Source organism: Eschscholzia californica, unplaced genomic scaffold, assembly GCF_041429995.1.
Source record: "Eschscholzia californica isolate CP2 unplaced genomic scaffold, dmEscCali1.0.p SCAF_6, whole genome shotgun sequence".
Lineage (NCBI taxonomy): Eukaryota > Viridiplantae > Streptophyta > Magnoliopsida > Ranunculales > Papaveraceae > Eschscholzia > Eschscholzia californica.
Genome location: NW_028238483.1, coordinates 17,462,665 through 17,606,843, shown reverse-complemented (window position 1 = coordinate 17,606,843; position 144,179 = coordinate 17,462,665). Strand labels below are relative to the sequence as shown.

Genomic DNA, 144,179 nt, shown 5'->3' with positions numbered 1-144,179 from the left:
CTTCGACTTCTCCGAAAAACCCTATTTTACCTCCTGTTTCCTTACAATGGCTAATACCTTCTTTTGCCCTCTTTTTTTAATCCTCATCGTCCATTTGTTGACCCTTCTCTCACGCGTTTTATCTCCGTGTCTCCATCCCAACAACCAGCTGGTCCCTTAAGGCCACCTGGCATCTCCAATGTAACGCGTGACTCTGGTTCTCCACGTACTGGGTCTGTTTCTTCACCTACTATTGCTCTCCCGTTATCAAACCCTTCTAGGGTTTCTACTGTTTCGCCCACCACTTCTCACCAGTTGTCTACACCTGTCCCACCTGTGGTCCATCCCTCTGCCACGCCACCTCCTTCTGAACCGTTACCTTCTTCATCCTCCATCCCTGTCGCTATTCCAGAGCAAGACAAAACTGTTCCTTCATCCTCTACTCATCCTATGATAACAAGGACTCGTGATGGCACCAGAAAACCGAAAATTTTGCTTTCCAAGTCTGTTGTAGTCTCAGATCCAGATCCCCTTTTTGTTGAACCTTCAACATTCATTCAGGCTTTCAAGCATGAGCATTGGCGAAAGGCCATGGAAGAAGAAATCAATGCATTACATAAGAATGGTACTTGGTCGTTGGTTGCTCCTCCTAATGATGTGAATATAGTGGACTGCAAATGGGTGTTTAAGGTAAAACAGAAATCAGATGGTTCGATACAACGTCATAAAGCGAGATTAGTGGCTCGGGGGTATTCTCAACAGCATGGGGTTGACTATGATGAAACTTATAGTCCGGTTGTTCGGCCGGCGACAATTCGAAGTGTTCTTTCTCTAGCAATGTCAGGTAATTGGATCATAAACCAACTTGATGTTAAAAACGCGTTTTTGAATGGTACTCTTACAGAGACAGTATATATGTCTCCACCCAAAGGGTTTCAACATCCCTCTTACCCTAATCATATATGTTGTCTTCATAAAGCCATTTATGGCCTTAAACAAGCACCAAGGGCTTGGCAACAACGATTTAGTAGCTCTATTTTAAATATGGGTTTTTGTCAATCCATCTTTGATCCATCAATGTTCTACAAAAGATCTGCCTCTCATATTATAATTTTTTTGGTATATGTGGATGATATTATAGTTACAAGTTCCTCTCCTTCTCTCTTACATGATTTAATTTCTAATCTTAAGAGAAATTTTGATATGACTGATTTAGGTCAATTAAGTTACTTTTTGGGAATGGAGGCCACTCGTACCTCTAAATCCCTATTCTTACACAGAAAAAGTATTGCCTTGATTTGCTTACTCGATTAGGTCTTTCTAACTCAAAGTCGGTTCCTACTCCGGCTATTACTGGTACAAAAATGTCGAAATCAGATGGTACTTCTCTTCCTGATCCTTAATTGTTTAGAAGTTTAGTTGGGGTTTACAATACTTAACCCTTATGCCGTGAATCAAGTGTCTAAATTTATGAGTAATCCAACCACTGTTCATCTCATCGCTGCTAAACGTATTTTGCGTTATCTGAAAGGTTCTCTTTCTCATGGGTTATGTTTCTGGCGAGCCACCTGTCTTCCTCTTATTGGGTTTTCGGATGCTGACTGGGCTGGCTCGCCCGATGATCGTCGTTCGACATCTGGCTACTGTGTGTTTATGGGTCCTAGTTTGATTGCATGGGCTTCGAAGACCCAACCTACTGTTTCTAGGTCTTCTACAGAGGCCGAGTATCGGGTTGTGGCCCATGTCTCGGCGGAATTAATATGGCTCAAAAATTTACTTCATGAATTGGGTTTCTCTCTTTCTATACCACCAGTGGTTTATTGTGATAATATTAGTACTACGTACTTAACAATGAATCCGATTCTTCACTCTAGAACTAAACATGCGGCAATTGATTTTCACTTTGTTCGTGAGCAAGTAAAGAATGGTGGTCTCAAAGTTCAATTTATTCCTGGAGATTCTCAATTGGCAGATATTTTTACCAAAGGTCTTTCCACAACTAAGTTTAATGATCTTGTATTCAAGCTCTCTCTTCTTAGTGGTCGTTCGGCTTGAGGGGGGGGGGGGGGGGGGGGGGCGTGTTAGGCTATTTAGTTGTGTATTGTATTTATTTGTATTTAATTGTCTTTATCCTTTCTATCAAGGGTATATCTGTACATTGTAAATACTTACTTTATTATAAATACAATCCTTGCCCTAACTTCTAGGGTATCTTGACCTCAAAACCTTTACATAATCTTCTTTCCCCAGTTATTGGGTCCTTCAGGTTTAGACTTACAATAACTTACCTTTGGGCTTTGGGTAAACTCTTGTTGTATTATAAACACAAAATACTAACCCAGGGTAGGGGTGGGAATCGGTCCGGACCGGTCGGTATCAGACTCTAACTTCATCGAACCGGTCGACTCGGACATAAACTGTTGGTGACCACCTATTTACTCGGGCGGACTCGGACAGTCACTCTTAAGACTTCTTTGTCCATTGACCGTCCAAGACCGTTTATTTTACCGGTCCAGTCGGACACCGGACGGTCTCGGTCCGGACTTTCCAATTAATTTACTTAATTCAGAACTTTATTTTTATTACCACAAACAAAATTACTTACAAATGAAGATGTTTAGCCAAGAAATCAAAAGTAAATATAAAAAAGAAAAAACACAGTTGATCATCATTTGACAAGATATAATTAAGTCATTCACTAATGTTTGGTCTTCTAGAGGACTATACGACTATAGCCAACGATCATCATATATTTATATGTCTATAAAATTCAACGGTCAACTTGTAAAAATGAGGACAGTTTAGTCGGTCAACCTATTCGGTCACTCGTACCGGTCGGTCAACGGTCGGTCCTTCGACATAAAATTTTGACCGTGACCGTCCACCAATTCTTTCGGGCCGGTCGGACACTGACCGTTATGACCATCGGGTGTCCATGGACACTTTTTATCTCGGTCGAACGGGTCGGATAGCGGTCTTCCGGATCTTTTTCCCACCCCTAACCCAGGGTGATACTTTATGTCCTACCTCTTAGAAGACCATGTACAAGTTCATCACAAGATATAAATCAAAAAACAAAATCTTATGCGTAAAGAATAAGCGACTTAGACAATCTAAAAAGAGTAAAAAGAGTACCCCCGTGTGTTTGTTTCCACGATATACTATGACTCATGAGCAATGCAAAAGATTGTATATACTACGAAAACGGCATCAGAACTAACCCACAACGTTACCGTCTTTAAGTGACCAACTGAAATAAATAAATCACAAACCTCAAATTTTGCACTCGTGTTGTACATAAGTCAGAGCTCCTAGTTTGTGCACCATTGACTTTGAGTCGATTGGTACTACAACTGTGAGAGGTGGTAGGTGAAGAGAGGCGGTTTTGGTGAAGAGAGGCGGTTTTGGTGAGAATCCTTTTCCAAATTGGCTTTCCAAATTGGACTCAAAATTGGAATTGCTCAAAATTAGAAATTGGAGTCGGCGACTCCCTATATATATATGAGTGCCTGTCATCAATTAACAACACACACAACAACTATTCATTAGAGAGAGAAAGTAGGTGAGAGAGATAAAATGTTATTATTCTATTTAGTACTGTCTTGGGACGGACTTGCGGGTTGTGTGAGTCGTCTTCATCTATCCTTTAATAAAGTTTTCTTATTCGCCCGAGGACGTAGGCTTTAAGCCGAATCTCGTTAATTCTGTTTGCATATTTAGTTTTTGGCTTAGCTTTTCGATTAATTTTCCGCGAACTTTTAGTACTAACAACAACAAATAGAAGAAAAACTCTGATCAGTGTTCAAAAATAGTAGTAGAAAACATCTATGCTTTTATTTGAAATTTCATTACCAAAATAAAGAAAAAAAGAAATTAGACCACTAATCTTCACTGTACACCCAAGGCTACAACAAATCGAGCATATAACACGATTCATAGGATAACTCATGACATAGGGCAAGTCAATCCTTTGGGTTGACGGGTAATGCTAAGTTTAATTAAATTAGGCATTCTAATTAACATCGGATGGATACAAGAGGATGGTATGAAGTACGCCCTAGCAAAATTATGAACGGTTGACTTGGTCAAGGGTTTTTTATCAGGGCAAAGTAAAATAACTGGCAATTCACATTTTTATTCCTACCAGCCGTATAACGATTAAAATTACTGAGTTCAATTTGGAAAATGGTAATTAATCATCTGATCAACCAGTGAAAAACTCAATAAACTGCTCAATTTCATTGAACTGAAAACGAAATATATATATATATATATATATAGTATTGGGCTGATAGTAGGGGAAAAGAAAGTTAGGGATTGCTACCAAGGATTTGCGCAGTAAGATGTTGCGACGTGTAAACACCAACTTCCGATATAAGGGCCGGCCCTGGGCCCAAAGCGAACAAAGCGTCGCTTTGGGTCCCAAAATATAGGGGACACATTCAAGAGGAATCCGGATTGAGGTGACTTTAAAATATTATGTAGACCCACAACTTTGTACAGGAAAGGACCACAAAAATGTGTGTTAACAAAATTGGATCCCTAACAAAGTAACTATTTATGGGCCCACAAACAAAGTCTTTTATATATTATTTTTTTGCATAAAAGTGTTTTATACTCTTGCTGATCTCTCCCATCCTTTCATCTGTCTCATACTGTATCTCTCTCCCACCCTCTTCTCCGACTCTCTAGTTATATGTATATAATTAGTTATATACTTTTGTGCTTGCATGTTCTTGGTATTATTATTGTTTTGATTTATTCTTATCACTATCATCATACTATTTTTTTTGTTGAAATTGATATTATATATTACTAGGAAATAAGAGTTCTATTAGAATACAACTTAAAAACTATATAAGGTACATTCTTCCATGACTTCGTTCTGTTTTCCTTCCTTGCCCATTTTGCCAACTTGTCTGCCGCTACATTGAATTTCCTGCTAGTATAAGAGAATTTAACTTTTTCCAGCCTTTGTTTTATTTCCTGTATTCTTTGGATATGAATTTTCGTTGCCATTGAATTTCATGTCTACTGTTCTGTAATTTTTTTATAATATTGTTATTATCGCTTTCTATGATGATTCTTCTGTAGTTATGAGATTCCGCCCATAACATTCCGTTAAGGATGGCTATGGCTTCGCTTTCCTCAGAGTTTTCTGCTTCTAGTGGTAGTGGCATGTGCTTCTATGAATTTAGATTCTTTGTCATGAATAATTAAACTAGTACGTGTAACTTTCTGAATGTCGATGAATGAAGCATCCACATTAATTTTCACAAAAGACGTTTCAGGGGGTTTCCATTTATCTTGTTTTATCTGAACCTTACTAATATTATCAGTAAGGTATTTGGGGAATGTTGTAATCATAGTTTTGATTTTGTGTATCGAATTTATTTAATGTTGAAAACAGTGATCGCAACGGGTTTTCCATATATTCCAAAGGATAGTAGCATAATGAATGTTATTCGCAGTGTTACTATTTTGTGATTTCTGTTCCCATGAGAATATCCATTCTGCCACCGAGGTGATTTTGTCAGATAGAATATTAGAGTAGAACCATATGTTTTTAGCCAAAGGACAATGGAGCAGAGCATGTTCAATGGATTCAATCTCATTGCAATTAGGGCAGTTCAAATTATTGTCAATGTATTTACCTATTCTTTCCCTAACCGGGAGTGCTTTGACGCATATTTTCCATATAAACACTTTTATTCTAGGGACTACCGGAATAGACCAGATAAAATTCCAGTTAGGTGATAGCGGCTTCGGCGAATTCATGCTCGTACAGAGATGCTGATAATGGATTTGACCGTAAATTTGTCTGACTCAGTTAGGGTCCATTTTCTTTGGTCATCATTTTCTCCTGTTATTGGAATCGACATGATCAAATTTTTTGTAGTGACATCAAAGATATTATTGAGAAAATCCTCGTTCCATTTATCCTGGTTAATCAGCTGGGAAACCTTAGATATGTGAAAATTATGGTTATTAATAGGGGTTGGGTAGCGTGGGGATCCAGTTATCCTTCCAAATATTAATCTGTTCTCTAGTATGTACCTCCCAAGTGATGTAATTATCAATGTTATTGAGATGTTTACTTATGTTTTTCCAATGCCAGGAGTGGTGAGGTTTTGCTGGACCAGGATTATCAGAAGTATTGAAATACTTAGCTTTTAAGAATTGAACCCAAATTGCTTTAGGTTCCGATTTGATTCTCCAAGCAAGCTTACTCAACATTGCTTGGTTATCCAGCTCCGGGGAGTGAATACTAAGGCCTCTTAGATTTTTAGGAAGGCAAATAGTGGACCAAGACTTGGTACATATGCCTTTGGACTTACCCCACCTGAACGACTTTTGCATTGTTGAAATGCTTTTGCATATGTCTTTGGGAAGGGCAAAGCATTGCATTTGGTATCAGGGTACGGCCGCAGCTATTGTCGAAATGACAATGGTGCGCCCAGCTTGAGATAGGAAATTATGATTCCATTTCTCTAATTTATTTTTAAACTTCTGAAGAATGTCGTTCAAAATCTTTTTCTTTTGAGCCCCAATAAATAATTAAGCCCCAAGGTATTTTTCCGAAGTGGTCGCATATTTGACTTTGAGCATACGCATAATCAGCCGTTTGAACTATCATCATACTAACTATCATTATCAATATTATTTTATATGATTTTTGTTTTTGTTGTTCACTTCGAAGGTTAATAACACTGTCATTGTAAAGGTCATAAAACTATTTTATTTATACTTTTATGACTCTAGTTCAATAACCATTAGATGGGAAATTGAACCTAGAACCTCTAGTGTCTTTGAGTACTAACCAACTGAGCTGTCATTTGTTAGTTATAAATTTTTATTTTACAAATTTAATGACACGCTCAAAATAATTATTGTGTAACAATACACAAATTATTTTTTTTATGCAATCTGAGCGACTCGAATTTATATAGTATTAATAATTTAATAAGACACAGCTATTGCTACAAACCTACACATATAGAAAGTTACATTTTAGTTTGACTCAAGTTTCTTGTCTTTGCCTCGTCTCTGCTGAACAACTATTAAACCTCCATTACCACAACACTTATACCTCAATTTTTTTCCCTATGATTCTCGTTGAACCACTGAATTGAAAGTTCGACTAACAACCTAGTAGTACTCTCTTCGAATCCGAACCGATTTTCAAGTAACTCAATTAGATCGTTTGAGGCATATTGCATTGTTATTAACACAAGTTTCATGTTTAAAGCTGACATTAGGTGTAAGGAAAATGTAAAAATTCCGATACACAATTTTTTTTTTTTGTGAAACACATGTGGGCCACATTTTTGATAGGATGTCTTTTCTTCCTTCGAAGTAACCTAGTCCTGAAACTGGTCTGGGTGGCCCTAGATGCCAAAATCAGGATAATGTTGCTCGTATTGAATAAGTTTCTAATGATGAAGTTGTATTAATGAGTGAGTATCAACAACAATTCAGAAGTCAGTTGAGCTAAATTGTGTTGAGTCTTGCGGAGTTGTTAAATCACACAAGTAACCTGTGATATATTAAATACTAATTTAAATACTTCTATGATATAATAAGCCAGACAGTAACAGTACAAGTACACACATAAGAACTTAGACATTAACATTTTGCTGTGATGTCTACTATGAATACCACACCCAATGGCATCTCCATCCTTGCGTGTAATGCCCGAGGATGTGGCAACTTCATCAATAGGAAGCATCTTTGGACCATGATCAAAGAACATAACCCTGATATCATCTTCTTGGCTGAAACTAAATGCATCAAAAACCAATATCAGAAAATTGCTAAATCTCCATCAAAACTACAACAATTTCACGGTTGAACCTATTAACAAGACTGAAGGATTGGCAATTTTCTGGAATCAAACTTGTACTCTAGAGATTTTGTATGTTGATAGACACTTGGTTCATGCTAGGGGCACCCAACCTCAGAACAACTTTCATTTCATGGTCACAAGCTTCTATGGGTGCCCATATAAATCCAACAAAATGAAACCTTGGGAAGATCTTAAAAACCATACCCCTGAGAACACCATGCCTGGGTACTTATAGGAGATCTCAATAGTATTCTTCACCCGTCAGACAAAGTGGGGGTAATGATGCCCAACTGGCCCACACCACCAAAGTTAAAATAGTTATTAATGAATTAGACCTCTTAGATATTGGGTATACTAGGCCGCCCTAAACATGGTCTAATAGACAATTTGGCGACGATCTCATTCAAGAGCGTCTTGACCGGGCCTTAACTAATCATCAGTGGCTTTTAGACTTCCTAGCCCCTCTTCTTACTCACCTTCCTGGGATTGGTTCTGACCACAATCCTATCATCCTAACCACTAACACTAAATCTCCTCTAGGGCGTAAGCCCTTTAAATTCATCAGAACTTGGATGTCACACCCTGAGTGCCCCCGGTACATCAGAACCAATTGGCTTACCACCCCGACTCCTATTCAGGCCAAGCTTAATGCCTTAGCCATCAGACTCTCCAAATGGAATAAATCAATCTTCGGGCACCTCGAAACCAAAATTAAATCCTAACCAACAAAATTCAAGGTGTTAATGATCATTCAACTTGTTTGAATCTCTTTTCACAAGAGGAGCTCTTCCACCAACAAGAGAGTCTTTGGAAAGAAAAATCTCGTAAAGCCTCCATTACTCTGGGTGATTGCAATACCAAATATTTCCACTCCAAAGCAATCAACAAAAATAGGAAAAACCAGATAAACTCCATCAAGAGAGAAGATAATACTTGGTCCACTGACTTAGCAATATTGCTAACATCTTTTCCTCCCATCTCATCAACATCTCTACCGCAGAAGAACACAACATCTCGGAAAACCTCCTTAATCTTTTCAACAATCAAATCAACCAAAACCAAAATAGCAACCTCACTGTTGTTCCCCTTGAAGAGGAAGTGAAAAATGCAGTCTTCTCCTTGAAACTAGAAGTTGCCCCCGGTACCTATGGATACCCTCTTTTTTTCTATCAATCCAACTGGGACACGATAAAAAAACGACATCCTCAACATGACGAACAATTTTTTCCAGACTACACAACTCCCACCACAATCCAACCACACTCACATTTGTCTGATACCCAAAACCAAAACCCCTCAGACCCCAACCGACTTTAGACCTATCAACCTACTCAAAACCACTTATAAGATTATCACCAAAATCCTGGCTAACCGTATGAAAAACCTGCTTCCTGATCTGATCTCCCCCTATCAAGCAGCTTACACCCTACGCAGGCAAATCACTGATAATATTATCATTAGCCAGGAACTGGTCCATTCTTGGCATGCAAATCACTGATAGAAAAACCTTCTTCCTGATCTCATCTCCCCTATCAAGCAACTTACATCCTTAGCAGGTGATGGGTCATGAAAATGTCCCATCGGAGTCGTTTAAATTAGCCGAGTTAGTCTGTTTCGAGTCTTTATTGTAATAAAATGGTTGGTTTTCTTGATTAGGTGTCTTTTGCAGAGTTAGGTGTGAAAAACGGTTAAAAATGAGAAAAAGATGCATAAAGGGTATTTTAGTCATTTGGAGTCAAGGACATTCTGGAAATTTGGCCAAGGTCAGTGCGTGGTTGAAAAGTAGAGGTCGAGACGAGTCCGTAGGAGAAAACGGAAGTCAAATCGGAGTCCGGACGAGTGAAAAATGTAAAGTCAAAGTCAGGTCAACAGTTGGTGCACTGATGAGTCATGAAAATGCCTCATCTGAATCTCTTAATTAGGGCTAGTTAGTCCAATTCGAGCAGTTACTCTGATGAATTGCTTGTTTCTCTTGTCCAGATGTCTTTTACGGAGTTATGTGTGAAAAACGGGTAAAACCGGGAGAAAGGCACAAGAAGGGCATTATGGTCATTTGCTGGTCCTGGAAAATCTTAACTAATGTTGGTGCTCGGATGAGAACTGGGGTCCATTACGAGTCCGTAGGCGAAAACGGAAGTCAAATCGGAGTCCGGATGAGTAAAATAGAGCTAGTCAAAGTTCGGGTCAAATTTGGTGGACCAAGAGTCAAGAAGGACACGTGGTGCGCATCGAGCAAAGTAATCGGAGGGACAAGAAACAAAGTGGGATACTTTCGGTTTCATCAGAGGTACACCGAGCTTTAAACCGAGTTTGATGACGTCAGCCATCATCATCATCTTCTTCTTCCTGTTATAACCGAGAGCTGTTTTTTTTTTTTTTTTTTTTAAAACCGAGACCGATTCCACCAAGACTCGATCTTTCCAACCGACTGAGAAGGGAAAGAAAGATACGAGCTGGAGAGAGGGAAATTCTTTCCATTAACAGTGGAGAGCTCGGCTGGAAAGAATATAAAAGAAAAGGGAAAGAAATAATCTTGAGAGAGAAATAAAGAATGAGAGAGAAATACTCAGAGAAGTTTGGTAAGGAAATATATTCTAAAGAAGGGGATTCGAATTTAGGGTTTCCTCTAGATATAGAACAGAGAAGAACAGAGGCAGGGGCATCTCGGATTGGGGGGTCGGTTTTGGATCTCTTCTCGAGCTCAACTACTGAATATCAGAGAGAGAGAGAGAGCATTCTTCATCATCTTCTTTTCTTGTTCCTGTTCCTATTGTATTGAGAGAAGAAAGAAAACAGAATTAGAGAGAGAAACGGGTTTGAAGAAGAAATTAGCTCACGGGTTAGTAAGAAGAGAGATAGAAATCTGGTTGGAGAAGAAGACCATGTTTGGTTAAGAAGTATTGCTGGAAAATTCTTTTCCCACTTGCTGGAAAATTATTTTCCTTAGGGGTACGTTTGGCTTCCAGAGGGAAAACAGTTCTGAGCGAGAAAAAGTTCAGTTCTTCTTTCATTTTCTCTTATTCTTCATATTAATTTTATTCTCCTTGTTTCATGAATAACTTATCTAGGGTTGATGATGAAACCGTATTGATCTTTTAGAAACATATTCTTTTATGACTAAATCTCTTGATTGTGCTTAAAAGCTTAAGTTGTTTTAATTAGCTAAACTTATTTTCTTTTCATTGTCTATATTTTTAGTTTGATACACCATACTTAGATTAAGTTCTTTGATGGTGTATGCTTACCGATTAATAGCCAATAGTTTAGAGATTTGCTTTTCAAAATAAAACAATTACTATTTATGATTATCAATCACGTTTTAACGAAAACATCTTCCGAAATTTTGGGTAGTTCATTATCTTGAATTTTGAGTTATAAAAAGAGAGATTCAATTTGTCTAATTATTTGCTCTTAAAAGTGATTTTATGTGTGAATTCTAAAATCCTAGGTACCTCCCCCCATTTGAGTTCATTTCCTTTAATCGTTTTAATATTTTATTATTTCTATCACCAAAAATAATTTTCAAAAACAAAAATCGTGTTACTTCTAAGTATTAGGATAGTTTCACTTAGTCCCTGAGGAACGAACCGGTCTTACCGGAACTATTACTTGACGCCCGTATACTTGCGGGTGGTGACCTATTTGGGTAACCTTCTAGGCCCATCAAGTTTTTTGGCGCCGCTGCCGGGGACTAGTTTTAAATTTGTTCTAATCTTGGAAAGTTTTTATTTTTGGTAAGTTTTGAATTTTGGATACTTTGACTTGCTTCTCTGTTTTTGGTGTGCAGAACACTAAGGAGCTGAAGAGGAGGCGCAACAAGGAGGAGGACCTCAAAAGAAGAAATTTACTGTTTTTATTTTTATTTTTTTGTATTTATTTTGGTGAGAGAGAGACTTAGACTTTTTAGTACTTTCTTTTGTTTTGACCCTAAATTGGAGGGCTTTTATAAATTGTAACCGAAAAACCAAAAAGAAGCCTCGGGTTCGAGCACTCGCGGGGAGAGTGGCCCGGGTCGTCTGCAAAGGTCGTCGCCCGTCTTGAACGGGAGGTAATTTTTCTAATCACCCACGAATCCCCTGTTAGTGGGTACTTTTTATAAGATCTTAGTAGTGCTTCCTCGGTTTTCGTGTTAAAAAAAAAAAAAGGACCAAAAGAAAGGAGTAAAGTTCAGTTACATAAGTGTCAATTCCCATCTTGTGATCGTGCCTGATCATCATGGCGCATTTTTCTAATGGTTGGACGTACCCTGTTGATGATGATGACCTTGATCTAAAGGGACCCGTCATCAACCGAACTGATATAACCTTAAGAGAATACCAACAGTTGCGTAAAGACTGGCTTAACCAACGTGGTACGACTCTAAGAGATTGTCAACGACTTAACGAGGGGAATAGGCTAGTTGAGCCTAACCGAACTGGTATGACCCTAGGAGAGTACCAACAGATGTGTAGAGACGAGCCTAACCGACCGGGTATGACATTTCAGGATTATAAACGAATGTCTAGAAACAGTCCGATTAGTGAGTGGAGTAGACCATATGAGCCTGATCGATCTCATATGACATTAGGAGATTATCAGCAAATGTGTAGAGATGGTCCAATTAGCGATGGATATGGTCCGACGCCAAATATATATGAGAGACCTTATAGTCCACACTATTCTGAGACCAATGACTTTAGAGACAGGTATGATCCTAATATGTACGGTGAGAGTTTTTATCAAGAGTCTTCATTTAATTACACTAGTGAGCCTTATTATGAGGAGACTCTTGAAGATAGATCTCGATCAGAGTCCGAGAGTCGTCTTATTGAGATTATGTCACAATTTGCGACTCAAATGCAGCAGGATACTGAGTCCTTGGCTCAACAGGTAAAAATGTTTAAGTCACAGTTGTTCGCCGACGAGGAAGGGGTTTCACCACCCCAAACTCAGGAAGGTACTAGGTACGATGACGAGGTTAATACGTCTAACCCTAGTACTAAGTTAAATGTCGATGAATTTACTGATAATATCCTAGAGCATGAAAGGTCTGATGACCTTGTTGTCTTGCTTCCTCCACCTATGTCATCTCACCATGATAGGACTGTATTAGACGTTGATATCCAGAATGACGGCGCTATGAGCAAGTTTGGGAATGACACTATTCTGAACTTTCCGACATTTGAGATTTGTAAGGAGTCAGCCTTAGATAAAATTCTAGGAAGGCATGATATTATGAATGACTGCGAGACTCCAGATGTCTTTGAGGACGTTGATGACGTTAGAGACATGTTAGATAGTTTGTCAGACTGTTTACTTAAGGAAACCATGGACCTTGACGTGGTCCCCGAGCATATTGCCTTACCCTTAGAGTCTAGTTTGACCTTTCACATGGTCTCAGACTCGGTTGTTGATCCCTTTTGGGACACTTCAGATGTCTCCTCGAGAACGTCTATGGAGATAGTGGATATTCTATCCACTAAACTTGCAGATGACTTTCTGCCTTCGACGGATATATTGGCCCTTCATTGTTATGTCGATCCTTTTGATGACTTTCTAGTCATTGGTCCGAGTATTTATAGTTACTTAGTGGACTGTGCATCTACTAAGTTTGGGGATTGCCCCTCTTCTTTGATAGTCTCACATGCACTCTCTGCAATTCACAAAAATGTGAGACTATCGTTCACTGAAAAATTTGTGTTTTGGGTGGACCCACAGATGTATCGAATATTGGTTTACAGTTAATCACATATCTGTAATCCAGTAGGTTAATCCTTTTTATTTTTTCGAATCATCTGTTTCGTCTGGCTGAAGACGTTAAACTTAGCGCTTTCTGGGAGGCAACCCACGGTTAGGACGTTGGAATCAGGTAATATCTTTCCCTTCACCCTGTTATTTTTTGCATAGTCTTCAGAACATTGAGGACAATGTTCGGTTTAAGTTTGGGGATAAGGGATTGAAATTTTTGCTAAGTCCTTATTTCAAAAATTCAAAAGGGTTTAAAATTTTTCAAAATTTTTAATTTTTGGATTGAAAATGTGAGTCTAGCTGTTTTTGGTTGTTAATGGTCATAGAATCTAGTTGGTTTTACTATGCTTTTGCTAAAAGTTTTTCCACGAATTTCGAGTCTTGAGGTTATCTGTGCACTAGCCATGTGAGTGTTAGATAGGTGAAGAGTTGACTTTTCTGAGAGAACTTAATCGATCATTAGTGGAGACTTAACCTATGTGAGATTCTGAGCCTTTCTTGTTGTTTTGAGTGATCTCTTCTGAGCTAATTCCGAGTAGAGTGAAGAGCTACTCAACCTCGCAATATTGAAACGAACTCATTTGATCTCCTGAGTTCAAATTTTACAACCACTAGGGATGTCATCAGGAAGTAAACCTTTTTCTTGTAGTCTGAGAAACTTGAAAGCAATGTCAACTAGAGGAAAATAGATCCAATCCATTTGTTAGAACCCAGAGAATAAAACATGAAGCAAAGTGGAGAAAATTATTCCCAAGGAAATTGTTGAGGAAGTAAGATGTGTATTTTGAGTTGTATTATAAAAAAAAAAAAAAAAAAAGAGAGAGAAAAAGAAAAAAATGTGTTTATGTGGTTTTGTTTAAGTGTTTATCCCTTGAAGTAATTCTTGAAGATTTGAAGACGTCGAGTTCTCAGGAGTTCTAGTCACATCATCATTATAGTCTATTTAACCTCTAGGAAGCATTGTTAGATAGTTGATCAGGTGAGAAGAGTTGGTTAACTTCCCCATTCCGTATTAGTGGTTGTTTCCTTCTTTGAGATCAGTCGTTTACCAAAATTTAGTCTGTCTTTTGTAATGTGTTGAGTTTTTCTTCATGCTCATACTCGCACATTGAGTGAAACATTCCTGAGTGACTTTAATTTTTGAGTGTATGACCGTGAGGCAGCAGTCGAGGCGAAATGTATTGAGAAGGTAATCGAGGTCTTGTCTGCTTGGAACCGAAATGATACTCATATTGGCTGGTCACGTGCACGTCGGGTCTTGATTACTAGTGAAAGGATTTTTAGCATTTGTATGGTTTGATTGACTTGGATTTCATTTCTATTAACTTTCGAAAACTTACCGGATAAACATTTTTAGTTCACATCATATTTAGACCCTTCTGCATTTTTGATATCTGAATTTTGTGGGTATATTCACTGCAAACCCTCACGAGACAAAACTCGTCCTCTTGGGTAACCTAGAGGTTTAACGGCTTGTTGCACGTGCTAAGTGCAATCGTGAGTCCCTACGAAAGTGGTGATATAGGTTTAGTTTTATTTTTCTGTTTTGCTCGAGGACTAGCAAAATCTAAGTTTGGGGATGTTTGATGAGTCATGAAAATGCCTCATCTGAATCTCTTAATTAGGGCTAGTTAGTCCAATTCGAGCAGTTACTCTGATGAATTGCTTGTTTCTCTTGTCCAGATGTCTTTTACGGAGTTATGTGTGAAAAACGGGTAAAACCGGGAGAAAGGCACAAGAAGGGCATTATGGTCATTTGCTGGTCCGGGAAAATCTTAACTAATGTTGGTGCTCGGATGAGAACTGGGGTCCATTACGAGTCCGTAGGCGAAAACGGAAGTCAAATCGGAGTCCGGATGAGTAAAATAGAGCTAGTCAAAGTTCGGGTCAAATTTGGTGGACCAAGAGTCAAGAAGGACACGTGGTGCGCATCGAGCAAAGTAATCGGAGGGACAAGAAACAAAGTGGGCTACTTTCGGTTTCATCAGAGGTACACCGAGCTTTAAACCGAGTTTGATGACGTCAGCTGACGTCATCATCATCATCTTCTTCTTCCTGTTATAACCGAGAGTTGTTTCTTCTTTTTTTTGTTTAAAACCGAGACCGATTCCACCAAGACTCGATCTTTCCAACCGACTGAGAAGGGAAAGAAAGATACGAGCTGGAGAGAGGGAAATTCTTTCCATTAACAGTGGAGAGCTCGGCTGGAAAGAATATAAAAGAAAAGGGAAAGAAATAATCTTGAGAGAGAAATAAAGAATGAGAGAGAAATACTCAGAGAAGTTTGGTAAGGAAATATATTCTAAAGAAGGGGATTCGAATTTGGGGTTTCCTCTAGATATAGAACAGAGAAGAACAGAGGCAGGGGCATCTCGGATTGGGGGGTCGGTTTTGGATCTCTTCTCGAGCTCAACTACTGAATATCAGAGAGAGAGAGAGAGAGAGCATTCTTCATCATCTTCTTTTCTTGTTCCTGTTCCTATTGTATTGAGAGAAGAAAGAAAACAGAATTAGAGAGAGAAACGGGTTTGAAGAAGAAATTAGCTCACGGGTTAGTAAGAAGAGAGATAGAAATCTGGTTGGAGAAGAAGACCATGTTTGGTTAAGAAGTATTGCTGGAAAATTCTTTTCCCACTTGCTGGAAAATTATTTTCCTTAGGGGTACGTTTGGCTTCCAGAGGGAAAACAGTTCTGAGCGAGAAAAAGTTCAGTTCTTCTTTCATTTTCTCTTATTCTTCATATTAATTTTATTCTCCTTGTTTCATGAATAACTTATCTAGGGTTGATGATGAAACCGTATTGATCTTTTAGAAACATATTCTTTTATGACTAAATCTCTTGATTGTGCTTAAAAGCTTAAGTTGTTTTAATTAGCTAAACTTATTTTCTTTTCATTGTCTATATTTTTAGTTTGATACACCATACTTAGATTAAGTTCTTTGATGGTGTATGCTTACCGATTAATAGCCAATAGTTTAGAGATTTGCTTTTCAAAATAAAGCAATTACTATTTATGATTATCAATCACATTTTAACGAAAACATCTTCCGAAATTTTGGGTAGTTCATTATCTTGAATTTTGAGTTATAAAAAGAGAGATTCAATTTGTCTAATTATTTGCTCTTAAAAGTGATTTTATGTGTGAATTCTAAAATCCTAGGTACCTCCCCCCATTTGAGTTCATTTCCTTTAATCGTTTTAATATTTTATTATTTCTATCACCAAAAACAATTTTCAAAAACAAAAATCGTGTTACTTCTAAGTATTAGGATAGTTTCACTTAGTCCCTGAGGAACGAACCGGTCTTACCGGAACTATTACTTGACGCCCGTATACTTGCGGGTGGTGACTTATTTCGGTAACCTTCTAGGCCCATCATGCACATTTGATCACGTTTCGGGACACTGTCGGGAAGAATTATGTCGCCCGGTTTACCGACAGACACGTGTCTTGGTACGAAGATAGGAGCATCCAGTTACCGTATTCGCGCTGAGCAGCGAAGTTGGGCCATCGAGATCATTCAGTGTAGCGCGTTTCAGCGAGCTTCGGTAGTCCCGTGCCCACGTTCTAATCCTGTCCACACGCTTCCGCGTTTTCAAGATCTGACGGCTTCAGATGATCTGTTCTTTTTGTTGTAATCCCGTGTTGCCCAAAGCTTCATATTAAGTTAGTCCCGGACGCGTGTCAACTTCTCGGTCGCCCAAGATCCGCGCGTCTTCTAATCCGACGGCTCCTGTGCGCGCTGCAGATTAATTCCGTGAACCCGACTACAACCCAGCATCCGAATTCCCAAATTAAACCCTAGCCGCCAGCCCAACTAGGGTTTTATCCCTTTTAACCCTTCTATTTACCCTTTTAGCCCTCAACTTTCCACTTTTTACCATTTTAACCATACCAAGCCCTAACCCTATATAAAAAAACTCTTGAACCTCCATTAAAGCTAGACTTGAAAACCCTCTCAAAGGCTTCCTTATCTAATTTCTAAGCCACTTCTCCTTCTATCTTCTAACCCTAAAAATCCATCTTCTTCTATTTTCTCTACCACCTTCATCTTTTCTCTAGTTTTACTTTCTCCTTCTAATTTCTTCTTCTAACCTTCTAATTTCTCCGTACCTTCTTCTCTAAAATCTCTTCTTCTTCTATCTCTCTTTTAAATTTCTCTTCTTTGATCTTCTAATAAGCTATTATTTGGAGTTTTGAGCAATATTCTTGAGATACTTGGAGCTTAAATTGGACATCAAAATGGAGATACATGGGAATATGGATAGGGAACATTCTTGGTGATTTATTTCCACTAATCTTTTGTAATTCCATTTATTTTATTAATTCAATGAATATTATTTTAGATTCCATGAGTAGCTAAATTTTGTATCTAGGGTGTAGAGGAAACCCATATTTGGGCTTATTTTGAGATATGTTATAAATCAATGAATCCTTATTTTGAGCTTCAATGCCTATTGATTGTCATTTCATGTTGATTCTATAACCTTGCTATCATTCATGTATTATAATTAGATATTTCATGCTTTTATTGATTTATTAGATGAGATATGCCTTTTAGATCTTGAATGATAGTGTAGGAAATTAGTTTTATATGGTAGTCAATCATACATTCTTGATTTTGAATTGTGTTATTAAAGAATATATTCCGAAATCTAAATAGTTTATTATGTTAGATTTTGAGTTATACATGAGAAAAGGGATTTGTTAATTAATGCATGTTTTAAGTAGTCTATTTATGTGGTGAAATCGAAAACCCTAGATTCTTCTTCTCATCTTGATTTCATTCTCATTAGTCTATTAGTATTGCTTTCTTTTTTTTATAGTAGTTTCCAAATCAAATCAAAAGTTTGGAAGGGGGTTTAATTCGAGATTTAGATAAAATAGCTTGTCCTTTGGAACGAAACTCGACTTATTAGAAGTACTATAACTTGACCCCGTATACTTGCGGGAATAGACCTATTTTTAGGCGTATCAAGTTTTTGGCGCCGCTGCCGGGGACAAGTTTAATTTTATTTTCAATCTTGAATTGGTTTTTATTTTTATTTTTGTCTATTTTTGATTACTTTGACTTGCTTTTCCTTTCCTTGTGTAGATTCACAAGGAGCTAAAAGGAGGAAGAAGCATCAAGAAGACCCTTTTTAGTTATTTTTACTTTATTTTTATTTTGGTGAGAGAGTGTTATAATCTTTTTTTTGTATTTCTTTATTTTTGTTGTTTTGTAATAAGGCCTTTATTGTTTTGACCCTAAATTAGAGGGCATTTAATTTGTAACCGAAACTAAGAAGCCTCGGGTTCGCACACTTGCGGGAAGAGTGGCCCGGATCGTCTACAAAGGTCGTCGCCCGTCTTGAACGGGAGGTAACTTCTAGATCACCCACGTATCTCCTGTAAGTGGGTACTTGTGATGTTTTTGCTTGCCTAATTGATTGTCGAACTGTTCGTTTAAATATCATATTAGTAAGGGCATTAACCCATTACAAGATAGGAGTCGGATTTCATCACCGGTCTCTTGCCCATCTAGGTAACAACATTGCCGATCCCAAGCCTCACTTAAAATTAAAAATTGATTTAGACATTGGCCAAAGGGTAACGAGCTTATAGGATATTCTTGACAAATCTCGAACTTGATTAGTATTTGGAGTTTTCCCAGGAAGAGGGAACGATCCAAGAACACAATTCTTGATCGTTGTACTGTGACGGAGTAACTCCTTATATGAATCATAGTTCAAGCTTTGGAAAGAAATATGAGCTGTCTAGATCAATTTTTAGGTGAAAAAGACTACCCAGTCGTCTAGATTGTGTCTAGGTTGCTTGGTTGAGTCAGCTTGCTTGTGTGTGTGTTTTCCTTAGGATCTTCGTAGTTTCGTTACTCTTTTAAACAAAAAAAAAAAAAAGGAAGGATTCTTCAATGAGGACGAATTGGAAGAGAGACGGAAGGAACAATCATTGTTAAGAACACAAGAGATACTTTTACGGAGCATGTCCAGACTTGAGGCGACTAACGCTACTCTAGATAATTTTGACCAGTCCCGTAATGATGGTCATAACGTCGATAACTATTGGAATCATCATCAACCTCAACAAGGTTGTGTCCCTCAGTTACAAAATACCAATAATTATCAACGTTTTAACTATCAAAATTATTTTGAAAATCCGAGGGATAATGTCTATGGTGATAATTATAGGGAGTATTGTCAACCTCAAGGAGGTTATGAGTCACACTATGCACATGTCAATACTTCATCCTACAGTCAATATAATGAAGAGTTTTATGATCCAAACATGTCCCAACCACCTCAATGGGATAACATTCAAACTAATGACTCTTCATCATCTTCATTAGACGAACTTTATAGTCGTCTTGTAAGGTTAAATATAGAGCTTGAGCAGAAAGGTCAAGAGCTACGAGCTGAAAGATTAGCTCTAAGTGAAAAAATTAGTGAAAATCTAAAATTGTCCCTCAATAAAAAAAACCAACATCATAGATGATGAGTCCTTTGATAATATGGAGTGCAATACACAATATCATGAGTCTTATGATGATGAGGATGGTAGTATAAATGAGGCGAATACTTTGTTTGATCCGACTCCATGTTTAGTTTCTGACCATAGTATTTTGCCAACCATAGAGTCGCCGCTATCATCATATGAGTCCATTGCTGAGGAAACTCTTGAACCACCTTCAGAGAAACCAAAAGCTGAGTCTGTTTTGTCTCCCGAGTCTAAACCTTTTACTCATCTTAATGATAATCTTTTGGATCAAATTAGATGTCTTACTAAAGATGAAGATGATGAACTTTGGCTAGTTGAAATGTCCAAAGAGAGTGATGACTCACTCGACTTAGGTGAAGTTCTAAACACTAATGAGCTCATAATGAAAGATAGTTTGTCTGAGTCTTTACCGAAGGAAATTAGACCCAACTTGGAGGTAATTTCAATACAACAAGCCAATGAGGCTATTTTAGAACCTCCGAGTTTGAGTGTTGATCTAGGTGAGTCAAACCTCTTAAATAGTCATGCACCATGTCCCTCGGAAGTCCAAGTAACCTCGTGTCAATCACTTGTGTATTCTTCCACAGTCTCTCAATCAATTTGTCATTTTTATGAGGATCCATTTTATCCAATGTCTTTCAACTTTAGTTTATCGCCAAACTTAATGATTGTTGCTTCATCTAAGTTTGGGGATAAATCATTGACATTGGAAGTCTCACTTAAACTGCCATATCATTTCATGGACGTGAGACTGAACCTTCGTGGATACTTCATCTTTTGGGTTGACCCTCAAATCTTCCGATTACTATTGTATGGGGAGTCATCAACCCTTAATCCAGTAGGTTTACAGTAACTTTTCTTTCCTTTTTTCTTTCATCATCGTCTGGCTGAAGACGATAAACTTAGCGCTTCTTGGGAGGCAACCCATGCTTCTGATATAGGACAGTGGAGTCTGGTAATATCTTTCCTCTCATCTTTTATTTTGGCATGGTCTTTAGAACATTGAGGACAATGTTCGGTTTAAGTTTGGGGATAGGGAAGAACTTTTTGCTAAGTCCTTCATTTCGAAAATTCGAGAGGGTTCAAAATTTTTCAATTTTGACCGAAAATGTGAGTCTAATGGTTGTTTTTGGCTTGTTAATAGTTATAGAGTCGAGTTGATCGTACTATCCGGTTGTTAAAGGTTTCTTCATGAATTTCGAGTCTTGAGGTCGTTTGTGTGCTAGCCCATGTGAGTATTATGGAAGTGAAGGGTAGATGGTTCTGAGAGAACTAGATTAATCATTAGTGGAGACTAAACCCTTGTGAGATTTCTGAGCCTTTCTATTACCTTTGAGTGTACTCTTCTGCGCTAATTCCGAGTAGAGTGAAGAGCTACTCAACCTCGCAACTTTGTAAAAAGAGCTCATTTGATCTCGTGCGCTCAACTTCCATAGCCACTAGGAGTGACATCAGGATAGCGAATAAACCTTACTCTTGTAGTCCATGAAACCCGATAATAGTGTCAACTTTAGGAAGACGGATACTCCACCATCCATTCATCATATGACTCCCGAGAATGAAGGCATGAAAAGTAAAGAAAGAAGAATGTGAAAGCAAAGTGTGAAAAATGGAAAAGTTGATTGTTGAGAATACTAGTGTTGGTATTGTGGTATTGCATTGTTTGTATTGTTTATAGTTGAGTTTAAAAAAAAAAAAAAAAAAAAAAAAAAAAAAACAGAAAGTGTGTGTAAAAGTTCATGTGAACTTTAGTTTGTTATGTAAAATAAGTGTTCGAAGCAAAAAGCTAAGTATGGAAGTTGCTTGAAGTTCTGTAACTGTTGAAGACGTCGACATTCTCGGGATCTCATCACCATCCATCTCATCACTTGTATCCGTTGACCTTTAGGAAGCATTATTATAAGGTAGAGTGGGTGAGAAGGGTAAGTGAGCTTCCCCATTCCATTTAGTGGTTATATTCCTTTTCGTAGATCATTCGTTTTAAAATGTTGTCCTCACCCTTTTTATGTGTTGAGTCTATATTAGTGATCACACTCGCACATACGAGCGAACCATTTCTGAGTGATTCATCTTTTAGAGCGTATGTCTGTGAGGCCAAAGTCGAGGCGAAATGTATTAAGATAGGGATCAAGGGTCTGTCTGCTTGAAACTGAAGTGATTCTCATTGTGGCTAGTCACGTACAATTTGAGTCTAGATTACTAGTGAAGAGATCTTTAACATCTGTATAGTGTTGTTAACTTTGACTGATTCCTATTAGCTTGCTAAAATTTTCTAGGAGATAAACATTTTTGGTCCGTCTTAGTTGACTTTGAGTGCTTTTGGACCCTTTTGTATTTTTGAAATGTTTTTGAATTTTGTGGGTACATTCTCTGGAAACCCTCACGAGACAAAACTCGTCCACTAGGGCAAACTAGGGGTTTAACGGCTTGTTGCATACGCTAAATGCAACCGGGATTCCTCAGAAAGTGAGTTAGGTTTTTTTTTTGTTTTGCTCGAGGACTAGCAAAATCTAAGTTTGGGGATGTTTGATGGGTCATGAAAATGTCCCATCGGAGTCGTTTAAATTAGCCGAGTTAGTCTGTTTCGAGTCTTTATTGTAATAAAATGGTTGGTTTTCTTGATTAGGTGTCTTTTGCAGAGTTAGGTGTGAAAAACGGTTAAAAATGAGAAAAAGATGCATAAAGGGTATTTTGGTCATTTGGAGTCAAGGAAATTCTGGAAATTTGGCCAAGGTCAGTGCGTGGTTGAAAAGTAGAGGTCGAGACGAGTCCGTAGGAGAAAACGGAAGTCAAATCGGAGTCCGGACGAGTGAAAAATGCAAAGTCAAAGTCAGGTCAACAGTTGGTGCACATTTGATCACGTTTCGGGACACTGTCGGGAAGAATTATGTCGCCCGGTTTACCGACAGACACGTGTCTTGGTACGAAGATAGGAGCATCCAGTTACCGTATTCGCGCTGAGCAGCGAAGTTGGGCCATCGAGATCATTCAGTGTAGCGCGTTTCAGCGAGCTTCGGTAGTCCCGTGCCCACGTTCTAATCCTGTCCACACGCTTCCGCGTTTTCAAGATCTGACGGCTTCAGATGATCTGTTCTTTTTGTTGTAATCCCGTGTTGCCCAAAGCTTCATATTAAGTTAGTCCCGGACGCGTGTCAACTTCTCGGTCGCCCAAGATCCGCGCGTCTTCTAATCCGACGGCTCCTGTGCGCGCTGCAGATTAATTCCGTGAACCCGACTACAACCCAGCATCCGAATTCCCAAATTAAACCCTAGCCGCCAGCCCAACTAGGGTTTTATCCCTTTTAACCCTTCTATTTACCCTTTTAGCCCTCAACTTTCCACTTTTTACCATTTTAACCATACCAAGCCCTAACCCTATATAAAAAAACTCTTGAACCTCCATTAAAGCTAGACTTGAAAACCCTCTCAAAGGCTTCCTTATCTAATTTCTAAGCCACTTCTCCTTCTATCTTCTAACCCTAAAAACCCATCTTCTTCTATTTTCTCTACCACCTTCATCTTTTCTCTAGATTTACTTTCTCCTTCTAATTTCTTCTTTTAACCTTCTAATTTCTCCGTACCTTCTTCTCTAAAATCTCTTCTAATTCTATCTCTCTTCTAAATTTCTCTTCTTTTATCTTCTAATAAGCTATTATTTGGAGTTTTGAGCAATATTCTTGAGATACTTGGAGCTTAAATTTGACATCAAAATGGAGATACATGGGAATATGGATAGGGAACATTCTTGGTGATTTCTTTCCACTAATCTTTTGTAATTCCATTTATTTTATGAATTCAATGAATATTAATTTAGATTCCATGAGTAGCTAAATTTTGTATCTAGGGTGTAGAGGAAACCCATATTTGGGCTTATTTTGAGATATGTTATAAATCAATGAATCCTTATTTTGAGCTTCAATGCCTATTGATTGTCATTTCATGTTGATTCTATAACCTTGCTATCATTCATGTATTATAATTAGATATTTCATGCTTTTATTGATTTATTAGATGAGATATGCCTTTTAGATCTTGAATGATAGTGTAGGAAATTAGTTTTATATGATAGTCAATCATACATTCTTGATTTTGAATTGTGTTATTAAAGAATATATTCCGAAATCTAAATAGTTTATTATGTTAGATTTTGAGTTATACATGAGAAAAGGGATTTGTTAATTAATGCATGCTTTAAGTAGTCCATTTATGTGGTGAAATCGAAAACCCTAGATTCTTCTTCTCATCTTGATTTCATTCTCATTAGTCTATTATTATTGCTTTCTTTTTTTCATAGTAGTTTCCAAATCAAATCAAAAGTTTGAAAGGGGGTTTAATTCGAGATTTAGATAAAATAGCTTGTCCTTTGGAACGAAATTCGACTTATTAGAAGTACTATAACTTGACCCCGCATACTTGCGGGAATAGACCTATTTTTAGGCCAATCAGCAGGTAAATCACTGATAATATTATCATTACCAAAACCCCTCAGACCCCAGCCGACTTCAGACCTATCAGCCCACTCAACACCACTTATAAGATTATCACCAAAATTCTGGCTAACCGTCTGAATAACCTGCTTCCTGGTCTCATTTCCCCTATCAAGCAGCTTACATCCTTGGCAGGCAAATCACTGATAATATTATCATTAGCCAGGAACTGGTCCATTCTTTTAAGAAACTCTGTGGTTCAAAAAGCTATTTTGGTCTTAAACTTGATATGTCCAAAGCCTTTGATTAGATTGAATGGGTCTTCTTAGAGAGTATTATGATCAGGCTAGGCTTCTCTAACCATTTGATCCACCTCATTAACACTTCCTCTATGGCGGTCCTTATCAATGGTAAACCCGGTCCCACTTTCAATGTCAGCAAAGGCATTCGTTAAGGAAACCTATTCTCTCCCTTCATATTCACCATAGCCATGGAAGGCCTGAGCAGACATCTAGAAAACAATAGCAATTCCAACTAGTTCATAGGTTTTCTTAATCCCAACTCTAACATTACCATTAAACACCTTCTTTTTGCAGATGACTGCATCATATTTGGCCATAACACACTTGAAAACATCTATAACCTCAAACAGATCCTCAAAAGTTTCTGTGATGCTTCAGGGCAAATGATCAACTACAATAAATCTACCATATTTTTCTCCAAAAACTCTCACCCTAAATTCAAGTGGATGATCATCCGTAACCTCAAAGTAATGGTGCTCAAAAGGCTGGGCCGAGCCGACCCGACCTGGAATAGAACGGTCCAGGCCGGGTTGCGGGCCGGGCCCAAGCAACCCGGGCTGGAATAGCCCCGGGCCGGGCCGGTCCCGGGTTGGCTAAACCTATGCCCAGCCCGGGACCGTGACTTGCCCCAGGCCAGGCCTATCCGGGCCGGGCCAAACCCGGGTTTGACCAGGCTAATCTGTTTTTTTTCCTGTTTTTAATATGAAACTCAATTAAAACTTAACTAATCCTAAAAGTAAATTAAAAAGTAATATTACAAATATAAAACTATTTGTAATAAAACTTACTTAAAAGAAAATAAAACTTATCACGTAGTATTAAAGTAATGACTATTTACCTAAAAAAATCGAACTTACCTAAAGTAAATTAAAACAAAATGGAACTTACTTAAAAAATTTATAGTATTTACTAAAAAAAATTTCTCTTACTCGAAAAGAAAAGATTTTCTAAAACTTACACAAAATGGTTTAATGAAACTTACCTATATTCTTTTTATATTCTCTAACTTAAAAAGGAAAAGATTTTCTAAACTTACATAAAGATATGAATACTTAACATAAATATAAAGATTTTCTAAACTTACATAAGGATATGAATCCTTCAACAAAAAAAAAACAACCTACCTAAATTTATTTTTAGATAAGATTTTTTAAAGCTTACCAAAAATTTCTTCTCCAACTTAAGTTTGTTATATTTTCTAAATAGGATACAAATGATTAGGAGGAATAGAAATATTTAAAGAAAGAAAGAAAAATAGAAAAAGGAAAAAAAAAACAAGTTGCCGGGCTCAATCCGGGCTTTTCCGGGCCGGGTCGGGCCTAGCCCGTCGGGCCCAAAATAGAGGCCCTGCCCGGGCCCGGGACAGAACCCGGGTTGACCTGGCCCGTTTTTCGTACGGGACAGGCCGGTCCGGGCCTGTACGGAACTGGCAGGCCCGGCCTTTTGAGCACCTCTACCTCAAAGTTAGACAATCCGCTTCACTCGACAAGTACCTAGGCACCAACCTCTTCATTGGAGCTAACATAAAACAAGCTTTCTCCTCTCTCCTCTCCACATTCAAAACAACCTTTCCAAGTGGTAAACCAATCTTTTGTCCCAAGCTTGTCGCTTTGTGGTTATCTCCACAATAGCAGCGGTCGTTCCCTGATACCAAATGTAGTGTTTCACCCTCCCCAAAGGAATAAGCAATTGCATTGAGACCCTCCAAAGGTCCTTTTGGTCGGGAAAATCCAAAACCATCCATACTATAAACTGGTCCTCCATTTACCTTCACCGCAAATTGGGGGGATCAGGTTTCCGCCTTCCTCATCTTGACAATTGGGCCTTCCTTTGCAAGATGGCCCGGCAAACGATTACCAACCCCCAGGCGCTTTGAGTTAGATTTCTTAAAGACAAATACTATCTAAGGGAGGCCCCCCTCCTAAAACTAACCACTCTTGGATTTGGAAATCTATTAACAAACACTTAACAAGGTCTCGGGCTTAACCTTTTGGGATGTTAATAAAGGTACTAACATCAATATTTGGCATGACTATTGGATCCCTGAGCACCCCCCACCGACACCTAGCATCAGTAACATTAGCCTAAATAAGGTGGCCCAACTTATCCATAATAACACATCAAACATAAATTTAATTAATTAGTGTTTTACGATTGATATTGCAAATGTTATTTTAAGTATTAACCTGCAGGAACATAAAGAAGATTCGGCAAAATGGCCACTTAGAAAATCAGGAATTTACACTATCAGCTCGATGTATCATAATCTTAGAATAATAGGTAATGCTAACCAATACAAAAGGGTCAATTGGATTCCATATGGAATATCAATACGACTTCGAGAATTAAACTTTTTTTATGGAAATGTTGCACAAATAGCCTACCAGTTCGAGGAAAGATCGGTAACTTTTACACTTGTCCCTACTGCAATCAAAACGAAACGATTAATCATGCTCTGACACATTGTTGTTATGCCAGACCAATTTGGTTTTCCTTTTAAATTATGACAGATAAAATAACCAATGTCACTGATTGGATACTCACCTGGAAAGACCTTAATGATGATCTAACTAATCTTTATGCCAAAATTTCATGGTTTATTTGGAAACTGACGGGTCATGAAAATGTCCCATCTGAGTCGTTTAATTTAGCCGAGTTAGTTCGTTTCGAGTCTTTATCTTAATAAAATGGTTGGCTTTCTTGATTAGGTGTCTTTTCCAGAGTTAGGTGTGAAAACGGTTGAATGAGGAAAAAGATACATGAAAGGGTAATTCGGTCATTTAAGTCAAGGGTAATTGGGAAATTGGACCAAAATCAGTGCATGGGTGAAAAGTAGATTCCAAGACGAGCCCGTAGGAAAAAACGGAGGTCAAATCGGAGTCCTGTGAAATATGCTAAGTCAAAGTTGGAGTCAAAGGAAGTGGACCAGTGGGATACCTTCGGTCACCATTTTGGCTGGTGGGACACAACAAGGTGACGTGGCACGTCCAGAAGCGTGGTGATGGGCCTAGAAAGGTTACCCTAAATAGGTCTACACCCGCAAGTGCACGGGTGTCAAGTTGTAATTTCCGGTAAGACCGGTTCGTTCCTCAGAGACTAAGTGAAACCTATTCTAAGACTTGGAAGTAACTTGGTTTTTGGTTTTGATGAGGTTTTGGTAATAAAATAAAATATATAAAATATTAAAGTAAAATTACGGAAAGAAAATAATTACAAATGATACAAGGAACTCAAATGGGGGAGAGCCTAGGGTTTTCTGAATCCGTCTTCCTAACAATTCTAACGACAAATTAATTTTGGTCTGATTAGATAGTTCTTTATATAACTCAGGTTTTTAGTCCATGAACGGTCTAAAAACCCGGAAGATTTTATCGTTAAAATGGTAAAAACTTTAATAAATTGTCGAGAAAATGATTATTACGACTTCATCTAAACCCTAGATAGAAAATTAGTTAATCATTTTGAGAGATTTAAAGGTTAACTATATAAAATATGGGAGAAAATAGAAAAAATTGAATTTCTTACTGATTTTCCAGCCAAACAGAGCCTTAGGGAAGTGATTTCCTTCTGATTTTCCACTGTTCTGCCAAACGCACCCTCTGGGAAAACGATTTTCTCGTCTTCCCGGAAATATTTTCCCTAAGAGAAAATTATTTTCTCTCCTATTTTCTCATCTTCTCCAACTATCTTTCTCTCTCTAACTTGATGTTTTCTCTCTTTCTCTTTGAGTATTCTATCTCTCTCTCACAAAGTAAACAGAAAACAAAAAGAAAAGAATCAAAACAAGATGAAGATAGTGATTTATTAAAACTGAATCTCTTGGTTCTGTTTTTCTCTCTCTCTACAGTAACTCTCTTTCTCTCTCAACTCTTTCTATCTAACTCTCTCTTTACAATCTCTCTTTCTATCTTGATAATCTTTTCTCTCACTAAAAAGGATTACAAACAGAAGAAGAAGAAGAAGAAAAATAGATGATGATGATGATGATGATCAATGGATGGTACTCTCGGTTGTCTCTCTCTCTAACTCCATTTCTTCATCCCCAGCCGAGAGCTCTTTACATCACTCTCTCTCTCTCTAATATAGTCGGTTTTGGTTGAGCTACCAGAGGAAAACTCTACAGTCGAGATGGTGATTTTTTTCGACCCCAAACCGAGATGATTTTTTTAGTCCCAGCCGAGATGATACCCCCTCTTCTTCATTACTGTTAAATAGATGTAAGAGAAGTAGCAGAGAATAGTTGCCTTCTGAAATTCAAAATAATCCAGAGAAGAAAGGCAATAAAATCATCTCTTCCATCATTATACTCCTCTATAATATCCTTTCTTTTAATAATCTCTCACTAACAATCAGTCCAGCCCAATCGAATCTCAATAAGTTCTGTTTCTAGAAAATATCCAACTTCTTCTCTCTCTTAAAGTATCCATTATCAGAGAAGTACCTCTGATTTCTCTCTCTCCGACAATCCTTCTCTAATTCAAAAGATAAAATTCCATCTTCACTTTCTCTGAAAATTTCGATTAAAATTTACCTTGCTGTTCTTTCCCGAATCAACCAAGATCTCTCTTTATTATAGAAATTAGAATCCAAGAGATCTCCTCTTCTGATCTTCAATATATCCCAACCAAAATCCTCTCTCTATATTTTTGTTCATGAAACAAAGAAAGAGAACTTGGTCTGTTAATGGCAAAGTATCTTTCTCTCAATAGAACAAGAAATCTTTCCCAAATAATACCAAAGATATGGTAACCTTTTGGAAAGATTAATGAAATCCCAATATCAATCTTCTCCACCTCTCGGTTTCTCTCTTCCCCTTATAATTTCCAAATTAACTTCATATCTCCAATGTTCCTGTTGAAAAGATTTAAAAAGGAATACCCAACATTTGGGTTTAATCCACGTGAGAATAGCTGGTTCACTTGAGATGGAAGATGTGGTGTAGCAGAAGCATCTTAATAACGTGGGACGCACATATACAAGTCGCTTGGATGGCACATGCTATAGGAAACCGTCAGATTAAGACGTGCGCGGAAATTAATGGGTAGATCAATCTAGACTACCGTAGTTAACATGCGTCCATGAATTACTGGATAGAGTTCTTATTTAGCCCGAAAATGTACTGCCTACACCCAATAGTGTACCGAGAGTTTCACATTACTGTTCCGGATACGCGCCACGTGTGCTCAATTTGATCTGGTCAATTGTTTTTTTGAATAAAACTTTGACTTAGGCTAACTCTCTCATCCGGGTTCCGATTTGAGTTCCGTTTTCACCGTTGGCTTCGTCTTAGACTGTACTTTCATTCGAGCACCAATTTTGACCAAAATTACCATAATCAAGAAATGCCCAAATTGCCCATTTGTGCGTCTTTATCTCGTTTTTCACACTAAGCCCTGTAAAGATACCTGAAACAGAAAAGCAAGCAATTTATCAGAGTAACGGCTCGAATTGGACCAACTGACCTAAATTAAGAGATTCAGATGAGGCATTTTCATGACTCATCAAACATCCCCAAACTTAGATTTTGCTAGTCCTCGAGCAAAACAGAAAAGTAAAACTAAACCACTTTCACCACTTTCGTAGGGAATCACGATTGCACTTAGCTCGTGCAACAAGCCGTTAAACCTCTAGGTTGCCCTAGAGGACGAGTGTTGTCTCGTGAGGGTTTGCAGTGAATATACCCACAAAATTCAGTATTTCAGAATCCAAAAGGGTCTAAATATGACATGGACTAAAAATGTTTATCCGGTAGATTTTTGAAAGTTAATAGAAATGAAATCCAAATCGACCAAACCATACAAATGCTAAAAATCCCTTCACTAGTAATCAAAACTCGAAGTGCACGTGACCAGCCAATATAAGTATCATTTCGGTTCTGAAAAGACAAGACCTTAATTACCGTCTCGATACATTTCGCCTCGACTACTGCCTCACAGTCATACACTCAAAAATTAAAGTCACTCAGAATGGTTCACTCTATGTGTTAGTATGAATATGAAGGAAAACTCAACACATGAAAAAGATGGACTAAAATTTTGTGGACGACTGATCTCAAAGAAAGGAAATAACCACTAATATGGAATGGGGAAGCTAACCAACTCTTCTCACCTGATCAACTATCTAACAGTGCTTCCTAGAAGTCAATAGGCTCTAATGAGGATGTAACTAGAACTCCTGAGAACTCGACGTCTTCAAATCTTTAAGAACTACTTCAGGGAATAAACACTTAAACACAACTAAACAAATAATATATATATTTTTTTTCTTTCTTTCTTTTTCTAACAAATATTTTTTTTTTCTTTTTTCCCTTTTTTTTTTCATAGTACTCTAGTACTATACTCAAAATAGAAATACTACTTTCTTGACATTATTCTTTCCTTGGGTATAATTCTCTCCACTTTGCTTCATGCCTTATTCTCAGGATTCTAACAAATGGATTTCTATCTTCCTCTAGTTGACACTGTTTTCAAGTTTCTCAGACTACAAGAGAAAGGTTTACTTCCTGATGACATCCCTAGTGGTTGTAAAATTTGAACTCAAGAGATCAAATGAGTTCTTCTTTCAATATTGCGAGGTTGAGTAGCTCTTCATTCTACTCAGAATTAGCTCAGAAGAGATCACTCAAAACAACAAGAAAGGCTCAGAATCTCACATAGGTTAAGTCTCCACTAATGATCGATTAAGTTCTCTTAGAAAAGTCAACTCTTCACCTATCTAACACTCACATGGCTAGTGCACAGACAACCTCAAGACTTGAAATTCGTGAAAAAACCTTTAGCAAAAGTGTAGTACAACCAACTAGACTCTATAACCATTAACAAACAAAAACAACTAGACTCACTTTTTCAGTCCAAAAATTTAGAAATTTTGAAAAATTTTAAACCCTTTCGAATTTTTGAAATAAGGACTTAGCAAAAATTTCAATCCCCTATCCCCAAACTTAAACCGAACATTGTCCTCAATGTTCTGAAGACTATGCAAAAAATAACAGGGTGAAGGGAGAGATATTACCCGATTCCAAGCTCCTATGCATGGGTTGCCTCCCAGAAAGCGCTAAGTTTAACGTCTTCAGCCAGACGAAACAGATGATTCGAAAAAATAAAAAGAATTAACCTACTGGATTACAGATATGTGATTAACTGTAAACCAATATTCGATACATCTGTGGGTCCACCCAAAACACAAAGTTTTCAGTGAACGATAGTCTCACATTTGAGTAATTTGGTGATAGTATAGGTGAGACTATCACGGAAGAAGAACAATCCCCAAACTCAAATCTTAGCCTATAACTAGTTGACAAGTGGCCATCTTTTCACCACAACTCGCACCAAAAATTCCAGATTTGCCCCCAATTGTACTAGTTGATTCCTTAGCCAATGCTTATCCATTTCTTGAGTAGAAAGCAACCCTAACTTCCTATTTTAACCCTCTTTCTCCCATTTTCTCCCAATTAACTCCTAAAACCCTAGCCATCAACCCATCTATAAATAAATCTCTACCTCTCTCATTTCTCTCGAGACTTAAAATCCCTCTCAAAAGGCTTCCTTCTCTAATTTCCAAGCCACTTCTTCTCCTGTCTTCTATCTTCTAACCCTAAAAACCCATCTTCTTCTACTTTCTCTACCACCTTCATCTCTTCTTTCTACTTCTAATTTTTCATCTAACTTCTAATTTCTCCATAACTTCTTCTCTAAATCTATCTCTCTTCTAAATTTCTCTTCTTTCATCTTCTAAAAAGCTATTATTTGGAGTTTTGGGTAATATTCTTGGAAGCATTTGGATCTAATATTGGACATCAACATGGAGGCACAAGGAGCTATGGATCTAAATCCCATTTGGTGCTTTCTTTTCATTATCTTTTGTAATTCCATTTACTTTAGGATTTCAATGAATATTACTTTAGATTCCATGAGTAGCTAATCTTATATTTAGGGTTTATGATGAAACCTATTATGGATCTTTTTAAGATATGTGATTTGATTAATTAAACCTTCAGATTATGCTTTAATGTTTTAAATACATGAATATGAAATGATTTTATCAAGAATACCTCCTGAAATTTATATAGTTCATTATATTAAATTTTGAGTTATAAAGAAAGAGGCTTAGTTGGTTAATTATATGTGTTAGAAAGTGAACTAATATGGTGGATTCAAAATCCTAGATTTTTCTTTCTCATCTTACTCCCTTCCTATTTAGTTTGTCATTATTTTATTATTTTCAAAACCAATCAAAATTATTAAAGGTGGTGTTGATTTAATATTTAGATAAATTTACTTGTCCCTTGAAACGAAAATCAGTGCATGGGTGAAAAGTAGATTCCGAGACGAGCCCGTAGGAAAAAAAACGGAGGTCAAATCGGAGTCCTGTGAAATATGCTAAGTCAAAGTTGGAGTCAAAGGAAGTGGACCAGTGGGATACCTTCGGTCACCATTCTGGCTGGTGGGACACAACAACGTGACGTGGCACGTCCAGAAGCGTGGAGCTTCAGTATTCGGTATACCCGCTAAACATTGAAGTTCCATCCCAAATGCACAAACGGACAGAATACCGTGGCCCCTCTTTTCTCCTTTTAAGCCCACCGAATTTACCATTTAGCCCCTCTTTTTTGTCCCACTCAAATCTCAGCCTAAAAACTAATTGACAAGTGGCCATCTTTTCACCAAAAATTCCAAATTTTCCCTCAATTGTACTAGTTGATTCCTTAGCCAATGCTTATCCATTTCTTGAGTAGAAAGCAACCCTAACTTCCTATTTTAACCCTCTTTCTCCCATTTTCTCCCAATTAACTCCTAAAACCCTAGCCATCAACCCATCTATAAATAAATCTCTACTTCTCTCTAGACTTAAAATCCCTCTCAAAAGGCTTCCTTCTCTAATTTCTAAGCCACTTCTTCTCCTATCTTCTATCTTCTAACCCTAAAAATCCATCTTCTTCTACTTTCTCTACCACCTTCATCCCTTCTTTCTAATTTCTTTCTACTTCTAATTTCTTCATCTAAACTTCTAATTTCTCCATAACTTCTTCTCTAAATCTATCTCTCTTCTAAATTTCTCTTTTTTTATCTTCTAAAAAGCTATTATTTGGAGTTTTAGGTAATATTCTTGGAAGCATTTGGATCTAATATTGGACATCAACATGGAGGCACAAGGAGCTATGACTCTAAATCTCATTTGGTGATTTCTTTTCATTATCTTTTGTAATTCCATTTACTTTAGATTCCATGAGTAGCTAATCTTATATTTAGGTTTTATGATGAAACCTATTATGCATCTTTTTAAGATATGTGATTTGATTAATTAAACCTTTTGATTGTGCTTTAATGTTTTAAATACAGGAATATGAAATGCTTTTATCGAGAATACCTCCCGAAATTTATATAGTTCATTATATTAAATTTTGAGTTATAAAGAAAGAGGCTTAGTTGATTAATTATATGTGTTAAAAAGTGAACTAATATAGTGGATTCTAAATCTTAGATTTTTCTTTCTCATCTTACTCCCTTCCTATTTAGTTTGTCATTGTTTTATTATTTTCAAAACCAATCAAAATTATTAAAGGTGGTGTTGATTTAAGATTCAGATAAAATTACTTGTCCCTTGGAACGATTTCCCGATTTACAAACTTTACTATAACTTGATCCCTACACTTGGGGAATAAACCATTTTGGGCCTATCAGAAAGCAAGATGTGAAAAATGTTTCTCTGTGCAGTCCCAAAACTCCTATGCAGATCATTACAAGAATCAAAACAACACCAACAAAGATTGTAAAAACAACCCCAAAGCAGACAAAAAGAAACTACAATCAAAATGGACTCTACCTGAAGCACCATTTCTCAAAATTAATGTTGATGCATCATTCACTAAAATAACGAAAATGGCAAGAATAGGTTGTATTATGCACGATGAAAAAGCAAATTTCATTGCAGCTTTTTCAGACGCAGTTCGATGACAAAATCTAGAAAAATGCGAATGCTTAGGCGCTTTGCTATACGCTATACAATGACTTGGGCAATCGAGTTAAGAATTGAACATCTCCATATTGAAATTGATAATATCAATGTGATCAAACATCTCCACAACCCCGAGAGTTCTATCCTATGGCAAGCGGGCAAGCACATAACAGAAATCATCCAACTTAAAGAGAAACTTCACCAATATCATCTTCACTTACACGGCAAGACAGGACGACAAGAAGGCGGACGCAATAGCTAAACGGAGTAGGAAAAACAGGCAGAAGCTAAGGTGGCACAATCTCCGAGATCTTAATTACTGTATGTGCTAAGAACTTGATGTATCTTCTTTCAACAAAAAAAACATTAATGTGCAAATTCAACAACTCATAATCCTCCGAAAGACTAATAGTTATATTCTATTACAAAACAAACTGAGAGCAAAAACCAAAATATCGTCTACAAGAGAGAGAGAGAGAGAGAGAGAGAGAGAGAGAGAGAGAGAGAGAGAACTAACTCGATTTCTTTCAAATGTCAAGTACCCACAACTACTTCCTCCATTTCTAGGCAGCAACCTGCAACAACATCATACAGATTTAGGTGAAAAATGTTTTAGCCCCAAGTGAAGTTTACGGTGTTACCAGTAGCATGGAATGAAATATCGGTTATGGTGGACATTTTGGTAGGCACGTAAATGATAATATTTTGGTTATTTCAACTGAACTATTTAGAAATTTAACTCCTCCACACGGAAATGGTAGTGTATCTACACCACAAATTACTACAAAAAAGAATTATGAGTTTGAAAGGATGATGGATGATTGCTGAAAAGAACATCAATGCAGTTTAAGATCGACGAAAAACTCTGTCAGGCATAGGACGAGGATATATCACCATTAAACACACCAGTCAATGTTCTTGACCTAGACCTCCATTATTCAAGCTTGCAAAGTCAGAAGAAGACAACAACACCTCTTTCTACCTTTGTCTCGAAAGGTAACAGTTATAAAATCAGAGACAAGCATTAATAAAAGGCAAACGATCAGTAAAATTTGCTGAAATGAGAAGTTATTTTAGCTTTACCAGATTCAAGTGTGCTGCTGAATTAAAAACATGTCATTGATTTTGTGTCTCAATGATCTAGAATGGTTTCTTTATAAAAGAGGAAATCAAACAGAATAAAACAACAATGGGATTGCTAAATAGATGAATCAGAGAATTGGTAAGTGGAAAGTAGAGTTGAATTTCAAATGTTGAAAATAATATGCTTGGGATAGAAAGATGTGTAATCGGAGTTAATTTACTTGTAAGGGTGTAAGTGTCAATAAAAATTCAGACATTACAATTGTAATACGATTCAACCAATTCAAATTCAGACAAAGAAAAAAAACACAACCTTAATTTCTAACGATTCTATAGTAATTTTCAGTCATGACCCTAATCCTACCACAATAAACTCTTATTGAATTTGCTTGCAAACGCTTATAAATGGAGTACTGCAGTTCAATATTTACACATGCTGCTTAATTATTGAATTTGGGTACACCTCCAAACGAGAAATACGGACAACTAGAAAATACACCGACTAATTTTCGTGTCACAAGAACATCAATTTTCTTCATACAAAACTTTCACTCACAATCGGCAACGTAAGTTCAAACCGACAAAACAATAACAAATGAGATGAAAGGAGATATAACGATGTTTTTTTGGTCAATGTCAAAATATTTTTAACACGGGACCGACAACATTACCACCGAGGGTTGAACCCTATACCCGCTCCAAAATGGAAAGCAACATATGATACCACAAAAGCAATTTCAGTTTCGCAATATGCGATTTTAGTATTTACTGACATGCAAATCATCGGCTTATGTCTTTCGGGAAGTCATTATCGGGTTTTCATGTAGTTCCTTATATGATACAGTTTTAAGATTCAATTCAAACCCCTAGTTCCAATGTGTACAAATACATACTCCCTGTGTTTCAAAGAGCACAAGTACGTATAAAACATACTCAAGTAAACAAACCCAATCTTCTAAACCGTTCATATTTCGGAAAAAAAAGGAAGAAACAATCATTATGCCCACATAGAATCTAAAGAAAAAAAAAAGTTGAAATTTTTTCACCTTTTTTAGGGTTTAAGAAGCAAGAGTTGGTATCATCCCAGATTTCCTAGCATAAGCAAAAATTCCACCAGCATCAATAACAGGACCAGCATCACCAATTGGTTTCAACTTATATTCATTCCCAGTTGAATGATTAATCAAAAGATTTTCACTTAATTCTTTTGAATTCACGATTATATAATAATCGGAGATAATGATAAAGTCACGATTATATAAGAATCAGATATATAAACATAAATGAAAGACACAATGTTTAACGTGGTTCGGTCGGATACTCAAGACATACATCCACGGAGAAATACTTTCATTATTAATAATCACCACATACAATTGTATGTGGGGTTGATCGGTTACATAACTCAATAACTCGATAATTTAAACTCTGTAACCCAACTCATATTTATAGAGTGATTCGGGTTATCTAGTTTCCTAAGTTTCTTAACTAAACTAAGGAAAGAATACAATATAAGAGAGATCTTGAATATATGAATATATCTTCTGATCTTCATATATCTTGGTCTCTTCCTTTATCGTCGGATCTCTTCATCTCGATCCGTCTCATATATTTTGTATCTTCCGATATCTTGTATATTAGTAGTCACCATATCCAGTATATCTTTCATATCTCAATAAATTCAATTGTAATAACATCACCAGTTGAACATTCATCACATAAACGACCTTTTGATTCCGAAAGGATAAACTTCACCAGTAGCAACTGAATTCCTAAAAAAGATTTTAGCATAAGTTTCAGCAACTATGGCGTTAACACCAGCAGCACCAAGAGCAACGGGAGCGTTCTCTTGATGGTCCACAGCCGAAATTGTCTCCGGCGATTATGATTGAGTATTTTGATTTGAATTCACCGGATTCTATGAATTTTGTGGTGTAGATTGAAGATGGGAAACCGATAAGGGCGTAAGAACCGAGTTTTTTCGTATTCGTCTAGGTTTGATGGGATTAGGGTTAGGTATTCTGCTGGGATGATTTGATCAGTATCAATGTTGTGGCCGAGGACGTAACAAACGCCGTGGAAAGTGTTGGTGGCTGGTGGCGTTGTATTTGTGGTTACGAAATTAAGCAGGCTTTGGAAGATCCACACTTCAGGAAAGAAGCAAGCTAGAGCTGGAATCTTCGATTCAAAAGAGGATATCAAAGGCGTTTAATTCCTAAAGAAAACGAAGAATATCTTGAACCTAAGGATTCTAAGAAGGTTAGTGGGAGACAAGCCTTTTAGGTCTGGTGTGCAGTGTACACACCAGAATTGAGAACAACATAAGGATGTTGGAATCTGTTAAGGATGGACCAGAAAGGATGGAAATGCTTCGGGCATCAACAATCTATTAGTATAGATCAAGTGATGATAGGACTAAAATAAGAAAACTTGGGATTCTTATAAGTCCGAACACGAAAGACTCTAGAAGAGATATTCGACCCAAACTCATGGCGGATGGCTCGACAAGACTCAGAGTCAGCTAATTCTATGAGCAAACACGCATGAGAAAGATAAATATGTTATAAGCATAAGATCGGTCATGTGAAACATGATTTAGCATTTACCCAAGACATCGTAAATACTTAGAGTATTAAGAGATGTTAACATCCGAACTCAGATAAGGCAATCTGAAACCATTAATAATATCCTAAAAGGCTAGGACGAGTTAGAATGGAGAAAGTTTAACATAGTCATCGCAAACTTCCAGACATGGAAGGAAAGTAGGCAGAAAAGGTTTCTGGCCGGGAACTGTTGCAGACTCTACAAAGAAAGAATAAAAGCCTTGATTCTAGTAAAGGGTCACTAGAAACTATCAATGGAAAATCAAAGGTATTGACCTTTGATTAGTTGATATGCAAAGTTTAAGAAAGACTACATCAATAGTCAACTGAACTGTCACCGAAGACGAAAGGATGAGAGTCATACTAAGTGTCCAAGGCATAAGGTATATTTGGAGAATAACATTGACTAGTAAAACTAAGTGAGTAAAAGTGTTTTACAGAAGAGGCTCAGATTAACAAACTCTCGTTATCAGAAATCAGTTAATTATTTCACCGTCGTCTAAATTTGGTTTAGTATTTAAACGACAGTCCACGGATAATAAAGCATTCCGAATAGGTTTTTCAGATATGTGATCTAATGAATGAAGCCCTATTAAGTGAACTTAAGATACTTAATTATCATCTCCCTAGTCCAGGTCATTACATGGACAACAATGACTCAGGAAGACTAGCACGTAAACCGATGAGATAACACTGTTTCATGGACTATAGGAATAGGGTATTCGAACTGACTACATGGGTATGATATTGGGAATACACAATGGGTAATCCTCAAAATGAGAAGTACGTCAATCGTGATGAACGTCAAAAACTTCTCATTGACAAGATTGGAGAGATTCTCAAAACATGAGTGTTTCGCTCCTCTTATGTAAGGAATGTCTGACTTTGGTTCCGCCAAACGCCGTGCCGTCAAAAGATGTTATAAAAGCGGATACTGGGAAAGACAGGATAGACATGAATTTGAGTGGGAGCACAAGAATGGATTGTGTCGTCCTAATTTCATTAGGAAAACGTGTCTCATGGCCACTTGATAAGTAACAACTGAAAATGCGTGGCCGCGTTCAAATGGATTAAAAGTTAATCATTTGTCTTTGACAGTTGTACTCGGGATCAAAAGAGTCTGAAAGACGTGACGTATCAGATGGGATACAAATAGACACGGGAATCAAGCATTGCACTTGTTCTAAGTACAACTGAGAGTCTGAAGGATATTCCTTTGTCAAGGAGATGTCCTTCGACCAAGATCGCAATGCGAGCAATGCCAGATAGGACAATTGATGAAGAAGTTATCAAGTCTGGTTGATTTTGGGATCGTTTAGCTAGAAACCAACTACGATCGCCGAATTACAAAGTAATTCGCGGCTAACTTCGACCGGATCCTACATCGGCTTACATATAAGAACGACTATTTAATCGGATGATATGACTAGTAGGAATGATATATTATCATGGGAGAGTTCCATAACAATGTCTCGTAGGCCTAAAAGAAATTTGGGCAAAGATAGCACAAAAGGCCCGAAAGAGAGGTTTTGGGCCGGGAGCAAAAGAGGACTTTTTGGGCTCGGATTGGGCTGAAATTTGGTGGGACGGTTACCCTAATAGGGAAGGACAAATCTGCGAATTTTTGCGTGATTTGGACGTACCATCGTCAAGGAAATCAAAGAATAGGAACTGGTTTCTATTTTTGACTATTTCCTTAATCTTATTCAAAAGGGGCTTTTTAGGAATCTAATTAGGGTTGGATTATAACTTAGACCTCTATATAATGACCCTTAGAGCAGTGAATAAGATGTAGAATTTCTTTAAGAGCTTTCTAACTCTACACCATCAAGTAGAGAAGAGAAAGAGAGCTTCCCAAAAGCTATCAACTAGTCAAGGAGTTCTTCTTGCAATCAAAATACCATTGTTGTTATGGCTAACATACAAGGGAGATTAAGTAAACCACTCGGTGTCTCAAGTAGAGGAGCTACAATTGAAGCTCTTGATCTTCTCAAAAGCAGATGGGAAAAGTTCGAGGTAAAACTAGCGATTAAGGTAAATCTCTAACTCTTAGTTGATTATTAGCTTCCATGGGAAATATTAGGTTCTGTTTGATTGCCCTTTTTCTCGGGGAAAAGAGAAAGATTTTCTTTAATCTAAATTTTTTCTGTAGTTTGGTAACCATTTTAGGAAAAGCGGAATCTCCAATCACGTGACCTAAATTTTCTCTACTTTCCCTTAAAATGGGGGAAACTCTTACCCATCTCTCCGTGAAGAAACTGTTTCCCGAAATGAGTCTTTTGGACATACCTCTTTATCCTCGAAGTCAGACTCATATACAAATATATAGAAGTTCAAACCAAACTCTTTTTTAAATTAATAGTTGCAGAATTATGATCTCAATTATCTTCTACATAATAACATGTTCCAGTTTAAAAAAAAAATGGAATTATGATCTCAATTATCTTCTACATAATAACATGTTCCAGTTTTAAAAAAAAATGTTCCATTCTTTTTATTTATTGATTTAGTAAAGAAGATTTTGTGAATTTCAAATAGAAAATATTAATCCTTCACCATTAGAGTATAATTATTTTCTTTCAACTGTTGTAAGGCTCGGTGGCATCTATGGGGCATTGATGGGGTATGAAGTATAAGTTATGATTCATCAACTTGATTTCTTGGTGGCACCTCCATTGAGACAACTATAGCTTCCCTAGAACTCCAGTCAAGGGTTTTGTTCTAGAGAGAGAAAAAAAATGAGAAAGAAAGAAGTTAGGTAGGGTGTGGAGTTTGGTTATGGAGTCTGAAAATAGGCAATAGAGATGGGTAGTGTAGATTTTGGATTTGATGAGCAAGATAATTTCTCTTTGGTTCTTAATTTTGCCATTACTGCTTTTATGGTATAAATTGAGATGTGCTTCTAAGTTGGTTAGGTTTCTTTCATCTTCAATAGATAAAACTGGTAGAGAGAAGTGCAATTGAATAGACAGATGCATGGTTTTCCTTAGCCAAAGTGAAAATGAAAACAGATGAAGAACCAAACAATAGAAAATAAGAAAAAAATTGTGGAGAAAATGATTCTTAGAGTAAATGTTTCTCGGGATAAATATTTCTCTATTGTTTTTCCTTTCTCCAATTTGCAATCAAACACAACCTTAGTGTTTGACATTGGATGTCAAAGTTATCCGCATACAACACTAGTAGTAGTGACCCACAAAACCCTTCAGACAACACACAAGAAACCCCACGAAAGCTACTGTAGAAAAGTTTGTGAAATCCCGTCGGATCTATGAGGGTTTTCTTGGATCCCTAGGGTTTTTCAATCAACCAGAGATATAGGTCATGGATGAAAAGCTTTAATGGATCCCCAGGGATTGTGGACTGATTTTGCTATATATACATATCTAAATCCTTGATAGAACATAGTCATACCAAGTTTTAATCGTATTTGAGAGATGGGTTTAGGGTTATGTGTTCATTATTTGGGTTTCTGATCTGCTGTGTAAAGAGAGAGAGGGGGAAGAGAGAGAGGGAGCAGGAAGAGAAGGAGAAAGGTTAAAAAGAAATTAGAGTTTTTTTAAGAGAGATAGATGAGGGTATAAATGTCTAACTTATAATTCAGACTTAGTTATTCAGATATGAAAAACAAACATCTTTCTAGTAAAATAATTCAGATTTTTCAGATTCAACCATTTCAGTTTAGCCAAATCGGATTCAATAATTCAGATTCAGACTCACAAAGAAAAAACAAACACAACCTAAGGAGATAAGGATAATCAATCTCAATCAAAGAAAAAAAAGACAAGTATTTATATGTGTACTCTTCTTTTATTTGTGGGCATTGTAATGAAGTTTACTACTCTCTAGGATCTCATATGCGTGCATGTGATGTGTGATGGGCCTAAAAGGATACCCTAAAAGGTCTATACCGCAAGTGCACGATGTTCAAGCAGTAAAATCCGGTAAGACCGGAATCGATCCGCAGAGACTAAGTCAAACTCACTCTTAAACATAAAACTAACTTGGCTTTTGTTTCCGATTTTGATTTTTGACGATTAAATAGTAAAGTACTAAAACAACGAAGACAAATTATAACGGTAAATGGATTAATGAGGGAGAAGCCTAGGGTTTTGAATCTATTCAAATCATGCATAAACATCGATTTAAATCTTATAACTCTCGTAACTAGACAAACAATTAACTCTTAAGGGATCTAACTATTATCTATGAACTATCAAGCATCCACCATTAAAGAATCTAATCTAAATATAATGGATCAAGACCTTCAAAGCATAAATAATGAAATATTCAAAAGAAATCAATGTATGTCTAAACACTTGAGATATCAAAATAAAAATTTAAAAATCATGCATAACCAAAATGTCATCGAAACCCTAAACTAGAGAAATTAGCTACTCGTAATAACAGAGATTAAAATTAATAATTATGAAAAATGGGAGAGAAGCACGAAAGGAGAACTGAAATCCTCACTGAAAATTGGTTTCCCTTGGCCGCTAAACAATTCCTTGGAGAAAATAAATTTCCAGCCACGTGGGAAAATTATTTTCCTGTAAAAACTCCTAAATCAAACAGGTCCTTCTCTTTTCAAAAAAAAATCTGGTTAATACTTTCTCTCTCTGTAACTTGAAATTCAAACAGAGGTGGGTGAAAAATGATGGTGAATATCTCTGTTTTTTATGAATGTCTCACTCTATCTCTACATATGCTCTCTAAAACATCAAAGAAGACAACAAAGTTAAAGACTTTACGCGGATGTCTCTTTCTCACTCTAAAAATTACTCTCTGTTCTCCCTTTCCTCTTACTCTCTCTTACTAAAAGTAATAGAGAAAAATATCCAGTAACTTTGTATCAACCAAGAATAACCAGCAACTTGATGAAGAAAGCCAAAACTGATGATTAGAAGAAAATGGTGCTCTCTGTTTTCTTTATTGAATATCTCTAATAATCTCTCTACAATCACTATTTATCTCTCTATTTTCTCTCTCTTTTTTCTCTCACAAAAAAGAAAGAATACAGAAGAAGCGGAATTTTAATATAGAAGATGATGGTGGTTGTCCTTTTAGTTATGTTCTAAGCTGTGTGGAGATGATGGAAATCAGAGATTCAGTTTTCTGTTTTTTCCAAAAAAAAATGAAAGCTCACAATGATGCTCTGCCTCCCTTTCTTTATACCCGAGAAGAGAACCAATATGCCCCCCCTGTTTTAATCAATCCAATCTTCTCTTCTTTCCTTCTCTGTGAAGGAAAAAGAAATCTCCATCTATCATAGTTTAAGTTTTTAGAGAGAGAAAATATCTTCTCTCTCTAAAAACAACAACTCCAGCTCTCAATCTCTTAGCTGAATAAATCTGGTCAATTACCCCTTCCATAATCTCCTCTTGCTATTTCTCTGATTTAACGGATCTCTATCTCTTTCTATTTACAAAACATGTCTTCCTTTCCTTATTGTTTCCCTTTGTAAGAGTAAAGAGATAGAGAGGTTGCCTTTAGACGAATTGTGTGAAGAAGAAGAAGAATAAAGGCTGGGCGTTATGGGCACTCTTGTGTTTGTGTTAGTCACACATGTGACGAATTAGGTAGTTAGTTAATAGAGTTTTCTGTTAATGAAAAGTTAGTTAATCCTAACTAACTATAACTCTCTCTTTCTCTCTATAGCTGATTCAGCTTTTCTCTCCCACTCTATATAAGAGAGTTTTGTAATCTTGTTTCATTAACTATGAATGTTAATCAAATACTTCTAGTTTTCATGGTAACAGAGGCCTAAATTTTTTTCTTTCGAAATCAGAAAATCACGATTCAAGAAAAACCTAAATTAGGACCGATTCTAATAAACTAAGTTGCATCTTCTGCTACCAACGAATCAGAGAAGCAATCTTTACAAAGAAGCTGTTGAATCTTCTGCAATCAACAAATCAGAGATCATTATCTTCTTCAGATGGAAAATCCAGGAGCCACTGTTCATGCTCCAAATATTGTAACAAAGCCTGAACTATAATTGTTTTGAGGGTTACTCCGTCAAAGTAATACGTTCAAACAATTCTTGGTGACGACCAACGATGAACGTTGTGATAGCCGTCCAACCTTCGGTAACGTTTCCTCTTCTCGAGGTGACCATTTAAAGAATTGAGTGACACTTTCCTTTTAGGAATGCCCAAATAAAAATTAAGTCCCTGAATTGTTTCAAAGATCCTATGAGCTCGATACCCTAAGGCCAATGTCTAAACCAGATTTTAATTTAAGTGAGGTTTGGGATTCGCAACGTTGTTTCCTAAATGGGGAAGAGATCGGTGATGAAATCCGACTCCTATCTTGTAATGGGGTTTGTGCCCTTACTAAAGACGATTAAACTAAGCAGTTCGTCAAATCAATGAGGCACGCAAAACACATACAAGGACCCACTTACAGGGGATTCGTGGGTGGTCAGAGAAATTACCTCCCGTTCAAGACGGGCGATGACCTTTGAGGACGACCCGGGCCACTCTTCCCTTAAGTGTCCGAACCCGAGGCTTCGTTTGATTTTCGGTTACAATTTACAAGTCCTCTAGTTCAGGGTCAAAACTTTAATCCAAAAAATAAAATTAAGAAAGTCTAAAGTCTCTCTCTCACCAAAAATAAAATAAAATAAATAAAACTGTAAATTTCTTCTTTTCGACTCCTCCTCCTTGTTTGCGCCTTCTCTTTCGCTCCTTAATGCCCTACATACCAGAAATAGAGAAGCAAGTCAAAGTGGCCAAAAATCAAAACTTACCAAAAATAAAAACTTTCCAAGATTAGAACAAATTTAAAACATAGTCCCCGGCAGCGGCGCCAAAAACTTGATGGGCCTAGAAAGTTTCCTAAATAGGTCTACACCCGCAAGTGCACGGGTGTCAAGTTGTAAATTTCGGTAAGACCGGTTCGTTCCTCAGAGACTAGTTAAACTTATTCTAAACTCAGAATTGGTACGGTTTTTGGTTTTGGTTTTAAAATAAAATAAATAAAATATTAAAACAAATAAAAAGATGAACTCAAATGGGGGGAGAAGTCTAGGGGTTTCGGAATCTACCACATAAAATCACCTTTATTACACATATTTAACTAACTAGTTCTTTTTTCTATAACTCAAAACTTTGGATAATAAACTATCCGAATTTTGGAAGATGTTTTCGATAAAATCGGTTCTTAGAAAATGGTAATTGTCTTCTTTGTAAAAATATATTTCTAAACTACTATCTATCAATTAATAAGCATGAACCGTCAAATGATTTAACATAAGCACTATACATCAAATCTAAAAGTATAGATAGTGAAAAGATAACTGATTTAACAAATTAAAATAAATTAAACTTTATCTTTCAATCAAAAGAATTCGTCAATTAAGAATATGCCAAAAAGATCAAGAGTTGGTTTCATCAAAAACCCTAGATAGATAGTTTTAGCTAATCATTTTCATCAAAGAGAGCATAAATAATTACAAAGATTAAAAATAAATAGGAAAAATAAGAGAGAAAATGAAAAAAGAATTAAACTTTTCTTAGCTGGAAATGATTTCCTTCTGATTTTCCCGTCTATTCGCCAAACGCGCCTTAAGGGAAAATGATTTTCTCATCTTCTCGGAAACATTTTCCCTGTGGGAAAACTATTTTCCACTCTCTTTTCTCGTCTTATCAACCTCTTTTTCTCTCTCTAACTTCCTGTTTCTTCCTCATTCTACTGTATTTTTCCTCTCTTCCCACTCTCTTTGTTTCTCTTTGTCACTAACAGGAACAGTAAAGCAAGAAATAGATAAATAACAAAGAAATTCAGATTTTTTTTTTCTTTTCTGTAATTTATTCTACAATCTCTCTCTGTCTCTGTAATCTCTCTCTCTCTCACAAACAGAAAGAATACAAGAAAATAGAAAAAGAAAAAAATCAAAAACAAGTGATGATGATGATTTTGGCCGAGCTCTCTCTCTCTCTCTCTCTAATCTTGCTGTCCTATTGAGCTCGAGAGGATCCTCCCATTCCGAGATACCCTTTACTCCTCCTTTGCTCTCTGTTTTATAAACAACTTTCCATTCTCCATCTCTTTCTAAAACAGTAATAAGATAATTCGATTTTTGATTTTTCTCTCTAAATAATCTCAATGAGAATCGACCAGCAATTTTCCTTCTCCATCTATCTTCTGAAATCTCTTCGGAAATCTTTTCCTCTACATAAAATATCTCGATCGAGATTGAATCAAGGCGTTAAAGAAAAAAATCCTAGAGAGTTAGAGAAGTGATCTTTTCTTCTATTTTAAATATCCAACCTTGTGATATAATCTCTTAATCCAGAGAATACTTTATCTCTTTCAAGATCTCTTTCCTTCTCTGTCTCCTTTCTCAATCTCGAAGAAATCTTTGAGTTTCCATCTCCATCTTCCTTCATTTTGAATTCAAATTCTGTCCCTTCTCTCTAGAAAATATCAATTTCATCATCCAAATTTCCAGCTCTTATCATCTCGACAAAAAATATCAACCAAACCTTCCTTTAATTTCTCTCTATAGATACTTCTCTGTTCGGTTAAGATATATTCCAATTGATTGCTCCCTAAAATTTCCATCTCTCGGTTCTCTCTCTCTCTACTGTTCACATTTCTATCTTCACTCTCTCTCTACTGTTCACGTTTCTAGAGAGAGAATATATAAGTATATCCCCCTAACTCATGTTCTCTTATTTCCCTTTTTAATTTCTCTTTTTGAAAATAGAGTGAGAACATAATGGAGAAGCAACCCAAAAATCTTGGGAATCAATGGGGACTATGTAAATATCTTAATCAATCGGGACTATTGCTGGCAAGTGGGAATGATTTGGTGCTTCCGGACTATGTAAATGAAGGCGCAACAGACCTAGCAATGACGTCATGTGTCCCGTATCAGCTCTGACCGTTAGATCAAGTACTACGTGTACCGGGAGTTTTGTAGTATCTTGCCCTGCATTACATGGAATTGCCGCCTGAAATAAATGCCAAAGATGACCCGCGTGTTACAACCAGTGTACTGAAAATTATTCCATCTCCGTTGGATCGCCCGTCACGTGTCTCCTGGCTGACGTGGTCAATTGATTCCTTTTTTTATCCCAACTTTGACTAGCTTTATTTTATTCATCCGGGCTCCGATTTGACTTCTGTTTTGCCGTTGGGTTCGTATTTGATTTTACTTCTCATCCGAGTATCAACATTGGCCAGAATTTCCAAATGACCAAAATGCCCTTTTGTGTGTCTTTTTCCCGTTTTTATTTACTTTTCGCACTCAATTCTCTGGAAGACACCTGAGCAAGAGAAAACACACAATTCATCAGAGTAACGGCTCGAAATAGACTAACGAACCCAAGGTAAGAGATTCAAATGAGACATTTTCATGGCTCATCACATAATATTACTAGTTTAATTTCAGCTAGGTTAGATGGATCTAATTTCCTAGTTTGGAAGGATCAAATTGGAAATTCCCTAATTGGCAATGATTTAATATGTTACATTGATGGTACTTATGAAGAACCTTCCCAATTAACAGTAATTGAGGGGAGAGATGTTGTTAATCCGACATATATTCAATGGAGGAAAAATGATAGCTTCGTTAAAACATGTATCAAAGCTACCATTTCTCATTCTATATCTTCAGACATATTGGGATTGAAAACAGCTAGGGATATTTGGCAATATCTTGAGTTAATATTTCTTCAAGAATTCGAAGTCAAGAAAGCTTAATTGAGAAATAAGCTTCAAAACATTAAGAAAGGTGCTGCTTCAATTTCAGAATATGTAAGTAAGATCAAGAATCTGACTGATTCTCTTTGTGGCAGTAAATGATAAGGTAAGTGACTCTGAATTATCAAGAATTGCTCTTTAGGGTCTTGGAAAAGAATACTCTCAGTTTGTTATTACTATCCAAAATAGAGAAGGAACCCTAAATTTTCCTGAACTGAGAAGTAGGTTAACTCATCATGAACATTGGCTTTAAGAACAAGATACTAATGTTGAAGATGAGTCTTATTTTGTTAAAAAGTTTCCAAATAAGAATGTTATAAAACCATTTTTCTCAAATTAGAGATCACAACCCTCACATTCAGATTTTAGCCAAAGATTTCAGCCAAGACATAACCCTTTTTATTCTTCTTCACAATCAAGAAACATTTTTTTCGACTATACTACTATACCTTATGCCATTTGCTATAAATGGGGTCATACAGCTAGGCAATGTCGAATGAGGTTTAGGGATTTCTCATACTCATCTTACACTAAAACCCCTCAAAGGAATTTTACAAACTTATATTTGCAAGAAACAGAAGATGAAGAGGAAGATGAGAAGGGTATATAAGTCCAAGAAACAGAAGAAGAACAAACACACTATGCTATTGTACTATCAAAATCAACACTAGCAAATATATCAAGGGATAATCTTTCTGCACCCATTCTTGAAGAAGCTCACTTGACTTGTCACAAAGAAGAGGATAAGAGATGGATTGCAGATACAGGGGCCACAAGTCAAATGACCTACTCTAAGAGCAGTCTGCACTCTAGTACTTCTTATACAGGTGAAAATGGAGTCATGATAGGAAATGGGAAGTGCTTAGACATTGACAGTACAGGAAAAGCTACTGTTACAGCAGGTACACACTTTTTTCAGCTCAAAAAGGTGTTACATGTACCACGTACTCAAAAAAACTTCTCTCTATTTCCAAATTCAACAAAGAGAATTTATGCAGTGTTGAATTTCTTCCATGGGGATTTCTTGTTCGAGACCTATGGTCCAAAGAGATATTGGCAGATGGACCTATGGTGAATAACTTGTATAGCATTGACTTCCAAATGAGTCCCTTTCTTAGCTCTAAAGATAGTTTTGAAGAAGTGATAGGCCTAAAATAGGTCTATTCCCGCAAGTATACGGGGTCAAGTTATAGTATGTTAGTAAATTCGTGAATCGTCCCAAGGAATAGGTAGGTAACTTCGGATATTGAATGCGGGTTTAACCCAATAATCAAGATGTCAATAGCTAACTTAGACTAAAACACACACCCATCCCACTCATAAATTTGATGATTGATTTGCAAGAATTAAGAAAATAAAAAAAACTAACTACACTATCTAAGTGAGAGGTGAGAAGATATCTAAGGTTATAAAATCCCCCGCAATTTTCACTTTATAAAACAAGCACTTAATTACTTAAACCTCTTTTGTATATACTCGGGATCCAATATAATGAACTATTTGGATTCCGGATGATGTTCTAGATAAAACAATTTTATAATCACTAATTCTAAATGTCTTCCTTATAGAGATTCAGATCGCTTAACTATTATCCATCATCTAAAAAGCATACTCCATCTAACAACTTAACGAAAGTATGAAATATCTAATTATGAGGCCTGAGTAATGGAAAGAAAATTCAATCCATATAGATAAACAATCAATAGACATTAAAGCACATCAAGGGATTTAATTAATCAAGAACAAGTGTTACAAAGATCCAAAATGGGTTTCATTCACAACCTTAGATTTCTAAGTTAACTATACATGGAATCTAGAATAACATTCATTGACATTGTAAAATAAATGAAAATACTAAGAAATTTATAGAAATAAATCACCAAAAATGTTCAAATTCCATATCCCCATGTATCTCCAATTTGTCCAAGATTTGCTCCATTTGTGCTCAAGAATTTTACTCCAAGAATTCCAAGTAATAGCTATTTTATTGCACCCAAATAAGAAAAAGAAAGAGAAGGAAGAAATTAGATGTAGAAAGAAGTTGGAAAGAAGAGATGAAAGGGGATAAAGATGATAGAAGAATATGGAAGGAAGAAGGAGAAGACTATTAATGGAAGGAAGAATAGTGGTAGTGAAGAAGTAGTAGTAGTATTAGAGAAAGATGGAAAAAGAATGGAAAAGATGGATTGAGAGAGTTTTCAAGTCTAGAGAGAAATGAGAGAGGTAGAGATTTATTTATAGATGGGTTAATGACTAGGGTTTTAGGAGTTAATTGGGAGAAAAAGGGAGAAAGAGGGTTAAAATAGGAAGTTAGGGTTGCTTTCTACTCGAGAAATGGGTTCTTATTGGTTGAAAATTGAAAAGGACAAAAAGGAGGGGTTATTAGGTAATTTCGGGGGGTAAAAAGTAGAAAAGAGGGACCACATGACTAATGCCCGTTGGTGCTCTACATCCCAGGTCGGGCCACGTCAGCGACTTTTATCCCACTAGCCAGAACCGTGCCCAACTGTGTCCCGAGTGTTGACCAAATGTTCACATGATTTTGACTTTGCATATTCCACTCATCCGGACTCCGAATTAACTTCCGTTTTCTCCTACGAGCTCGTATCGAACTCTACTTGTCACCCATAAACTGACCTTGGTCAAATTTACCAGAATACTCTTGTGTCCAAAAGACCAAAATGCCCTTCAAGTAACTTCCTCCTGTTTTTAATCACTTTTCACACAACTCTACAAAAGACACCTAATCAAGAAAACCAACAATTTTATTATAATAAAGACTCGAAACGAACTAACTCGACTAAATTAAACGACTCAGATGAGACATTTTCATGACCCATCAAGAAGCATATGCTGTCACAGCATCAGCCAAAGTTTGGCATAATAGACTTGGTCACCCTTCCAAGGATATCATCTTGGCCTTGGAGAAAAACGAAAAGATTCAACTGTCCTCAAAAGATCTGAATGCTATTTGCTCATCTTGTCAATTGGGAAATAGTCAGAGACTCCCCTTTTCTCCATCTGACAGTATCTCTCATGAGACATTTGGGGGCCAACACCTGTGTCTACCAAATCAGGAGTCAGATAATACATCCTTTTTATGGATGACTGATGTGAAATCTAGTGAACCTAAATACTAGGCTAACTAAACTAAATTAAAACTCGCAAGTGCACGAACCGTATGTGAATATGGTATGTATTACGAAGTCGATCCCACGAGGATTTGTTCGGAATTAAGTCTAAACCTAAAACTAACTAATGAACTAGGAAAGAAAATAGTTGATTTTGAGAATAATTTGAGAAACTAAAAATTGAAACTTAGAAAACAAATTTAAGTTGTGATGAAAATCTATAAGTTGGTAAATCTAGGATATTGGAATTCACCACTAACAATCATATTCGAATCTAATATCTAATTTAAATTATTATCCCTCTTTTGATAACTCAAAAATGGTTAGAAATCAATCTTCAATTTTCGGAAAATAAGACAATTAAACACTTTAACAATGATGAAAACCCATAACCCACTTCACTTAAAATATAATGCAATTAAGAACCAAGTTGTTAGTTTATTAGACTAACCGAAGTACGATTAATTCGAAACTTTAAGCACTTTAAACGAGATAATAAAATAAATACGATATTAAAATCCAAATACTCATGTTAGGGTTTCATCCTTTATCCTAGTGGAGGAGTTAGAAACCCATGAATATCAAAGACATGGTTCAATTAATGGTAAGAGAAAAAAAATTGGAGAGACAACACCTTTTTTTCACTTTTTTCCTTTTGCGCAGCCAAACAGACCCTTAGGGAAAATAGTTTTCTCGTCTTCTCGAAAAATACTTCTCTGTGGGAAAATTATTTTCCTTCTCTGGTTTTTCTCTCTCTACTGTTTTCTCTCTCTTCCTCACTCTATCTTCTCTCTCTCTCTCTAATAAACACGGGAGCTCTCTCTCTCTCTCTCTCTAACAGTAACAATGGAGAAAGAAGAAAAGAAAATTTCAATGGTTTATTTTATTCAATCTTTCTCTCTCTACAGTATGTCTCTCTCTTAACTCTTTCTATCTAACTTTCTCTCTCTCACAAAGAGAATAATTAGAAGAAGAAGAAGAAGAAGAAGAAAAGAAACAGAAACTCTCTTTCTCAGTTTCTCTCTCTAACCTCGGATTTTTCTTTAATGGTGAGGATTATTTCTCCTCTCGGTTTTCTTCTCTTTTATAGAATCAAAAGGGTCGGTTTCCTTTTCTCTCTTTCCTTTTTTCATTCTTCATCGAGTCGGTTGAAGAGTTTTCTAATCAGTCGGTCTCGGTTTTAACTTTAGAAATTTTCATTTTTTAGAAACAGAGAAGGAAGAAGAAGAAGATGACTGCTGTTGGGATTGCTTGGTGTACTCCTGACTGTGACAGAATGTGGCCCGCTTGACTCTTGGTCCACCAATTTTGACCCGAACTTTGACTCGTTCTATTTTACTCATCCGGACTCCGATTTGACTTCCGTTTTCGCCTACGGGTTTGTCTTGGACTCGGACTCTACTTTCCATCCGAGCACTAATCTTAACCATGAATTCAGAATCAACAAATGACCAAAATACCCCTAGTCTGCATTTTCTCCGACTTTTATCCGTTTTGCACACATAACTCTGAAAAAGGTACCTGAGTAGAAAAAGAAGTAATTCATGAGAGTAACTTGCCCTAGATAGACTAACTTGTCCAAATTAAGAGACTCAGATGGGACATTTTCATGTCTCATCAACATCCCCAAACTTAGATTTTGCTAGTCCTCGAGCAAGACAGAAAAATAAAACTAAACCTAATTCACCACTTTTGTAGGGAATCACGATTGCACTTAGCACGTGCAACAAGCCGTTAAACCCCTAAGTTACCCCTAGAGGACGAGTGTGGTCTCGTGAGGGTTTGCAGTGAATCTACCCACAAAATTCAACATTTCAAAAATCAAGAAGGGTGTAAAAATACATGATCCACACTTGTTTATCCAAGAGATTTTTGAAGGCTAATAGAAATGCAATCTAAGTCAATCAAACCATCCGAAAGCTAAAAATCCATTCACTAGTAATCAAGACTCTAAGTGCACGTGACCAGCCATTGTGAATATCATTTCGGTTCTGATTAGACAAGGCCTCGATTACCGTCTTAATACATTTCGCCTCGACTGCTGCCTCACGGTCATACACTTAAAAATTTAAATCACTCAGAATTGGTTCACTCAATGTGTGAGTGTGAGTATGAAAGAAAACTCAACACATAACAAAAGCTGGAGTAGAACTTTTGATGGATGACTGATCTCATAGAAAGGAAACAACCACTAATACGGGATGGGGAAGCTATCCTACTCTTCTCACCTGATCTACTTTTTAACCGTGTTTCCTAGAGGTCAACAGACGATAAAGATGAACTAGAACTCCTGAGAACTCGACTTCTTCAAATCTTCAAGAACTTCTTCAAGGGATAATTACTGAAATCAAATAAACACTTTTCTCTTCTTTTTATTTCTTCAAGGGATAGCCACTTTTTTTTTTGACTTTGCCTTCGACCTTGATTTTGATTTTGACTTGACTACTTCCTCCTTGAGTTCAATTTTCTTTATTTTCAATTTCATGCCTTATTCTCAGAATTCTAACTGATGGATGAGTTCCTATTTTCCTCTAGTTGACACGGTTATCAAGTTTCTCAGACTACAAGAGAAAGGTTCGCATTCCTGATGACACCCCTAGTGGTTGTAAAATTTAAACTCAGGAGATCATCTGAGTTCTTTTTAGTATTACGAGGTTGAGTAGCTCTTCATTCTACTCAGAATTAATGCAGAAGAGATCACTCAAAGCTAAAAGAAAGACTCAGATTCTCACATGGGTTAAGTCTCCACTAATGATTAATCAGGTTTTCTCAGAAGTGTCTACTCTTCACCTATCTAACACTCACATGGCTGGTGCACAGACAATTTCAAGACTCAACTTTCATGAACAAACCCTTAGCAAGCAGGCAGTCTAACCAACTAGACTTTATAACTATTAACAAGCAAAAATAACTAGATTCACAAATCTAGAAAATTAAAAATTTGACCCCTTTTTAATTTTTGAAATGAAGGACAAAAATTCAATCCCCATCCCCAAACTTAAACCGAACATTGTCCTCAATGTTCTGAAGACTATGCAAAAATAATGAATTGAGGGAAGGATATTACCAGATTCGAGTGTCCTATATTTGGGTTGCCTCCCAAAAAGCGCTAAGTTTAATGTCTTCAGCCAGACCATGGTGACTCAAAGAAAAAAAAAATTACTATAGACCTACTGGATTCTGGTTTAATGACTCCCCATAAAATAGTAATCGGAAAATCTGAGGGTCAACCCAGAATGTGAAATATCCAATGAGGTCTAGTCTCACGTCTATGTAATGATATAACAGTTTAAGTGAGACTCTCAGAGTGAATGAGCGATCCCCAAACTTAGATGATGCTAAGATCACTAAGTTCGGCAATACACTAAAGAGAACAGAAACTGGATAAAATGGATCCTCATAAGCCTGACAAATGGGTAGAGAGATCGTGTTGGAATTGACAGGTATTTCCATGGGAGGGACACGAATTTCCGAAAGACATGGTTCAAAATAATCTAAGAGATTTTCAGGTTCACCTAGACCCACACTCAAACTAGGAGGTTTTAAAGTAGGCTCGTCAGGATGTTGCATTGAAATTTCCTCCACGTTAGGTCTTAGCTCCTTAATTTCTGACTTGGGTATGGATATAGATAAACCTTCTAAAATTTCTTTCATTATGATGTCGTCAGTGTCTCTAAAGAAATCTAAAGTTTCACCTAAGTCTAGTGAGTCATCACTCTCATTTAAGATTTTAGCAAGCCACAATTCATCATCTTCATCTTCTACTAGACTTTCATTATGACTTAAAGGGATATATCACTATGACTAGGATGAGAAGAACTCTCAATGTCAGTATCCTCCGTCTGTGAGACTTCAGTTCCAACTTTGGTGTTATCAAGTGAAATGTCTTCCTCGTACATCGACTCTTCATCATCCAAAATAATTGGGTATGTCACATGATTTCTAATTATAGTCTCTCTAATCAACTCTTTTTCCTCCTTTAGAATGGGTGAACATTCTGTTATTTGGTGAAGAATGGGACTTGAAGCACTATAATTATTATCACATTGTGAGGTATACACTATATTATCATGACATTCTTCATCTATTGTGTTCCAGTCATGTGGATTTCTATCCGTCATTTCCCTAAATTCTATTTGATTATACTCTTGGGGTTCTTCCGTGTATTGATTATACTCTATTGTGCCTTGAGAAAGAACTCTACAACTCTGTTCTAGTAAAATATGGGATGACGATTTAGAAACCAGTAGGTCATTTTCATAATGTGGTGAGGGACTTGCTCATTTTGTGCTCTACTTGCTAAGTATGCATTTGCGAACTGAGTAAACTCTTCTGTGCTCTTAACCAAGTCCCTAAGACTTTGTTGCAATGATGATGAAATTTGGGATGAAAAACCGTTGGCTTGCTCAAAATTTCGATAAAGCGGCAGACACATATGTGGATCACTAAACTCTTGATTATATTGCATGTGTGAATAATTATAGGGATACTCAAACTGTGGTCTGCAACCTTCTTGAGGTTGATAATGATCCCAATCACTCTTAACACCATAGACATTAGCCATCGGATTCTCAAAATAATTTTGAGTGTTTAAACGTTGATAATTCCCATGATTATCAACGTTATGACTTTCATAACAGGATCGATCAAAATTATTTTGACTTGTGATATTTTCTCCATCCGACGATTCTAACCGTGAGAGTCTTTCCCGCAACTCTACTAATGTCAATCTTTCTTCCAATTCTCTCAAGCAGTCTGGATAGAATCCTTCCATTAATGATTTATTTATTTATTTTTATTTTTTTTTGAGTTTTTTTTTTCCGAAAACCAAGGATTCACTACGAAGATCCTAAGGAAACAAGCACAATCAAGCTGACACCACCAAGCAGCCTAAACAGAATCTAGCAACACGTTATTAGATGTAGATTTAGTGAATGGCTTGTCAGATTTGCCTAGTGATCTAGACAGCTCCTACTTCGCCACAACACTTGAACTTTGATTGTTATAAAGGTTACTCGGTCAGAGTAGTCGGTAAACAATTCTCCAGGAAGACAGCCAACGATGAACGTTGTGATAACCGTCTTCCTTCGGCAAACGTTTCCTCTTCTCGAGGCGGCCTTTTTAACAAGAATTTCTCACACACTTTCCTCTGAGAATGCCTAGATAACAATCAAGTTCCCGAGTTGTTAATGAAGGTCCAATGAGCTCGATACCCTAGGGTCACTGTCTAAATTAGATTTTAATTATTAGCGAGGCTTAAGATCGTGAATGTTGTTTCCTAAATGGGCAAGAGAACGGTGATGAAATCCGAACTCCTATCTTGTAACTGGGTTTGTGCCCTTACTAAAATGCTTACACTAAACAGTTCGGCAAAAAAAATGAGGCAAACTAATTCACACAATTACCCACTTACAGGAGATTCGTGGGTGATCAGAAAAATTACCTCCCGTTCTAGACGGGCGGTGACCTTTGCAGACGACCCGGACCACTCTTTCCTCAAGTGTTTGAATCCGAGGTTTTTTTTTTTTCCTTGCTAAATCTGAAACAATCACAAAAAACCACAATTTAGAAAGCTCCTAAAAAAAAATTAAGAAATAAAATATTTTTGTGTTTTTTTTAGAAGAAAAAAAAAATTCCTAAACTAACTAGTTTAAAAATCAATTCCAAATTTAGAAACAATCCCTAAAAACAAATCCCCGGCAGCGGCGCCAAAAACTTGATGTGAAATCTAGTGAACCTAAATACTAGGCTAACTAAACTAAATTAAAACTCGCAAGTGCACGAACCGTATGTGAATATGGTATGTATTACGAAGTCGATCCCACGAGGATTTGTTCGGAATTAAGTCTAAACCTAAAACTAACTAATGAACTAGGAAAGAAAATAGTTGATTTTGAGAATAATTTGAGAAACTAAAAATTGAAACTTAGAAAACAAATTTAAGTTGTGATGAAAATCTATAAGTTGGTAAATCTAGGATATTGGAATTCACCACTAACAATCATATTCGAATCTAATCTCTAATTTAAATTATTATCCCCCTTTTGATAACTCAAAAATTGTTAGAAATCAATCTTCAATTTTCGGAAAATAAGACAATTAAACACTTTAACAATGATGAAAACCCATAACCCACTTCACTTAAAATATAATGCAATTAAAAACCAAGTTGTTAGTTTATTAGACTAACCGAAGTACGATTAATTCGAAACTTTAAGCACTTTAAACGAGATAATAAAATAAATACGATATTAAAATCCAAATACTCATGTTAGGGTTTCATCCTTTATCCTAGTGGGAGAGTTAGAAACCCATGAATATCAAAGACATGGTTCAATTAATGATAAGAGAAAAAGAATTGGAGAGAAAACACATTTTTTTCACTTTTTTCCTTCTGCGCAGCCAAACAGACCCTTAGGGAAAATAGTTTTCTCGTCTTCTCGGAAAATACTTCTCTGTGGGAAAATTATTTTCCTTCTCTGGTTTTTCTCTCTCTACTGCTTTCTCTCTCTTCCTCACTCTATCTTCTCTCTCTCTTTATAATAAACACAGGAGCTCTCTCTTTCTCTTTCTCTAACAGTAACAATGGAGAAAGAAGAAAAGAAAATTTCAATGGTTTATTTTATTCAATCTTTCTCTCTCTACAGTATCTCTCTCTCTTAACTCTTTCTATCTAACTTTCTCTCTCTCACAAAGGGAATAATTAAAAGAAGAAGAAGAAGAAGAAGAAAAGAAACTCTCTTTCTCACTTTCTCTCTCTAACCTCGGATTTTTCTTTAATGGTGAGGATTATTTCTCCTCTCGGTTTTCTTCTCTTTTATAGAATCAAAAGGGTCGGTTTCCTTTTCTCTCTTTCCTTTTTTCATTCTTCATCGAGTCGGTTGAAGAGTTTTCTAATCAGTCGGTCTCGGTTTTAACTCTAGAAATTTTCATTTTTTAGAAACAGAGAAGGAAGAAGAAGAAGATGACTGCTGTTGGGAATTGCTTGGTGTACTCCTGACCGTGACAGAATGTGGCCCGCTTGACTCTTGGTCCACCAATTTTGACCCGAACTTTGACTCGCTTTATTTTACTCATCCGGACTCCGATTTGACTTCCGTTTTCGCCTACGGGTATGTCTTGGACTCTAATTTCCATCCGAGCACTAATCTTGACCATGAAATCAGAATCAACAAATGACCAAAATACCCCTAGACTGCATTTTCTCCGACTTTTATCCGTTTTGCACACATAACTCTGAAAAAAGTACCTGAGTAGAAAAAGAAGTAATTCATGAGAGTAACTTGCCCTAGATAGACTAACTTGTCCAAATTAAGAGACTCAGATGGGACATTTTCATGTCTCATCAATGACTATAGTCAATTCTTTTGGATCTATCCTATGAAGCTAAGGTCAGAAAGTTTGGGTTGTTTCCAACATTTTCAGAGACACTATGAAAGGTTGCTTTCTACTCCCATCAAATGTTTCCAGAGTGATGGTGCACCTGAACTGGCAAAAGGAGAATTTCAGGCTTATTTGAGCAAGTGTGGTATCCTCTTTAGAAGCTCCTGCCCATATACTTCACGACAAAATGGGAAAGCAGAAAGAAAGAATAGGCATATCACTTCCATGGGAAATACCTTGATGTTTCAAGCATCTTTGCAAAAGCATTTTTGGTTTCATGCCTATGCTACTGCCAATTATCTTATAAACAGAACACCTAATAAGGTACTTTCCTTCCTTACTCCTTATGAAGTTTTATTTCACAAGTGTCCTAATTATGCAATGCTTAAGGTCTTTGGGACAACTTGTTATCCTTATTTGGGTGATACTAAGAGTGATAAGCTCAGTCCAAAATCAGCCAAATGTGTTTTTCTTGGCTATAGTCCTATTCATAAGGGTTATAGATGCCTAGATTTGGTTTATCAAAAGGAATATGTTCCTAGACATGTGATATTTGATGAGTCTAGTTTCCCTTTTGCTGTTAATGGTAATATTCTAGAGTGTCCAAGCTCTGAGTCTGGTACATCCTATACTATTTTACCTCTACCACCACTTCCAGCTAGCACTGATGTCTCTGCTGCTCCCTATCATACAGACTATCCTTTGAATGATCAGGAAGCTTTATCTACTTCTAAGCTAGTATCTTTATCTTCCCCTCTCTCTACAAATTTTACTTTGGAGACTCCTAGTACCTCTTCTTCTTCCTAACCAGCAACTAATGCTCATGCTATGCAAACCAGACTTAAGAGTGGGATATCAAAACCAAAAGTCATTCTTGATCATGTTGCTCTCTTCACATCTCCATATGTCCTAGCCTCCTCCTTTCTGGCTGATACTTCTATCATAGTGTGCTCATTGGTGTCAAGCCATGAAGGCAGAATATGAAGCTCTTCTACAAAATCACACTTGGACTTTAACACCAAAGTTACCTTCTATGAATGTTCTTGGCAGCAAGTGGGTTTTTAAAGTAAAGTACAAATCAGATGGTTCTTTAGAAAGGTATAAGGCTAGACTTGTTGCTCAAGGATATACACAACAAGAAGGAATTGATTATCAAGAGACCTTTAGTCCCGTGGTTAAAATCCAAACTGTTAGAGTTGTCCTCACATTGGCTGTGACAAACAATTGGTCTATTCTTCAACTTGATGTGTCAAATGCCTTCCTCCATGGGGATTTACATGAAAATGTATATATTAAACAACCTGCTAGTTTCATTGACACACAGTATCCTGACTATGGTTGTCATCTTCATAAGTCCTTATATGGACTCAAGCAAACACCAAGAGCATGGTTCACAAGAATTGCTTCTTATCTTGTCAATTGGGGTTTTACTAAGAGTTCTTATGATACTTCCATGTTTGTCTGGCATATAGATGGCCAAATGATTGTGTTTCTCCTATATGTTGATGATATCATATTGACTGGCTCTAGTTTGAAGTTGATTAACTCTCTAGTAGCTGCTTTGGGAAAGGAATTTGCTATGAAACAGTTAGGAGATCTCCATTATTTCTTAGGCATAGAAGTTCTGAGGTCCCCCACTTCTTCTTCTCTTCAGCTTACCCAAACTAAGTACATTGTTGAGTTACTTAACAAAGCAGACATGATTGATTGCAAGCCAAGTTTGGTTCCTGTCTCTTTTGGAAAAATGGTATCTAAATTAGATGGAGACTTGGTTGATGATCCTCTGCTCTATAGAAGCATAGTTGGTGGGTTGCAATATGCTACTATGACCAAACCAGATGTGACATATGCAATTAACTATGTATCCCAGTTTATGCACCAACCTACATCAGTGCATCTTATCCTACTTAAGAAAGTTCTAAGGTATCTTAAAGGAACAATTGGAGCTGGTATAAGTATTTCTTCTGGTGATGTTTCTTTGCTCAGTGGCTATTCAGATCCAGATTGGGGTAGCTGTCCAGATTCTAGACGATCCACTAGTGGTTATTGCATATTTTTGGGTACTACACTGGTTTGTTGGTCATTTAAGAAACAAATCACAGTGTCTAGATCCTCCACAGAGGCTGAATATCGAGCTCTGTCCCTGGCTACTTCTGAGCTGCTTTGGATATGCTATCTGTTGAAGGAACTTCATGTTTCTGTAAAGTTTCCAATGACTTTATATTGTGACAACATGGGAGCTAAGTACATAGCTTATAATCCTGTTTTTCATGCAAGAACAAAGCATGTTGAAATTGATCTCTATTTTATCAGGGATTTGGTTCAAGAGAAGATTATTGAAGTGAAGTTTGTTACTTCCGATAAGAACCTTGCTGATGTATTTACAAAGGGAATGTTCTCACTATTTGATACAATTCGAAGCAAGCTTATGTTTCTCCCAGACCTGAAACATATCATTCATGTTCAAGGCGGTCTCACCAGCACAAGTTCGTCATTACGGATTTTTATGGTTGTCCTTACAACAATAATATGCTCAGACCTTGCAAACATCTTGAGACCCTAAGTCGTGACATAGCTGCACCCTGGGCAGTTATAGGTGACCTAAATTGTATATTCCACCACACGAAAAAGTCAGGGGGACTTGAAGGTCTCTCGTCTATCTCTTGTAAAATACACAATTTGGTTAATCATATGGGGCTCACTGACTTAGGCTACTCGGGCAACCCGTTTACCTGGTCTAATATACAATTTAATGGCAACCTTATGCAAAAGAGGCTGGATAGATCTCTGGCTTCATCATTTCCCAAGCACACAAGAATCTGGAAGGCATAGGGTCAGATCACACTCCTATTCTTCTTACTACCGCTAAGATGAACAATTCCAAATTCAAATTTATCCGTACTTGGACGTCTCATCTAAACTGCCATAAATTCATTGACGACATCTGAGCAACTAACGACTCTCATAACACGGACAACAATATTCAATATAATCTCAATAGTTTGGGCAAAAATCTGGCTATGTGGAATAAAAGGGTTTTCGTTAACATCGAAGATCAAATAAAAAAAATCTCTTCCCAACTACAAAAAATTACTAATAAATTTGCCCATTTAGCCATTAGTAGCCAATTACAAGATCTGTTTCGTAAGCAAGAAAGTATTTGGAAGGAAAAGTCTCGTAATTCCTTTATTACCGTAGGTGACAAGAATACAAAGTATTTTCACTCTTTTATTATCAGCCGAAATAGAAAAAATAAAATTCTCTCTGTCAAAAACACTGATGGTGAATGGGTTGATGCACCCGAAGAGGTTGCACACCCAAGCGGAGGTACGTCAAGTAATACCCGGCAAGACCGGGGTCGATCCACGGGGATAAATTGATAACTCGGATATCAAGGGGCCTAGTTCACCAGTTTAAGTGTCATAAACTAACTTAGACTAAAACGAAAAGAAACTAGATAAATGGGGGGGTTTTATAATCGAAAGGAATGAAATAAAATAAAGTGCAAGAAATTAAACGGAAAAGTTCGAGAGAAGAGTCGGAAGAACAAGAGTCGGGAGACAAATAAGTGAGAGAGGTGTTGAAACCTGAGAATCCGTAATGATAAACCAACGACTATGTGTGGTCTAATCTAATGTGTCGAAGTAAAATCGAAGTTTGACTCCGGAAATAAATGTCTCTAAGCACTACGTATATCCAGGGATCATACTTAGTCAAACGAACGTCATAGCCGATTAAACCCGAGTCATCGAGGTATTATCTAGTCGCCTAACTATGTGAAGTGCATGATAAGACACATGAAATTATAACTTAGACTATGATCGATATCGAATACTTCGCTTCATCTATTAACTATATGAGGTGCATGACAAAACACATGAAAATATGATTGAAATGATAATCGAGATAAATAAACATCAATTCATAATCAAACCATTGAATCATATCAAACATAATCACAATTTCATCCCATAAACGACACACGAAAGTTAGATAAACGACACACTAAAGTTAGCTAAACATGGCGAATGAATAATAAATGACAAAAAAGATGAGATAATCCCCCTTTTTCGACGTGGTGCGAGGCTAAGATCGTCGGAAAACATGAGTATCTAGGTGCAACTGATCCCCCTTAGCGAACTTTTGGGTTCCATTTAGAAATGCAAAATAGGTGTCCACAAGCAAAAATCAGAGTTCCCAACAACAATCAACATCAACTTCTCCGTTTTTACTCAAACTTCATGAGAGCTTAACCCTAGCTTTCTCTCTCTAGAATTTTTAACCCAAAATGAAATCAAACAACATGGGAAGCAAGGTCTTTATGTGGGGGAGCAAACACCCTAATGTTCCCGACCCTTTTGTCATTATGTTGAGACCACAATCTAACCATCTTTCTTTCATTTTTTTTTCTAAAGACCAAAACCCTTGACTTGGTCTTCTAAAGAGGAGAAGCTCATAAACTCTCTTTACCTTCTTCTTTAAACTCTTGGGCTTGGGTTTGGGCTTTGATTTAGAAACCGAGGGGGTGCCTTTATTTCTTTACATCCTCTAATTTCCATCAAAGACCGAAATGACTCTCGATTTCTTTCTTTCATAACTTCTCCGTCCGAACTCTAATCGGAATTCTTTTTCGCCGTCGGGTTCATCATTGACTTCTCGCGGCATATAACCTCTGATTTTGTCTAAAATGACCAAAGTGCCCCTGGTGCTCTTTTCTTTCGTCTCGTCCACATGAGATAAAAATGTGATGAATTGCTTCGTCTTATTCCGAATCAAACGTCAAACTCCAAATAAGCTATCTAACAAGAAAAACACATAAATAATTAGAAATAAAATCCGAGAGGAACTAACTCATCGAAGTTAAGTGATCAATGTTGCATTGTTCACGTCATATCAAACATCTCCAAACTTAGACTTTGCTAGTCCTCGAGCAAACATACAAAATAAAATAATAAAAAACCTCAATCACTTTCGGAGGAATCTCGGTTGCATTTAGCGTGTGCGACAAGCCGTTAAACCTCTAGGTTACCCCTAGACGACGAGTGTTTTCTCGTGCGGGTTTCTAGTGAATATATCCACAAAATTCTAGATTTCAAGGACACAAAAGAGTTCAACATCGATGTAAATAAGATAATGACAACAAATGACACACTCAAGCATGCTAAACAATTGAATCAAAATCGATAAACGCATACAAATGCTAAAAGTCACCTCACTTGTAGTCTCGACCTAAAATGTGAGTGTCCAACTATAATGAACGTCATCTAAATCTTCGACTTTAACCTCACGGTCATACACTCTCAAATATAAAATCACTCCAAAATAGATAATAACGGTTCACTCTCAACCTATAATTATAGTTCAATGCGGTGGAGTTGAGCCTAATTTGTAAGAATTCCTGCTAAGTCCACCGACTTGAGTTGTTTCTCAACAGTTCTCGAGCCTTTTGAGATTGGTAGACTTGAGCTGATTTTGTAACAAAATCTGACTTAAGTTCATTTTCTTGATTATGGAGGGGCGAATAACCGAGAGTCGGATAACATCTGATCGGTGATATGGTCTAGTTCGTAAACAGAGCTAGAAAATCTCCTAAGTGAAGTAAAAACCCCAAAAAGACCTTCTTCTTCTTCTTCTTCTTCTTCTTCTTCTTCTTCTCTCTACTATTCTGTTTCAATCTGAATGAATCTTCACTTCTCGTCATCTCTCCGTCGAGCTATCTTCTTCACCAAACACTCCCCGCCCACTCTCTCTCCGGACTTGTATTCTTTCTCTCGCTCTTCAATGGCGCGAATCGTTACCCGCGCTCTTCCACTCGCTCTAAAATCCAACCAAACCTCTATACGATTTCTTTCTTATACTACTTCAACTCCTCGTTTCCTCACTTCATTCTCTTCTACTTGTTCGATTTTAGGTCCAAAATTACAAATTTCATGCCCTCTCCATGACCAGGATAGAAACCCTACAAGGAAAGGGATTTTTGCAAATGAAAGAGGGTATAGAAAAGTTAGGCGTAGTAGACCAGAGAAAAGGAAGAAAGAGAAAGAACTGGAACTTAGTGTCAGGATTTGTCTAGAAGAAGAGTTGCCTGATGATCCTGAAATTCTGGTAATTTCAAATTGTTCTCTTTTTTTTTTCTTCATTTTGTTTATGAAAGTTGAACTCTTTTTGGTATTTCTGAGTGGGTTTTTGTTTTGGGGCTTGGTGGTCAAAATGAGATTGATGTATGATTAGTATAAGATTAAGGTTTTGGGTCAACTAGTTCTGCATGTAAATTAGAAAAATTTAGGATTTCCAATTCAAACTTGTAGAAAAATTTAGGATTTTCAGCTAAAAGTGTCTCAACCTTACGGATAAAAGTTTTCGCCGGTCATTGATGATTATTAAGAGGTTTGAAGTGTTATAAGACATTGACGTGCCCCCATCGAAAATTACGAAAAATATACTTCCGTATGGAGTTCACTTACACAATGTCCCATGGTTTGAGTAACTTCGTGTGGTCATATTTTGGATTCTAGAATATGTTATTCTTGTTGTGACTTGTGATTTGAAAACGTCTCATCGCTTTGTCATCCTTCTGAGCTCTGGCAGTCTGAACTTCTAAAAAGAATGGGCATGCTTATTTACTTGTTATATGCCTATATCTTCATCGAATAGATGAATACTCAAGGGTAGTCTATTTGTTATGCTATATCTTTCATTCTTTCTTTTTTATGACTATGGATGGCACTCATGGATGTACGCTGCACTAAATGGAACAGGAGGAGCTTTCTATTTGCTTGGACATGCACGTGATAATTTATGTTATTCGTTGTTATCAAGCATGAAAAATAAACTATTTTAACTATGCAAATTTGTAGGCTGTATTGTCAACTTATTCTGGTGATATTCTTCATGGGTTCTCATAACTTACAAATTCAGACCGTGTATTATTGCAGGATATAGCAGAGATGCTTCGTCTAAATGTCCCAATGGCAATGAAACTAGCATTTGATGGTCTAAATGGTTCAGATTATAAAACAAGAGATACCGCTATAGATGATGTTGGTGGGTTTGAAACTGTTGAGCTATCTGTGCTTCTTTGTAATGATGATTTTATTCGGAAACTTAATAAAGATTGGAGGGACGAAGACCATGCTACTGATGTTCTATCCATGTCACAACATATTCCTGAACTTAAGCTGCCAATTGTAAGTGAATAATCTTGTCATTCACACTTTATTGGTTTTGTTATATATTATTTGTGACCCTTTGGCATTCTTCCGTTTTGCAGCTTATGATGGGTGATGTAGTGATTTCTGTTGAGACCGCTGCAAGACAAGCAGAGGAGAGAGGACATACTCTTCTTGATGAGATTCGCATCCTTATGGTTAGTCAACAGTACATATACGGCCTACAATATCATTGTTTTCATATGATTGCTAGCTTCAGTAATCTAACGCTTAAGTATGTACCAACCATTCGCTGCTAGTTGCTGACACGATGCTTAATGCTAGTCTGTTCTAGCTATTTTGATCTTGTTGTCAATGTTCCCTTATTTGGCTGATGTTTTTTCTTGTTTACTCACATGCGAAAATACATAATATTGGACAAGGACAAGAGAGTGATGTTTGCTTGGTGTACCTTGCTCTCATTTGTAATGTATATAAATATAAATGTTAACAAACTAATAAATGAAAAACAGGAGAAGATACAATATATTCTAGTTATAAATTTCAGGATCAGTAATTGGTTCATCAAAAAGTAATCTAGAAAATAGTGGGGATAATGTTTTTTCTGTTAGTAGTTCAAGGCATTGAGGTTCACGTGCCTGGGAAATATATAACTCAATATTACCTGGTATGCAGATCGCTCCAGTACATTGTACTGGTACGTGATACACTACCATGTGGGTATCGAGTACTCTAGAGGTATACCTCTTTGGTACTCTAATTTAGGGTCCGGTGCGTTTGTGGAATTCTTTTAGTAGACAATAGATAATCCCGGTGATGAATATAGAATCTATCCACCTAGTCTCAGCCATTTCATCTCTATTGAACTTAAAATCTTAACTATTTAACCATAAAAGTTTTTAGTAAACAACTCAACTAGTTTGGCCTGTGGATATTGACAAAAGAATTTGGTTTAATTAGAGCTAGAGATTCTGGTAGGTCAAATTTGGATACCGCATCCCAAACCCGCCCAAAAAGGGTAAGGACGATACCATGGTGTCAAGGGGGTAAGAGAATGTGGTAACTATAATCCTTCCGGGTTCCTAATTTTTCGGGAGTATGAACTTCTTCAATGCCTTACATTATTGCTTAAGATGGTCGATTGAAGTATCTCTGGTTCAGATCTTTAATACGATTAGCCGTTCTGACTGTGGAATCTGTTATGTGTCATTGAAAATCTCTTCCTCTGAGAATTATGAAGTGGATAAACACTTCCCTTATAATCAGTCACTTAATTATTCCGCTTAACTAGTTTGCTGTAATTTACATTTGAAGGCCACGGTTATGACTCTTATGAGGCGTGCTACTGCTACCTGTAGCTGAACTTTGTTCCCATGCTTTATGAGAGAAGACTTTGCTCTTAAACTATTTTTAGAAAAAAATAAGAAGGTGATTGGATGATTTAGTATTAGCTGCTAGTTACAGCCTCACTGGACTTCTGCTCTGCGTGCAGGTTCATGGACTACTACATCTGATGGGTTTCGATCATGAACTTAGTGACGAGGCTGAAGCCGAGATGGAGAAGGAGGAGGAGCTTCTTTTGAGAAGTCTTGGCTGGAAGGGGAAAGGATTAATTCAGTCTGCGTATGATGCTTCAACTAATGGAAGCCCCCAAGCAGAAAGCTCAGATGGTAATACAGCACACTATCTAATTTGTAGTTTCAACTCGACTTCATCAGATATTTCCTTCGTTGTTTTTCTTTATTTTCTTTTGAGATGTAAGATTTTATAATGAAATTTGCAGTGTTTTAATTCTTAAGGTGAATTATCAAAAGACAGGAAGAAAAAAGGGAGCTTGCGATTCTATAAGCCAAAATTTAATTATATCTTCTGTGACATGGATGGTGAGTTGCATATAGAGTCAATTGTTTATCTGAGTTTCTATTTAATTTTGTAATGCAAATAATATATCTTCTTGTACTCTTTTAACATGAGAGTTGAGAATGTTTTCTTCTGAACTACAGGAACATTGCTGAACAGCAAAAGCCAAATTTCATCAACAACAGCAGGAGCTCTGAGAGAGGCTATGTCAAGGGGGGTGAAGGTGGTGATAGCCACTGGAAAGGTGAAAAAGATAGATATTAACCCTTTCTAGTTGGGACTTGCATTTTCTACTATTATTGGATTCCCATATCATTGGACCTTAGCTCAACTGAAAAATATACGTAGTTTTTCTTTTCTCACTATTTTCAGGGTTTCTTTTCTGTTTAGTATGTGATTGTTCTTCCTTTCTACTAACTATTTATTCCACCATAATTTTCTTCTTTTATTTTTCTAAAAACAGGCTCGCCCTGCTGTTATAACTGCTCTGAAGGAGGTAGACTTGGTCGGAAGGGATGGCATTGTTTCAGAATCTTCACCTGGAGTCTTTTTACAGGTGCAGACCTTTTCAAAATTTCTTCCCCGTAGTATGTTAGTGTTTATTTGAGATTTTTGAGCTCATATAAGCTGCCACTACTTCACATGTTGCCTTCTAACTCTGAATTTTGCAGGGATTACTTGTTTATGGCACACAAGGGCGGGAGATTTTTAGAGGGAACTTAGACTCAGATGTTTGTAGAGAGGTATTTCTTTTCAGGCTTTATACAAAATTATCGCTTCAAATTAATTAGTTTTTACATGTTATTAAACATCCATACATATAATAAGTACCCTTTTCAACATGTGGTATAAAGTAATCCCATTGCATTGTCGTTCTTTAGTTTTACAGATTAATCTTGGATAAAACTGTGTATCCAGAATGATTTAATCCTACCTTATTGATTTCAATTCTTTCTTTTTTTGTGGCCACCTCTTCACGAGATTTGCCATGTGAGCCACTGATACTGGTAGTTACGTATGCAGTATCCTGTTGCATTACCCAAAAAGATTCTATGTCGATCCAGGAGTTCAATTAGTAAAACAGGGAAAAACATTTTCGAATTTTAGTAGTTTAATGGCGTAGTTGACAAATATTAGCATTAGCAACACTCTGTAGATTTTAACATTTGTTTGATCAAAGTTGGTTACTGAAAGATTCATATACTCTAAACAACAGGCATTTTTGTATTCTTTGGAGCACAAAATTCCTCTCGTTGCATTTGGACAAGACCGCTGCTTGACATTATTCGAACACCCTTTGATCGATTCACTCCATCTTGTATACCATGAGCCAAAGGTACCCGAATAATATACTTTTTAGTTTTTATATTCTCACTGTTATCCATTTTCTAAATGTATGAGTTTTGTAAACCTCGGAGTTTGGTGCAGGCCGAAGTCATGGCTTCTGTTGATCAACTCTTAGCAGCCGGTGACATACAGGTACATTATATCGAAATTTGGAACTCTAAAATTACTAATATGTAGAACTAATTCTAGTATCGGACGAAAAAGTTATTAGGAGTTTATCGCTACAATTGCCTGTATATTTCCTAAAATAGGAACAGCTACAGGAATAATGAGATAAAACATTAAAATTATAAAAGCAAATGGCTTACAATGCTGTGTAGCCTGAATAGATGTTTCCGTGTCTAAATTTGTAGCCTAGGCTGGTAGGCCCCACAGTCAAAAAACAGATACATTCGTAGCTCCAACAGGTTCCAAATAGAAAGAATATGTATCCAGTCAAGTTGTTTAGTTCTTCTGTAGTTGGGCTTTGAGACTCGCCTGACTCAGCTAGGGCCGGCAACTCTTGACTAATTGGGTAAACTAGTTAACTAGGTGTATAATGTATATGTCTTTATTACAATTTATATATATGTATGTAATAATTATATATGCATTTGTGATCCGTGAGTTGCGGTACCTAGCATTAGTTTTCTTTCTGATGGATCTCAATTCCGTGTCTCCTATATTCTTTTACCCGAACTTTCTGAAGATTCAGTGTTTTATCCTGTGATTTGCTTGAAATTAATCTCTCTCAAATCTGGTTTCTGTTTATAACATTATGCCGTCTCTATAACACATCTATAGAAATTGTCTGGTTATCTATTCTCAAGTCAAGTTTTCTGCAGAAAGTGCTATTCTTTGATAGTCCCGAGTCAATATCTACTACATTGCGGCCGTATTGGTCTGAAGCCACAAATGGACGAGCTGGCGTTGTTCAAGCTATGCCAGATATGCTTGAAATTGTTCCATCTGGGACTTCAAAAGGAAATGGAGTAAAAATGCTACTGGATCATTTTGGTGTCACAGCAAAAGAGGTACACAAATAAAGCTTCTATTTCATTTCAAGGTAGTTGGGCTCAGGATTTGGGCATGGCTTGGCGAGGTTCGAGCCTTGAGCCAAATGTGCGACTCAAAGAGTTATTCATCAAAGAATATATACAAATGACTTTTGGACAACCCTTCTTACCATCCCTAAGAACATATTAAGGTGACACATTTAAACTTGTTGGTCCATTTCTTTCTCGGTTGTAGGTTATGGCTATTGGAGATGGGGAAAATGATATCGAGATGCTTGAGCTAGCTTCTCTAGGTGTGGCTCTTAGTAATGGGGCAGAGAAGACGAAGGCGGTTGCTGATGTGATTGGTGCCAGCAACGACGAAGATGGCGTTGCTGATGCCATCTATCGCTATGCATTCTGAACGTCAAATTTTTGCGGATGAGTTGTTCTTGTTATCATTATTTATTTGTTATCGATCCCATCCTGTTACCATTATTTTCTCTTTCTTTTGAGGTGATTTATTTAGGTGAACCATTGAACACTGAGCAGAAAATTGCTCTAATTCTTTACTGGAGATTTAGAAAACATGTATCTTTTATCTTAAATGAGAAATGGAGTACACATTATTGTTTCAATAACTTGTAAGCCTGAATTCTATGTGGCAATCTCACTTGGATTCGATTTAGTCCCTTTGAAGATTAAGAAACACGACCGCCCTATTGCTAAAACTTTGTGCAGGTAACCAGAGAGAACTGCGTTTGCGGCGGAAAATGAAAGTCGTATTCAGAGAGATCCCTCAATAGCTAGACAGGAGATGACCATGCTTGTGTTACTGGATCCCTCAGTAGGGTAGATAAGAGATTTGCCAAGTTTTTGTTTTCTATTTTGACATTAGTCAAGAGGAGATAGATGATGGTCCGTGAGGTTGATGGTGAAGAAAGTAGCAAGTTTTAATAGAAAAAAGAGAAATTATTGTTCCCATAAAAATTTCAACCGCCACAGCCTTCAAAATACTTTGAATCATTGTATGATTAGTCACTTCAGTTTGTTCGGTTTTCAAATACTCAAATCATCACCCAACCAAGGGGCTTCCGTTGATTTGGTCAAATCCATATCGGTTTAGCATGGTTTGGTTAGTAGGCTTATTTTTGCCCACCCCGATTCGCCCCACGGATCCATGCAAACCGGCCCATAAACGAGTAAGGATGCCAATATGGGTCTCACCAACAAATGAAGAAACTGAGTATGGATGTTAGTTCTATGGGGTCCAGTATTCAGTACAACTACAAGGTGTTAAAGTGACAAATACTAAATCAGAAAACAGGCATCTTCTGCAATGCTAAGATTTCTTATAACTTAAGAGTATCAATGTCATAAATAATTAGGTAGTTCAAGCTTCAAAAGGTCGAACAGAAAGACAAGTTGGGTAAATCCAAAATGTACCTGCATTAATGAAAAGAAGCAAACAACACAAAACTCGTTGAAACTTAACATAACCATCTTACACATAGACTTGATTATTTCGGACTGAAGTCATCACCATTCCTAAACCAAACTTACAGATACCCAGCTGACTCCTCGAAAGGAAACTTCGAGCCTAAAGCATGTCTAAGTTGTTCTTTCATACTGGGTGTTTCTCCTTGCGCATTCCAAGATAGTTTTATCGGCAGTTATGAAGTACGCAGCAATCGAAGCTGTTAATCAGAAACACAGAAAAGATATAAGTTCTCCATATTGGGATTCACTTATCGCAGTTTTGCAGCAAACCTTGAAGAGAGAGAATCACAGATAGAGAGACGAATGACTGATAATGATGCTGCGGATTTAAGTGTGTCATTTTGTATTCAAAAAAGATCCCAAGGAAAAAGATACATATAATCAGCATAGTCGACAACAATTTAGGGTTGACAATTCAGAGTATTTGAATCCCCATATCGAACATTTTGAGTCAAATACCAAGAAAAGATGGCCATCTGATTTAAAGAGCTACTAAACTAAAAACTGTATATCAACTGCACATCAAAGGCGCAATTCTGAATTTTGACAAGAAAACACATAATAGACTGAGGAGTTTAGTATCAGTGAGAAGAACAACTCTACCAACTAACCAAGAGATCTTAAACATTGATTTTTGCCATGTAGAAATCAGTTCCATTATGGCGGATAAATTTCCGCGAAGGGAGGATATCTTATAAAGCTGCTCTAGATTTTGAGTTGCTCGACAAGAATTAGATGAAACTAACTACATGCATGTAAACTATGTTACATAAGGATGTAAACCAGTTGAAGTTGGATTTGCCTTCCTCATCCGTTACTTAATCTTCTTACAGGACAAGAAATCCCCTGTAAGGCATGTCTTCTTATCGCCAGCTCACCTACCAAAGCTTTGAGAAATTCCATACAATGTGATATACATATATATAAACTAAATTAATACACATGTACTAAATGGGGAGGCTTCAAGATGGTAAGTGTGTTTCTATTCCATTCCTATCTCCATCCCTGTATGCAGTTTATGGGAGTCCTTGCCAAGTTAGGGTTGGATTCCCATGGGTAATAGTAACTACTCTAAATAGTGTAAACGAAAGCACGCAAGGAAGAGTTGGTTTGGTTACTGGACGAAATCAATATTGATACTTTAACTTACCTAGTACTATATTTCTTTAAATTTTGCACAAGGAAGATTTCTTTCAAATAATCATCTAACTTCGAAGATGTGGTTACTACATGGCTAATTTGAAATTCTAATAGTACCTGCAGATATGATAAGTGCTTGAGCGGTGTAATTAAGGTTGGCCTTAGCCCAAGGTACCATACGAACCGCGAGCAACTGAAATATAAATAGGATTAATTAGAAGAAACACAATCAATTGATCAATCAGTACCTTAGAGGAACTGAGAACAGAACAAACAAAACTTCAATTCCACTCTATTGACAAATGATCTAACATCTTTAGGTAACCCGTGGAGGCATGGACAACTAATTGATTGAAGTCCAACAAAAAACGTTTGAACCACGCCATAATAGAGAACTACACAAGTATTGTTCCCAAGCATCGAAAAAAGATCGAAAACTCTATTGTGGTTGTTGATATTCACATCGAACAACAGAGAGAGATAAACAATATTCTGATTAGCTCTGATGCTTTCGGCTAATGGTCTTCTCTACCATTCAACAATACTCAATATGCCGTTTGGCCTCATTGGCTTTAACTATGAGGAGTAAAGTATCATTTTACAATTGAATAAACATGAACCTCAAAATCAAGAACTTAAAACCCTAAGTAAATTTGACAAAGATCGTATACCGTTGGTACAGCGGTAGCAACACATGTAACAGCAGCTGCCTTAGCTCCTGCAATTGCTCCTTCTGTAAATCAAACGAAAAACAAAAAAAATCACAACACATTCTTTCTGATCAAACAAATCTATTAGTTTCCCTCAGAACCTAAATTAGCTGATAAACAAATTAAAGCACTGGGTATCTATCAGTCCTTTTGGAGTTCAAAATGAGATCGAATTGATCAAAATTAGGGTAAACAGTGAAGTGGGTTTTCATCAATTGCATCATCTCTACGCCCTATAATCAGATCATAATACCAAAGTTACCAAAATCGAAGTGGGTAATCATCGTTTAACTAATATAACATACAAAAAAGCGAAATCAAAGGGAAAAAAGTGAACTTGAAAAGTGGGAAAAGAGAGAGAGAGAGAGAAGGGATCAACCTTGTGTACATTGTTTGGCGTTTCGAACCCTCTGTTCTTCAGAAGGAGAAGGGATCAAGAATGATTTCCTTTTGTCTACCCAAGCATCTCTCATTTCAGATGGAATTCCCATTTCTTTCTTTTCCTAAAAAATATCTTCTTTCTTCTTCTTCTTTGATCAAAAGCTCTTCTCCAAAACAACAATAAGAAGATTATCTCGTTTCTAAAGGACACGTTTTTCCCCTTCCTGTGTGCCCGGTCGGTCACATGGATTTGGAGGGTGAAACTTTATATGCCCACATAAAATATGGGATTTGGGTATATCATCTTCTAGGCATCAATCATAGCTTGGGCCGAGCTTAACAAAAAAAAAAAAAAAATCATAGCTTGCGCCTTGGGGGGATGTTTGGGAACAAAAGAATTTTTCGGGGGCTTCAAAGTTATTGGGTGGAAAACTTTTTTGTTTCTTCCACTCTCCACGTCCGCAATGGTTGTCGACAAACGACGACTTTTGCGAAATTCTTCTTTTTCTTCTCTTCTCACCACTTACCCTTACCACCACCACCATCATTTCTCTTTCTTCCTTCATCTCCATCTCCTCTGCCTCTTTCCCCGGTTCTCTTAACTCGCTCTAACGTCTCTCTCTTGGACTTCAAACTTCCTTGCTTTAACTTCTCTGTTCTTGAGGGTTTCTAGAATTGATCCAACTTGAGAACTTTCAAATCGTCCTCAACAAAAGTTCATGAGGGTTGTCGGATAAACCCGACCATTTCTTTTCAGATTAGGGTTGTCGACCAATCCTAGAGAACTTTTGGATGAGACGGTATCAGTGTTTAGGGGTTTTTAACCAACCTTTTCTTCTTCAAATAATGTTGGTTCTCATGTCATTTTGGTCGTATTTCTTCAAATAAAAAGGTTTTGATTCTATTTTTTTATGCCTTGATTCTTAAGTTTTATTATCAGTTTATAAGGTTTTGTTGGTGTTGCTTTTAATAGTATCGATTCTTGGGTTTTAAATTCCAAAAGTTTGGTCAACACTTGGTTGCCTAAGCGGTTGATAGTGTTGACATAAACACCAAAACCCGGGAGGTCCCAGGTTCGATTCCCAGAGGAGGTGGAATCTATGGTTATTGAATTTGGGTTATTAAAATAATGTAATAAGTTTGTTGGGCTTTAGGCCTCTTTTATTATTGGTTTAACTTCGGTGGTTATCGTTTTTATCACATTTTCATGATGTCAATGCCTTGTAACGACTAACGTAGATCGTTTTGCGATTTCTCAAGAGAAATATTCAAAAGTTTGTGTTTTGAAGAAAAGAAATGGAAGAGTCCGAGATAGTCGTTCTTGTTCTAGATTTTCTTTATGTCTTGATTCTTGAGTTTTTATTATCAGATTATAGGGTTTTAATGTTGTTGTTTTTAATCGTATCAATTTTCGGATTTGAAATCTAAAAACTTTGGATTTTGAAGAAGAGAAATGAAGAAGTTTGAGACCATTGTAAGTCAAGGTGAAGGGTGAGTACTTGATCTATATGTCCAAAACTAACTCGGGGACATATATCTCAACAATTCAGACTAGATAGTCTGTTTCATGTCACAAGCCGTTGAACTAATCCATTCCGAATGGTTTAGATTTTAAGGTTCTTTAACCAATCTTTCTTCTTCAAATAATGTTGGTTCCCAAGTTATTTTGGTCATCATTATTCTTCAAATAACTGCTGAAACCAGATCTTTTTTTGTCAGTTTGGGCAACAAAACGTACCATGATTCAAATAAAAAGCAAGATGGACTATTGGATTCGTCTCGTCGAGCACTGGAATTTAGACATAAGGTTTGTCTGAATCCGATTTCGTATGAATGAGTTCTCATTGGTTTACTTGGACATAATGAAAGGATAACTACAGACTGTAGTTTTATTGTTAGTACCACATCTGAAAAATAAGGCAAGTTCTACTTACTTATATGGACATTTCCATATAGTAATAGTATATTCCTTGAAATGGTAATGTGTTTTGCATGGGTGCACAGGCGTTTTAGAGGCGCTTGCACACACTTTCCACGTAAGCATCCTCGCGATGAGCGATAGGAGCCATTCGTGGAGATTTAAACTTAATAATTTTCAACACATGCACTAACTCTGACGTCCCAAGCCTTAGCAGTTTTCGATAAGAGGCTTCGACACTTACCAAGCTTGAACGTACACCTATAGTCCAAGCTCCGGACACTCTCGTGAGCGATGCGGGACTATCACAAACCCCAAACCCTTAGCGAAGAACCGACGTCGACTTTGATACCACTTGTGATGCCCCAAGCCTAAGCAGTTGTCGATATTGTCGTCACTTTTACCACCACCCATCGTGGTATGAAGTTTGTTATCCACATGAGGCCTGGACACTTACCAAGCTTGAGACACACCGTACACCTTTACCTAGGTTTCGGACACTCTCGTGAGCGATATAAGATTATCACACTAAGCTACACGAAATCTCTATCACAAATGAATGAAAGTATTTTTCGACTCTTCAACTATTTCTTTACGACTTATGTTTTTCTTTAAATTGTTATTTTCTGGAGAAAGTAGATGACAAAGAGACTTCCATTAGATATAGCTATACTACCTTTCTTTAGGACCTCACTTTCACAACCTCACTTGATAATATAGAAGAAAAACAAAGAGGTGAAGATCTCTATTAGTAATTAAACAAGTTCTTTTACAAATCACATTTATTAATTATAAGATAGACCATTTGATTATTAGGTATAGAATTTAAGAGGTGAAATTGTAGATAGAGAGATAGATGATTGAGAGGTAAGGTTGTAGAGAGAGAGGTGATCGAAGAGGTCAAGAGATGATGTAAGAGGTGAAGTTATAGAGAGATCAATTTCTGGAGATGATAGAGAAAAAGGCAAAAGGATTATGAGCTGAAAATATAAAAAAACAAAAAATCAAATTATTTTTAGGATGATGCGAGCCAGCCTTCTGGGTTGCTACTGATACTATCCGCTTTGGCACACTTGAGCTTCACGGTTTTAGAAGACCTCAGTAGGGAAGGGTGCTTAACCTCTTAAGAGGAGCACCATACTCCGTCTCGCCACCGATGTGGGATTGCATTACAATGCACCCACCCAAGACCACATCACAGTAGAGCAAATCGTGCTGATAACGTGTTATAGGATGATGCGGACCAGCCTTCTGGGTTGCTAATGATACTGTCCGCTTTGGCACACCTGGGCCTCACGGTTTTAAAAGGTCTCACTAGCAAAGGGTGTTTAGCCTCTTAAGAGGAGCACCACACCCCGTCTCACCGTCGATGTGAGATTGCTTTACAACACACTCTCCCAAGACCGCATCACAGTAGAGCAAATCGTGTTGATAACATAATATAGAATGTTTGTCTATGATAGAGTAATATATGTAAGATGTATATCAAAGTATGTAGAAATATGTATGTAATTGTTGTATTTAAGCTCGCCCTAGGTTATGTCAACATTCTCTCTCACTAACTACTAACTAATAAATGAGGAAAATTTTGTTTATATAGTTAATGTAAACCCCGTGCACAAGACACATAAACCTATACTATAAATTAACTTAGCCATCAAGTAAATGGAGAAAGTCTCTAAATTTCCTCCACATAACCCGTCCTTATTGACTCCTCCAAGTAAGAATGTGTATGAAGTTTTACTAAAGAAAGGATATAGGCACACACAATATGGGCAGCCATATAACTATAACAAAAAAAGGATTGAACAAATGATATTATCAACGACTTTTACATTAAGCAGAAAACTAGACGAGAAATTTTCTTAAGTGTTTGTAATATGTTAGAAATTCCGACCACTGTGTTCGTAATATGTCAAACATTTCGGCTGTTATAGTCGTCATATGTCCAATATTTTGGTGACAGTGGTCGAAATATTTTATCTTCACCAATTGAAAGTGACCAAAATTCTGAAGAAAACTATCAAAGTTATCTAAATCTTTTTCGTTGAAATATAAACATCAAAGAAGCACTCTTACTTTTCGAACATATGTTTACCCACGTTATCACTAGTAGAGTTGAATTATTTTCACTAGTTTGCAAGATAGTTAGGATTCCAAACTAGGTTCACCTTCAACTGAAATCGTTCAAATGATTTTGGAAGCTCTAATTGTGAAATCTAAAGCTTTAATCGAACTATTGCCTGAAGCAATTGTATCTCGTGCTGATTTTAGAAGAAGAAGAAGAAGAAGTATTTTATGTTTAGGGTAAGATTAGTTTTAATCCCTTTAAATACTTCTTTCATTTGTTTTCAATCACTACAAAGGATGTGCCTTTTTGTTTTGGCATTTTAGTCCTTCATTACTCCTCTTATCTAAAACATTTTTTAAAAGAGAAATGGAAAACCTTAGTAGAACACAATTTCGGGTACATAAATTGTGAAGTAAATTAGCAAAAATTAGCAGATTGCAAAACCAGATACCAAACACAATCGAAAATGCGAAAATGTGAGAAATCGAAGCAAGCCCTACAAAAAAAGAAGACATAAAAATTGTTTGTTGTCCTTACAAGAAAAAGGTTATTGGCTTCAACAACTCCACTGCCAAACTTCACAAGGCAGCATATACATTAAAGACTGATTGCAATCTTAGGGCAAAAAGAGAATTATAAGAATGAAATAATGTAAATCCTAACCAATTAAATTACCAACCACATCAACACTTATGATGGGTTCGAAGATGGGTTTGAGCCGAATTGAACTTTTTGTCCGAAAAATAATGAATGAGAATGGATCTACATGTTCTGTTCGAGGAGGTAATCGCCCAACCTTTCAACAACCATGTTGCACTGTCCTGGAGTCATCGGTTCATCGTAAACACCTATAATTATAGCTTGATTCGTCTTCTTTATTGTGATCCCGCCTGTCCCCTACCCAAATAAACAACAATAATACAATCATGGACAAGTTATGAGGCCTCATTAACAAACAAATAGAGTCATATTATCAAATTAAATGATATACAACTAGTTTTATCTATTTTATTTGTAATTTCGGTTCCTCCAAACAAGGGAAGGATAAGACTTTTCATAAGTTCGCTTGTAATCTAACCCAAAGGTCGATTTTGTATCGTTATAAAATTAAAGTCACAAATTATACTAACATTACCTTCTTGCCACGAATGACGGCTCCAGGCTCTCCTTGGATAACCATGTATTTTGTTCCTCCAAGAAATAAGCCAGTAGGAGCAAGAGAACCTGGTTCGTCGAAATCCTTCATGATACCTGTTACCTCGTTGGGCTTAAACTGCAAAACGTTAAACAATCAAATAATTATTGTGGGAATCACGTAGTGAGGTAGGATTTTTTTTTTTCCAAACCACATAACTTTTTTAATTCATAATGTGGTTTACAAGTTTTTAGGTCTCGGTCATATAAGCTTTTCGTAAACAACAAAACGCGGTCAGATGAAATGTGACCAAGAAAATAAAGATGACATAGAACCTGAGGAAAAGAAGAACTCTGAGCCCAAACATTTCCATCGTGACCAATGATGGCAGCTGATGTAAGATAATGACCTTCTATCTCACACATCAAATGTTCATCTACGTATGTTTGCCAAGACATTCTGTCTCTCTCTCTCTCTCTCTTTATTTGTTTTGGAAACAGTAAGATTTGAATTCCTCTCCAAATGTTGCTTCTTGGCAAAATAATCTTGTTTTAAAGAAGGTTTCATAAGAGAGAGAGAGAGAGAGAGAGAAAAAAAAAATTGGATGGATTAGAGAGAGTTGTGGCTTTAATTAGCCATCCATTCAGGCAGATTGAATTAGTTCCATTCCCTGTCCGCCTTTATTGAGGGATATGGAAAACTCCGGCGAGTTTAATGACAAGTGGCAATCATAGGCGGAAGGTTGATGTGGCTGATTCTCATTGATCAGGCCATATGGAGAGAGAAGTGCTCTAACAGGGGAAAGTCGGACCCGTTTTTCAGTGGCAATCATAGGCGAAAGGTTGATGTGGCTGATTCTCATTGATCAGGCCATATGGAGAGAGAAGTGCTCTAACAGGGAAAGCCGGCCACATTAGCCTTCAGCTTGTGGTCGGACCCCAGTATCAGGCCAAAGAGCGTGTCTTTTAACTAAGACTTGGTGAACAACATAAACTAGCAGTACCTTGCATACACCAAGGACTTCAGATTTGGAACTTTGTAAAAAAGAAAAAACCCTAATTTTCAATGTAATTAAAAAAAAGCCTCCAAGTGAACCATTTTGATAAATGTAACCTTTCTTTGATGTTAGTCTAAAAATTGTAAACCCCAAAATGTATATTCTATTTCTGATCTCCAAAATCTTGAAAAGTAGAATCAACAGAGTCATTCTTTTAAAACAATCAACAAGTAATACAAATAATACACTAGTAGGAAGAGGAAAAGAAAACTAGACTACTTCAAAAGCTGCTTCAACCGAATACTCGCTTCTTCAACTTCTGGACCTCCTTGGATCGATCTTTAATCTTGGGCACTAAGAAAAAACCAACTGAGTATATATGAGAGACAGTCTCTAGTCGCTGAGCCGATAACTTCTTCCTCTGAAAGCTACACCAGCTGCCCTGTTGGCCTGCTGAGCTGGCTGCCCATACGCCGGTTCTCCAATCCTCCACCTTGCCACAATTTTGTGCCTAACACAGTCACGTTAAAGATAACGGAGAAAGAAAAGAAAAAAAAATATACAGACAATTTTGTGCCTACTGATTAGCCGGGATAAACCTATTTAAGCCAGATAGAAGACACCCCTAATTTCGTCCCTGCTTCGTGGTTTACTACAATATCACCTAAGTATTATAGTGAGCCATATCAAATGAGTTTTTTATACAACCAGAATAGGCAACTAAAGCTTTATGTTATAACAGTAGATCGGCTAATTGCCTATAAGCTATTTTAATTGAGGAAATTCTACACTTTTGACCAAAACGACCTAGTCAATCAGGAAGTAATATAAGTTAGAGAAAAGTTGTTTAAGGATACACCCAGTTTGGAGTCTTCAATATGTTCTTTCCGCCGGCAAGTGGATGCAAGACCGTCAGGAAGTAATATAAGTGTCCTGCTACTATACCCAACAAGTCTGGCATGAGTTTTGAACCGAAAATAACATCCATAGCGAGCATTGCCCATGGGAGATAAAATGCCTGAAGATATGTGAAAATAAGCATACAGAATTAGCAGAAGACTGAATGATATATAAAAATAATAATAAAATGAAAGCCTTGACTTTAGTATTTATTTTAACGAAGAAAGCAGCTTACCTTGAGTTGCACAAGGCCATATATGTTGATTTGGGCATTTGGAAATTCTCTACTCCAAACATAGAGAAGCATGAACACCAGAGATATTCCTAAGAAGGGAGACCATAATGGGGGAATGACAGATAATACCTAATATATCAAAGCCCAAAATACTTGTAAGGAATCAAGGGAATTATACCATTATAGTGGAATGTAATATTTGAGGAAACTGATGATAACAATACTATTTTCTGTCTTTAATGGGAACTATTGTTTCTCCTTTTTCCATTTCTCTAATACGAAGAGTCAGATCATGTATTTCGTATGATAGCGAAAATTTGTGTAATACTAGAGCACATATACTTAACTAATATATTAACAAACAAGAAATATCAAAAGGGAAACACGCACCAATAAGGTTAAGGACCCGAATATCATCATCCATAGGAAATCAGCCGTGCGCCTTTCAAATGGACCTTTCTCTAGTTGAACTCCATATCTTGCTCTGTAACATCAAAATGTCATAGCCTGAAGTCGAAGACATATCTCTCCAAGGGGGAGTACGTAGTTATATCGTAGTGGAGTAGAGAAAGAATTAAATTCTAAATGTCATAAAACACTTGCTGTAACTAAAAGCGCTTCACTTACATCATCAAAAGGCGGATTCCGAAATTGATAGAAAATGGTCCCAGGAAAAAAAAGTTTGTCACCAGCCTCCAGATCTACAAATGAATGGGGATAAGTTCCAACAAATGACTAACATGTACATGAGAAAGGAAATTAAACACTGCGCATATAGCAAAATTATGAACTTCGATAATTAGAATAGATTTCCAAGGTGGGCATACAATTTTATTTCCCATCTTCAAATATGAAAGAAATAGTTGTTTAATTTTCTGGCTATGTCTTCGTAGAAACATAACTTATAACATAAACAAGAAACTATTGAAGGTAGACTGTTGCGAAAATATGCTTTCACCACTAACTTTATGGCAAACTTTGACGATTCGAGCATGTAAACAGAATCCGAAAAATACTTGGCGTGTAGCGAGATATATGCATAACATTGACATATGCATTGAGTGAATTAAAAATGGGCAACATGACAACAACATACATGCAAAATTTTGTGTTCTTCTAAGTGGCTTTCTCTGTTTCCCACATTGTTTTGCCTTTATCTTACACTTTCTCCTTTTTTGCACTAAGGAAATAAGAAAGATCGAAAACCAATCTAATGACGTTATTCCGTGAAATAACATCATGGATCAGAAAATTTGTAAGAATATATTCTTGGTGACTCTGCCACAGATGGAAGAGATGGGGACTGACATGGTTTTAATTTGCCAGCAATATCAATTAGCAAGGGCCACAACAATAATCCAGACATCAGTCTCATGGCAAGGGTAGAGATTACAGTTCACTAAATTTGAGGGTGAAAAAATGCACCTGAAAACGCCATAATGCTGGATATATCAAGGCAATAGTTGCAGGCTCGAACAATCCCAATTGGTATCCTACAGTAGTCGCCAAAACTATAGTCCCATAAGCCTTGCTTATTGGTGGGAGTGAATTATAGAATCTGAATAAAGTAGAAAAAGAAGTAGTTTCAGGTATCAGCTGTTGAGAAATGTAAACATTAGAAAATATTTCCTCGACACACAGACACTACAAAGTAACAATTGTTTTACTACATGCTTTTCTCATCTTCACAACTTGATCTGGACATCTCATACTCTGACAATCATACTACATGCTTAAGCTATAAACAGGAAGAATCACTACAACAGAAGAAAGAAATCACGGATTAGATCATACAAGTGCTGTTGCACGTTTTAATTTGTTTGCATACTAGAATTTTGAGCTTAGTAGAAGAAAGACTTCTAAAGAATAGGAATTTTTTAAGGGTTTAGGAGATCTATGGATTCAGTACTAACTTGGTTAGGCTTTAGGGAAGTATCACATTGATAGTTATTACCTTCTATGACTCTACCAAACCATTGTTTTGAAAAGAGTGAGTTGGAAGTTACGACTTACGACTAAGTTTGAGTTCAGATCGTGGCCCAATTCAAACAACTAGAGATGGTTGGTTTGAAGAAATTCTTGATAACTTATTACTTCTTGAGAAATTGTATGCGAGAGAATGCAAAAGTTGATCTCCATATTGTGCTAAAGTATATGATAATACAATTATTATTCAAAATAACGACTCCAAACATAACAAGAAAAGCAGCATGGTTGGTGGCTTTGCTGGAAAATAGAGTTAGCAATGAATAAATATAGTTTCCCGATTATCATTACCATTTGCAGATAGAGCTTAATATCCACCATTAAAAAGTTAAAAGAGGATCATCTCTCTCCCTCTGCTGTTAATTAGTGCCTTATGAGTCAATGAAACTGATAGGAATACACGTACTGGTCAGTTAGTGTCTCAACACAAAAATCGGGGTGCCAGATACTTGATTTGAAAAATCCATACTTCCAAGTAAGTTCCCTGTGTGCTTTGAATTAAGTAACATATTTTACTACTTTTCCTTTAAGATCAAATTTTGTTACGTTAAAGGATAAGACTTTAACGGTTTAACCTAGAAGGCTTGAATGATATCTTATGCTTCAACAATGTTACATGCAAGTAAGCACAAAATGTAAAATAAATCAAACGTATGTGAAAGAACCGACTAAAGTATCTGTCGGAATGCACAATTGTGACTCCTCACGCCTGACACTAAAAAGACACAATAAATGCTAAGGTTTCCTTTAATCATCTATTATATCTAATTGATCCTTAAAACCATAAGCATTTTCATGATAGAAACAAACAATATAGTAGAAGAACAATTTACAAAAGAACAGGTCTCAATTAGACGGGTACCCATAGCTAATAATGTAGAAGATTATGGAAAATGAATTGCCTAATTCTCTCATACTTGTTCAACTAATGAAAAAAAAAAATTTGAACAGATTTCTGGATTAATTCATCGTTACGAAGACCTAGTCTTGTTTGTTTACTAATCTCACATTTTCTAACTATACTTTTGTACATATTATTTGCAGTTTCATAGTTGAGTTAGTATGTCTTCAATTTCCTCAACAATTTCAAGTTTCAACCAGAATTCTAGCTCAATTATCTCCTAGTTAGAGAAAAAAGCCCAAATTATTTTAAAATGTGCAACTCAATAATTGCTAGTCTAAACTAAACCCTAATTATCAGTTTATCAAATTTAAAAGTTTCCCACCCAACAAATTAAACTCTTGAGAGAACATATCATAATTACAAGAAAAACAAGATATCTATATGTATATATATATGGATTAATCCAATCAAATCAAATGAATCCATCAAACAAGGAAAAATACAGTAAAAAAATGGTTGAACAAAAGAATTTAAATAAGATCCAATAGAGAAAAGAAGATTACTCGGCCGGAGAAGACATTTCTAGAGACGGAATTTGATGAATCAGATGAAAATTGAACAGTTTGGCAAAACAAGATGGTTGATTTGTTTCTCTCTCTAACTTTCTTTTTCTTTCTTTCTCTACAAGTTCTTCAAGCTTCTTCTCTTCTCTCTCTCTCTCTCTCTTACTAGTCCTCTTCTACCCGAAAATTATATTTTTGCTTGCTTTATAATTTTATTTGTCTAATTTTTATTTGTTTATTTTAATTTAAATAGACCGTAGATTTCATTTTCCAAACTTGACATGTCAATCTTGACCATTAATATCTGAAATATGATGCATAAATTTGTCAGATTTATTTTGATAAATATTTGGAGTTGTGAGCCGGATGAAAATGATGGTACGACATCAACTGTGGTGGAGGCGTTTCAGTGCGTCGCGCGTATACTTTGACAGATGAAACAAACTTCAAGTGATTGAGGCTAAACATGCAAAAGTTCCAATAATGATCAACCCTAAACTAAATCTTAAATGTAAGGTCACTTTTGGCGCGTGAGAATGGAATGTGATTCCTGAAAATCGCATTCCCATAACGCGATTCCTGATAATCAGATCATTCAGTTTGATGTTTGGGTTGACTAGGAATGAAAATTCGATTCCTGCCAGATTTCTAATTTAGTGTTTGGTTTGTATTTGATAGGAATCGGAATGTAAATTTTTGTAAAAGTCTTATTATACCCTTAAACTACATAAATAAAACGTCAATTTTGTTATATATTTTAATCAGTATTATCTATTCAAATTTGTAGATAAGAAATAGTAACGTAATACACCAATTTAAGTAGTATTTAAAAAGTTATTTAAAATAAATAAAGGTCTCGGTTAAAAATGTCTCGTTTCAAACATTATGAAATCTATTAGAATGAAAAAAAAACTAGAGACAAGGAAAAAAACTAGAGTAAGAGCAGGGGCGGGCCCACATAGGGGCCCGTGGGGGCGCATGCCCCCACAACCTTAATGTGAGCCATTTATACTAATTGCATTAGTCTGTCTATTACATAATTATTTTCTTTGCTTTCCAGACAAAGTCCTTGGCTAGCTTAGATGATGAAAAGCTTAATAAAATTAGTCACCCCAAGGTCATGGGATCGAATCCCATATCCAACCATTGTTTTAGATTTTTACTATTTATCGTTAAATGAAAGATTTTATGTGTTTAAAATGATTGACTTATAAAAAAAATACCTTCAACCATGTTGAGCTTAATTTGGTTCTTGTTAATTCAATTTTGACCTCCTCAAAATGATCGACTTATTAAAATAATTTAGTAGAGATGATAAATTTTCCAACTAACCTCCATCATTTTAATCTTGTCGGATTTTTCTTTGACTTGTATTTTGGAAATCAAAGTTTTATTTTCTATGTGTTTGTCAGATTTGTCATAATAAAAATGTTATTAGAAAGAAAACTCTGTTTTCATTTTGTCTTCCATTACGATCACTTCATCTTCATCGTCTCCTCCATCGTTTTATCTTAATCTTCACCACCATCTCTTCATTTCCCTGTCTCTTTCTTTGTTTTATGTTTTAATATTTGTTAGGAATCTAGTTGGGGAAAGATCCCTCAACCATATTGGTGGGAAAATTAAAGATATAGCTTGTTATACGCCAATTTACCATGAAATATCTTAACTAAAACTAAAATTTTGTAGAGAATTTGCTTTTTGATTCTTACCTGATCGTATATTATAAGTTATTTCATTAACTTTAACTAAAAAGTGCCCCCACACATAAAGATTTCTGGCTTCGCCACTGAGTAAGAGCGAGAGTTACGTTCGAACTAGAGAGAGTTACGCTCAAGCGAGAGAATTGCTATGGTGGTGGTTAATTGTACGTTGTTAATTTCTTTTAGTTGTAATATTATGTGGAGGACGATTTTAATAATAGTCATTCCAATGTTTTATTAAGGATAATTTGGTCCATAAATATTAAAACAAAGCATTCCCGAGAATGTGAATCACAAACCCATCCCCCCTCCCGAGGTTTACTATTACCCCATTCCAGGAGGAATCTAATTCCTTTGGGAATAGTATTCCCTCTTGTATGCCCGGGAGCCAAACAGTAATCAAGATTGTGATTCCTATAAATCACATTCTATTCCAACATGATTCCCTTGCGCCAAACATGGCCCAAAAGGGTAAAGGGCTATCAACTGACAACTCTATCTGAACGAACCTTGATCGATCAAACCCTTAAGTTTTTTAACCAAACTAAATATAACTTGTCTTTTTTAATTTAAAAAACTTAAAATTTGGTCTTCAGCCAAATTTCCTGTTCGACAAACTTCCAAACTTTTCCTCACAAAATCTTAAATGCCCTTGTTATTTTAGAAGCCCCAAAAGCGCGACTTTGTTGATTAATAATGTGAGTTTAGTGAAGCTAGTACATTCCAAAAGCCAAAATAAAAAATAAATAACAAATAAACGATACAAACCACGAGTATTATAAATAGACTCGGTAATTGGAAATCCAACTAGTGGAGTTGGTCATAGCTTAGAGCATCTCCAATGCAACATTCAATCTTAAAAACTCAAAGTATCACGTGTGATTTTTAGAGTTTTTCTTAAAAACTCTCTCCAATGCAACATTTTATTTGGATCTCCAAGATGACGTGTCGAGGGTGGAATAGAGATATCTCAAGAAGAAACACAAGAAAATTGAGGATATCTATTTTCGCCACCTAGGAGTGAGAATCTCAATCGGAACTTGACACATAGGATGAATAGAGAATTTTTTTAAGTTTTGCATTGGAGATGCTCTTAAAGCATCTCTAGAGCGACACTCAAACTTTAAAACTAAGAGTGCCACATAGGATTTTCTTAGAGTTTGTATTTAAACCCCAATTCCGTTAGAGCATCTCCAGTGGGACACTCAAACTCTAAAACTTAGAGTGCCGCTTAAGATCTTTAAAGATTTTATTAAAAAACATTCTTCAGTGGGACACTCTATTTGACTCTCCATGATGATGCGGATCATTTAGTATAGAGACTCTTAAGAGAGATACTATAAAATTAGGGTGTCTTCTTGAGACTAAATTTAATAAAACCCTTTCTTTTAGCTTTTTTTCTCTATTGAATTTAAGTGTGGCATGTGTATTAAATAGATGTATTGTAGAGATCTCCGCTTGAGACAAAAAAAAGTGTAGAGTGTCTTTGTATTGACACTTACGAAAGATAATATTCATTGACACTTGGCAACTATGACTTTTAGAGTTTTTCTTAGAGTGTCACATTGGAGATGCTCTAATGCAAAACTCAACTTGAATCTCTAAAATGATGTGGCAAAATTTATTTTAGAGATCCTCAAGATGACACTCCAAATGTAGTGTGTCCTCTTAAGGATTTCTAAATGTGATGTAAGTAAATCAATTAATTTTTCATGTCAAGATAAGTTTTAGAGTTCCTCTTCATGGTTGCACTGGAGAAGACTTTCCTAATACAGTATCTCTAAATCGCCAAATAGGAAAGAAAATATTTAAAGATCCAATTTTTACATTTGAAGCTTAGGATTTTTAAAGTTCTTTTTTGGTATTGCATTAGAGATGCTCTTAGTTCCCAACTCCTCAATTGTTTGACATATGATTTTTAGAGTTTTTTTGAGTGTTATATTAGAGATGTTGTTATGCCAATCGGGGGTTAATGTGATCAATACGAGTAATCCACGACAAGCAAAAGGAATAACAAAGAACAATCAAGAACAAAACACAGAGATTTACGTGGTTCGGTTGGTGAGACCTACTCCATGGCGACAACGGCGCGATGATTTCCACTATGATAAGCAAACAAGTTTACACAAGAGACTCGTGAGATTGTGCTACTAATATCTCCTTAGGATTTAGTTTATATAGCTACTAAACCCTTAATCCCACCGCCTCACCGACTCTCTACAACCGACTCTCTCAACAACCGACATTATACACGGATAACACTCACCGACATAAGCCTAACTTCTGCATTCCAGTTCTGTCTCGGAGTCCAGCTCTGCCTCACAGCCCTGCTTCGCATACCAGCTCTATCTCAGCAATCAGCTCCGCTAACGGGTCCAACATTCTTGTAAACGAGTTGGCGGGTCGTAAACCGAGTTCGATATCAATCCATATTCGAGTCACTTCTAACAGATGCTCTTATTTTCCAACTCCTCAATTAGGCACCCATATTTTAACCAAGACGAAATTCCTCTTCTATTAGTTACCTTCAATTTGGAGTATATTATAGATGGGAAATAGAACATTTACTTAATCTCTGACATGTGATTAACTTCACTCAAAGACAGTTTTTTCAAAATTTGATTACGATCTGAATTGTTTTTTAACCGGATGAGTCAGCATATCAAAGATTAAATAAAAAATTTATGGACTTACAGTATTTCTGTATTTTAATTACAAAAATTTGTCTTTCCTAGTTCTCCCTTCGCAATTGATTACATTATTCTTAAGAAAAAAAGTAACAGATAAACGTCGTGCCACCTGGACATCTCTTGTCCGTCTCTATAGGACGACTACCGAAAGAGAATCCTGCGAGTGCAAGCATGTAAGTTCTAGATCCAAGTAGTAGTATCAGGGCCCTTAGCTATTGTTCTTGAGAAATGGCCCAGCCAAAGAAGTTTTTATGTGATCCCTATCCACCAAAATTTTCACTTCCGTGCGAATTCCATTACCAAACAGTAGAGCATGAACCCATTTCTAAACATTCTACTCAAATAACTTCTCATATAGCAAGTACACAGGTATAGCCTAGTTGGAGTACATCAAGCATCTTTAAAGAGATTTTAACCTAGTCTGACCCAGAAGCGGCAGCGCTGGTTTATCAGCCATGTCGGTGACCTGGCAGGGCTAATCTTCAACAACGCCACCCTGTTATTAGCCAACTGGTGGTTAGGGCACAAGCCGACCACGCCACACTAAGGTCCAATTTTCCTAGTTTGGCAAAAAAGCTGATCCCACTTGTAAGTTGTATCCCTTCAGTTCAACCGAGTTAAAACTCAAAAATACTTCACCCAACATTCAAAAATTTCATAAAACAAAAGCAGAGACCTAAAATTAAGATTTGCAGGCTACAATTTGCTCTTTTAACAAAACTATGAACTCTTCATTATCAGCTAAATTTTACTTACAAACAACACAATGTTTTAATCCCAAAATTAACAGAGTTTTGTGGTGGCAGAAGATGAGCCAACAAGTTCTTTTTGGCCCCTCTTTAAGAACAAAACTAGAGGGCACTTCAAAAAGAAGATATACAGCTAAACAAATTCAATCCCTTCGGAATACAGTGTGAATTACCTGCTTCAAATTCTTGCACCCCAAAATCACCATACCTTCCAATTCCAGAGCTGCAAGAGATTTCGCTGCTGATGCTGGAACTATACATTTTCTGTATCCCAATTTGGCAACAGCGTTTACCCTCTTCTCCATTCGAGAGACCTTTCAAAAGAAAACAAGTTGAATTAAAGACGAAGAGAAAGTCTAGATGGATAAGCAGGATGACAATAATAGAGAATTGACAAACCTTTCAAAAGAAAGGAAGTTGAATTCACTTAGCCTGACAGGAAATCCTAAATGATGTGAAGAATAATAATTGGTTTTCAAAGGTAGGATGACCCCACATGACAGCTCAAGAAAGCCTAGTTTAAGTCGCAAGGCTAGAGTTTACCAACGGGCCTTATGGCTTTTTCCCACATAGGTAGTGAAAAGAGTGGGAGTTTTTGGGGCTTTTATAGAGCCCCAACTCCCAACTCGAGTTCCTCAAGCATTGGCCAACCCCGTCGGCCCTGTTATGGCAGGGCCTTTTAGTGGGCCTGGCGCTTGGGCATGGTTGTCAGCTACGACCACGACACGACTCATGGGAAACACTAGAAAGCTCATGCGCATTATACTTAGTCCGACATTGCTCAGGAAGACATTTATTAGGACTCACAAATTGGGTCTAAAATCAACTTCATTAAGTAGTAAACAAAGACGTACCCCACGAAGCTCACCACCAAGGCCAACCTCTCCAATAAATGCAATGTCATTGGGAACAGGGAACTCCAAGTAACTGAAAGATGATGACAAAATAAAATAAAGTAACGCCTCGTGTAAGAAAAGTCGAACCTACTGCAATTTGCAAGTTTGATATACCATTACAAAATCTTAGAATACGTACCTGCTGCAAATTGCAGCTGCTATTGCAAGATCACCAGCCGTTTCTATCAACTTCACACCACTAACAACATTCACAAAAATTGCCTATACGAAAGAGAGATCATGAAATGATGGTAATGTCAGACAAGGTTTTTCAAGCACACAACAACCCATAAGTTCATATCAGCGATATGTAGTTTGTCATCAAAATACAAATTTAAAAGAGATCATAAAGCATTTGATTCCTAATTAACATTTCGAAAGTAAGCAGAAATTAAGAAACAACACCTTGGTGCAAGGAACATACAGTAATAAAATAAGACACTATGGACAATACAGATGAAAAAGGAGGATAATTGCGTAGCTGATGGTTGGCAAAGCCTTGTATCGAAGAAACGAAGAGTCGTAAAAAGAATCGAAAGAGTAGATGTAACTCTGTTGCTTAAAACAGATGCAGAATAAAGTAAGAACAGACGAGGGGGAATCCAACCTTCAACTACTAGACCAGTTAAAAACTTAAAATACTCTATCAAAATGGGTGGTAATAATAAAAATTAATCAGTGTTATCTACAGTCGAGTTCTGAAAAGTTGTTGTCACTTGGTATGATTGCATCAATGACTTTTGCTAAATTAAGCACCTTAACAACAGCCGAGATTTTGAAAAGTGGACCAAAATTAAAACGACATCAAATACCATACTGCTATAGCTAGTTCAGAAAATGAAGGCGGAGAATCTTACATTATCTTGAAGCTTTAGACCTGCTTGCTTCATAAGAACCTACACAGCCACACATGATAATAAAATTGAGAAATAGATAAAGACACCTGATATGTATGACGAGGAACAGAATTATTAAGTAGTGTAAATCCAACTCAAAACCAACTGGCTACGAGTAGAAAGGCCCTAAATATTGTTTTACTTCGCCATGAGACTTTCCCTAGTGGCCTAGTCCACATGAGACGATTCTCACACTCTTCCTCACAAGTGGCAATCGTATAGCTTAACATTTATCTTTTTGTTAGATGGAGTGCAGTGCGCCTTCAGCCTCTCACGTATGAACCTAGCTATGATGCCATATGAAGTTTGTATATGTCGGCCAAAACCAAATTGCTAGCGAACGGAATTTCCTATTGCCTTAGATATCATTTACTTGGTCATGAAACTTCCCTTTGTCCATATGGGACTATTCTTGCCGGGAAGAACTTGATACACTTAAAGAGGCCATTTTGAAACTAGAAACATGCAGGAAACATGATCACATTTAGAATGTAAACATACAAAAGACTAGAGTTATAGACTACTTCTCGAACAGTACATGAATCAAATGAAAATACTCACAGAAATTATCATGTCACATCTGCTCTGCTGAACCCCGTTGACATGCCTTGAAACTGGGGAGTCAGATAAACATAATGCCTGCACTTATAAGTTAAGAAGTCTTTCTAAATCATCAAGTTGCAATGATTAAAGAAAAAAAAACAGAATAATAGAAGACTAGAACTGAGCTTGGATATTGCCATTCTCGTTTCTCACTAAGGGTTCTGTAATGTCGAATCCGAAGAAGGGTGCTCTTTACCACGACGTTAGCCAGAATTACTACGGAACACTGATCATGGTTCACAATGCAGGCAAAGCGGAAGAAAGGCCAAGAGTGAATTAACAGAAAAACCTGAATTTCAATAAGGAATGTTCGAGAGCCATCGATTATCACAGCCACAGCAAGTCCAGCTAAAACCTCTGAATCAAAGTGCTGCTCACTTAAGAATATTTCACTTGGGTTTGAGACAGCTTGCAGACCAGATTGTGACATTTCAAATACTCCAAGCTGGCAAAAGGAAAAGATTCATCAACCACTGATGGCCAAGAGAAATCATTCATAGTCAAAAAAAATCACAAAATCAGCACATCAGATCCAATACACATTGGCATGGCTAAACTTGTAAATATTTCCTTTTATGATTCAATAGAACCTTGGAATAAAAGACCTATCTTAAATGAAAAAAAAAAGGTGCAACCTAATCACTACTTCAGCAACTTATCAAACTACTGCACACAGAGAAGCTCTAAAATAGGGTACTTGGATAACTAGGACCACAAAAAAATGTAACTCCCGAGCAGGGACATAGCCATATATGAGCCTAGGGTGGCCATGGTCACCCCTGACCTTGGCTTCCCTGTTTATAAATTGTTCCAAATTTGACCATGAACAATAATCATTAACCAAATGCATCCACTCTTTATTACTTATTTGATCTATTCACTATTATTATTATTCAGGAAACAACTATGGAGGTATTAAAAATAAAGATAATGATAGTCGACAACGATCTCCTAAAATAAAGATCATCCACACAATAATGCATTATGTTATTACAGAATCCAAAATATTTCACAGTTGCTTGAAATCTTATGGTGACAAATAGGCTAAACAATTTAGAATACGAGCCAACTTTTGATGTCCATACTACAAAATTCACCAGAACTGGTCATAGATGAATATCCTTTAATGACACTACATTATTACATGCACGTATGACCAGACATAAAAGCCAATGACTTAAATCTGTTCAGTCTAAAATGGTTGATTACGCCAGGCCACACCGGAGATTTCATTAATTTTAGCAATATTACGGCAAGGTTTGATGGTATGACTCAAGTTCTAGTGATTCCCAAAAATTGACTTTAAAAGCGTAAAACTCGAAAATAGTTCATAGTAGAACAAGTCATCCCAATCTAAGCAAGACTTTATAGTTGAACACTCGAAAGGTCTAAGCCATAGTGAACACTCGAAAAAAACCGCTTTATGATTTGGCCACTCCAAGAAATTATCTGGTTCCATCCCTGATCCCGAGTGGTATCCACCAATACCACGACGATGGAAGAACCAGAAGAAGCACACTCATGTAGTAGAAATCATTTCAAAATCAAGCTATTTCTAGTTGAAGATTTGAACTTCAATTACTGCTTGCCTGCGGGGTGCAACAGTTAGACCAGAGGCTAAGTGAACCTAACCAATTTGATCTCATGAATGGTGTGCTTTTTCCATTAAAGTAAAGTGGTACGATAAAAAGGTAAGTCACAAGATAATAAACATATCAAGGAAAATCACAAGATGAGAGAGATAACTATGGTGAAATTTCGCTGCCTGGGAACCAGCTTAGATATATGATATCTGAGGAAGTCGTACATTTGTTCCCAAGATTGTCAATGTGGAAAGCCTAGTAAGTGGCTATTTCGCTTGCATTACACCCTATAAATTTTCTAGTGATACTAAAGGAACTCAAGGTCATCCAAATAGCATAAGGCCTACAAGATGCATACACGTCCAAATCTGATTGGTTGGATCACTTGGGTCCTCTGTGCATGAGTTAATTGGGAACTCTCATAGAAAAGAAGAACACAATGACTATCAATTAAACGGTTGAATGAAAAACAGAGAACATCAAAGTAAGTGTGCGTATGCAACTTACAGCTTTACAATATAGTGACTGTATTTGGTATTCAAAAACAGTGTAAACCAGTAAAACTTAAGGCAATGCAATAGCTGAGGGTAGATCGTAACCCTTTGACTCCCTCGAGGGAGAAAATAACACGTATGCATATAAAAAAAATGAAAACAAGAAAGCTCTTACCTCATCCGTGGACCCAAAACGGTTCTTCACTGATCGAAGGAAACGATGAGAGGAGTACTTCTCCCCCTAATTGAGACACAAACATAAGGTTGGGATTAGCATACATTGCACTTACATACTTGTAATTCTAGTAAATGAAACCATGATATAGCACAACATAAATTGGGAGGAAGACGATGAATTGTAAGAGAAGTAAAAATTATACTCATATACTTTCAGTGACAGTTCAACTTTGTAGTGTGTTACACAAACTGAATGATGAATTCTTTTAGATGATTTACTCGTAGCTTCTTTAATATCTTTCCAAACACTAGTGCAGACATAACAATCAGATACTCTTACAACCTATAGACTATAGAGAACCACCTATGTTGGTGGTAGCAATAGCATTTTCAATTCTGTTACTTAGGGTATAAGAGAAAGATCAACCTTTTTTTTGAATAATTTGAATTAATAGTAGACGAAAAAGGAGGATATAACAAGAAACCGAAAAGCAAAAAAGCAACAGTCTAGACAATTTACATCAAAACGTCCTCCCACTTAGAGATGAAATCGAAACAGGACTTATTCCTAGCCCACGCTATTTGCCTACTCCAATGGAAGAGGATGACAAGGATATCCTCCACTTCTAAGCTAGAACGGCCAAGAGACTCTTTGAAAGTCTGATCATTCCTGTTCAACCAAATAGCCCACACTATAGCGAAGGGGATCAGAGACCAAAGGTCCCTCTTGATTCTATTCGCAAACAACCCATTCCATTGCTCCAAGGCCTGAGAATAGACCTTGGACTACACCAGTAACTACCACAAGAAGAAACGAAGAAAGACCAAAGGGGAGACGCGCTTGGGCAGTGCAGGAGCAAATGATTCACCGATCAACCTTTTTCTTTTTCGCTTTTTTCTCCTTTCACGCTTCCAGCCTACTACTTATCTTCGTTACTTATGTAATCATAATTTTAGATGCTTACATATCACAATTCTCAGTCAAGAGGCTAACGCCTAACAGTGAAAGGGATATTATCGCACTGTGTGACATTCAGATGACATCGTTTTTATTTATGTTGATGGTTAGGCTTCTACTGATACTTCTCACCTCTTGCTGCAAACCCAAGATTTTGCTGACTGTTATGATGAATCAATATCAAAATACCAGAGCATGAACTGATATTAAGTTATTGAAGGTAATACTCAAATGCAGAAAAAAGAACGATAGGAAATCATCCACTAGCTTGAGTTATTTTGTAAAATACTCTAGTTTATCCTCAACGCAATATATCAGAAGCATTATAGATCTAATAGACATAAGTAGATAACAACAAACATAAGATGTAACAAGGTGCCAATAGTGTATTCTCATATGAGCGAAGTGCATTCAACAATTGCTGATCAAGAAAAGGAAACATAAAGACAGATATAAGAAGTAACAAGGTACCAACTTCCATATATAGAACAACGTCAACAATGTGCTCCAAGACACGAGGTCCTGCTATATCTCCAGTTTTTGTCACGTGTCCTATCTGAACACAGAAACAAGAGCATGAGCTACACAAAGAGGATTCGATTCGAAAACAATTACATATTGATATATTAATGGTCTTTTTTACAAAGTTTTCTCCCAACATATCCAGTTAATCTATGGGAAATATTTGACAGCAAACTTCAGACTATAACAATATCACAATGATACTAAGATTATATGTCCAAGATGACACATTCAAACATAGATCCATAAACATATCCATTTGAGTCCGCATATTTCGATAAATAGATACTTCATCCAACATAAACGTGTGAGTTTTTCACTACTCAATGAGGTCAAAGAGTAGATTAACGTAAACCAGAAAACTAGACGCTCTGCATGAATATTTTTTCGAAAAATAGAACAAAGTCGAAGTCAAACTTTTCCCTTCGCCGGAGGACTAGGAAGGTTTCACCCTTTCAAGGAAGATAAACAGGTCAGAATAGCAAAATATGCATGAATATTTGTCCATTATTTTAATTGTCAGTTGCTTTGGAGGTCCCGTGAAGATCATACTTGGATCCAAACTTTTCCCTTCACACTGGGGAGCATTTTAGAAAGGAAAATTCTTCTGAGCAAAAATGATGCACAAGCATAAAGTGTCGTCTCACCAGAAGAACGGGGACATTTGTGCTTTTAGCATACCTCAGCAGAGCTGACGTGCACTCCTTAACCTGTTAATACGAATTCCAACAAGTGAATCGTTTAGAAGTAGCGGTAGCAAATTTATTGCAAAAGATTTCATTGCGTAGCTTGATGAAATACCTTATCCTTACAAGTGTTTAACTTTCACATATGCACGTGAATTAGGGTAGTAGACAGCCTTAAGGCCAAAAAATGGTCTGGCATATATCTAGAATTAAAGCCAATAGTGATGGATTTAGCTAAGGTAGTAAGCATCACCAGCTTGGCTTTTGAAAATATATGCAGGGAGGGAGTTTGAAATATAAACCTGCATGAGACCTCCAGCACTGCCTGTAACTCCTTTCAAATATACTGTCTGAATGGAATCAATAATAAGAGCCCGAGGAGAAAGGTGTTGAACTTTTTCCAGTATGTCCTGAGACAAAAATTTCAATCATTTTCAGGGTGTAATTTAATATCGCGTCTAATAGTTTAAGTAAAATATAGATGTAACCAAAAGTTCCAAAAGAATCCACCTCAATATCAGTGCTAGAGTATAAGAACAGTTCTTCAGTTCCAATTCTCATTCGGTCAGCTCTGTTGCCAATTTGCTCAACACTCTATCAGAAAAGTACTATATTATTGAAAGTGATTACATAATCAATTAAGAGTAGTTTTTTCTGAGTGAAACGTACAACTTCAAGTTATACTTTGAAAGAGATTCTTCTGAAATGATAACTGACATACATTTATTATTTCCATGGATAACATGTTATATTCAACTGAAACTAACAAATTCTTCAACATTTAAGGATATCTATGAACGTCGTTCTTAGCAAAGCAACCCAGCCATTTTTTTTTTTGAAAAGTTTGAATTAATATTAAGGGGAAAAGAATGTACAAAAGAATTGGTTGTATCACAAATGAAGATGTTACTTCATGATAGCCTCCCAATTAGAAATAACGTCTAAGTATGACAGACACTTCGCCCAACTCATGTTTCTACTCCAATGGAAGAGAAGACCAAGGACGTCCTCCACTTCGACCACTAGTTTCCTAGGAGAATCATTGAAAATGCCTAAGTTCCTAGCCAGCCAAATGGACCAACATATTGCTACAGGGATCATCGCCCACATTTCCCTCCTAAGCTTCCTGTGTGGTAATTTCCTCCATTGGATTAGCAAATTGGGAAGCGAAGAAGGAGAGCACCACTGTACTCCCGCTGCCTGGATAAAGAAAGCCCAAATCCTTCTAGCCTCCTCACAGTGAATAAATAGGTGACTAATAGACTCCCCACTCGATTTGCATCTCGCGCACCAATTGGTAACAAATGCTTTATAGCACTTTAGACAACGTTCTGTTTTGAAGATGAAATTTTAGCACTAAGCCAAAGTGATAGCCTCCAAGGGGCCTGCTGTAAAGTCAGGCTGAGGGAGCTACCTTTGAACACTTTAACCATTCTGAAAAACATTATCTGTTCATTTTGAATCTCTGGTGACCATAGGACCTACCTACGAGGACCTTGATAGGTTCAATATCATTTATGAACGTCCCGGCAATGTTTTAAGAAAAGGTTCAAGGCATGCACCTCGAGGTGAGGCGGTCATCTCATGCCTCGAGGTATACGTAATTGAACCCGAGAACAAAACGTGTGTATCTAAAGTCACCTGTTATTTTTGACTTGTTTGACAACATAAAAACATTAGTATTTTTGTTTATTAAACACTTGAGACTTTATATAAACGATGATATGCGAAACATTGTCACTTCAACTGCAATCTATGAAGCATACACACTTTGTATAAGGAAAGCAAAGGTGAACTAGCTGAGGGAAATTAACCTCTTCGCCTGAAACGTATACAACTGGAGCTGGTCTACCAAAATCACCCTCTTCCGCTATCATCGCAGCCATCTTGATGTTCAGAAGCAAAAGTGTTAAGCATAAAATTATTAAAAGAATCGAGATACTCATCATTCAAGACTGCACATGAAGCTTTTGATTTCATAAGCGAAACACAAAAGGATGATAAACGGGAACCGACAAATCTACACATCCCTACTTAAATTATAAATTATCTACCTGCAACACTAGTGTACTCTTCCCAACACCAGGATCACCACCAACTAATACCAGGCAACCTACAAAACCATCCATAGGTGAACAAAGCTAAAATTAATTGAAAAAAAAAAGGTAAAGCTCATGTAGAATTAATTAATTAAAGCTCATGTAGAGTTGACAAGAAAATTATCCGACACACCATGACTACGTAACAGGGCCAATTGGTGTCTTAACTGAAAGAGCTAGAAAGACATTTCCCCATCAACTCCATATTTTTAGGGCAACAAATTAGGTGATTAACTCCATCTCTATTAAGGGCATCAACCACCTCAGTCGTATCCAACCCTACGGCCACAGAAACTAGATGCAGAACAATGCCATAGCTGACCTCCTTGGCTGCCCGACCATCATCACCATTTTATTCCAAAAAATTTCCTCCTTACCTATCTTGAGCCATATTTTCTATCAAAGCATATCTCCAGGTCAATCAATTTTACATCCATCAACATCTTTCTTTAATAACCATCAGGTTGCCATAAGGTAGGACTCAGCACACGTAGTTAGTACTCATGCATGTCAAAATCATCTGAATCAACTCCTATAATATTTCCACTTAGGTCACGGTCACATGCTGTAACTCATTTTTAGTTTTATATGTTATAACCTACTGAAATTGACGACTCCCATATAAATGCACGCCATGCAAATAGCATTCATGGAGACATCACCGAGAACTTTGTTTATGACCCTTAATCTCAAAATAAAAGTTTGACGTTATAAATCCAGAATAGGTTTTATAATTGTGAGTCTACGGGTCAGAGTTTTTCATAACTCAACTATACTAGGAAAAATGAAGGAGAATATAAGATAATGCAGGATATCTTGTTTAGTTGTTTATGTAGTTACAACGAGCTTATGAATGTATGAAAATGCAAAAACCTGGTACAAGACCACCACCAAGTACACGAGCAACTTCGGCTCCAAAGAGTCCAGATCTGCAACAAAATCATTACAAAACACACCAATATAAGAAAAAATTATCTGATGTATTATTTTCATATCAGGCCCGAAAAAAACAAATACTCCGAGAGAGAAACAACATGTGCATAAGTGTTATTCCTAAAAATTGCACCTCAGAAGGCGAGCTTAAAGCAGCACGCTCATACGTTTAGTGTGATGGAGTATGGACAACCATTAAGCAATTGCTCATGGGCACCAGCTTGCAGATAAGTTACAGAGAAATTATATTCGAGAACTTAGGCAGAGATGTGAAACTACACTCTGAACCTATTAAGTTTTGTATAGAAGTTAATAGAACTAAACTTGGACAAATGAATTTAGTTGTAAGTTTCCCGCGACAAAAAAATGAAGAGCTTACAGTGGAATTCTCCATGTTAACTGATTTATCCCCTTATTCACATCTGTCAATCTCTGTGGCACTACCTCCCCAGTTTTCTGTGGCAACCATGATCTCCTCGTCTTGTCCTCTGCAACCTCAGTTTCTGAAAACTGTGTAAATGTACCCACAGCATCACAAGATTTACAACTCCCCCACCACTGAGAACTAGAGTTTCCACAACTTGAACATACCCAAGAAATTCTACTCTTCCCCTTCTTCTTCTTCAACACAACCTCCTGCGGTTTTGAACCAAACCCAGACCTAATCTCTCGATTCTCAACTTTCCGTGGCGAGTACGAATCTTTTCCCTTAGAATAACAGGTTGACCTGTACCTAGAACTTCCAAACCCACTAGGTTCTTCTTCTACTTCTTCCCTTGACTTATTAACTGAACTAACAGAACTCTCTGGAGATAAATCATCAAAAACTGAACCAAAACTAGATGAACTTACACGTCTATCATCACCATTACTCAAATCCACTTCATTATTCTCCGAATCGCCAACTGCTCTTGTCTCCCTTGACTTATTAACTGAACTAACAGAACTCTCTGGAGATAAATCATCAAAAACTAAACCAAAACTAGATGAACTTACACGTCTATCATCACCATTACTCAAATCCACTTCATTATTCTCCGAATCGCCAACTGCTCTTGATACAAGCTTATCTGAGGTAGGATCATAACTTGTCCAAACTCTAGGGTTTCCAGTTTTTAAAGTAGATTCATAATCATCAGAAAGTGAGTTTGATTCTGAGAAATAGCGAGGGGGGAATGAATGAATGGTTCTTCGATCGGAATAAAGGTAAAAGTTTGACAAACTGTAAGTTTTCTGGGATTGATTAAAAGGAATGAAAGTTAGGTTTGAGATTAAAGCAGTTTTGGTTAGATTGAGAAGCTCTCTTTGGTGATAAAGTGTTCGAAGAGTTCGCATTTCTGAGAGTTGCATCAGAAGATGAAAGGAAACTGAAATGGCTTTGGTTTTGGAGCTAGGGTTTTAGTTTGTTTTCGAGGTTATTTTTTGTTTTTTTTTTTTTTCTTTTACTTTTCGGTTGAAGAAGAACAAAGGCCCGCCAAGTTTGAAACCGACGACACTTTGCTCATATTGGGGGTTTTGTAACCTTTTCCAATCTTATTTTAATTTATTTTAGAGTTTTATTCGAAGGGTTTTTAGTTTTTTTTTTGGATTCATAAATCAGGGTTGTGTTCAATTACAACTTGGAAAAGGAAAAAAAATAGAGAAATATTTATTCTGAGTAATATTTACCTCTAGAAACATTTATCCACAAACATTTTCATTTTTTCTTTCGTTTGTTTTGATAAAGAAAAATAATTGTTTTTCTAATTTTTTAGGTATAAGTATTTTTTTTCTTTTTCTTTTTAAGAACAAAACATTTTTCATTCTCAATTTGTATATACACTAATTGTTTGTTTTCATATTTTTATCTATTTTGTTGGAGGCATTCCAGTCGCGATTCAGCGAAGCCTTCAAGATTAGTGATACTGTCGAAACCATAGACAATATAATCCAATAAAAACTTATAGCCGATGATATGATAGAACTTTTTGAACACGGTAGAAATGAGTTATACCATCTTATACTATAATTTGCAATCACATATTGTCGTTGTGAGAAGGACAAATGTCTAATCTCAAGCACCAATTTGATGGATAGAGCACATGAACCAGGTGCAGTTGTCAACAAGCCATTGGATCACATCTCTCTTTTCTCTCTCTATCTATATCTTTTTCTCTCCAACTTAGGTTCCAAATCTCAATCAAGTTGGACAAGGAAAGATATTTGTTTTTTGTCATGGTCCTAATCCAATTTTTTTAGAGAGAGAAAGAAAGATAAAATCATGAAGATGAACCTTCAACTCTACACTTCGAAGATAAAAATCATTTTTTTCTCTCTCTCTCTACTCTTGCTAATATACCTATGTGTTGATTCAATAACAAAAAAACCTACCTATGTGTTAGAGAGAGAAAAAAAGGAGTATGGAGAAAGCAACGGTAAAGGTAGAGAGAGAATTATTAGTTTTCACCGGAGAAGAAAGGTTTACTATGGTATTAGATGGGTAACTGTGGACGGGTAGAAAGTCACACGGTTAGAGAGATCGATAGATGGGCACCAGCAACTAGGCTTCGGGCCTTCAAGTAGACGGGTAGACGGGTTGACGGGCAGAAGGTCGGTTCTGGTAGTCGGTTAGATAGGTAGGCCAACGTCAGAGAAAGAAACAGCTACTGTCGGACTAACGTCAGGGCAGAAAACGGGTACCAGTAGCCTGTAAACCTGCACAAGAGAAACACAACCGTGAAGTCCAAGGGGGCACCGGAGATGGTGTCGGCCAAGGACCCTCCGACGGTCAAGTCAGTAACTTAGTTCGATGTAATAAAGTGAACAAACCGAAGATAGAGTTACTAATGATGGTAGAGTCGTTGTAGTGTCGGGGTGGCACGACTCGTAGAGTGGTCGGAGCTCGATTCTACGGAATGATGAGTTGTGGTAGCTTCTGGACTACTTAATCAGCAGAGTAGACTTCTGGTTATAGAAGAGTAGGATTCTGCTTCCGGAAGGGTAGATATCTGCTTACAGAAGGGTAGACTCCTGCTTACAGAAGGATAGACTAACGAGGTATGGGGAAATAGAAAGTCTCTCTCAAGCTTTGATATGATTTCGTAGATACTTCTAGCCGAAACCTCTGCTCTAGACTAGCTTAGATCAGGAGTTCGTCGGAGTAGGTGATTTGTAGCCGGAGTTTAGTAGAGGATGAATAAAGTGATCAGAATAGGGTTTCTAGAGCGCTAGGTGATTTCGAGTCAGAATCCGAACCTCTTTCAAGAGTGAGGCTTCCTCTATTTATAGAGTGTAGAGGATAGTAACCGCTATTGGGGCGCAGGGTTGTTAGATCCGCAATAGTAGGATCGCACTAGACTGCCTCTGTAGCCGTTGATCTCTTGAGAGGGAAGGGTAGCCTTACGATACCCGTTGCCCTAGCATGTTCGTTGCCAGTAGAAACCGTCCACTACTCCTTTAAAGTAGCGCAAGACTCGGTCTTCTACCATGACTCCAACGTGTAGCAGAATGCTAGGATTGGACTGACTCAATCTCTAACAACTTGGCCACATGTACGCACAACTAGCTGGAGTGTGGGTGGATCGTCATGGCAAACCTTATCTTGGCATGCCAGGAGCGTGGGCTTGTGTAAGCCTGCTTAGACTTTCTGGGCTTGCGAGGCATGTTGGGCTTTCGGTGGGCTTCCTTGCTAGACCATAGAGGCTACTGAAGTCACCCCTCTCATGTCACACAAGGGTGGGCGCATAAGGAAGGCCCAATGCTATTTTTCGCCAATACAGTAACAAATTCCCCCTAATTTAGGGAAATCTGAGGAAATTAAGTCACGTGACAATTTTTTCTTTTCCCCTTATTGACTATTAAACACATGGAAAATGTAAATTTTTGAGAAAAAATTTATACTTTCTCGAGAAAAAACGCATATCAAACACCACCCAGAATTAAAGTCTTTACAAAGAAGAAAACAATACAAGGACTCAAATAAAATAACAAGATAAGGACTCAAAGATAAAAGTTATATCATTAGAGGGTTAAAGCTTCAGTCGCTAGCTGATGAGGGATTGTATTCGAAGATCTGGGGCAGTGCATTAATGTGATGTGTTTCGATCTGGTTCGGCCACGTATCTCTTCGATCTTACCTCTTATTCTCCACGGGGGTTGCTGAGAGTCGTCGAATATTAGGGTAAATAAGACTTTTGAGTCCCCTTCCAACTCAAATTCACTTAAATGGCGATTGTCGGTCAGTTCAGACCCTAACCTAATTCCTATCATCTCATTGTAAATGGATGAGATTGGAGAAAAAGCCTCCAGTAGAGAGTCGAGTATACTTCCATTTGAGTTTCGTAGAACTGTTGCTGCAGAGCCTCTATTTTTTCTATATGCTCCATTGACGTTAATCTTCAGCGCACACACTTCGCAACGCGGAGGTCTCAAGTTTGATTTAATGGAAGTGCAAATCCAGAAATATTGAAATTGGGTATAAATAAAATAGTTTATGTGGCCTTTGGCCCATTTAATTCGTCGGGCTTTAGGTCATTTAATTTCGTCGGACTTTACGCCAGTAGTAATTCGACAGTTATCATGCTTATCACATTGTATCGATGTATCAATACCTTTGTAATGACCATTGTAGTCAATATTCAAAAAAGAAAATATTGCAAACTCCCCAAAGTTACAAAAATATTTACTATTGTCTCCTAAATCAAAATGTCTTGAAATATCTGTAATTTCTTATCTAAAATCTAAAAAACTGACAAAGACATTAAAAGACATTTGAAAGGTCTGAAATCAATAACAGAGACATTGTTGATATTTCAAATGTCTGAAACGAATAACACAAATATTTTGAAACATTTAAAATATCTCAAACGAATAACATAGACATTTGAAAATATTTCAAATGTCTCCAACCAATAACATACGTAGATGGACATGATTATATCCCCCAATATCCACAACCACTACTCTTTATATTTTGTTTCACCATTAAAGAAGTCATAAAAACAAAGAAATATCGTGTCATGGATGGTGACATCACACTGAGATTCTCATAGGTTTGATGGCTAATGTTTTATTTTCAATTTCCAGTCTTTAAAAGTTTGGAATAGCCCCTGTAAAATGTCTTTATTATAGAATGCTCCCTAGATAAACTTTAATAGCATGAAACTAATTTTATTGGGTATAAAATTATTCATTAATTCCCATAACTATTGGCTTCTTCACATCTTTGGGTCATTCCTGAAAAACATGTTAACTAAATTAATTTTAGCACACATTGATGACTAACTAATATAAATTGACGACACATAATTGAATTCTAACAAACTCACAAGTGGTTGTTGGTGGTAGTTGTGGGTAGTGGTAGCCAACGTGTCCAGTGGCGAAGCCAGGATTTTTTCGATGTGGAGGCACATTCAAGTCAAAAGAAATAACAATTTTATATGCTATAAAAAATGACTTTTATTGATTCATAATAATTTTACTTATTTACATATTTATAGTTGTCCTCGACGAGTTCTCATCTTCTTACATTGTTGCGTAGTAACTTCATTACTAAGAGTATCAAATACATCCTTTTCAATGTATGCAAGTAAATTATCATTCATATATTCGTCTCCCATTCGATTCTGTAATCTGTTTTTCACAATACTCATACCAGAGAACACTCTTTCTACTGTAGCAGTTGCAACTGGAAGTGTTAATGTCAATGTCAATAGTAAGTAAACAAGCGGGTACACCTTATCTTTTGTTTTCTCTACCATTTTTTTTGCAAGGTCAACGATCTCTTTCAATCCTATGAACTCATCGTTAGATTTCATATCAATTATATAATTTTCAAGTTGGTCTTCAAACACCATTAGATCAGTATTAGAAAAATCTTGTAGGTAAAATTTAGCAAGACGGATCAAAACAGAATTGTGATGAAGATTCTAGAATTATTTTCTTGTTCCATCTGTGGTGATGACAACAGAATGTTATCATGATTTTCTTCTGAACTATTACGAAGCTTCTTGAATTGTGATGAAGATTCATCCATAACTTTCGTTTAAAATGTCTCTCCGTGACTTTCTGGAAATATAAGTACCGAATATATAAAGTAGAATTTGTTTACGGACTTTAATAAACTTATTAAAAATAATTTTTTTTTATTTAAATCGCATAAGAACAGAAAAGAAAAATCATATACCTATCTTCTTTTGATATCACGACAAAATATGAGATTAGGATTTTGTAAGAAAACCTGAGAACCGTAATTTATAACTTTTGTACTTGTTTGTTTCTTATTTGATTAGAATTATGATTGGTATATAATAGTAGATTGGAAGCTTAACTTTGATTAGAATAGAAAACAATCAAGAATTTAAGTAAAATAGAAATAGCTAACTATAATTATAAAGATTTTAAAAAAAAATGAGGACTTAAGAAATTCTAATTAGTATTTAGTGGTTACCTCCAAGTGGGACGGTGGGGTTATTGCTTTATCGGATTGGTGGAACAGTCAAAGTGGGACAGTGGGGTTATTGCACGGTCAAAGTAAATCTGCGGGTATTTAAATTTTCAATAGAAGTTGATGATGTGTAAGGTTGGAAGTGATAATCAAAGCAAATAATAGTGGTGGGTCATTGAATCATTTACTCAATAACTAATATATTGGGCTGATCTTGGGTTAGGTTGTCATAAAATAATACTACAGGCACCGTTGCGGCCTTGTTCGATTACTACTATTAGAGGAGCTCACATTTGGGTCGTGGGGCATGCGCCCCCACGGGCCCCTATGTGGGCCCGCCCCTGAACGTGTCGTGTCGTGGCGGCACTACCCGTTTGACAGCTGTAGCGTGTTTGACACGCCACGGCCACGACAGGCACGACTTTGAGTCGTGACGTGCCCAGACCACAAAGGTCTGGGCACAGAAACGACCCAGTCGTTTACGGGTCGTTCCCGTGGCGTTTCCAACTGTTGCCGTGGGCGTTCCCGTGGTGTTTCCCATCGTTTTCGTGGTCATTCCCGTGGAATTCCTGCTTTTACCGGACCGTGGCTCTGACCCATTAAAGAGTCTATGTTATATCTTTGTTTGTTTTATTGGAAAAGAGTTGTATCTTTTATAACACTTCACCTTTACTTTTATCTCTTTGTGTTTTACGTGTGGGACTATCTCTATTACTTTCTTTGTTTATTTTTTGAAAAGAAGTTTTACTTTGTTTTAACTAAGTCTAAGTATCAACTTTTTGTCTCTTTCAAAAAAAAAAAGTCTAAGTAAAATTATTTTTTTAAAAATAGAGTATTATTACTTTTTTGGGAGGATGGGTTTTAAGTCCAAAATCGAATGATCAATGGGTCTAGAGACCAAAGATAGTCTGAAATAGAAAATAAATCCACTTAGAATAAATTACATGTCTAACCTTTGATTTTTTATTACTACCTAACCTGCCCTAAGTTATAAAAATAACCCAAATTAAAGATTCACTAGATTATTTCCTCAAAAAAAAAAAAAAATTTCTTCCACAACAAAAGTTTCATTTTCTGTTTATCGTAATGACCAAGCTTTTACTTATACCTTTTTTACTCAGATTTGGTTAACATAATATAATTTCAGGATAAATGTGTCAGAATAAATAAGATGCTAGAGAAATATAAGTATTGCAGGAGAATCAATGAAATGCTAGAGAAACATAATTTAAGACATGTGCAGGAGAATTAGTGAAATGCTAGAGAAATATTAAAAATTTGGTTAACATAATATAATTTCAAAAAAAATTTGTTAGAATCAATAAGATGCTAGAGAAATATAATTATTGCAGGAGAATCCAAGAAATTATGGAGAAAAAAATGGTCCTTATTAAATAAATAGTTTAGAATGTTGTTAGAATCAATAAGACGCTAGAGAAATGCAATCCTAATTTCAGAAGAATTTATTTTTGTTAGTATATTATTCAATTTTTAAAATAAATAAAATGCTAGAAAAAAATTGAGAATTCTGTTATATATAAGAATGTTGTTGGAATCAATAAGATGCTAGCGAAATAATACAATGATTATTGACCTACTTCTAACATATTCATAACAGATGCCAATAGAATTAAGAAAACGCTAGTAAAATACTGAAAATATAGCAAAAACAAATTCAGTTTATATTTTTTTATGAGAACAAGATTATAGTGATTGAGATTTCAAAATTCACTGTGTACGAAAAAGTATTACATTTTAAGTTTGTTGTTATAATAAAATAATTTTTTAACAAAATTTTAAATTTAATCGACATATGTACAATTTTCTTAATGATTTCCAAGGAAAAATATATTTCAGACATGAAAATATCGAGGTAGAAATAAAAAGCCATCACAAATTCACAATTTCTTCAAATTCGGAGAACATAAAGTTAGAGAGAGAGAGGAACCCGTGTTAGGTAAACCACAATTGTTTTGGTATGTTACTTTAGACAAATATAAGTTTTGGAAATAAATATTAACAATAAATATCCACCATAAATATTTCTCTTAAAATTTATGGAAATAATAAATGTATTAACTCAACCATTAGAAACCTTTGGTTTACCAATGGTTCAATATATATTTATGAAAGGGTGAAAATCGGAGGAACTAAATGCCTTGATGCATGGGGCCCATTAAATAGTAAATTTTTTGACTTATTTTCCTTTTTCTGTTTATTTTGGTTTTATATTATTTATTAATTTAGGAGTGGATATATGACTAATTACCCCCTATTTTTGGACCTTAAACTCAAAAATCCTACTTTTTTTGTTAAGTCTTTTTTATGTTTGTTCTTTTTGTAATATAAAGGTCTCATTAACAATTCGTAAACATATTAGAATATTTAATATTAGATGAATGAAGTAAAATTATAGACAAAATAAATATTGAAATACCTCTTTATTAATGTGAAAAAAAAAATTGCATCACTATAGTTTAGGTACATCCCAACTAGGTTGGCACCCACCTAACTATCAATCATTTGCAAAAAAAAAAAATTACAATATTTTTTGTTTTTGGAAACCGATTACATTGTTGTACAATTGACATTGAATACACCAAAGATGTGATAAGCTTGCTACCCGCCCACTCAAACTCTAACATGATCTGGCCTATAGCCCACTCAAACATAACCTGGCCTATAACCCAACTAGATAATGGCTTAAAGCCCAACTACACTACCTTATTTATACCCTAATAATCCCAAATCAAATAACCAAAGATTCCACCTTCTCTGGGATTCGAACCTGAGACCTCCAGGGATTTCTGGAGTTTATGTCAACACCTTGGAACCACTTGGGCTACTAACTGTTGACTACAAAATTGACTTAATAATAGAAATCACCACCACCACCACCAATGTCATCACAATTTGTATCTGAATTATCGACCTCTGGAGGCTTCAATTGATATGCAATTTCATCAAAATGTTATTATACTCTTAAATTTGCTTTCCAATGTTGCAACACAACTAATGCTTGTAAAGACTTCTCATTCAATCTTGACATTCTATCTGACAAAATTCTTCCACTTGTACTAAATGTTGATTTAGATGCTACTGTAGAAGCCGGAGTGAAAGAAGATCACGAGCCATCAAAGATAAAATTGGAACTGTTTTTTTCTTTCCATTAACCTAAAACCGCGTAGTTTTTTCTATCTTCTTCTGTAAGAAAACTTAGTAGATCTGTACTCAAGTATGAGAATAATTCATTGTGGACATTTCTCGATGGTCGAGATTCATCCAATTTCAACAAAAATTTATCTGCCGCATTTGTAACTTTACTAATAGGCACAGGCAATGGAGGACCACTACTAGAAGAACCAGAATTTCTTACATCGTTCCCATATTTGTTCACATATATATTTCATACATTTCATTTAAATCTCTACTAATTATATCTCTTGAATTTCTATATTTTTTTTTGTGGAACTACTATTGAATTTTTATATGTATCTATGTCTAAGTTTTTACTAGTTTCTTCAAGAATAAACATTGTGTTATCTAATTTTTTTCTTAGGATCCATAATTGATGCTAGTATGAAAGTTTTTGGAATTTTTGCCAATACTTCTTAAATTTTTCTCCCATTAGGGCAATGACTTCAATAAAAAAATCCATATTTTCTACCCGTAACAAATGCATCGGAAATATTATATATCCAATCAATAGCTATACATGATATAGGATAGTAAACTCCGTAAAGAGCGTTAGTAGCATCATAAAATGCTTCTAAAAATTGAGTAAAAAGATATGCACAACCAAATTGAGTAACATCTAAATCTATTTTTACTTCCATGCTTTCACGATAACGAGTGATGTATTCTAAACTCGCATGTTCATAGCCTTGACATGATTTTAATTAAAGAAATGTAGAATTCCACCTTGTGTTATTATCTAATACTAATTTTTTAGGAATTAATCCATGATGCACACATATTTCTTTATATTTTTGGTAACTACTACCTACACACATAATATACTTAGCAATGTTCCTAATTTTTTCAACAAAATTTATATCATACTATTTCCCAATAGAGTTAATTCCATCTTGCACAATTAAATTTATGATATGACAACAACATCTAACATGTAACAAATCACGATAACTAGTACGAAAAATTTCTGTGCCACTAGTATTAGATGAAGCATTATCAAATTTGATAGCAAACATTTTTCTTTTATTTCAGACTCATTCATAATTTCTAAACTCTTGTTATTGTGGATGGTATAACCGGTATGAGGCCACTATATTATCCTAAAAGCAGTTACTCTTTTATGTAACATCCAATTACCATCAATATAATGACATGTAAGGGCAACATACTATAGTCTATTATTTTCGGACCATAAACCAGAAGTAGGAGGAATACGACAATTATGTTTACTAATTTCATTTTTTTATAAACTCTATTTTTTATATAACTAAACAAAATATCTCGTCTAAGCGTATTTCGAGGAACTTTTTAAAAACTTGGTTGAAGACAATTTTTTATCTAATATTCTAACGTCGAATTCTTTCCAAAAACAAATGGTTGTTCACTAGAAGTCACATACTCAGCTAATCCTTCTTTTTGTTTGTTATGATCATAGATAAAAGTTACTACTTTAGAGCCTTGAACAGATAATTGTGTTTGAACATGCCCTCCTTGTCCTTCATCAGTTTTATTCAAATCGGGATATTTTTTAATATGTTTATTCATACTACCTGTGTTGGATTTAGCAGTATGGAGAACATAATTAGCAGGACATTATTTGCAACATGATCCCTCTTGAAGAACCTCATTAAGTTAATTTTTTTTTAATTTTAAAATGTTCCTACGCAAGAGATATTTTTTGTCTCTTTGGTTTATGCATATCTACAGTACTAGAAGCATCAATGTTACTTAAATTTTGAGTAGAAGGATCCATCTTCACAAATTAAAACATAAAGAGAGATTAAAATATAAATACCTTTCGGGATTGAAGATTGAAATAAAATCTTGAAGTGCTATAATTTGATTCCCAAACTCGATCTTCAAACGTTGTAGCTTGATATCAAAATCATATTGTAAAATTTACTTGTGAATACTTGTAATAAAAAAGTTGTAGACGATTATGTAAAGAAAATGAGAAATATTAGAAGAGTAGATGTTGTTGATACATTACTAACATGTTAGGTATTTATAAGATTTCAATTAATTCTTTTCTAATTTTTTTTTTACAATTGATCTTAACTTTTATTTAGAAAAAAAAAAGATTTACAATCCCCCTAAAGTAGTCGTTTTATGACTATTGAGAGGGGTATTTCGATCAATATAAAGTTTTGACCGAAATACCCCTCCCAACAGTCATAAAACGACTACTTTGGGGGTCGGGGGGTTAGGAATTAAGGCATTAAATGAGGTACAACCCATTTAATGGTGTTGTACCCCATCTAAAGGTGTAGTACAATAGTTATACTACACATGTACGTGAGTGAGTGTTTACAACACCCTCAAAGAGGGTGTACATCACTCTTATGTAATTTTATTTTGTAAATTTAAATAACTAAAGCAACATGTGTAATGGGTTCGTGGCTTGTGTTTCCGTGGCGGGCCGTGCACGGTTCGTTCTCGTGGCGTTCTTTTTTTCTTGCGGGTCGCGTCTAACGGGTCTGGGACTGTAGAATCCCACCCCTGCCGCGGATTGACCCGTGACGGGTCGGCATGGAACAGACAGTTTCGTGCCGTTCCGTGTTCTTAAATAAGCGGGTTGTACATGTCAGTCCGTTTCTTGGTCGGCACGATCCGTTGGCCACCACTAGTTGTGGGTATTCATGGTGCAATGTGAAGATGTAAATAGTTTTGGTTATAACTAAAATATCTCTTTAAATATCACAAAAGGTGATCGTTGAATGTTCAGTTTCATAAACTGGTCGATTTTACTCGGCAATTACCAACGATCCAATGAGAAAAGAAGGACGAAATCAAATCGAGAAATGACCCTCATTTAGAGCAAGAAATCCAGAAAGAGGGAAAGTTGCCAAAAAAACGAGAGTTGTTGATTAGATTTTTATTTCGTTTCTCATTTGACTCTTTAGCAACTATAATAAGGTTCTCTAAGTTTTTGTTTACCTTTGACATTTGATAATATAGACAATTTCACACTTCATCTTCGTAAGTATAGAGTAATTCAATTTAAGAAAAGTAATAAACTGAAGTTCATAATGGATAAGGTAATAACAACTTGAACGATCCTATCGTGTTAAGTAGACGCAGATTCATATTATGGCAAATGGTGCGAAGACTGCAAAAAGAAGAAGAATTTTTCCGGAATGAGAACGGTCGACAAAATAGATTGACGGTGTTAGATTTAGAAATTTATTGTAGGTTTGAACTACATGGTAAGTGCATTCGTTTATGACTTAGAGTACTAGTTTTCCATGAAGCTATCCGTCTTCGAAACAATGTTGCGACTATACTCGTGCCTTACTGTGTGTAAGTGAAGATAATGAGGGAATGAGATTAAGGCTACTTCGTCATGCTCGTTTGCATGATGGTTTAGATGTCAACCAATTGCCCGTCCGCGATGCGGGGCAATGCGGGGCGATGCGAAACGAATCAGATCGTTATTCGGATTATGTCTGGACTATGTTAAGAATTGATATGGATATCTATACCGTTTGTTCGGACAATGAAGACAATCCTAATCTCATAGAAGATTCGTCTGATAATGATGCGTGGGAAAACCCTCTTTACGCGGTAAATAATTGTTTCCCTATGTAGAAATGTTTTTGACTTCATTAGTACAATTCGTAGTATTAGCGAAAATATATATATATCTTAATTAACAATTTTTATATGAAAAAAACTTTTCATTTTCAATTTACCCCAGAATTAAAGTTGTGAATAAATTTTACATATCGAAAACGGTACATCCAAAGTGATAAATTCCTACAAGAACACTAAGCATTATCTTTGCCCTTGCATATCTCGTCGTACGTGCATTGCCATGAAACGAACCCCGACGAACAGCTGTGTACATTGTGACCGAACTCGTAACATAGAGAACATATATTATCCTACATATCATAAACATGTGAAAAAATAATATTACTTGTAATAAATAATATTTGATTGTGAAATTAAACCTACTTATCGTTGCTTCTGTCTCCTCGCATTAGATAACCATTCAAAAGTCTTACTATCATTATTTCCGCATAATATGAAGTAACCCTACCCTCTAATGTCAGGAGTAAACATTAATAACATGAATCTGTTGCAACCGTATCAACATACAAAATGGTTCCACCGACAATCGGACAATAAATGTCCTTCCAATTTACAAGCAGGACATATATCTACACTTGAATTAGTCACAGAAAGATTGTTAAGCAGTAGTATTATTAGTTCATCCAATTAAAAATGAAAGTTGCATTCACAACACATACACATACTTTAAGTTTTAGGAATTAAAGTTGGGGTGAAACCACTTAAAACACATATAAAATTATTTTTTATGCACTATCACAATTAATATTTTTTTTTTTTTGTCTCCCAACAATGGGTGTTTGGGTACAATAGGAGTACTAGGCCACTTTAACTTTACAAAGTATCTTTTTCACTTTCTATCAAGTTTTATTTTGTCTCATATTTTAAAAACTATGAGTAGTTCGAGTTCGACCGAGATATGACAATTACGTGAGAAAACCACACACACTGCAACAAAATGCCCGTGGATGTATTTAAGGTGTCTATTAGTACATACATCGACATTCAAAAGTTATACGTATGCGAAGGATATCCAGCGACTGAAGGAAGATATTCAACATGTCAATTTAGTTGCTATAAAACATTCAAATGACTTGATAATTCTATACACAAGTAACAACATAAAATACTGACCATGAGATGGTTATCCATGCACAAGCCTTAACTACGGAGGTCAGATGAGTGTTCGCAAATCAGGTGACCGTGGTAGTCGCGGTCGCAAATTCGTTAGGTGCTTCAAATGCAACCAGTTCGAATGGACCGAAGATGCATTGGCAAAACATGATTTTGTTAGGAAGAAACTCGAAATCCTCGAAGATACACGAAAACAAGTATGACTACAACTTTTAGGCTTGATTAAAGTTTTATTTCGTTTTATGCAAAAATAATAATTGTCGAATTTATTTTCATTATAAAATATTAAAATTATAAGAGAATATATTATATTTTACATTTTCAACAATAATGACTTTACCCCTTATAGACTAACAAATATTTCATATACCATTCTTTTTCGCCCAACAATGGGTCTTCTCGAGACCGTGAATTCTTGTGACAAGCATGAAAGAGTTGTTTTAACAAAAACACAAAGAAAGATAATATAAGTCACGAGAGTTATTAAACATCAAACTAAATTACATGAATTAGAAATTTACTGAAAATAAACAGTCAGTCGTTGTCTAGTCTGTCCCGAATCTTGATGGGTCACAATTTCTTCAGCATAGTAGTAGTGCAACCCTACATCGATTCGTTGCGAGATACAAATGATAATCAAGTTGTTCACTCTTTCATTAAATGTTGACTACAAAATGTATAAATAGAATGATTATCTAATAACTCCAATAGCCTAATACCTCGCATGTCAACCATTGGTTCTACATCCATAACTCTTTAAACCATTTTCCTCTTACGATTGCAATGTCAACATTTATACATTGGTTTGTTCTATTGAATGTACTCATTGTTCAAATATATAACTATTATAATTATCAAGAGAAAATTCAAATCATATCAAATTTTAGAATAGATATTTACTGGTGGTTCTTCCATGCATTAACCTACGACATAAACCTAAGAGTGGCATTCGCTTCAAATGTATCACGAGTGTTACCTCTTTTTCTTTTCATCCCTACTTAAAGTGATTGTTTTGTTGCGATGCTATCTCTAGGTGGTTGTAGGATTACGGACGGATATTTTTTTAATATATCGCCAACCTCTTTCAATCGAGTGGCGTTGACAGCATTTAAATCACTTTCATCCACCTCACTTAACGCGCCATAGATTGTGTGTGTCTAATGACCATTCAGTTGCATCCTAAAATGTCAATAAATTAAGCAAATGAATAAATAAACAAGCAAAAGGAACTAATTATAATACTCTCAGAATATAAGATTTTAAGTCTGACATAATTACCTCCTTCAATACATCTTCTTGCAAATGGGGAGGGGGGGCGGTTCACCTATTCCCATCTCAAACGAAACTGTATTTACTTCATTGTCTCACACCCCACCCGCCACGTCCTGCAAAAATAACTTATTTCACGTCATATGTCAATATATAACTATATAACTAATAATTCAAAAATTATATTTTTGAATTCATAAATATTGTTACCTCCTTCAATATATCTTCTTGCAGCTGGTGGGGAATTCACCTTCTCTCATCTTAGACGAAATTATATTTACTTCACTATCTCCCACCCCACCCGACACGTCCTGCAACAATAACACATACGACGTCATATATGTCAATATGTAACAAATACTTCAAAAACTATATTCTTTACTTCATGAATATTATTACCTCCTTCAATACATCTTCTTGCAACTGAAGGTGAAATCCACCTCCTCTCATCTCAGACAAAATTGTAATTACTTCATTGTCTCCCACCTCACCCGCCACATCCTGCAACAATAACTCATTCAACACCATATATGTCAATATATAATAAATACTTCAAAAACTATATACTTTACTTCATAAATATTACTAGCTCTTTCAATAAATCTTCTTGCAACTGGTAGGGGGATTCATCTTCTCCCATCTCAGACGAAGGAAAATTTTTTACTTCTCCACCATCGTCTCCCACCACATTTATCGCGTCTTGCAAAATTATTTTCACTTAGCACCATAGACGTCAATATACACCAAATACTAATATAAATATAGATTACCTTTGTAAAAGACTCGTTGTGGATTTCATTAGGAATCTCATCTACATTTTTATCGTCTCGAGCCTCCGGCAATTGATTGATATTCAAATTCCTCAATATAACGCAATAGTTACGCGACTACACTGCCAACTATCGTTACCTTAGGAGATGACCGTCCTGAATTTACGAGAGGTTTTCTTCTACATTGGTGTCTTCTAACTCATCTCACAGTAAATAATTTTATTGTATTAATACCTTCTATGATGTAATCTTAATATATATAAACTACATAAAGGAAGCTATTACTAATTAATTATCTTATTCTCCATCGTGGACATAAGCTTCTTTAAACTTTCTTCTGTATTTTTTTTCAGAACTCTGTAATCCACCACACACACTTAATGTACTTGATTTCAACCTTTTGATTATCTCGTCACGTCAACGAAGATCTTCTGTAAGGCCAAAAATCACTCTGTTAAACCTTTCAGTTTCATTTGGTGGCATCTCTCACTCTGAACTTTCTTCTTTATCTTCTCTATCTTTTATATTATAGGATTACAAAAAAGATACGAATGATAAGGTATATTTGAGACAAGCATCTTACGTTTGGATTTATAAATGTTTCCCTTGATGATTCGAAAATGACCGCTTTGCATTTCGACTACCACTTTGATATGAGCGGATCACCACTCACTCTTGGTCTTTTATTGCACATTCCGTCGCAACTATCAGAAGACATTCTTATGTCCAAACCTGCAATCGATTACAACAAAGGCAGTTCCGCAAAGCTTTTCAAAACTTAAATATTAAAAAGATAATACTTGAACAGTTTGTTCAAAACTAGTAAAAATTATAAAATAAAATCAAATAACAATACCTGAGATCCATATGGGTAGCCACATACAATAAGTAATTCCATTTTCCTTCTTCTGTTTCTTTTGTTCCATTGCACGAGGCAGTGCCTTTTTTAGGCTAGATAAAGTATGCTGGATACTTCTGGCCCAATGGAAACTTGTTGAATTTTTCTATGTTCTGGGTTAACTCTACATGTTCTATGTGTACACTCGTCCTATGAGCATATTTATCAAACGAAAAATAATCTAAGCACAACAATAGGTTAATATTAACCTTATCTAGATTATTTTCATCTATACATCTCTTTTAGACTTCCTTATTAATGTTTGACTCATCTAAAAGTATCTGTCCCTTAATGATAACTCACCAAGGTCCTCCTCCATGTTTGTTTCAAACTTATCTTCTTCATCTATTTCTCCATATATCAAGCCTTTAATTTTAGAGAATTCAACAACTGAAAACTTCAATTCCTTTTTACAAACGAAAAACTTCATCGTCCCGTCATCCATATTCGATGATTTTGTTTCACAGAGCAACATGTTATGCACAAGTACATAACAAAACTTGAGGCCATTCACCTCTAAAAGATGACCAAAACAACTGTCTTTGAACATTTGTTTTTGTTTATCATTTTTCAAATTATCCTTAACAAATACCATATCTTCAATCTTAGAAAGGCATGTAACTTTCGCACACGATACTTCTTTTATCTGAAGTGGTAAGTTAGGTGTCATCCTGCATATCAAATAAGAAAATTATGCCGTCAGTATCACAGTTGGATAAACTACAAACTAACTACTGATGAATTTAGATGATAAATTTATTGAAACAAATCGACCAAACAAAGATATGCATCCGTAGAATTTGATCTTGATCAATCCCATCATCTTAAACACTAGCTAGATTATTAAAGAACATGCTATTATTATGGAACAAGCTATACATATATCAAAACACTATAGAAAAAACTCTAAAAGTCTTAGTTGTCAAGTGTGAGTTAAGATTATCTTTCCTATGTGTCAAATTAGAGACACTCTAAACATTTTTTGTTTGGGTTATTTCCCAGATAGCCTCTCCCCCAACTTTGTGACCAGTTTCCTGCCTAGCCCTCTTTGTCAAAAAGACCCAGATGGCCCCCTTTTTGAGTTACCGTTATAACACCGTTAACCAGTCATCACCTCTATCTCCTCCATCTCATCACCTCTCTTTGCCACCTCATCATCTTCACCGGCGAAGGTCGCCGATCGGCGACCTTCAAACATAAAAAATTATTTTCTCTCTCTAAATATTTTTTTTCTCTCTCTTTTTAAATACTCCGGCAAAGGGGTTTCCCTTCGCCGGAGCTAGGTCTGTTCGAGAACATACCTTGCAAGGTTCCCGAACAGTCCTAACTCAGACGAAAGAAAACCCCTTTGCCGGAGTATTTAGAGAGAGAGAGGGAGAGAGAAAATAACTTTTTTAATGTTTGAAGGTCGCCGGTCGGCGACCTTCGCCGGTGAAGACGATGGGGTGGCGAGAAGATGAGGTGGCAGAGATAGGTGACGAGATGGAGGAGAGAGAGGTGATGAGATGGAGGAGAGAGAGGTGATGAGATGGAGGAGAGATAGGTGATGACTGGTTAACGGCGTTATAACGGTAATTCAAAAAGGGGGTCATCTAGAATTTTTGACAAAGTAGGGGGCTAGACAGGAAACTGGTCACAAAGTTGGGGGCTATTTGGGAAATAACCCTTTTTGTTTCCAATGGAGATCTCTAAAATATCTCTACTTAATACACATGTCACGTTGAATTCAATAGGAAAAAATTAGTTAAAAAACAAAGTTTTTTCTATTAGTTAACATTTTAGAGTGACACTTAGAGAGTCTCAAGAAGACACTCTAATTTTAGAGTCTCTCTCTTGAAAGTCTCTATATTAAATGATCCACATCATCATAGAGTGTCAAATAGAGTGTCGCATTGGAAAAGGTTTTCTGAAAATATGTCTAAAAATTCTAAGTGGCATTACAAGTTTTAGAGCTTGAGTGTCCCACTGGACACTCTAATAGCATCTCTGACGCAAAACTCAAAAATCTCTATTTGTCTATGTGTCAAGTTCCAATTGAGATTATCACTTCTAGGTGGCGAAAATAGAGATCCTCAATTCCTTTATGTCTCCAATACAAAACTTTAAATTGTTTTATTTACTTATGTAGCACCGTTAATTTTGTAAAGAAATAATTAGGGTTTTTAAAAATTTAGAAGACTTGATTTCTATTGGTTGAAATTTAAATATTGATCAGTTGGACAATTTGAGATATCTATATTCCACCCTCGACATGTCATCTTTGAGATCCTAGTTGAGGTTTGTGTTGGAGAGACTATTTAAGAAAACTCTAAAAGTTCTAGGTGACACTCAGATTTTCTAAGACTGAGTGTTGCATTGGAAATGCTCTAAATTTAGAGTGTCCTCTCGAGGATCTAAGTGCCACGAAATTAATTAATTTTATGGTCAAAATATAAGCTTTAGATTTTCTCTTGAGTGTTGTAGTGGACGTTTTCTAATAAAGTATCTCTAAATGGATATGTAGGAAAGAGATCATTTGGAGATCCACTTCTCACACTTGACGCCTAAATTTTTATAGTTTTTGATAAATCTTGGATTGGAGATGCTATAATAGTTTGATTTTCTTTGAGATTTAATAAGGCCTAACACTTTTGGCAAATAAGAATATTTTCCATGGTGTAAATTTGGTAAAAATTAGTCAATTTTAGTCGACTAATTTAATTTTGAGTGAAATCTTTTGGTTGTTTTCCCCCTACGATCACCAACATTTTTTCTCCACTCCAGTTATGGTCGCCTGACAAACTACCATTGTCAGCGACCTTTGGTTTTTCGAATATTTGTTCTTCATCCACCATTACAACCATTGTTATTCTATCTCTTCTTTTCTCCCTTTTCTTTCCTTTCCCTCTCTATTCTCCTCCCCCTTTTTCTACTCTCTCTAGTTTTTCCGGCGAAGGGGAAGAATTCCCTTCAACGAAAATCAGGTTGGACTGGTTTGGGAAATCCCCAAACCGGTTTTTCGGCGAAGGGATCCTCCCCTTCGCGGATTAGATAGAGAGAAGAGGTCATGAGAAGTAGAGAGATAAGGAGAGGGAAGAGCAGAAAGAAGAAGGATAAATGGAAGTTGTAGTTTTATTGGAAGGAGAGAAGAAGGAAAACAAATGGTGGTGGCAAGAGTTAGCGGTGGTGGTGGCCGGAGTTGGTGGTAAGAGATGAGGAAGAAGAAAAAGATGACTTGTTTTTCTTTAAAATTTTGTACCGTCGGCAAATTCGTCAAAATTCACATTTCCTTTTAAATTTTTCTACTTCGAAAAAATATTATTATTTCCCCAGAGCATCAGCCTTTAATAAAAATAATAGTTTGATGCTAGTAGGGGTAGTTTGTGAATTTCAATGTTAAAATATTTAAGTTCATTTCTAAAATAGCCCCTAGTTTATGATCAGCTTCCCGAGTGCAAAAACACCCATATGCCCCCCTTTGTGCCGTTGTCGTCTATTGACCGTTAAAGTCAGTTTTTTCTCTCAAAGTTATCATTCTTTTAATTCATTATCTCTAAAAACTTTATGTGGTTTACCTTTCCCAAATTGTTTCACTCTCTAAAAACTCTCTCTCATCAAATGTTCATTGACAAAACACTTTTTCTCTCTCTCTCTCATCAAAACACCTCAATAGCTTAATCCATAAAATCTTTAGTCCTAAAAATTAGGAGATTGAAAAGAAGAAGAAACATATCTTCTCTTTCTCTCTAAAATTTTCCCGTCTTTTCCCAATCACCAAAATGTCATCTCGAATTAGAAACCTGAAATTGAGAAATTCTTCAAAATGTAATCTCCAATATGAGATGAATGCCTTTTGATGATTGGAAACATAATCAGCAAACACATTAGAATGGATCGTAATTCGATTTTGACCACAACCTTCATCTAAATCAGCTCCACCACAATCCCCATCAGAAATGGAAATCGCACTGTGCGAAGCACTTGCCATTAACGAACCACGAACCTTCATCTCTAACCCCTTAGCTGCAGCAGTCAATTCAATTCATATCGCAAGAAACCAGATGAAGATGAAGAAGACACAATTGCAAGAAACTAGAAAAATAAGAAGAAAACGAGCAAAATCTGAACTGAAATCCCTACAACTCTACCCATCGAGCAAACCAACACTTTCTCTCTCCTCTCAAAAAATCGCAATTTAGCACTTTCTCTCTCCTCATCGAGCAAAATCCTATAAATCTAAAAGCCATCATCAAACTGAAAACCCTATAAATCGCAATCAAGCACTTTCTCTATCCTCATCGAGCAAAATCATATAAATGTGAAAACCTTCATTGAACTGAAAACCCTATAAATCGCAATCCAACACTTTCTATCTATCGCTTCTTCAAAAATCGCAATCCAACACTTTCTCTCTCTTCATCGAACTGAAAACCCTATAAATTTGAACTGAAAACCCTATAAATCTACCCATCGGGCAAAATCTGAACTGGAAACCCTAAAAATCGCCTAAACTAACACTTTCTCTCTCATCTCCAAAAATCCTAGTTTGGTCATTTTAGATCACAACACATATCTGGGTTTTTAATATTTTCTCATCGTTTAACACAGATCTGAAGCTATCTCATCGGATCATTGTCTTTATCTACTAGTTATTTCATCGGATCATTCCGGTTGATGCCATTGATTTACTCTGGTGGTGTTTTTCTTTCCCCATCGATCATTGTTCCTAACCGCCAATTTTTAGTAAGAGATAAAAAGAGAGAAAGAGACTTTAGAGAGAGAGTTGACTACGGAAGCAAAAGAGGGTATTTTTGGAAAGTGAAAAAAGTTAACCGTTAATGGACCGTAACGGCAAAAAGAGGTATTTTCGATAAACTAGGGGCTACACGGGAAGCTGGTCATAAATTAGGGGCTATTTGGGAAACAACCACCTTTCTTTTTTTGGGCAAGGGTTTAGGTGTTTGAAGGGTTTAGGTGTTGGAAGGTTGGGAGAGAAGGCAGGCAACAAGAGAACGAAAGAACCCTAGGTAGTTTGAAAACTTTGAGACAAATTGATTAAAAAAAAGGAGCAGGTTCCTTCTTGGACGGATTACGAATCTTCGACTTCCTTCTCCCTAAACTAGACTGCCTGCATTTATCATCCTTCAGCCCACAATCAGTCCGGCGAATCAATCAGGTTAGCATAATCTAATACAGTCAAAGTTAACACAGTTTTATCCTTTAACTAGTCTGTTTTTTTTTTCCAGTTGATGTAACTTACTGCTTACGAATTAGGTTAACTAGGAGTGGGTAATTTCGTTTACTATCTGTTCTATAAGAAATTGCTCATTGAATTGCATTATTAAGTTCCTCCATTGATGAAGAATTTGAGTTGTAACAGTAACTAGACTTGGGGAAGATCTTGGATGTCTTAAGTATTCTGAAAATGATTGAGATAACCCACGAATTCGATTCTTTCTTTGAGTTCAAAACTCTAATTGATGATTGCTGTTGTTTATCCTGTCATAGTTTCTTATAAAAAGTCTTCACTTTGTTTAGCTCGTCATCATTTCCTTGGCTGATTTACTTATCCTTTTCACTGAAAATTTCTCAAAAATTCCCCATTTTTCAACTTTGTTTTTCGATTCGTTCCGAAACACATTTGCGAACTAAAGAGAAATATGAAAACCTCCTTGGTTTTCTTGATTTCTTGGGTATTGTTGTTCTGCTAATGGTGATGATAATCTAGAAGATGCCAAAATACAATTACCCCCAAAACTAGAAATACAAGGCTAAAAACAAAAAATCATTCATAATCAAATAGAATGACTGAACGAATTAAGTGCGCTTTTAAATTTTAGTTTTGGAAGTAGTAGATGCATTGAAGTAGAAGATAGGTTTTGTAGTAACTTCTTCACAATTTTTTCTTACTTACTTTAAGTGAGGGCTCTGCCTTCCCGGACCGGAAATCCTGGTTAAGCCGGAGGGTTAAGGTACACCTACTGGACTAGTCCAGGCCTATCTAGGTCACAAGAAGTTTCATAGGCGGCCCATTATTGCTTGAGGCGTCCTTTCTACTTGAATCCCCACAAAAATTTATAATAGAGAGCGCCTTTAACTATAAATGGAGCGGCTATAGAACTTCGTTTAGGTCAATCGATCAATCCATAGTTATTAGTCAGTTCTCATCACTCTTTCTCTTCTTTTATTTGGGCTCTTCTTTTCTGTTGTTCTTTTTGTTGATTTTCCTTTTTTCCTCTGTTAATTTTAGTTTCAGTTGAAGGATTTCAATCATGGTGTTCAAAGAACAGGAAGAGATGAACAATAACACAGTGATGTGTCTGTTAACAGACTCAGAAGCAAACCCTCTGGGAGCTCCAATTTCTCTTCCACAGAATACTGGTCCTCTACAACTTCAAGAAATTGTCAATAAACTCCTCAAGAATGTAAGACCCAAACTTATATTACTTTAAAGAAAAACAAGAACTTTTGACTTTGTATTTGCATATAGTCAGGTTTAAAGCAACATTCATGTTTTTACTTGTTTGATTATCTCTACTTAAGTTGCTTGAGAGCAGTAAGGTATTTGGTTGATATAGGATATACCATTATTTGTGGTAACCATGATTATTTCATTGCTTATCGATTCGTTTCGTTTCGTATTCAATTCATGGTTTGAAAAGGAAAGACTTGTTGGGTTTGTGAACAACACTGCTTGAGGCTTGGTGGGGAACTGAAAATTTTAAATTTGTGATATATTATTTGTAAATATTTTTGTTTGTTGGTCCAATCCGTCGTAGATGATTTGAGTTGTGTAACTGAGTTTTTCCTTGATGATTCTCTTGGATGTCATGTGGGTCATCTTCTTTGATCAAGAATATGCTGTGATTTTTGTGTTTGTAGGAGGAAAGATTTCCATATTCTTTTTTCATATCAGATCAGGAGCTCTTAGTGCAGCTTGGAGCTTATCTTCAAAAACATAAAGGTCAGTATAAAAACTTAATAATGTAATTACTTAATTTTCTGTTTCAATATTTTGATTTCGTTTTAGTCTCGTATGATATTTGGTTTCCCCGCCCATTAACAATAAAATACTGAGAACTTTAAGTTTCGCTGGGAACCTATTGTAGTTTCTGTGGAGAAGGTAGTACGAATTGTTTACCAGCCTCAAGCCATCTTTCGTATTCGTCCTGTCAATCGCTGCTCTGCTACTATCGCAGGTACATATTTTGTATATTATACCATTATTTCTTATTTTCCACCTGATATTTCTATGTTTCTTTCGCAAACCTGATACTAGAATCATCTTCAAAATTATCTTCTATAATTTGACTCCACGTCATTGATATTGTGTTTGCGTGGTTGCTAATTGGTAAATATCTTACTTCCAGAGTTCATAACTTCAACCAGATTTTAGTGGACACCTAGTTTTGAGATTTGGTGCTGTGTGGGTTAAACTTGTTTTAAGAGTGGATGCTGTACATATTTGTGGTGAAACTAGCATAATTTGGTTGCATCTTTGCTAGCCGATGTTTCACGCTGGGTAAGAAACCTTGAACTACGAGTCAGCCAAACAACAGAAGTAATACGAACAACAGAAGTGGTTTGATACATATCATTTTCTGTGTTCCAACCAGGCAACATATTAAGATAGGTCATAGGTTTGTCTCTGTTACTAGTGAAACAAGAACATAACTTTGTTAGTCCCAAAAAAATAAATGATCAATTATATATGGTAGGGCTTTACCAGTTACAGTCTCGTTTATTTTAGCTTTAATCTTGTATTGATAAAAGCAAATTTTCTTTTATCAAGCTTATTATAATTGATTAACTTCGAGATTTATTTGTCTTATAACCTTGCCATACAGGTCATACTGAAGCTGTTCTTACAGTTGCTTTTAGTCCTGACGGGCGACAATTGGCTAGTGGTTCTGGCGATACTACTGTTCGTTTATGGGACCTCAATACCCAGACTCCAATGTACACTTGTGAAGGTTGGATTTGAAAATTTCCTGACCTTCTTAGTTTTTACTGATTAATATATACTTATCTTAGACCTGGCTCAGTTGTGTTTGACGTTTGTTCTACATTTTCATCTCTTGGGAATTATTTGCATGTGACGTTCGACTAATTCCTACCACTATGAAACTACCTTGATATATCATCATTTGACTAAAAAGATTTTGAGAATTATAAGTAAATTTTATACCACTATGTTGGTAGATTTATTGTCAAGAACATTCCTTCTGTTCCAGTTTGTTCATCAACCACCCGAGTAACTTTTGTGGGTTGTGGCTCAAATGACACATACTCACATTATTCCCTCACAATTTATTCAGGGCACAAAAACTGGGTTCTGTGTATTGCATGGTCACCTGATGGTAAGCATCTTGTGAGTGGTAGCAAGAGTGGAGAACTGATAAGTTGGGATCCACAGACTGGAAAGCCGTTGGGCAATCAACTCATGGTAAAAGGGTCACCCTCTTATTTTGTTCAATGCAAGACAGATTGTTATTTCTCTTTATATTTCAGCTTTACAATTAATGATAAGTTGCCTACTGAAGAAAGTGGTTTAAGACCAAATACTTGAAGATGTTATTTGGCTCTTGGCTTTTGTTATGGTAGTTGGTATTACTTTGTGCATTTCTCAAAACAAAATCCTCTAGAGATTGGGTTTGGTAAACTGCCAAATGTATTAAAAAATAAATCCTAGGACAAGCACGAACAATTCCATATTGCATGTTTGGACATCACATGTTACCCTAAATACGAATTGATTGTGGATTCTGTTACATTGCACTCATTTTATACTATGCTACTCAATTGAAATCGACAAGTTAATTAGTAGCGGTAGACTTGTTGTATTTATTAGTTTCTGAGGTGATATTTAATGTTAAGGAATTCTACAGGGCCACAAGAAGTGGATCACTGCTATTTCGTGGGAGCCGGTACATCTAAGTTCTCCTTGCCGTCGATTTGTAACTTCGAGTAAAGATGGGGATGCGCGTATCTGGGACGTTTCTTTAAGGAAGACTGTTATTTGTCTAACTGGACACACACTTGCAGTAACTTGTGTCAAATGGGGTGGAGATGGAATGATATATACAGGGTAATCATGCTCTTTGATAGTTGTGATTTAGTATCAGCTATGGCGATTTTCTTTTGACAAATTGAGGCAAGAATCGCTAGATTTTGGACTTGTTGAGTAATATGACAGTGATATTGCTAAATGTATCTACTGAATAATCCTCTAGCTAACTTGAGAAGACATATTTTTTGAAAATTCAGGAACACATCTTTTAGCATTATTATGAAACACACGTTCTTCACTTCACTAGACGTGACCAAGCTATGAGCATGTCTGACTATGATAATATGTAAATGTCTCTGCATGGGTTATGTGCAATGATCCGACATTATTTATGTGCAATTGTTGATTCGCAATTATCATTCTGGGCTGCTAGTGATACTGCCCGATTTGGCACACTTGGGCCTCACGGTTTTAAAAGACCTCACTAGGGAAGGGTACTTAACCTTTTAAGAGGAGCACCACACTCCGTCTGACCACGGGCGTGGGATTGCTTTACAACTAACTTTGTTTAGAACTAGGGTTTGTTTTGCATTTTATGTAAAAATATATGTGCAATTCAGTATCTTTTTGAAAGACGTACTTGATTTCATTCCGAGCCAATCTTTTCTATTTCAAGCCGTTTGAGCAAGTATAAGTTAAGCCTAAAGGAGCATAAAACTAAATTAACAAAAATACAGATGTACAGACAGATCTAGCTTTTAAGAGTTCTTAGATAAGACCTGTTCCTTACGTTCTCAAGTACTTCCTTGCAGCTCTCAGGATTGTACAATCAAAGTATGGGAAACCACACAAGGGAAGTTGATTCGGGAATTGAAGGTAGGTTTATTTCTTTGTAACCACTGATCTTTCAGTTTCCCAATTTGATTATTTTATTTGTTTATTCTTGATGTGAGCTCTATGGTTTTTTATTTAGGGTCATGGACATTGGGTGAACTCTCTTGCTTTGAGTACGGAATATGTTCTTCGTACTGGTGCGTTTGATCATACAGGAAAACAGTATGCATCACCAGAGGAAATGAAAGAGGTCATCTTTCTCCCGCTAGGTTCATGTTCCTGTGGCTGTGAGTCTCTTTCTAGATAACATTTTATCGTTTCTAATTGGAGACTTCTTTTTGGGATATATCAGGTAGCTTTAGAGCGATACAACAAAATGAGAGGAAATGCTCCAGAAAGATTGGTATCAGGTTCTGATGATTTCACCATGTTCCTTTGGGAGCCTGCTGTCAGCAAGCACCCAATAGCCCGCTTAACGGGTCATCAACAGGTTAGAGTTTCTTTCTTGTTTTGAGCCCTACTTTTTTGATCTTTCTATGATGGAGTAACAATCAAGGTTATTTTCTAGTACCGGGTAAAAGAATTACAATTTTATAAGAAGGCAAATGCATTTGTATTTGAGTTGTACAGAGGAAATAATTTCTTGTTTACAGCTTGTGAACCATGTCTACTTTTCGCCCGACGGGCAATGGATAGCAAGTGCTTCTTTTGATAAGTCAGTCAAGTTATGGAACGGAACCACGGGAACGTTTGTTGCAGCTTTTCGTGGGCATGTTGGGCCTGTCTATCAGATTAGGTTTGTATTGTCATTTATACTTCCCTCCACGTCCCTTTTTTCCCTGTCACAGTTTACTTAAGCTTGATGTTTGTTACTTCACAGCTGGTCTGCCGATAGCAGACTTCTTTTAAGCGGGAGCAAAGATTCTACGCTGAAGGTAAATTTCGATCCTTTGTGAACGATGGACTTGTTATGTGGGTGTGTATTTTGATTCACGTTACTCTATATAATGTTTCACATGTTCGACCAAACATTTTCCCCTTCAAATTTTTGATCCTTGGATTCTTTACTAGGTTTGGGATATCCACAAGCAAAAACTGAAGCAAGACTTACCTGGCCATGAAGACGAGGTATCTTTATTTTGCTATACCCATATAATTTCACTGCAATTTACCTGTTGCTATATATCAATGCTTTTGATTGTTTCTGTGGAGAAGGTCTTTGCTGTGGACTGGAGTCCAGACGGCGAGAAGGTAGCCTCCGGTGGCAGGGACAGAGTGATGAAATTATGGATGTAGTAGAAAATACCAAGTTATTCAAAGAAGAGTCATAAGCTTGAAAGCATTCAGGGACAGAAGTACAATTTTTGATCGGACGAATCTTATAGTAGCTGCAAAACGAATCATTCCAACTGTGACATAACTTTGAGGTTCCTCGTACAAGTATTTATTAGTATTAGGTTATATAGATTTGAAGTACTGAGTGAATATGTTATTATTTATGAGCTCTTCTAGTTAGGAGCTTCAAAATTTTGGATGGAGATGCTTTTGTTAAGGTTTGTCTGGAAATTTATATTGTATGAATTTGTTTCTGTATACAGCTTTTGTGGTTGTATTGAGTCTAGAGCTTTGTGTATAAATTGGTCCACATCTAGGGGATTGTTTAAGGCCAGCGCTTTGGGGAAAGCTAAATAGTTTCCGGGGTGTGAAATTTTAAAGGGAATATGTAGAAATTTTAGAGATTTTCCGGGGAAATAAATTTTAAGGGGAAATAAAAAAAAACACTCCACCTCACCTCAATCTATCTCCACCTCACCTCACTCTCTCTCCACCTAACCTCTTTGTCTTCTCGGATTTGGTCGCCGGCCGGAAAATTTTCCGGCCGGCGACCATGAAGAAAAAAAAAAAAAATTTCACTCCCATTCTCTAGAAACTCTGACGAAGGAGTTTCCCTTCGCCGTAGTCCCGGTCTGTTCTTCAACAGACCAGATCGGGTCTGTTGAAGAACAGACCGGAACTCCGGCGAAGGGAAAGCCCTTCGCCGGAGTTTCTAGAGAGAGAGTGAAAAATATATATATATATTTTTTTTAATGGTCGCCGGCCGGAAAATTTTCCGGCCGGCGACCTAATCGGAGAAGATAGAGGTGAGGTGGAGAGAGAGCTGAGGTGGAGAAGTATTTTGCTTTTCCCCTAAATAAAATTGTCAAACAAAATTGACCAATTTTTGACCAAGTCTTCACACCCCGGAAACTATTTAGCTTTCTCCAAAGCGCTGGCCTTGTTTAATTTTGTTTCCATATCTCCATAGAACATTTCCAATAATACTATGTAATGATATAACAAATCCTTCAAAAACTTTTTGTTCTCCATTGTACTCGTATCTCATTGTTTGGTTCTGAGTTCTATTTCCCTAAAAGCTATTCTAGAGGTGTGGTATCTTCGCAGGTCTCTCCTAAGACCTAGATGTTTTACACATGGGTAGTTTAATTGAGTTAAGTTGTATGTTTTTCGCCTACTGTGTAAGAGTCAGCGTGAGACAATAAAGACGCCCCACTACTTCGCGGACTTTTGCCCCGCCCAGGACAACTTCACCTTCAACTCCAGCTGACGGTCCTCGTTTCGGCGACCCACATTAAATTGGAAAATCCTCCTATCTCTTTAGTATTTGACAATAACTCGTTTTGATTTGGCATCTTCAGTGCATCTGATTTGTCAGTTCATGCGTACCCCTCCACTGCACACTTTCAGGCGGCAAAGCATATTCTACATTACATCAAGGGTTTGCAATTATATTCAGATTCTTCATCTTTTTGTCTTATTGCCTACTTCAGGTTGATTGGGTTGGTTGTCCTGATACTCTCGTTCCGCTACAAGATTCTTTATTTTTCTGGGCTCCAATTTGATTTCTTGAGTGCTAAGAAGCCACCCACAATGTCTATCTCTAGTACGGAAGCTCAATCCATTACCACCACGGTGACAAATGTTTTTTTTTGAAATGGACTACAATCTATGTTAGTCATTACATTACATTAATACATCATCAAGATGTGATAAACACGATAACTGCATAAGTTAAACCACTAATTTAAAGAACTACCGACCAACAAAATATTAGAAACTCTATAGTCCAACGAACTTATTATTTATATCCTTTGATTGTCCAAATTCAATAAGGGATGGATTGGAGATGTTAATTGGGTTATTTTTTAGGTGAAAAATAAAAAAAGAGGTATGAAATGAAAGTTTTTTTTTTTTTTTTGTTGAAGGTATGAAATGAAAGTTGATCTTGGAGGGTTATTTTGGGTGAATGGGTCATGTTTAGATAGTGAAAATGGAATTAACCTTAAAAAAAAGAAGGTATAAACAAGGGTTAATTTGACATGGACCCCATTTATTTAGTGATATTAGGACTTCACCCTTAAAATCAAAAGTGTTCTGGCGTTAACCCCCAATTAGCGTTTATCCGTCATTTTCTCGTTAAATGGTTGGAGTGTGAAACACACGCGTGGTTCGTGACAAAAATACCCTCTATTTGATCCTCCAACTAATCCAACGGTGAAAAATCTTTCTCGTGATCAACGGTTGTGAAATAACCCTAGCAACCCACCATTGTGAACATCCCATCTTCATAAACCACCATCACCTTAGAGTTCATCTTCAACTGCCATCATGACCATGATCACCATAGTCATCTTCACTGACTACCACCATCATCATCCCCACCATTTCCATCCCCATCATTTCCATAATTCCTTTCAAAATTGAATACCAAATTCAAAGCTAAGAAGCAACAAGAGAGAGAATCTCCATTCTTATTATTAAGAGATGAACCAGATGTACTTAGTTTATAGAGTGAGAAAGTACACCACCAAAAATCCACTTTGCAACACGAAGAACACATCATTTCCATCATTTAAAGCCTAAAACAGTACACACTCATTACAAGTTTCAAACAAATAGTAAAATTGAAATCCACTAAAATACCTTAACAATCAATTTTCCACCTAGGTACTCATCATCTTCACGTGGATCAAGAGCACGAAGGAAAAGACTCCAAACCCATAAGTATCGTTCCAATCATCTGTATGACCATCAAGGATAAGAATCCCAAGTTTCAAATCAGACCCAATTCGAATATCAAAGTCGGATCCACAACTCCATTCACCTCCTTCTTTGTGGGATTTCACAACTCAACACCATCACTTTTCGAATGACATCGCAATTTCTCTTCGTGCACCCCGAGTAAAGAAAGAGACAATTTAAAGCTACATGAGTCTTCATCTCACAAACTTGACACAAGACTTCCTGTAAACGAACATAACTCATAACTTTTGAGATAACACCCCACTGTAAATATATTAATTAGAGAAGGACCCCCAACCGAAATAGAAGAGAACAAAGTGTACCTCAGTTGATGAACTAGACGTAGCTCATCCTCCCATCGTTTTGGCGAAAATGAACTCACTTCCTTAGTTCAACCCTCACAAAACCTCAGCATCCCTTGATTGACTCTCTTGCTTTATATAGAGTTTTAGGGTTCCAAATGTTAGAGCTTCAAGGGGTTTTTGGGTGAAATTTCAACAGCTATTTTGAATGGTCATTTCACAACCGTTGATCACGAGAAAGAGTATTCACCGTTAGATTAGATGGAGTATCAGATGGGGGTATTATTGTCACGAATCACGCATGTGTTTCACACGCCAACCATTTAACGAGAAAATGACGGAAAACGCCAATTGGGGGTTAATGCCAGAACACTTTTGATTTTGGGGGTGAAGTCTAATATCACTAAATAAATGGGGTCCATGTCAAATTAACCCTATAAACAACAAACTACAATTCCGAACTTTTCTAACTGAAGTGGACAACACTGATGTTTCGGTGGAGAAGATGACCTTATACAAGATTTGATTTTTGTTCTACAAAGAGAGAGAGAGAGAGATGGTGAATTGAAATATAATTTCTTAGATCTTCTTTCACTTCTTAATATCAAAGAATTCTTCTGGGAAGTGCTAATGGCGTCACAATCTTCATTAACATTCATTTGCATTTTCCATCTGCTATTATTTGCTGCTCACTCCAAAACCCTTAAAAGAGATGGTAATCTCAGATCCTTCACTATCCACTTTGTAATTTTAACAAAGATTAATTTGAAGATCTATTATTCATACTGATTCATTTACTAGTAGAATTGAGAGCATATTATTCTGATTTCAGTTCACCTATCAAATTCTTGTTCTGATTTCGATTCTTTTTAGTGTAGTAGCTTAGTTGATAATGATAATCAATTTCATGAAAATGCACATTTACATGTTAAATTTGTTGTTTAATACTTGTAAGGTTTAGGTATTTTATTGGATCAAGGTTGCCATTAATAACTAGGTTTTCAATTGGGTATTTGTGCAGCATTTGTATCTTCACTTCTTTTTTAGTTACCCGAAAGGAAAATGATAGAAGAGGCTAAAAAAGTAGACCTACCCTAGACCCAGATAAGAATCCACCCTCCATCAAGAGTGAAAAAGTCCATCAAGAGAGAGAAAAATATTTGATTTCGTGTAACTGTGGTTTAGGGCTTCATGCTTTGCCTTGTAGCCTCTTCTAGCATTATTCTACCCGAAATTAGGAAGAACTTCAAATGCCCTTTTGGAAGATTATGATTCAACTAGGCTACAAGAGACGAAAATAACATGATTTTGTTTGATACTCAGGCAGAGTTAAATTATTTGTTGGTGTTCCTTTTTGCGGTTTTGGGCAAAAAGGCACCAAATGGCCAAGTGATAGGAACGTTAATCAAACTAGGGGGCGAAGTTCCCCAGACCATAACTAAGGGGGTATAATCTTGTAATCTATAACGATATAAAGTGACAACGTTTCGGGTGCAGTTAAAGCATTAAACGAAATCAAGGCATCTCTTGGATGGAGGGTGGTTTATTCATGGATTGGAGATGACCCATGTGGAGATGGTGATCTACCACCTTGGTCTGGTGTTACTTGCACTTTGCAGGGAGACTATCGGGTTGTGACGGAATTGTAAGTAAATTTATGAATTACTATGCCAATTGAGTGGTAGTCCAATCCAATTATTATACCTTTGACTGTGACATCAAAACAACAAAAATAGAAAAATAAACAAGTTCGTATAGATTACTTCGTTTTGTGTTATAATGATGGGATTGAGGGATTAGTTTTATGAAGCGGACATTTTAATCCTTATAACAGTCGGCCCTTGACTGCAGGGAAGTCTATGCTGTATCAATTGTTGGCCCTTTTCCTACTGCTGTAACCAATCTGCTCGATCTCACAAGATTGTAAGTACCTTCTCTCTTGCTGGTGTTTCTTGTCTTATGAATATATGCGGCAATTATGATATTCATTCAAGCTTAGTTTGAGCGTTAAAAATGGTTGTCGAACTTGAAGAATTCTCAGTATCTATTTGCTAGGTAATGAAGTCATCTGCAGACATTTGATTATGCATATCTTTTGCTATGAAAAGTGATGTATTAGCGAAACAATATCTAATTTAGTGGGCGGGGAAGGAGTGGATCTGCTAAAAAATATGAATACTTTCAGATAGGACCTGCATAGTCAGCTAAATGTCGTTTAAAAGGACACCAGATGCTTATATTATACTTCGCATGACTCTTCGTGACTTTTCATCTGTCTTGTTCACAAACTAGAAAGTTAGAAAGGAATTTTTCTAGCTTTTAAAATGTCAACTTGGGGTACCCTAAGTTTAAGGTTTAGAGATATGGTAAGTTATTCTCAGTTTCCTATAGCTATACTCTTGTTCGTTAAATTCATCGTTGAAGTTCTTTTTGTCGTATCAAAAGCTTATTCTGCAATTAAGTACTTATCATCTTTATGTTTTTAAATGACAGGGATCTTCATAATAACAAACTGACTGGGCCAATCCCTCCTCAAATTGGACGGCTGAGACGTCTTAGGATTCTGTATATTACCGCTAACTTTTGTTACTGCTGTAGTAATTTCTATATCCATTTTAGCATCATTTTGTTGGTTTTGTTGAAAACTATGACGCTTACAGTTTATATAGATAGAGGAATGGAAGTAAATATTACAATATTTATGAAACAATAACAAAAGTACGTCCAGGGATGTTGTTGTGAGTCTAGGCTTGCCTAGGCAAGAGTAGAGGCTCCTCGTCTCTCCTAGCGCCCCCAAGAACATAGACACATTGTTCAATAATTAGTCATTTCTATACGTTATCTTGTCTGGTCGACCTGCCTTTGGGCTGTTGAACTTAATTAGCGAGAAAATTTACATTTCATTTTAGGTAGAGTTCGATATTTGTCTCCGTCTCTAATTTTCTTCTTCGATGCCCTAACCTATTTTGGTATTTCAGAAATTTAAGGTGGAATAAGCTACAAGAAGCCATTCCTCCCGAAATCGGTGAACTTAAAAGATTGACTCATTTGTTCGTAATTCCAAAATCTCATATGATTCATATCCTTTCATGACATTTTCTAGTTTCCAGCTCACTGATTCCATCTTTTTGAATTTCCACAGGTACCTAAGCTTCAATAGTTTCAAAGGAGAGATACCGAAGGAGCTTGCCAATCTCCCTGAGCTCCGGTATCTCTATCTCCATGAAAATCGCTTCATTGGACGTATTCCTGCAGAACTAGGAACTCTTCCAAACTTACGACACTTGTAATTCTTCTCTTTTCATCATAGTTTACTTGATAAAAAAACTCATGTTTGTTTGTCTTGTTAATTTTTAAGTTTCCAACATGTTATATACATCGTGCACAGGGATGTCGGCAATAATCATTTGGTTGGCACCATAAGAGAGCTCATCCGTATAGAGGGAAGCTTTCCTGCTCTACGGAACCTGTAATACTTCGATTTCCACGTGTCAAATTTGTTATGCAGTTATGTCAAACACTCTCTGCTACTAGTATACTGAGTTTTATCATCGTCATTTATATAGGTACCTGAATAACAACATTTTAACTGGAGGAATTCCGGCACAGCTTGCGAACTTGACAAATCTGGAGATCTTGTCAGTGCTGCTAAACTGCTAATTACTTGGTGATTACACTTTGACTGCCATTAATATTACAAAATTTACGAAGTTTATTTCTCTTGTTCTATAGGTACTTGTCCTACAACAAAATGTCTGGAACTATTCCAGCAGGACTTGCCCAGATTCAGAGATTGACTTACTTGTGAGTCTTCTTTTTATATCTCTTTGAAGTTTGAATCTACTTTAAAATAAACCCCCAAGTGGTAAAATATCGTTGTTCTAACAATCCATCTTTTTCGTAATATATAATGTAAAAGAATACACGGTTATGTTATGAAATGATAAAGGACTATTATAACGAGAAAAACAAAAGATCTTTATATTTTTTTTTTGTTGAAATCAAAAGATCTTTATATAACGAGAAAAATGGTTCTTATTACCAAACAAATGGCCGTTATTAACGGTAATGAAATAGTCGTTATATGAAAAATTCGGGTATGCCTTAAGCAGCATACATGTCAACTTAATCTTTCTCCATGGGATTTCAGGTATTTGGATCACAACCAATTTACTGGCAGAATTCCAGATGCCTTCTACAAACATCCCATGTTAAAAGAAATGTACGTTACCTTCTTCCTTTTAAAGACTGACAGACTTTTACCTCCTGCAAACCTAGTTCTGCACAATATTGACTTCAAAAACTCTATATGCAGGTATATCGAAGGAAACGGATTCCGGCCAGGCGTGAATCCAATAGGTGTGCATAATGTCCTTGAAGTTTCTGATACCGACTTCTTGTTTTAACTGGTGCACTGCTGCATCATCGAAAATCAGCTGAAGAAATGCCAAGTTATCTTTATGTTGTAGGCTAATGATCGTCTCTGTAAACACATTTCACTCTATTTAATCATATTGCTTGTAGTAAAAATTAGGTTATCATATCTGTCACTCTTGTCGAAGAATATTGGTAAGCATATAAATAGTATGCCCTTCCAGCTCCAACTATGCAGAGGCAGAGAGTGAATTTATGTACATAGTATCAGAACCTGGCTCAATAAATTTTGGGATTGATTCTTCTCTCATCAAGTTTAAATGCATCAGTTCCTTGTCGAATCCGAATGTGTTGTCTTTATGTTCAAATACTTGGATAATTTAATCAAATTGAAAAACTTGAATTATTCGAAAAACTTGGTCTCTAAACCGGATACTCTATCTGCTCATTCATCTTCCCTAGTACTTCATAAATCTCCTCCATTTCGGGGTGGGTTTTCTCATCAGCAATAATCTCACGAACGAAACCATTAACTTCAATCAAACTACAACTCAGAAGTATCTTATCTACTCTATCTTTCATTTTCTTTCTTATTCTCTTTCAATCTTTGTATTTTCAGGAAGCTGCATACATGTTAGAGAGAAGAACATAAACCCCACTATGACGCTCCAACTGCACAAGTCGCTCACCTGCAACTCCAAGCCATTGTTTCCTCGGAAGGACTACATGAACTTGACGTTCTCGCGGTTAGTTCTTTTGCTTCCTCTAATAGCCCAGGCCCAGCTTGTCCAAGAAACCGATCATAGGATATAATGTTCACTTTTCGGTTCAATCCCATCATTCTTTTTTCATACAAATAAACAATTCAAAACCTTTATACGCCCTATTCAAATAACTATAAGCAGAAAGAACAGCAAAGAATGTTATATCATTAGGTCTAAACCAAGATTTCTCCATCTACACTAAACAGCTCAAGTCCATTTTGGAGATCTCCATTTATTGCCAATCCCATGGAAACTCTTTTATTTTCTAGCGATTGTTATAGCTGCCTCTCATTACTGTTATATGCAGTTATGCACTCCTTCCCAAATGAACCTCACAAAATTTGGCTCCCTAATGTTATATACGCTCACCATTTTTACTCGAAACACTCTCAGTTTTTACCCGATACACTCACCGTTATTCAAGTTTGCAGTTTCGCACTTAAACCTATTTTTACCATAACACACTAACTTTTCCTATGCCGACACGTGTTAGTCAATTGCCTTGATCAGTTTCTTTCGTAAGATGAAATCGATTCTGTATTGCAACTATCAGAAAGATGAAACCGTTGCTATACTCAGTGGCGTGGCCGAGATTTTCGAGGCCCGGTGCGAAATTTCTTCTAGGGGTCCTTCTTATGATGTGAGAACTAAAAAATACATGCGATATAATAGATGAATATTTAAATAGTTTGTCCGAGGAATTTTTTTCATAAAATATCATGAAATACATATGTTTATGTAAGAAAAAGAAGAGTTAATTCTGTTTTGGCCCCCAATTTGTGACCAACTCACTGTTTTGGCCCCCATAAGTGTCCGACAGTTCGTTTTGGCCCAAAAAATTTCCTATTTGGCCCCAAATTTTATCCAACCTTTCAATTCTACACCCATGACATTTCTGTAATTTATTTTTTTCTCTGTCCACCTAATATAACAGTTACCACGCCGGAAAAAAATTGCCAGAGAAAGGTCGCCGGCCGACAACTTTTTCCGGCAACCTCAATTTTTTTTTTTATCTTCTTCTCCAATCTTTCATCTCCTTTTTCTCTCCTCTTCCATGTCACACTCTCTCCCTCATCTTCTCTCTCTTTCTCCCTCCTCTACTCTCTTTCTCTCTCTCTTATCTCTCTATTTTCTCTTTTCCGACGAAGGATAAAGGTATCCTATGCCAGAAACCGTCTGGAATCCCAGACCAAGAGAGGTTATATTCGTTTAAGATTTCCCAGACGAAGAGGAGTCTGGATCTGGGGTTTTCCCCAGATCCAGACGATTTCCGGCGAAGGATACCCTTATCCTTCGCCAGGGAGAGAGATAGAAGATAAGAGAGAAAGGAGGAAGAAGAGAGAGAATTTTTTTTTAGGTTTGAAGTCGCCGGCAGGAAATTGGCCGGCCGACGACTCTCGCCGGAGAAGATGATGAGTTGGCTAGAAGATGAGGAGTTGGCTAGAAGATGAGGTGGCAGAGAGAGGTTATGAGATGGAGGAGAGAGAAATGTTGACTGGTTAACGGTGTTATAACGGAATCTTAAAAAGGGGGCCCATATGAGTATTTTCGCTAATCTAGGGGGCTAGGCAGGAAACTGGTCACAAAGTTGGGGGCCATTTGGAAAATAACCCTAACTAAAATGGTATTTACGTCTTCTTTGCACAAAATTCTTATTTGTCCGGTCTATTCTATAAATGAAGATTCTATTTCAACAACCAATCATAAGTCATAACCTTCTCTTCCTCTCTCTCCATCTTTCTCTCTCTTTCTCTCACCAAGAATCAAGAATCTGCTTCTGAAGATGGGCCAAAAAACCTTCAGAACTCCATTACTACAATCTGTTACGCCACTCAACAAGATTTGGTCCAAAGCTACCTTGATTTCAATTTCTATTCTCACAATTATCAGTGAGTTCTTTCTTCTTCTTCTTCTTCTTCATTTCCTCAATTTCCCCTCTCTCTCTTTAGAATTTAATTTATAATCTCTTTATTTTGATTCCTACCCAAACAATTATAATTACTTACTATCAATTCTTCATCATAAATTTCAGACTTTTTTTTTTCTCTCTCTCTCTAGAAATTGAGGAATTTGATTATGAACTTAAAACATAAAATGGTCCCTTAACTTCTTGTTATTAGTAGTATAATTTTTATTTCTAATTAGGCTTCTCTCTATCTTCTTCAACCAAATTTTGTACTATATTCATTGAACATTTGATTCATTTTAGAGGTCAAGAAAAAAAAGGTATCTATTTGACTTTTGAGTTCTGAGTTAATAAGAAACGTCTTTTGCTATTTGCTCCTTCATTTTCTTCACCCAATCCCAATAAAGTTATAGTTTTACTCCCCTTAGTATAAACCTTCTTACTGTATTTTCTTGGACTAATTTCAATTTGACCCCGAATTTGTGACCAACTAGAAACGTCGACCCCCTACTTGTCTAGCATTTCACTTTTATCCTCAAACACACGGTTCTATTAGTCAAATTTAATAATTGATAATCTTTTCTGTTAACGAACATGTTTAAATTTGTAATAACAAAAATTTCTGATGTTTTGGAAGAATAGATCGAAAATGTGGAAAAATGTTCCTTACTTTTTGTCTAATATGGCTTGTAATGCTAATCTCTTGACTTAATGTTAATATATCTTTTAACAAAAAAAAAAAAAAAATTAAAACCCCAAATGAAATATTTCTAAAATAAATTTTGGATGGAAATATTAATGTCCTTCTTGTTCACAACTCATAAGTGTATTTCAACTGGAAAAAAAAAATTTTCATGATGTAACCTACTACATAATTATGCGTAGTTGTTAGTAGTGGCGAGGATGATAGGGGGATTCTCTCCTACCTCCCTGGTGTACTTCTCCTAATAGGACAAAAATAATTTTAGTCTTTTAAAAGTATTGCGAAAAGACTAAATATCTCTTGTCTTATCAATCATCCTACGGAATGAAGTACACCAGGGAGTGTACCGAGAAGTACCTCATCATTTTTGTAGTAGTAATGGGATTTCATTGTTCATTATTTTACTATAGGGTAGTTTAAAGGCGCTCTCTATAAGTGTTATGGTGCTTCCCTCAAGGCAAGTTTGAGAGGGAGTTTGTGAAGGAAGGAGACGCATATAACTATTCCAGGAGGCCTATATTAAATCATTTAACTCCACCTATCCAAGGGAACTAATTTTATTTATTAATACCCACTTTGCATTGTTATCTATGAGAAAACCCATACGTAATTCAATACATGAAATATCACATGTTAATGCATAGCTTTCTAGTCAATTTTTATGAAATGGTATTTTTAATCCAGCAAAAAATGATATATGTACCCAGATTGTTAGACACCACCAATAAAATAATCTGTATTTGGTGGATACAAGATAATGTTACTTAATGAAAGTCGGTATCAATTAGTGAAGACTTTTTTTTTCTTTTTTTTTTTTTTTTTTTTTTGTTGAAAGGAAGACTTTTTTTTTTTCTTGAACTGTATTTTCTTCACACTGTTAAACTCTTGTCCACATATCAACTTAATTGTCATTAACTTTGTTAATATTGACTAAAAAAGTTATAATCTATATTCATGAAATATTTCAAATTTAATTTTGAAGAGCTATAATATTAGTAGATTCCAAGTCAAACATCACAGTTTGAGCAAGAAATAACATATAATATTTTTAAGGACGCACATAATAGATAGAGTATCCCACATCTAACTCATGATGGGGATTGGGGTGGAGATTGCCCTAATTAATGTCTTTTGGTTTATAGACATTTTAGTCCGGACTCATAAGGCTTTAGGTAGTATTTTTTTTGTAAGTTAGATATGAAATCTGCTTTTTGTCTAAATTGACTAGAGTTAGATTTCTAAACGTTAATTTGCTTTTTCTTTGACTTGTGACTTTTTTTTTCATCTTAATGGTTGAGTTGGGTTGATTTTGGGCATTTGATTCACAAGGTTCCGACAATGAGAAAAACAGAAGAACCACCTTTAGATTTTCGTGGAATAATATTATATTGAAAATGCTATTTGGTCCGACAAAAAGAAGCCTGATTGGCAAGGCAAATTGTTGATGTCATGTGCTAAAATTGCCTTGTTGGGCCATTCAGGCAACTTTTTGTCAGTAGTTCCAGTAGCATTGTTGATAGTACAATACTTTCACGACCTGTATCACAAAATTTAAGGGAAATGCTAAAGTGTACAAAGAATCTTTGACAAGATTCTTGACAAAATTCTAAAAGAACGGTCCCGATCAAAATCAAACTTTGAAAAACTTCGATCAACTTTTGTCTTTTAATGAAAATGAGTCATTAAGTCGAGAATTTTGTCAAAGATTCTGTACATGTAGCACTCCCGAAAATTTAAAACTTGAGCTAGTAAGATCATTTGTCTACCTAACCGAGATTGGTTAATACTCACTCAGCAAAATTTGGTGGTGTATGAATTTAGTTGTAGGCTTGGCAATTGGTGGAGGTTCAATCATATGGAGCTCGAGTGAAGAGAAGTCTACTGGAGAAGCAAAGGGAGATGTAGTTGAGTCTGTGCACGGCGTGGTTGCTGCAGATGATGGCCGTTGCTCGGAAATTGGGGTGGCGACTCTAAGAGAAGGCGGCCATGCTGTTGATGCAGCGGTGGCAACAGCTTTGTGTCTAGGAGTCGTGAATCCAATGGCGAGTGGGATAGGAGGTGGTGGTTTCATGATTGTGAAACCATCAAGTTCACAAGCTCAAGCTTTTGACTGTAGAGAGACTGCACCTTTAGCTGCTTCTCAGGTTCATAATAATCTCTTGGTCTCTTAATTTACAGTGCATTGCTAAAACCCAATATTTAGAACAAAAAGTAGTGCAAATCGGTCACCGGTGTAACCATGATCTAACAATTAGTAGTGCAGACAGATCTGACTATTAAACTTACACAAGTTTCGCGGTTTCGAATTTTTAATCTTCCATAGTTCTTAATCATATAAATTGTTGAAAAACACAGGATATGTATGAGAAATCCCCAAAAGCCAAGTTTCTTGGTGCACTATCAATGGGTGTACCAGGTGAGTTAGCTGGTCTTCATGAAGCATGGTTAAAGTATGGCAGATTATCATGGAACAAGCTATTCCAACCCGCTATTCGACTAGCTAAAGACGGGTTTTATGTCGCTCCTTATCTTGCACAAGCTATTAAGAAGGGTAAGAGTAAAATCATGGCCGATCCTGGGTTACAAAGTGTTTTTGCACCAAATGGGAAATTGTTGCAGAAAGGTGATACTTGTTACAATATTGAGCTTGCTCAAACTTTAACGGCAATTGCAGAACAAGGGGTAGGAGTGTTTTATAATGGAAGTGTTGGAGAGAAGTTTGTTAATGATGTGAAAGAAGGCGGTGGGATTGTAACAATGGAGGATATGAGGAATTACAGAGTTGAAGTGAGTAATGCCATGGCTGTTGATGTCATGGGATTTACTATTCTTGGAATGCCTCCTCCTTCTAGTGGTACTCTTGGGTTATCTCTGGTATGTAAACTTCTACTCTTATAATCTCTTGATCTCGGCTTGAAAAATCGAAAACGGCCGTTCTACTAGCTTTTCAGTCTCTCTCTGTTTCTCGGTGAAAAAAAGAAGCTAAAAGATGAGATAGAAATTAGAAAATGATAACGAAAAACTTGTAAGGATAAAAAGAAAGAAACAGAACTCAACAATTAAATGGTGGTGCTGTTAGTTAAGGGACTAATATAGAGACCAAAACGAAAGTTAACCAAAATTTTTGGGGCCAATTACAAACTATCTCATCCTAAAGGTGAAAGTTCTGTTTTTAGAACTATAGGTTTAGTAGGATTAAGTTTTCATGAAACTATTGTGATAACTTGCAGGTGCTAAACATTTTAAATAGCTATGGATCGTTGAATTCAGCGAAGGGGTCGTTGGGTCTTCATCGGTTAATCGAAGCGTTAAAACATATGTTTGCCATTCGAATGAATCTCGGTGATCCGAAGTTTGTAAATGTAACAAATTACGAGTTTGATATGCTTTCATCATCATTTGCTGCTCAAGTTCGACAACAAATATTCGACAATACAACTTTCCCCCCTGCTTACTATATGAACAAGTAAGATCACATTTATTTTAATTCTCCATAAGAGAAAGCCAAGTCCTAGGGATTTAGACCATAATTACATTTTTTAACTCTCGAAAACAGAAACTTTTGTTAAGACCTAGGTATTTAGACCATAATACCCTTAAATGCCATTCTAAGGGGCCTAAACCCCATCTAATCCACCTCTAGATTATCTAGTACATAGCATTATTATCAACATACTAATATGTTATATAAAATTGAGAATGCATCAGATGGAGTCAGCTAAGAGACCATGGGACAAGCCATTTTTGCGTCGTAGATTCAGAAAGAAATGCTGTATCAATGACAACCACTGTTAATTACGGCTTCGGTGGTGGTGTTCTCTCTCCTTCCACAGGCATTATACTCAACAACGAGATGGACGATTTCTCGACCCCAACGGAGAAGAGAAAGGATAAACTTCCTCCAGCTCCATCAAATTTTATAGAACCAAACAAGAGACCTTTATCCTCAATGACTCCAATTATCATCCTTAAGGTACTTGGAATGAATTTGATGCTTTAGTGGTGTACTTTGAAAATTTAGAATTGAATTATTTCTCTATAACTAAACACTTTCTTTCCGCTGGGGTGGTTTTTGATTCTAGGACAATCAGTTAGCCGGAGTTATTGGTGGCAGTGGCGGGCTTTACATAATTCCGGCAGTGGTTCAGGTTTTCCTCAACCATTTTGTACTTGGAATGGAACCTCTTGCTGCAGTTCAACATCCAAGGATCTACCATAAGGTTTCCTTTTCTTTTTGAACTTTTTCAATACATTGTGTTTTTCTTTTCATGAAAAGGAAAATATATATATATATTTCTTCCAAATAACGTCGGAATAAATAGAACTTATGAGTTCACTTGGGATCGATGTTACCCAAATCACACTGTATTATATGTTAGAGTAGGTAATGTTTCAGAGGAGTATCAAGTGACTCCAGACCTAGCGTTAATAGGATGATATACAGATGGAAAGGCGAAGGATACTACCCCACATTGTATGAACAATCATACTAGAGGCCTGCATGAGAGGGTGCTATATGTACTCTCACACTATCCCCTTCTACACTCCCAACCCCGCCTTAAATTTTATGTGTCTATGTTAAAGTTCTTAATTTGCTATTTTCTTCGCGACTAGCTCTTGAATTTTATGTGTCTATGTTGAAGTTCTTAATTTACCATTTAATAAAATGAAGTAAACATTTGTCTTAAATGATGCAGTTAGTGCCAAATGTGGTGTTGTATGAGAATTGGACAGTGATAGATGGAGATCACATAGAACTTTCAGAGGAAAAGAAGAGATTCCTGAGAGAAAGAGGACATGAATTGAAGGGTCAACCAACTGGAGCTATCTGTCAACTAGTTGTTCAAAATCTTCAAAACCCCATTTCTAAGAATGTTATGAAGTTTATGGCAAGAAAATTTATTGAAGAAGATCAACAAGTATTCCATGGCATGCTAACTGCTGTAAGTGATCCTAGGAAAGATGGAAAGCCTGCAGGCCTTTGATATTTGATACTAAATTTAATTGCACATAAAATGACTTGAGTAATACTTCCTTCCATTCTCTCAAGCTTAGATTGTATATATAATTGTTTTCCATCATTTGATTCTCATTTCATCATTAATTTATATTTGTAAAAAGGTGTGAAAATCTAGCTCGGTGTCTCGGTTGTTCAAGTTAACTGAGAGCTAAAGAGTGAGAGAGAGCAGGCGAGATTGAGAGAATGGAGAGAGGTTCTAGCCGAGAACTAAGGAGAGAAAGAGAAACATGAATATAAATTCTATAGTAACAAATAAATATTAGAGATAACTACAGGTATTAGAGATAATAACAGATAATTATTAGACGTTGTTACGGCGATATGGAGAAGCCAACAACCTTTGGTTGTAGTGGTAAGAGGTTTAGTCTTCCAATTTAGCCTACTATATATTCTTCCTTCTCAATTATCCTCTGATACTGATCTCGCAAAAGCTTCCCATTCTCCCAAAGTCTCTGACCTATCATCTTAGAAGTCTGGAGTTAAGAGCTAGACGATCTGCGATCTAGCAGTAAAGAGTTAGAAGTACCAATACCGTCCATTTACGAATATCGTCTTATCACATCATCATTTTACTGCCAGAGCCT

At 36.4% G+C, this 144,179-nt stretch overlaps 8 protein-coding genes, 1 long non-coding RNA gene and 1 pseudogene across 12 annotated transcripts; 4 read left to right on the top strand and 6 right to left on the bottom strand.

Moving 5' to 3' along the window:
• Positions 1-36,871: 36,871 nt before the first annotated feature.
• LOC147532095 (3-isopropylmalate dehydratase small subunit 1 pseudogene) lies at positions 36,872-54,912 on the bottom strand (annotated as a pseudogene).
• A 9,151-nt stretch (positions 54,913-64,063) lies between these two features.
• Positions 64,064-70,629, top strand: LOC147532094 (haloacid dehalogenase-like hydrolase family protein). Of its 2 annotated transcripts, none has more exons than XM_086646106.1 (12): positions 64,064-64,746; positions 65,577-65,828; positions 65,912-66,007; positions 67,303-67,480; positions 67,610-67,693; positions 67,814-67,914; positions 68,134-68,226; positions 68,342-68,413; positions 68,887-69,006; positions 69,099-69,149; positions 69,842-70,030; positions 70,248-70,629. In XM_086646106.1, the coding sequence occupies exons 1-12, from the start codon at positions 64,321-64,323 to the stop codon at positions 70,413-70,415; spliced, it is 1,830 nt and encodes a 609-aa protein (XP_086502232.1). In that variant the 5' UTR covers positions 64,064-64,320; the 3' UTR covers positions 70,416-70,629. The 2 variants fall into 2 exon arrangements, with proteins under 2 accessions (XP_086502232.1, XP_086502231.1); XM_086646105.1 differs by having other exon boundaries at positions 64,138-64,746; positions 67,625-67,693.
• A 694-nt stretch (positions 70,630-71,323) lies between these two features.
• On the bottom strand, positions 71,324-74,035 carry LOC147532093 (early nodulin-93-like). The gene is made up of 4 exons (XM_086646107.1): positions 73,721-74,035; positions 73,303-73,364; positions 72,749-72,824; positions 71,324-71,688 (listed from the first exon to the last, which is right to left on the bottom strand). Exons 1-4 carry the CDS (start codon positions 73,830-73,832, stop codon positions 71,603-71,605), a joined length of 336 nt encoding a protein of 111 aa, XP_086502233.1. The 5' UTR covers positions 73,833-74,035; the 3' UTR covers positions 71,324-71,602.
• A 4,146-nt stretch (positions 74,036-78,181) lies between these two features.
• Positions 78,182-79,538, bottom strand: LOC147532092 (profilin-3-like). The gene is made up of 3 exons (XM_086647189.1): positions 79,182-79,538; positions 78,847-78,984; positions 78,182-78,608 (listed from the first exon to the last, which is right to left on the bottom strand). Exons 1-3 carry the CDS (start codon positions 79,302-79,304, stop codon positions 78,474-78,476), a joined length of 396 nt encoding a protein of 131 aa, XP_086503315.1. The 5' UTR covers positions 79,305-79,538; the 3' UTR covers positions 78,182-78,473.
• Positions 79,539-79,983: 445 nt separating this feature from the next.
• Positions 79,984-84,651, bottom strand: DER1 (DERLIN-1). 2 transcript variants are annotated; one of them, XR_015227502.1, is made up of 7 exons: positions 84,372-84,547; positions 82,404-82,536; positions 81,606-81,679; positions 81,369-81,462; positions 80,979-81,107; positions 80,565-80,861; positions 79,984-80,442 (listed from the first exon to the last, which is right to left on the bottom strand). XR_015227502.1 is itself a non-coding variant. In XM_086647187.1 (7 exons), the coding sequence occupies exons 1-7, from the start codon at positions 84,386-84,388 to the stop codon at positions 80,237-80,239; spliced, it is 726 nt and encodes a 241-aa protein (XP_086503313.1). In that variant the 5' UTR covers positions 84,389-84,651; the 3' UTR covers positions 79,984-80,236. The 2 variants fall into 2 exon arrangements, 1 of the variants encoding a protein (XP_086503313.1); XM_086647187.1 differs by having other exon boundaries at positions 79,984-80,354; positions 80,701-80,861; positions 84,372-84,651.
• Positions 84,652-89,473: 4,822 nt separating this feature from the next.
• LOC147532090 (DNA repair protein RadA-like protein) lies at positions 89,474-100,848 on the bottom strand. Its single transcript, XM_086646937.1, has 16 exons — positions 100,423-100,848; positions 99,740-100,279; positions 99,301-99,356; positions 98,383-98,441; positions 98,143-98,214; positions 96,839-96,922; positions 96,631-96,738; positions 96,290-96,352; positions 95,596-95,676; positions 94,161-94,226; positions 92,198-92,353; positions 91,867-91,944; positions 91,267-91,305; positions 90,549-90,631; positions 90,368-90,440; positions 89,474-89,827 (listed from the first exon to the last, which is right to left on the bottom strand). Exons 1-16 carry the CDS (start codon positions 100,443-100,445, stop codon positions 89,657-89,659), a joined length of 1,752 nt encoding a protein of 583 aa, XP_086503063.1. The 5' UTR covers positions 100,446-100,848; the 3' UTR covers positions 89,474-89,656.
• A 7,362-nt stretch (positions 100,849-108,210) lies between these two features.
• On the bottom strand, positions 108,211-110,942 carry LOC147532089 (uncharacterized). The gene is made up of 2 exons (XR_015227414.1): positions 110,775-110,942; positions 108,211-109,009 (listed from the first exon to the last, which is right to left on the bottom strand). It is a non-coding gene; the product is annotated as an uncharacterized LOC147532089 (long non-coding RNA).
• A 10,567-nt stretch (positions 110,943-121,509) lies between these two features.
• Positions 121,510-128,057, top strand: LOC147532088 (notchless protein homolog). Its single transcript, XM_086648548.1, has 14 exons — positions 121,510-121,778; positions 122,853-123,027; positions 123,485-123,566; positions 123,712-123,801; positions 124,450-124,575; positions 124,921-125,048; positions 125,491-125,690; positions 126,425-126,488; positions 126,586-126,696; positions 126,799-126,936; positions 127,100-127,242; positions 127,327-127,381; positions 127,518-127,574; positions 127,662-128,057. The coding sequence occupies exons 2-14, from the start codon at positions 122,875-122,877 to the stop codon at positions 127,740-127,742; spliced, it is 1,428 nt and encodes a 475-aa protein (XP_086504674.1). The 5' UTR covers positions 121,510-121,778; positions 122,853-122,874; the 3' UTR covers positions 127,743-128,057.
• A 3,164-nt stretch (positions 128,058-131,221) lies between these two features.
• Positions 131,222-135,617, top strand: LOC147532087 (uncharacterized). 2 transcript variants are annotated; one of them, XR_015227831.1, is made up of 12 exons: positions 131,267-131,543; positions 132,326-132,473; positions 132,680-132,751; positions 133,322-133,393; positions 133,807-133,878; positions 133,971-134,114; positions 134,217-134,297; positions 134,395-134,466; positions 134,561-134,632; positions 134,979-135,050; positions 135,144-135,297; positions 135,353-135,617. XR_015227831.1 is itself a non-coding variant. In XM_086648817.1 (11 exons), the coding sequence occupies exons 1-11, from the start codon at positions 131,459-131,461 to the stop codon at positions 135,232-135,234; spliced, it is 981 nt and encodes a 326-aa protein (XP_086504943.1). In that variant the 5' UTR covers positions 131,222-131,458; the 3' UTR covers positions 135,235-135,617. The 2 variants fall into 2 exon arrangements, 1 of the variants encoding a protein (XP_086504943.1); XM_086648817.1 differs by having other exon boundaries at positions 131,222-131,543; positions 135,144-135,617.
• A 2,007-nt stretch (positions 135,618-137,624) lies between these two features.
• Positions 137,625-143,656, top strand: LOC147532086 (glutathione hydrolase 3-like). Its single transcript, XM_086645910.1, has 7 exons — positions 137,625-137,855; positions 140,397-140,719; positions 140,931-141,449; positions 141,806-142,041; positions 142,284-142,548; positions 142,658-142,795; positions 143,273-143,656. The coding sequence occupies exons 1-7, from the start codon at positions 137,750-137,752 to the stop codon at positions 143,558-143,560; spliced, it is 1,875 nt and encodes a 624-aa protein (XP_086502036.1). The 5' UTR covers positions 137,625-137,749; the 3' UTR covers positions 143,561-143,656.
• Positions 143,657-144,179: the final 523 nt, after the last annotated feature.

Excerpts from the sequence above, each read along its gene's own strand:
- LOC147532093 (XM_086646107.1), bottom strand. The coding sequence starts at position 73,832 with ATGGGAATTCCATCTGAAATGAGAGATGCTTGGGTAGACAAAAGGAAA. Across the intron at positions 73,365-73,720 it reads CGCCAAACAATGTACACAAG|AAGGAGCAATTGCAGGAGCT; the intron begins GTTGATCCCTTC and ends TTTGATTTACAG. Across the intron at positions 72,825-73,302 it reads TTGCTACCGCTGTACCAACG|TTGCTCGCGGTTCGTATGGT; the intron begins GTATACGATCTT and ends TTTATATTTCAG.
- LOC147532086 (XM_086645910.1), top strand. The coding sequence starts at position 137,750 with ATGGGCCAAAAAACCTTCAGAACTCCATTACTACAATCTGTTACGCCA. Across the intron at positions 142,042-142,283 it reads CCTGCTTACTATATGAACAA|ATGGAGTCAGCTAAGAGACC; the intron begins GTAAGATCACAT and ends AGAATGCATCAG. Across the intron at positions 142,796-143,272 it reads ATCCAAGGATCTACCATAAG|TTAGTGCCAAATGTGGTGTT; the intron begins GTTTCCTTTTCT and ends TAAATGATGCAG.
- LOC147532090 (XM_086646937.1), bottom strand. The coding sequence starts at position 100,445 with ATGATCCTACCTCAGATAAGCTT. Across the intron at positions 95,677-96,289 it reads CAAATGTCCCCGTTCTTCTG|ATAGGACACGTGACAAAAAC; the intron begins GTGAGACGACAC and ends TTCTGTGTTCAG. Across the intron at positions 94,227-95,595 it reads ACGTTGTTCTATATATGGAA|GGGGAGAAGTACTCCTCTCA; the intron begins GTTGGTACCTTG and ends TGTCTCAATTAG.
- DER1 (XM_086647187.1), bottom strand. Across the intron at positions 81,680-82,403 it reads CAGCATTATGGCGTTTTCAG|ATCTGGAGGCTGGTGACAAA; the intron begins GTGCATTTTTTC and ends ATTCATTTGTAG. Across the intron at positions 81,463-81,605 it reads GGAATCCGCCTTTTGATGAT|AGCAAGATATGGAGTTCAAC; the intron begins GTAAGTGAAGCG and ends TTGATGTTACAG.
- LOC147532094 (XM_086646106.1), top strand. The coding sequence starts at position 64,321 with ATGAATCTTCACTTCTCGTCATCTCTCCGTCGAGCTATCTTCTTCACC. Across the intron at positions 67,694-67,813 it reads TATCTTCTGTGACATGGATG|GAACATTGCTGAACAGCAAA; the intron begins GTGAGTTGCATA and ends TCTGAACTACAG. Across the intron at positions 69,150-69,841 it reads TAGCAGCCGGTGACATACAG|AAAGTGCTATTCTTTGATAG; the intron begins GTACATTATATC and ends AGTTTTCTGCAG.
- LOC147532087 (XM_086648817.1), top strand. The coding sequence starts at position 131,459 with ATGGCGTCACAATCTTCATTAACATTCATTTGCATTTTCCATCTGCTA. Across the intron at positions 132,752-133,321 it reads CTGCTCGATCTCACAAGATT|GGATCTTCATAATAACAAAC; the intron begins GTAAGTACCTTC and ends TTTAAATGACAG. Across the intron at positions 134,467-134,560 it reads TTGACAAATCTGGAGATCTT|GTACTTGTCCTACAACAAAA; the intron begins GTCAGTGCTGCT and ends CTTGTTCTATAG.
- LOC147532092 (XM_086647189.1), bottom strand. The coding sequence starts at position 79,304 with ATGTCTTGGCAAACATACGTAGATGAACATTTGATGTGTGAGATAGAA. Across the intron at positions 78,985-79,181 it reads AGAGTTCTTCTTTTCCTCAG|TTTAAGCCCAACGAGGTAAC; the intron begins GTTCTATGTCAT and ends AACGTTTTGCAG. Across the intron at positions 78,609-78,846 it reads CCGTCATTCGTGGCAAGAAG|GGGACAGGCGGGATCACAAT; the intron begins GTAATGTTAGTA and ends TTATTTGGGTAG.
- LOC147532088 (XM_086648548.1), top strand. The coding sequence starts at position 122,875 with ATGGTGTTCAAAGAACAGGAAGAGATGAACAATAACACAGTGATGTGT. Across the intron at positions 123,028-123,484 it reads TCAATAAACTCCTCAAGAAT|GAGGAAAGATTTCCATATTC; the intron begins GTAAGACCCAAA and ends TTGTGTTTGTAG. Across the intron at positions 123,802-124,449 it reads CTGCTCTGCTACTATCGCAG|GTCATACTGAAGCTGTTCTT; the intron begins GTACATATTTTG and ends CTTGCCATACAG.